Consider the following 121885-nt stretch of genomic DNA (forward strand, 5'->3'; position numbering starts at 1 on the left):
CAGCATCCTCACGATCAAAATTCAAATGCTTGGCAACTGACTCATTTATGACAGTTGCAATGTCCTGGGGTCATGTGATCACCTTTTGTGACCTTCTCACAAGCAAAATCAACAGGGAAGCCAGATTCACAGTGCTACTAACTGACCAACCGTAGTGATTCACTTAACGAGTGTGGCAGGAAAGGTCGTAAAATAGGATAAAACTCACTTAACAAATGTCTGGCTTAGCAACAGAAATTCTGGGCTCAATTAACAGAATAACAGAGTTGGAAGGGACTTTGGAGATCTTCTAATGCAACCCTTTGCTCAAGCAGGAGACCCTACACCATTTCAGACAAATAGCTGTCCAGTCTCTTTTTAAAAGCCTCCAGTGATGGAGCAGCCACAACTTTTAAAGGCCAGCTGTTCCACTGGTTTATGATTCGTACTGTCAGGAAATTTCTCCTTCGTTCTAGGTTGCTTTTCTCCTTGGTTGGTTTTCAAACATTATTTCTTGTCCTGCCTTCAGCTGCTTTGAAAATAGGTTGACCTCCCCTCTTCCTTTTGGCAGTCCCTCAAACATTGGAACACTGCTATCATGTTGCCCCTTGTCCTTCTTTTTACTAGACTAGACATACCCAATTCCTGTAACTGTTCTTAATATGTTTTAGCTTCCAGCCTCCTTGTCATCTTTGTACTTTTGAAGTCCTCAACTTACGATTTCATTGTACACTGTAGTCATAAGTCAGGGGCCCCCTGTATTGTTTTAAACTATCTGAAATTATCATAGAATGTAAGGATTGGGAAAAGCCCCGGGAAAATTATTTCTTTATTAGAAGCTGAATTCTCATGGACTCATCTGATCCAACCCTTGGACTGTGAAGGAACCCGCTATTATGGTATCCCTAACAGATGGCCATCTAGCTCCTGCTTAAATAGAAGAATAGTTCACACCACCATCCCCTTTGGTTGTTGAGCATGCATATTAGTAGGACATTTTTTTAGATATCAGAATTTGCTTCCCTGCAATTTAGACCCCGGTGCCTGAAAGAACAAGCTATGATGTCTCTCTGCAATCTGCTCTTCTCCAGGCTAAACATAGTCAAAGCTTCCAGCTGTACTTCTCACTAACCTTCTAGATTCCTTACCATCTTGCATGCTCTCTCCTAGATACATTACAGTCTGACAGTGTCCTTTCCAAAAAGTATGAAAAATGGTAATCAGTCATTTTTTTCAGTGTCATTGTAACTTCAAATGGCCACTAAATGAATATAAGTCAAGGGCTACCTGTATTGCCTTTTTTAGCCGAACATACTGTTGGCTGATGTCCAGCCTTTAAGTCCTCCACGCTCTTTTCATTTGTATTACTGCCTAGTATGACTTCTCCCATTGTATGCTTATGCCTATAATTTATCCTACTTAAATTAAGGCCTTGACATTGTTGAAATTCATCTTGCTGATTTCTGCCCATTATTCTAACTTATTAAGATCTTACTGAATCTTGATACGATTCCTGCTGTATTTACTATCCTCCTTGTCCTTGGTTGGTGGTGAACAGATTGTGTGTATGCAGTTAATAAAATAATATATAAATACTTAGAAATCCATGCAAAAGCTTATTATTAATTTTTATTCTTATTTTCAATTTATATTCTTACCAAGATGGCATTTGCCCTCACAAAACATTTGATTACATTTTAAGATACACTGTACAAACAATTAAGATTTATGTCTTTTTAATGTGTTTTCACTGAACTAGTTCTTGTTAATAGGTGCACTACACCTTTTTAATTTTTATTCAAAACACAAATTAAAATAGGGGCTTTTGACTGAGTAAAGAAGCTCTTTGCTTCAGCCTTTCTCCAGTGTGTGTGGAGAACAGTAGGCCAAGCAAGAGCAAGATCTGTTCCTCAGGCAAAAGATATTGCAGGAGGAACCTTAATACTTATGTGGTTTAGGGCAAATCTAAGATGATTGCTTCTCCCGTGTCAACTCTGTTTTAATAAAAAGGAATTGAATTTGGACATGAGAGACTCTTGTTAGCTGTTGTATGTGTTGGTACACAGAGACAGGGCAATAGGGAATGACCAATAAGGGAATGGCCAATGCACATATCATGTTAAGCCATGCTTTGCATCCTGGCATATACAGTGCCTTCAGAAAGTATTCAGATCCCCATCACTTTTGTCAATTTTGTTATGCTACAGCTGGATTCTATAGTTGTTGAAATTCATTTTTTCTCATTAATCTACATTCTGTACTCCATAATGACAAAGTGAAAACAGAATTTTAGAAATGTCTGTAAATTTATTAAAAAGAAAAAAAATGAAATATCACATTGGCATAAGTATTCAGACCCTTTGCAACAACATGTGAAATTTAGCTTTAGTGCCTCTCATTTCTCTTGATCATTGCTGACATGTTTCTACACCTTGAATGGAGTCAACCTGTAGTAAATTAAATTGATTGGACACACCTCTCTATAGTAGGCCTAACAGCTGACAATGCATACTGTAGCAAAGCAAAAGCCATGAGGTCAAATGAACTGCCTGCAGAGTTCAGAGACAGGATTATTTCAAGGCACACATCTTGGGAAGGCTACAATAAAATGTCTGCTGCACTGAAGGTTCCTAAGAACATAGTGGCCTCCATAATTCTCAAATGGAAGAAGTTTGGTACGACAAGGACTCTTCCAAGAGCTGGTCGCTTGCTCAAACTGAACAATTGGAGAAGGACCTTAGTAAGAGAAATGACCAAGAACCCGATGGTCAGTCTGACTGAGCTCCAGAGATCCTGTGTGGAGATGGGACAGAGTTCCAGGACAACCATCACTGCAGCCCTCCACTGATCAAAGTGATCAAAGCCCACTTTGATAAGTTTGAGTGAGGAACAAACTCTAAGCGGGCTTGCATGTGTTTTGCACTGAGGAGAGGCTTCCATCTTGGAACTCTTCCACAAAGCCCAGATCAGTGGATGGCTGCAGCGTAACAAAATTGACAAAAATAAAAGGGGGAGATCTGAATACTTTCTGAATGTACTGTATATTATACCCCACAATTTCTGGGTTTATACAACAGGTTTAACACCAAAGCAACCTATGATTTATCTCTGTGAGCCAAGCTGAGCCTATATTACTGAACAAAGATAAAAGCAAGGGTGTGCTGCTGGAGGTTCACAGGCGTTCGGGAGAGCCCCTAGCTAAGATTCTGTACATTTCAGAGAACCCCCAAACCCCACTCCTGCCTGGCCCACCCCACCCTTCCCAGGAGTCTCCACCTGTCCCATTTTGGATTCAGGTAGGGCGTACATGGAGGCTTGGGGAGGGTGAAAAATGGGCTTCCTGGAAGTTTGGGAAGGCCAGAAATGGGCCTGTTTCTGGCTTTCAGAGAGCCTACGGAGCCTGGGAAGGCCGTTTTCACCCTCCTGGAGGCGCAAGGAAAGCCTCTGGAGCCTAGGGAGGGCAAATACACCCCCACATGGTACAGGAAGCCAACTAAGCCACACTCACCATGGCCATACCCACACAGCTATCGGGCAGAGAACACTTTGCTAAAATTTCTGAAGTCCACCCCTGGATAAAAGCTATAATTGTAACATCTTTACTTTATCTAAAATCTAGAAACAAGACGAGAGAAGAACTGACAACACAATAGACAGGTAAAATAAATTCGCTAAAGTGCAGGAGTAATATTCTACCAGTTTGGCCTAGTTTGGTCCGGTTCGGCCAAACTGGTAACTCTGAGGATCATCTGTGAGGGAAGCAGTTCTCTCCGACAATCAGCTGCTGGGCCTGCCCGCCCGCCTGGCTCTATTCTCTTCTGACTTTTATTTCCTGGTTTTCAAGCTCAGCTGCTTCGCGTGGCACAGTGGATTGCCGTGCGTCAGCTGTTTAACACACAGGGAGAGTGTAGGATTGCAGGAGAAGGTCAGTAGCAAATCCTCTGTGCGCGCAAAGTGCATGTGCACGCCCACAAAGCCTGGCCACCAAGCCACGCCCACAGAACCGGTGGTAAAAATTTTTGAATCCCACCACTGCTAAAGTGGATTCAATCATGACACAAGGATCAACAAGCAGACATATTTTTAGTAGAATGAAATTGGGTAAATCATGATACATTTAAAAAAGTTGCATCAGTATAGATGTGGGAAAGTTGCTTGCAAACTATATCAGTATGAAATGCATTTAAATAAAGCTTACATGTGTCAAAGTACATATATATTGAATTAATAGGGGAAGAATATTCCTACAAATCAATGTATTTAGCAGAGATATATAGTGTGCCCAGGGGTGAGATTCAATTTTTTTAACAACCAGTTCTGTGGGCGTGGCTTAGTTGGTCGGCGTGGCTTGGTGGTCATGTGACTGGGTGGGCATGGCTTGGTGGTCATGTTATTGGCTGGGTGTGGCCAACTCAATATCACTCACATCGAGGCACCATCTCCTCGCCTGGCCTCTCATGACTGTGGGGATGCTGCAACAGTTGTAAGTGTGAAAAATGTTCATAAGTCACTTTTTTCAGTGCCATTGTAACTTTGAATGGTCACTCTACACAAGCAAAGTACCAGCAAAGGAGGGGGAAAAAAACTCCAGAGACGTTCCTGAGACAGGAAGTCTAGTCCTGCCAAGAATGTAATAAGAGTTAAAGGAGAGGCAGTTTCTGTAAGCAACACCAGAATGTTTCCTTCCTGCCTTCCTTACAGGATTAGGCCAGTAATTTCTTCTAACAACTGGTTCTCCAAACTGCTTAGAATGTTAACCAGTTCTAGTGAATAACTGGTAGAATCCCACCCCTGAGTGTGCCCAAAATCTCCTTGGCAACAATGATAGGTTTTTGGAAGTATGGAAAAAGCTTTTTTCCCTGGAAAACCTGCAGAATGAAATAGCTGCAGGATTTATTTGTCAATGATTTGCATAGATTATAAAGATATATAGAAACAATTTGATCAAAGAAAATGGAGTAGGAGTTTTAACTGTACCAAGTCCAACATTAAAATCTAATTCATACTTATTAAGGGAATCCATTTCTTATATTAGATAGGTACTGCTGGTTTCATATGGTAGATGCTATAGTTAAACAGATACCAAAATGAAATTTGAGAAAAATTTTCTGAAAAGAATTTGAATAATTAAAATTCTGTATTAAATAGTACTTATGTATCACCAAGTAATTTAAGGTCTTTAACTGATACATCATAAAGACATTGGGAAAATTAAATGGCAAGACTCAAGACAGAAATATTGTTATAACTGAGATTTGCTTCATTTGCCTCATTGTAAAAGTATCCCACAAAAGTACAAAAACAAGATTATTTTAGTTTAACTTCAGCAGGAAGCTAGATTCAGACTTGGCCCATCTCAGTAAAGGTATATGAAAACTCAGGAATGTATGCTAGTTATCACTGGAACATAGAACATAGAATTTACAGAACGCTCATTCAAGGCCAATATATTTTAGTGCACTTTCTCTTTATACCCATTATTACTGCTTCAGTTTCTCTCCATATGTTTTTCCTGAGGGTATTTGGCAAAGTTCTCCAACAGCCAAAGAAGCACTCTTCTTCCATTAGGGGGAGCACTGAATCCAAGAAATATAACTTTTTTTTTACACTGTGCAAAATATTTTTGGGAAAGTACGCTACACTGTAGAGTACTGGATTAAGTGGCAAGAAACCTTGTTGAATTTGAATTTCATCTCTCTGACTCTCTCAACCCCCTCTTCTCATAGTTATCTAGATAATTACAGCAGAAAATGACAAGACACCCCCTCCCCAAAGCTATAAATTCTGTTATTCTAACTCTGGATGAAGCCAACTTATATTTATTATTTTACAACAGCTCCTTAAGTTCATTGGAGCATGAACATTTAAGCATGAAAAAATAACATTTAAAAAGCAGGGAGAGGCTGATACATTTTAGTCTTTTCCACCTTTTTTTGTAAAAAATCTATAATAAAGTTTGTTTTAAGCAGTATGTCTTAATGATAATGGCATGATTTTTGCTGGGGTTTTTTTTAACCATATTTGGGAGGGTTTTTTTTTTTTTTACATCTGGTAGACATCAAGGACACATGTTTTTCCCCCCAAAGGAATCACAGCTGGGCTTGATCCCAGCTTCCTTCAAAAGGGAAGGATTTTCTCAGAAAGAGCCACAGCTCCACTCTTGGCTATAGATCTTGGTTCTGCAGCTGGTTGCTTAAGCACACTCAGCTGCTTCAGGACAATGTTCCCCATTACTTCAACAACATTTGAAAAATGAGTCACTTCAAATACCATGTAGCTACAGAGCTCTGTATATTTTCTGTAGAACATACGATTCCTTTAGAACACAAATCCTCCCTTTAGAACTTCAATCCAAAATCTTTATTTCAAAAGTTATCTGATGAGCCAGCCTAGCTAGCCTTCTCCCTTGCTTGGAGAAGAGGCTTGATTTGTATTCTGCAATGGCAATAATTAAAGTATTTTCATATTACAAAATATTTTAGAATAAGGAAATCTAGTGAATCTCAGCAAAATGAGTGTTATAAAAAATATAAAAAGAAAAGGTAAATCAGCAAAGAACATTTACCTGAATTATAGTTTTCTTAACTATCCTTAAGGGCAGTGGTGCAGGGGTGGGATTCTACTGGTTCTGTCCACCTCTGTAGAACCAGTTGCACTGAAGAGCAGTAAACAGAGAGCATACATAGAACCGGTTCTATGTATGCTGCTCTTTTGGCCCACCCACTCGTCCAGGCTCTTACCTGACCTTTATTTCCTGCTTTTTCAACCGCAGCTGCTTTGCACGACACAGCTGCTGTTGAAAAAGCAGGAAAAAAATGTCTTTTCAACCGCTGCACACCCGCGCGCAGCACTGCTCAGTGTCCAGGAACTAGCTGACGACAACATACATGCGCGCATAAAATCACCGAACCAGTAGTTACACCGGTCGGATCCCACTCCTGCAGTGGTGGTATTCAGCCGGTTCACACTGCATCAAACCGGTAGCAAGGATTTGATGTGGGTTCCCGAACCGGTAGTAAGTTCTGGCTGGCCACGCCCCCGATCTGTTTGCCCTCCCGCCCAATGCTCGTTCACCCCGCCCGCCTGGCATTTGCCTAAGGTATTTCTTTTTTTCCCCTCCTGACAATCAGCTGTACATACGATCAGCTGTGCTGGGATTCCCCTTGCTGAGGTCCAGGAAGGCAAAAAATGGCTCAGCCCCCCCCCCCTGCTCCATTTTTTGCCTTCCTGACCCTTAGGGAAGTCTTCTGGGAGCAAAAATGCCCCACCCCCAGAGGCTCTTCTGAGGCCAGGAAGCTCCCAAAAAGAAACATGGAGTGGTGTTGCGTGCCTCTCCCATGCTCTGTTTTTTTTCTTCCTGAGCCTCAGAGGGAGCAAAAACGCCCCCCCCCCGAGGTTCCTCTGAGGTCCAGAAGGCCCCAAAAATGGGTGGGTGGGATGGCTGCAAAAAAGCAAAAAAAAAAAAAAAGCCACACCTACCAAGTCACGTGGCCATATCCACCAAGCCATGCCCACAGAACTGGTAGTAAAAAAAATTGAATTCCACCACTGCTTAAGAGGATAAACTTTTCGGAATGCAGCCAAATCTACGTACAAACATCTAATTTTATTTAAAATGAAATGGCCACTTAATTTGGAGGAAAAGGCATTTCTGCTATAGTTAAAATAGGATGATAGTAAATTAGCTGAGAACAGGCAAGACAGGGAGTGGAATTTCCCATCATTAGCCCTCCAGCACATTTCAGAATAGATGTTAGCAGCATAATCTATTCTAAGAACATTAAAAAAAAAAAGACCTTGCTGGATCAAACTGGAAGACCCATCTAGTCCAACATCCTGAGCTCATATTGGCTGTCCAGTTGCCAAATGAAGGACCAGAAGCAGGCCTTGAATACAATTGTCCATGCTCATTGGTGTTTTTTCCAGCTATGGCTACACAGAGTCCTACACTTTGTTCTTTTATTATAGTAATATATAGCTATCCTAATTAGGAGCCATTAATATCCTAAGTCCAGGACAGAATTAAATGTACTTAGGATAAATGTAAAATATGTCACTTAGAAGAAAACAAAAAGATGTACGAGTATACAATATTGTACAGCTTAGAAGAAATGCATATGCCAAGTATAGTGGAGTTGAGCAGAAGCTAAACGTGGCCTAGGAGTAGAAAATGAGACTGCATTTAAGAGTACAGTTGCCAAGTCAAGTGTTGGATTTTGCTCTATTCTGCATGTCTGGACTCCCAACTCTGGCCCTATTCAGATGATTCCTTCATATATGGTGCTGAACACACAAGGAGTGGTCAAAGCCCATGTTTTTTCAGGATTGTATCCATGGGCTAAAATCCCCAGAAAGATTTCCATCTCATTTCAAGTTTCCAGCTCAGGTGAGATCTTGGTGACCAAACAAAGCCTGCTTGAATGCATATAATGGGACTGTCTAAACTGGGCTGCTCATTAGTATAAATAAGGACAGCAAGAATGAGCCGAGAGACTGAGTAGACTGGATTTGTTTAGTCTTCAGAAAAGATGACTGAGGAGACTTTTCAAGTATCTGACTAAAGGTCACGTCTTGTTCTCTGTTAATCCGTGGTATAGTGTTAAATTATAGAAAGGCAGTTTTGGTTTAGTGCTAGGAAAAATATCCTAATGTCAGAGGCATTTGACCATGGAACCAATTATCTAGTGAGGTGGGGCTCTCCTTGGCCAAATATGTTTAACAGCAACTGAACAGACATTTGTTGCGACTGATATATTTTGGATTCCTGCAATGAACAAGTGGTTGGCATTGAGGGCATAAATAGCTCCTTTCAATTCTAGAGTTCTATGAAGAAAGAAATCCTGGCTATATGTGCTCTTTTATGGTCATTAGACAAAGGGCAGGAACCAGCTCCCCAACATTTGAACCGGATTCTTACCCCGAGAAGGGTTTGTTTCCCTTTAACTGTAAGAAAAAGGCTGAACATGTAAAGCATTGGATAAAATATTTTTTGGGAAACTTGAGCTTCCCACTAATAAATTAATACTCATCAAAGAGAAATCTGCTTCACATGGCACACTATCAGGGGTGGGATTCTACCTGGTTGGACCAGTTCTATAGAAACGGTTGTTATGATTCTGCACAGTTTGGAGAACTGGCAAATTGTGCCACTGGCTGGCCCTGCCCCTCCCCGCCCACTCCTTACCTGGTATGCTTGCCATCAAACTTGCCTGCTAAGTTGCTATTTTTCCTTTCCCCCTGACCATCAGCTGTTCTGCTGTGCCGATTTAGACTAGCTAGAAAGCAGGAAATCATTGGATTTTTTGCTTTCTAGCTAATCTAAAAGCAGAGCTGAACCTTCCTTAAGACTGAAGCTTTTATTTTTCAGTGCAGACTCAGCTACTAGGTTGAAGAAAGATAGATCTCTGAATGAATCTGTGATTCTGTGAGCACTCAATCTGCCTGCCTGCTTTGCCTGATTTTGGGTAAAAGTTGCTCTTTTTTAAAAATAAAAAATTCAATATTTATATACATGGTGTGTTGTGAGTTACTTTTGTGAGTTTGCTTGCTAGCAAATTTTATGAGCTTGCTTGCAAGCAAATTTTACGTGACAGACTCAGCTAGCAGATTGCAGAAAGATAGATGTCTGAATGAATCTGTGATTCTGTGAGCAACTCAATCTTCCTGGCTGCTTTGCCTGATTTTGGGTAAAAGTAGCTCTTTTTAATATAAAAAACCCTCAATATTTACATAAATATTTATAATATTTACATACAAGCCACGCCCAGTCAGTCACATGACCGCCAAGCCAAGCCCAGTCAGCAAGCCACACCCAGTCAGTCACATGACCATCACACCACACCCACAAATTAGGCCACACCCACAGAACTGGTTGTTAAGAAATTTGAATCCTACCCCTGCACACTAAGCCACATTGTGGTTTGTTTAAGCTTGTTGCTTGAAGCCAGAGTAATTCTACAAGATTTCCTAATTTGAGAATGCCTGTGATAAGGACTAACATAGATATTTTCAAGATGAATTTAGCCCACATCCAGAATGATCTTTTTCTAATGGGAGACCTAGGAAGTCTAAAATTGCTGTGAATTTTCAAAAAGCAAAACATGACTTGGTGTATTTGCAGTTAATATTAAGGGGTCATTGATCTTTCTGCATTCCACATAGAATTCTAATTTCAGGCTATAAGGCACAATCCAATCATGCATATTTATTGCATATTTATTCTTCCTTAACTAAAAATGGCAGGTGGTTTTCATTCCTCACCACCACTTATTTTACATTCTTTTTTCCCCCAATACTTCATCTTTACTAAAATGGTGAGGTGCCAACATCTTCATGCAGTATTTGATTCAAGATGAATCAAACAATTGTGACATATTGGTATAAGTAGCAGTTGAGTCAGCCTGTAGTATGCTTCAATAGTCATGGTGTTGGATGGGTTAATATTTTTCCAGTTAACTCATGTTGGCTTCTGATTATATGGAAAACCTCAAAGCATCTGGTAATAATATATCTTTAATAGCTGTCTGCTTTTATGGAAAAGTTTGACTTGATTTCCTTAAAAATGAGGATAGATTTGGTTTGAAGAAGGGCAATACAGAAACAGTCTAAAAGTAGATAGTGTACAAATGAACCTCCCCAGACAAACAATACACATCAATTTAATTAAGAAAAAGTTAGATTGAAAAAAACACCTTTCCTTTTTCAAAGCTTGCAGTTTAGGATAGCCAACTTAAGTTAGCTACAAGGAAATTGCACAGTGATGCTGTTTTTTTTTAAAAGGAATGCATATTTAATAGGGACATTAAAGAAATAGAAAATTTCTATAGAAAATTGGGAAGTGTGATTTCAAATATATAACATCGGATTTCAGAATAGAACTGGGCATAAGTAGCCTTTCAGAATTCTCCAATAATTTAATGGAGAGAGAAATTGGGTAGATAATTTCTCTGAATTTCTGCAGAAGGAGAAATTCTCCATAAATTTCTCAAGAGCAGGATTTTACATTCACAATTGTGATCATCTGGCAAAGTGTATCATAGTGATTTCTTTAGAAATCAGGGAGATGAGGGCCAATGAAAAGGTCATTGTATGCTGAAAAACAGGATCTTTATTCCTGCAAACCTTTCATTTAAATAAGTGCAAGAGGACAAATTATCTGTAAATATTTTTTTCATCAAACAGAATTGGAAGGAGAAGTTCACTGCCTAGAACTCAAAATCCCTTTCAAAATGTTCCATGTGTTTAATTTTATCTTTATTTATTTGATGCATTAGGTGGTTCACAGTGCGTAATAGGTAAAATCATCATTCTAAAACATCACAGCAGCAGAAAAAACATACAGCAGTAATAAAAACATTTACAATATTATAAGAAATTAATTAAAACAGTATTAGCATTTAGTATGTTTTTAAAATTGCACAAAATATTTTTCCACATTTCCCCCCCCCCCCCCAAAGTAGCTGCAACTGAATCCAAGAGTTTGTCATTCATTCTGAAGTATTTTGGTTGGTCCCCACTGAATTTTCACATTAAATTGAAATGTTCAAATTTGTTTACTACTGGTTCTGTGGGTGTGGCTTGGTGGGTGTGGCAGGGGAAGGATACTGCAAAATCCCATTCCCTCCCCACCCCACTAACCTGCTTTCCAGCTCTGTTCTCCTGTGCAGGGCAACAAAAGACCCAGCTAATCAGCTGGGACTTGGGAAGCAGAGAATAAATGGGGGCAGGGCCAGTCAGAGGTGGTATTTGCCGGTTCTCTGAACCACTCAAAATTTCTGCTACCAGTTCTCTAGAACTGGTCAGAACCTGCTGAATACCACCTCTGTTTACACTGTAATCTCAAAGAATTGGACCCTTTTTACATACATGTTTTGTCTGATAGTGAACATCTTATTTGCATCTTGGTAGCATAAAAGCATTTGATAATTTAGGACTAGTCCAGACTAAATGGACACAACAAAAACTTCAGTTGCTCTTTTCTGAGATAGCTTCCCAGACTTTATCTACAATAATTGAGGGTACGTCTGAGAACTCTGTTACAGAGCTATACCAAACTTATTCAATTCTTCCAGCCAACATTATCTGTTCTAATATCAAACATAAGAGTTAAGGCTTCCTGACAGTAAGGCTTACTTATTCCTGATTTAATCCTGAGTGCCTTGATTCCAAAATTTCATTGGTTGGGCAGTTTAAACCATATAATGATGATCCATTCCATACACCATTCAGGATATTTTACAACGAAGAAAGCAGTAGAAATGTTTATTATAAATTTTGAAAAAGAAATTTCTAGGATCTTCCGACAAGAAGTAATAATGGCATCACAGTCAGAATCCAGCCTTATTTTGGAGCTTCATTCAATTATTAGGGCCTTTTAATTCTCCTATCTGTTTTCAGCAACAGTCTGTGAGGATCATTTTAGGGCATTACATGTGCAAAAAGATTTATGTGCATTAGATCTAGGTCTTGATAGTCACTTTCTTTTCCGATTCTTACCTCAAATTCTAAAGCAAAACAAATAACAAATAACAAAGCAAGCCTGGTAATGTCCAGTGTAATAATTTGGAATGGTGGATTCTACTCTGCATGTTTCTTAAATTAGTTATTTGGTTATTGACAAAATGGGCTACTAAAATTTGCCTACCAATTATTGGCCTATCAGCCTTCAAGTATGCATTACAAAAAAACATTTACCTAAGTATCTGATTTGATCAATTCCAAACACGAATTGGCTGATGAGCAAACTGGACACTCAAGTTTTGATTACACCTTTATATTCCAACTTGTGGCTGAAAAAATAGAGTAGATTAAAGTTTTAAAATATGTTATAGCTCTACCAAATGTAGTGAATATTGGCAGTATATAATCTAAAATGCACAAAAATTAACGGCAGCTATACGGTCCTTTCCCAGGGGCATGGCACATACCTCAGCATTATTAAAGCTTTATTTGGATAAGCCCACAGCAACTTCTTTTTGATGCTCAGTTAGGACCATACAGCTTCTTTGCCCTTCTGAGAAGGATTCAGCCTAAATTCTAAGGACTGTAATTCATGGGATCCCATATGTGTCTAATGTGGTATTAAGGAAAGAGCCAGGTAGAAATGGGCACATGCACTCTTGCCCACTGATTAGTATTACTGTTTTTTTTCCAGAAAGTCTGAGTTCTTGGCTCATTGCAGAGAGTTCTAAATCAACAGGGAAAAGGAATTTCCTGCAAAAAATGGCAACACTGGGATTTCAAGAGGGGCCATTCTGATGATGAGCTATGGCTAAGTACATACAATTTGCAATCTATGTGCTAGAAATTTGGAATCCCATTTGGATCAACCTGCCTTCTGAGTGCTCATAGCTCCATTTTTTAGGTCAGCAAAATGATTAAACCAATGTCTCTAAACTCTGGAGCCCTAACAGGAGCATTGGACTTTTGTGGAGAAGAATTTATGAATGTATAATGTATCTCCTCTTAGACTGTATCTTGTAGAACAGAATTCTCCAACATTTTTGGCTTGGTGGACTGGTCGAGATGGCAGTGGCAGTGGCCAGGACAAGGGGGTGGTTTGTACTTAGACTTCAGTAAGGGATTTGACAAAGTAGGCCGCACTCTATTTCTTGATAAGATAGAATATTGTGGGATAGACAGTAGCACTACCGGATGGATATGCAGTTGGCTGATCAACCACACCCAACTTGTGGTCCTCAATGGAACTACATCTACATGAAGGGAAGCATGCAGTGGGGTGCCTCAAAGTTCTGTCTTTAGACCCAGTACTCTTCAACATCTTCATAAATAATCTAAATGAGAGGGTGGAAGGGGAACTCATCAACTTTCCAGACAAGCTGGGGGGAATAGCCAAGACAGGTTCAAGATTCAGAATGATCTTTGCAGACTTGAACACTGAGCCCTACCCAGCAAAATACAATTCAGTGGTGAAAAAGTAAGGACATGCACTTAAGGAAGAAAAATAAATGCACAAGTATAGAATAGGAGGTATCTGGCTCAACAGCAATAACTATGAGAGGGATCTAGAAGTCCTAGTGGCCAACCACTATGAGCCAGCAGTGTGCTGCAGCTGCAAAAAAACCTATTGCAGTTCTAGGCTACATTAAGAGAGGGATAGTATGAAGATTATGTGAAGATTATGGTTTATACTTCACTAGTAAGATCATACTTGGAATATTGCATCTAGTTCTGGTCATCACAATACAAAAAGATGTTGAAGCTCTAGAAAGAGTGCAGAGAAGAGCACCAAAGATGATTAGGAGTCTAGGACCCTGGATGCTAAACTGTATGATGAACGGTTGCAGGAACCAGTATGTAGTTATAATATAGTAATCTAACAAGGAGTTATAATATAGTAGTCTAACAAGGAGAACAACTAGGAAGACATGGTAGCTGTCTTCCACTACTTGAGGGGTTATCACAAAGAAGAGGGGGTGCCCCTATTCTCCATAGCATCTGAAAGCCACACACACAGAACAAGAAGTGATGGATTTGAAGATTATCAAAGAGAAATCCAATCTAGCATGAAAGAGAAATTTTCTGTCATTGAGAACAATTAATCACTGGAATAGCTTGCCTCCAGGAAGTATGAGTGCTGGTGGTTTTGAAGAACAGATTAGACAATTATTTGTCTGAAGTGGTAAAGCATTTCCCTCTTGAGAGCAGTGAGTGGACTAGAAGACCTCCAAGGCCCTTTCCAATTCTGTTATTCTATGACTTCTAACACTCCTATTTGTAATATAAACTCTTTAGCTATTTTAAATATTTATTTACTTGTACTATTCTGGTCAAGTGACCATCATGAAAATTATTTACAGAGCATGTTTTGATTTTTTTTAATGGAATGTTAAAAACATTCTACAAATAGTTATCATTTGGAGGGAGGAATCCTCTTAATGGCAAAAATGGAGGTTCTTCCTACTGTAAATGATCTTCTAAGTTTCACAATCGAGAGTTGAAAATCCAGTTAGGAGTTTCAATGAGTAAAGTTTGAATCCCAGCACTTGGAGAGAGAGGCAAGGTGTATCCAAGTAGGAGCTCCATTCTCAATATGGCCCCACTGTTCCTCATATGGATTTGCAACTGCATCATAGAAAACAGTTCTGAGGATACCTGTAGAGAACCGAAGGTCTCTCACCTATGATACATCCATCAACATTTAATTACAAACCACTCCCAGTTGTACAGAAGGGTATGAACCAATAACTCAATATTCAGTGTGTGGCTTGTTCTAACTGGTCCTAGCAGATCTCCCAAGATATGGACGTAGCTAAGGAATTATAGGGCACCATACATTTGAACACAGCCTTAAGAATAAAATTCAATTTAGCTTAGGAGTGACTGAGGATTTCTCATGATATGTATTCCTAAACATATTAAATCCCTCTTAATATGGTAATCGGGAACAACAACTCATGATGTTCCTGATGTTTGTTTCCTTCACAATGATTGCGAGTGGGTCACCATTGCTTTTTTCTGAGTTTGTTTTACTTCTTAGTCCTCTCTGTAGCCTTAGAATACCTTGGTGGTCCACATCTAGATACAACAAAGCCTAATTCTGTTTAACTTTTTTTTGAGATCAGCCAAGGTCACAATTATAGTCCTGATCGCTATTACATTTTGATCTGATCTCTGCCTCTGCGCTCCCTCCCTCCCTCTCAAACACACACTCAAATACTTCTATTTTTACAGATCATAGTAAACCCCAAAAACTTTAACCTTAGACTGTCCTCATCCCTTTCCTAAGAGGTCTGTAAGGGGCATGTATAAGCACACCAACGTGCCTACCGTCCCTGTCCTATTGTTTCTTTTATTTTTATTTTTTATTTTTCTTATATGTATCCATGTATTCATAACTATGTTTTTATTTATACCTATTATCTTGTAATCAATTGACAAAAATAAATAAATAAAATAAACAGAGACTTAATCTCTTCCCTTATCAGGAGATGCTTAAACCGGCCTCAGTCTGAAATTGTGCTCATTCTATTGAGAGAGATATGTAATATAATCACTACAAAAGTTACAAAATTCTATGGTTGAGCAATTACATTTAGAAGATGATGGATGACAAGAATGATATTGACCCACTCTTTGACTGCCCCATTATACATAGTTACTCACATATGCACTTATATACATTCTGTACCCCCACTTTTCTCTTTGCCTCATACCTGGTTTAAGTCTTCCTCAATATTCATTATATCATATGTTTCTATAATTTTAACACATCATTTATAAATATTAATATTTAAATGAAAAAAAAGTTGGTGTTTTCAGAATATCATTTAGGAAATCTCTTTTTTCAGATTCTTAAATTTGCTGTTGAAGAAAAAGAGAGAGAAAAAGGTATGCTGCTTTAGGATTGGTACAAGAGCTCCGTCTAGTGGTTACTATGATCATTTATGTTATTCATACATCAAAGAAAACCAGAGAAAATAAAATTGAGCAAAATACAATCTTTTTCTTTTCTTACAGCAGGCTAAGGAAATTCTAATTGCTATGTTTGGTTCAAGCAGCTAAGCCTGGAAATTGTCAATTAAATATTGTTCTCCAAATCAGTGAAAGTGAAAGTAAGATGAAACATTTGTAGTCACTGTAACATAAAAAAGATACTGGGATTCTGGAAAGAGTGCATAGAAGAGAAACAAGGATGATTAGGGGGCTGGAGGCTAAAACCTATGAAGAACGGTTGCAGGAATTGAGTATGTCTAGATTAGTGAAAAGAAGGACTAGGGGAGACATGATAGCAGTGTCCCAATCAGAGGTGGTATTCAGCAGGTTCTGACCAGTTCTGGAGAACCGTAGCGGAAATTTTGAGCAGTTCGAAGAACCAGCATAAATACCACCTCTGACAGGAGATTTTACAATATCCTTACCCTGCCACACCCAACAAGCCACGCCCACAGAACCGGTAGTAAAAAAATTTGAATCCCACCACTGGTCCCATTATTTGAGGGGCTCCTACAAAGCACCAGAAAGCAAGACAAGAAATAATGGATAGAAACTAATCAAGGAGAGAAGAATCTAGAACTAAGAAGAAATTTCCTGACAGTGAGAACAATTAATCAGCGGAACAACTTGCCTCCAGAAGTTGTGAATGCTCCAACACTGAACGTTTTTTAGAAGAGACTGGACAACCATTTGTCTAAAATGGTGTAGGGTTTCCTGTCTGAGTAGGGAGTTGGACTAGAAGACCTCCAAGGTCTCTTCCAAACACTGTTATTCTATGGATTATAATTTGTGAGACATGCTATAATGCATATTCTGTACCTCAAAGGTCCTTTCCACTGAACCTAACACAGTTGGATATGCATTCTGAGATATTTGGTTGGTCCCCACATTAAACTGGTCAGAAGACATCTTTGATTGTTTAGTATACAATAGATTGTTTATACTGTAATCTCAGTATAAACTCTGATCTTAATGAGAGCAATTAACCCATGGGATGGCTTGCCTTCAGAAGTTGTGGGTGCTTCATCACTGGAAGTTTTCAGAAAGAGACTGGACAACCATTTGTCTGATATGATACAGGGTTGAGCATTGGGTTGGACTAGAACACCTTCCAAACTCTGTTATTCTATGGAGTATATAGTTTGTGAGACATGCTATAGTGCACATATATTATGATAACCCGAATTCCATTCACATCAGAATAACTTTCATCAGTCATTTTGAGGATTTTAAATTGATCACATGGCTGATGATTTCATTGTCCCATCAAACAAATAAAGTATGTAAGTGTTCTTCAACCCACATGCACGTGGCTGTCAGATGATGATAAGATTCCTCGTAAAAGCCTAGAATGTATGGATGCTTGTTTCAACAGATTGTGGTGCCCAAGACTTTGTACACTCTTATTTGTTTCAAATTATGCATAACAATAATCATCCGGCAATATACAAATGCATTTAGAGAGGTAAGCAGAAAGTATGTCCACTTACTACAGCTGCAGTAGAGAATACTATTGATAAATGCTAGAGCAAATTACAAGAGGGGCTAGATAAAAGATCAAGAAATGTAAAATAAATTAATCCAGTATTAGATAGGGCAGGAGTTTGAGTAAATGGAATTAAAGTAAGAAGTTAAATAAGATGGGTGGTTGGAAAAAGACATTGTTTGGAATGACAATGGAAAAGCTAAGTGTGAATTCTGGGGACAAGCTGAGATGGTGGAACATTTTTCTGTGCAGTTATTAAGAATCAAATCCAACTCAATAGTGTAGAACTAACTATCCTGGTTTCTTTGTATATATTTAACTGTATTTATTTATGAGATTCATTCAAGACTCAGTTCTTAGATTGTTGTGCCTAATGCGCCCAGTTCCTTATAAAATATGCTTATGATTGCATCCTTCTTCTTTCCTCATATGCTGCTTGTGAATACTTCAGCTTCAACCATAACAATACAAGTGCATACAATAGATACAAACTCAAGGTAAACCACACCAAAGTTGATTGCAAGAAATACGACTTCAGCAACAGAGTGGTCAATGTCTGGAATACTCTACCTGACTCTGTGGTTTCTTCCCCAAACCCCAAAAACTTTAACCTTAGACTGTCTACTATTGACCTCACCCCTTTCCTAAGAGGTCTGTCGGGGGCATGCATAAGCGCACCAATGTGCCTACTGTCCCTGTCCTATTGTTTCTTTTTTTCCCTTCTATGTATCCATTTCATGTATTCATAACCATGTTTATACTTATACATGTTATCTAATAATTGCTTGACAAAATAAATAAATAAATAAATAAATAAATAAATAAATAAAAATAAATAATTGCATCCTTCTTTCTTCCCCATATGCTGCTTGTGTTTCTATATGATGCTATCCTAGTTGATATTATAGAAAAATTTGCAAGAGCAGGGGCTCATATTCAGAGGCCACATAAAATAACTATAGTATGCTTTTACTTATAAAAAAACTAACATAGCATGAAGCTGGTTTGAAGTATTTCATTAAAACAGCAAAAGGAGGCTAACATTTCCTTTCTACCAACAGCCATGATCACTGTGGAAATGTACAAGTCCTTTTCATTTATAATCTTTATAAGAGTAGTTTATAGAATTTTTCTGGGTCACTCAGCTGGTGGCTTTCAAGGTAGTAGTAAACCAGAAATGTAGCTAATCAGCACATTTCCGTTTCTTTGGGCATTTTATCAGTTTTTGATGGAGCTAAATTTGCATATACCATCTGTGATGCATTCCTTCTCCTTGTTTTATTCCTTGAGCAGTTTAGAGACATGTCAGATATTTTTATGAATGGCTCAAATGCTGTTCTTTCTTGAGTAGTGTACAAGACAACCCACCAACTAGCTTGAAGCTATTAAGGCACTGCTGGAATAATATTAGACTTGGTAACATGGTGCTATTTTAGAGCTTGGTACATTCTCCGAAGCTCATAGCTGCACTCCTTGAAAGAACTGAAACTATTACAAATAGCAGTGAAACCTCATCACATTATAATAGTGCCAGTATTAAGAGGGAAAGTACTGAAAATACTTTCAAGATGAATTTTCCACGTGGATTTTGGATGAAAACTGAACTTGGCTCTGAGCATGAAGTACAGATAGTTCTACTTCAGGCAAGTAAATGGGAGGCCAACTAACTGTGTATAAATTCTGCTGCCTACCAACATTGATCTTGAATCCCTTGCCACAGCTGGTCGGAAGAGAGAAGTAAACAAAGGCTGGAATGTGCAACTGTTAAGTAAACCCTAAGAGAAACCTCGCCTTACCCTTCTAAAACAGAACATTAAGAATAAAACTCTGGAGACGTTGATGGCCTTCAAGGCTATCATGCTGGATATCAGAAGTTCACCTTGCTCTGAGGACAGTGTGGGCTTTGACTTTCAGCAAATTTTGGAGCCTTGCCATTTCCAGATGCTCTAGCAGTAACTTTTCTAAACGTTCCAGGAACAACAATAATGCTCCCAGGCCAGTGCAGAATCTCCTATGTGATTTCTTCAGAACTGTCAGTTCTAGCAGTGATATATAGCACTATACCCTGGAAAGAGGTGACAGGAATTGTAAAATCAAAAGTCCTGCTAACAAGAGGATGCAAATCTCATGGACTCTACATAATGTTCTTGCTTTGATAGAACTAAATAGAAGAAAGTTGCAGAATGTTCCATGTCTTTTGATCTGGAAAGCTATCTTGCTGTATGTCTTCGGTTTTAATCTACATGTATAAAAGTGAAATACCACTCACGCATCATCACAAAATCTCCAGAACCGTGAAGCCTACAAACTTGAAATTTGGCACATATGTTCCTCTTGGCTTCTAGGTGCTCACTAAGAAAGGATTTTTCTAAATGACCATCAGAGAATTAGTATTTCGTATATTATTATTAACACGCTCTGATGCTAAGGAGTGCTACTCCCCCTCTCTACCTGAAAAGAAATCTATTCCAAATGCAAAACACAAGCAGAGGAGAGGAGCCACAGCTTCAGTTTCAGAGCGACAACCAGCTTTAGTACAGAACCAGAGATGGTATTCAACAGGTTCTGACCAGTTCTGGAGAAACGGTAGCAGAAATTTTGAGTAGTTTGGAGAACTAGCAAATACCACCTCTGACTGGAGATTTTACACTATCCTTCCCCTGCCACACCCACCAAGCCACGCCCAAAGAACCGGTAATAAAAAAACTTTGAATCCCACCACTGTACAGAACAGTTGAGTTAAACCACTCCCAGGCTCCTTGCTGTCTCCTTCTTGCTCACACTGCTTCAGTTGCAAATACTGCTTCAGTTTCCAAACAGCCCTCAACTCTCACACACTGACAGGATGCTAGCCAGATGAATACCAATGGATGCTGGTAGGCAGAGGCACAATTTTTTCTCCTTATTTTCCTTCCCCAAAATTAAGCCCAATCACATAGTTTTGTAGTGAAGCACAGGTATAGAGCTAGTCATGTATATTCTTAATAGGACCTTTTCCCTAACCCAAATTGACCACCACATTTTCCCTTCCATGATGAATCAATCAAGCTTAATTTTCTAATTGTACAGCATAACTACTGTAATACATCAGTTTAATATAATAAATACATCAGAATAAAGGAGTAAAAATGTCAAGCCCTACAGCTATATATGTCATATAACATTATGTTGAAAAAGACAGGCCTCTTCTTCTAAAATCCATTACAGCACACATTTAGCCCTCTTAGACATGATTACTCAGAGCTAACTCAGCGTCAGTGGCATATTCAATGGAAGAGGTCTTCTTCAGAGCGGCATCTTGTGGTCAGTGCCTGCAACATGGTAAAAGTTCTAAAGATATGATAAGGTTGTACTGCAGTTGAGTTGCCCTTTGGGACATCTTGTTTGCAAAACCTCCCTCAGAGGAAAGGCAGCCAGCTTCTCAAACAAGGAACACTGAGGTAAAAAATAGTGGGGGGAGGGCTTATTGTCCCTTTTTCTCTTCTTGCTGCTAAGGCTAATCAAACCATCTAGTATTAAATATACAGTATCTGTGTTACTCACTGAACACAATTAGAAAAGAGTATAATAATATGCCACACATATCCTTCATATACACATGGGGCAGACTCTAATGGATGTCCCAAAACTTTCATTAACAGAATGGAGAGGGGACAATTTCCCTAGTGCCCTGTTGCAACATCTCCTCTGAAAAGCCCTGCTGGATAAATTTGGGATAATAAAGTAGTCTGAAGGGGAAACAGAAAACAGGTATTTTGTGTTCTCATACTTACTTGGATGCAACTCATAATCACTGTTCTTTTTACATTTTCATTTAAATGTTCATTTAAAATGAACAGATAGCATAGCCCGAAAAAGTAATTCCATACTGTAAACACATTTCTCAATGAAATTGTCAACGATAATTTACTCTAAAATATTTTCTTTTCAATAATTCATTGTGAAAACTAAAGGACTTAATTAAAACCAAAACATTATTAAATTCAGCCAGAATTAGCATTCTTTAGCTGAAAATGGGAATTATGGCCTGGAAAGTTTATGCAATAATTACTAACCAGCGCTCACCTCTGACCATTAAAAAACAAAACATATTTCTTGCCTATTTTGACTTGCATTTCTTTTGTGTTCCTTATAGTGCAATGTCCAACAGGATGGACCAATGGAAAAAAAAAGTTCTTTTATGGGAAAAAATGTTGCAAAATAGGAATGAAAGTAGTTCCACCATCCTTGTTGTCACTATCTTCCCATCTTCTTCAGTCAGCTGACTGATTATTTCCCTGACTCTTCTGTTTCCACAAATAGCCAATTTAGAAAATTCTCTGGTCTGCTTAATGATCCTCCTCGCTTATAAACAATTTTTTAAAACCAGCATCTGATCTTGTTCATGCTACATGTATAAATGGGTTAAGGATTAACATATCCTACAGCAGCAGTGGGTTGAGTGACTAAGAAGCTCTGAACAGGGATGAATAGGTTACTGTGGAGGGTTAGCTATTCCTTCTGGCCTCCAAGAGAAACAGAGTGCTGGAGCAGAGTCACCAGTGGAAGGATTCAGCCGGTTTGCACTGGTTCAGCAGAACCAATACCTAATTTTTTGTTGAGTTCAGCAAACCGGTTATGATAAATCTGTATTTTCTGGAACACGCCTGGTTTTTGTTCAGTTTCCTTCCAGGTGGGGGGCGGGGGAAACTTCCCAAAAGTCCAAGGGAGGAGTGATGGAAACCAAACGGAGTATCACATTGATACTCAGGCAAAAACTGTCTTACTTTATAGCAGGCAGTGGGGGCAGGGCGGGGCCTGCGTGTAAGGTGGCAGCCCAGGACCAAAGTGCCAGCAAAGCGCCAAAGGGTCGGGAAGGGTGCTGAAGTGAGCGGGTGTCCTGCCTGCAGCACCCATGCCGCTTGCCCCTTCCTGGCTAGAGCTGGAATGCCGCCTTGTGTTGTGGTTTGCCGGCAGTCGGTGCAGCCAGCAGCAGAAGTGGACAGTGGGGAAGGAAGGGAAGGAGTCAGGGAGTCTGGAGAAGACTCGGATGAGGGTCCTGCATCTGATGTAGGGATGGGGCCAGGACCATCTGGAAGTAGGATACTGCCTTCAGAGCCTTCAGAGTCTGGCAGCAGCGAGGCAGAGGACCCAGGGAGCCTGTTCCCAGTGTGCGTGTGTGCAGAGCTGCTAGAAGGCGAGAGCAGCTGAAATAAAAGGGGCGACTTGGGAGTAAGGCTGGGAGGTGATTGCCCCTCCCATAAGGGATAAAAGTCAGGCCTAAATGATGAAACCTTTGAAGGAAGCAAAGTAGTTTGATCAGTTCCGAGCCCTCCTTGAAGCTCTGTGTACTTCGGTTGGTTTCTTTTATAATTAATAAATACTTCTGTTTTTGGCAGCATTCCACAGAACTGAAAGGTGTGTACTTATCTTGGGGGACTGTTTAAGATTAGTTCTGGCTGGGAATGAAAACAATTCCCAGCGTTGCAATAAAATAGGTTTTGCTTTTAAAACAAGTTTGTGAATAATTGCGATTAACAAAGCCAGGGTCAGAACACCACGTCTAAATGCCGGGCTTCCCTCCAGCTGCTGGAGAGAGATGGGCCTGTTTCAGCGTCTGGTGCCCAGATGCCCTCACTTACCCCAAGCATTTCTTTGCTAACCTGATTTCCAGTACTGTCACGTCCAATCAATCAATTCCAATTTTGTGAGATCGTTTTTTCTCACAAGGAATTGGAATTGATTGTGAGCTTTTTTTTTTTAATCCCACAAACTTTTGTTTCCCTGCACACGATGGTGAGAAACATCATGGAGAAATGCAACGGAGCTGGAAATCTGGTTAGCAAGGAAATACTTGGGGGAAGCGAAGGCATCTGGGTGGTGGTGGGTGGGGCAAGCTCCGCAGTGTGGTGCTGTGCTGCAATGGAGAAATGGGAAATGGAGCGGCCAGCGTGAGAGAAGGAAAAGGAGCAGGGGGAAGAAAGAGGGAAAACAGCCTCCTCCTTCTCTTGCGCTGACTGCTCCATTTCCAGTGCAGCATCCAGGATCCAGGCAGAGAACCAGTTGTTAAATTATTTGAATCATACCCCTGTCATCACAGTAGAACAAACCTGGGTGGGTGTTAAATGGTATTGCTGAAGATGAATATCATTTAATCTTGACAGAGATTGATCCTATTGGCCATTAAGGGAAGAAAGAACAGAAGTAATATGCAATGTATTACCTGTTCCTACAGGACAAGTATTTTCTTCCTCTTACTTTCCTTTTCTCCTGTCCTGAGGACCAAAACCTCAGAGATGCAGTTTCTCTATCATTACATATAATTCAGCCAATAAACCTGATCTCTTGCATCTTAAGCATCTGCCTGTAAATTTGTTTCATGAACTTTATTCTACTGAGTCACATAAACATCTTCTAATTATGGATCCCAGTCAAAGTTATCTCAACCTTTTTCCTACAAAGCCTCCCTTGGCTGTCTCCAAACAGCTCAGGTCAGCATGAGTTTGTTCTGCTAGGAAAAAAAGAGCAGGGAACTGACAGTGTCCTAATTTTCTTTATAGCAGTTGAGATCTCTTCTAAAATGGCTGCTATCCAGTTCACTGGGTTGCTAGTGACAATCATGCACTTCAAGAGCAAAAGGGGCACAGGATCTTCTATGAAATCAATCACCTATTACGTCATGTGAAGACTCCTTAAGTAGGGGATGGAAGTGTATATGCATGTGGATAAGGAAGAATGAAGTTGGGAACATGTGGCTGTCAGGATTCCGGCAGTTAATCCCAATTAAATCAAAAGGATTTATTGGGAGTTCAACTGTCCGGCACTGCCTGGGTGTAGCCGACTCTGAGACACATAATTCATTTTCACCCTTGACCCTGGTTTTCCCCCACCCCCTGGCTGTATCATAATTCATATTCTCCAATGAGACACATCCATAGCCAAGAGTCATCAAGCATGCTCTCCAGTTAGAATTTTGCACAGCAGAAACTTCAGTAACCTAATTTCTATCTTTGAAAACATTTATGGAATGCACTTTCAGTTTGCAAGCTGCCACACTGCTCCCCCCTCCCTTTCTGTTGCCAACTCTAAAAAGAGCATAGAAATATTTTATGAGTTGACAATGGCTCTTCTCTGAACTGTCAGGGAACCTGACTCTCTTTGCATAGCCTACATATTTAATATTTGTGTAGGAAATGAGATCAATGTGCCACTGTCACCATCCAAAACAGAATGTTTATCTAATGCAGTGGTTCCCAAACTTTTTCAGTCCACCACCCCCTTGGTGCTACAAACTCATCCTCGGTGCCCCCCACCCAGGGGTGGGATTCAAATTTCTGTGGGCATGACCTAATTTGAGGGCATGGCTTGCTGTTCATGTAATTGGGTGGGCATGGCTTGCTGGTCACGTGACTAGCTGACGTGGCTTGTTGGTCACATGACCAGGTAGGTGTGATTTGGTGGTCATGTGACTGGGTGGGCATGGCCAGGTAACTGGGAAACCAGATACAAGTGGTCCTCACTTAATGGCCGGTTGTTTAGCAAGTGTTCTAATTTATGATTGACCTCCCCAGAGATACTTGACCGGTTTTTGGAGTTTTGACAGCCATGCACACACATACATACACACACACTCACTTCTAACCCTGCTGGAACAGGTCATTGCACTAGAATTGGCAAAGCATCTCTGATTAGATTCTAGTAGTTAATAGAATCTAATCAGAGATGCTTTGCTGATTCTTGTTGATTTGTTTTATTTGTATTTCTTTATTTTATGTTGCTGAATTGCATTGACATGTGTGTCCCTTCTTGTGCACAGCCCAGAAGCTTTTGTGATTCTTTGCAGCAAAAATTACTGACGTCTAGCTTTGCTCTACTTTTCAAACGTGCCGCCACTGCTGCTTTCTAAGTGCTGGCCCCGCAGGTCCATCCCATTGAGCCCGCTGCACCAGAGAGACCTGCCCAAGCAAGTCTGAGCGAAGTGGTGCACCAAGTCAATGGGGTGAGCCTGAGAGAGGGAAAGAGAGAGAGAGAAAGAGAGAAGGAAGAAAAGAAAGAGAAAAAATGATAAAGGGGCAGACAAAGAAAGGGGGGATGGAAGGAAGGGACAGAAAAAGAAATAAAGAAGGAGGGAGGGAGGGAGGAGAAAGATAATGAGATATCTATTCTAGTCCAATCACCTGCTCCAGCAGGGTTAGAAGGGAGTGTGTGTGTGTGTGTGTTCTCCTTGTAATTTACCAGTACATTTTGGTTTTGCCTTCTTCAGAATTGGCACTGTAATACATTGGGGAAAGATCTGGTCCAATGGATCCTGTTTAAAGCCTCAACAAAATGTGAGAGCTTCCTGATAGTCTTGACCATGTTTCGTCCACAAAATCTTTAATAGAAGCCAAAGAGGTTTCAATGTGGAAAAGGGCCTCAGTCTAAACTAGGCCTCATTTCAATCTGATGCATCAGGTTTCTCTCGCTCTCTCTCTCCCTCCCTCCCTCCTAGACTGGCTTTGCTCTAGCTTCCCGATGTGCTTGCAGGGCCAGAGCTTCGAACATGGAGGGATGGATGGATAGAGAGCGAGAGAGAGACAGGTAGGTAGGTAGGTAGGTAGATCTATATTGGTAGGTAGGTAGGTAGGTAGACAGAAAGATAGGCAGGCAGGTAGATAGGTTGTCAGGCAGGCAGGCAGGCAGACAGACCTTTTGGATGGAAGGACAGACAGACAGACAGAATGCGACAGCAGCAGCACTTTGGGAAAGTAGAACAAAGCCAGAGTGACTTTCCCAATGTGCTGCCACCACTGTGTTCGACGCCATTGACCCCCTTGCACCGCTCCGGTGCAACAGTCAATGGGATGAGCCTGCAGTGCCAGCACCTCAAATGCCCCCCTGCTGCTTCTTAGTGTCCCCCCTTCAGCAGCTGCTTCCGAGCAGAGCCTGTCCCACCTCCCGTAATCCCCAACATTGCTTTGCACCAACTTCTAAGCCTTGGCCCACCAAGAAAAACCTCCCAACACTCGATTCCACCAAGAACGCTCAACATGCTGAAAGGCCCACCCTACATAATTCCTGTGATGCAACTACAAGGTGGCGCATGCCTCACTTCCTTGGGGAGACCTTCCTCACAGCTGGCTTGACCCAGCCCATGTGGGGATCTGTTGCGGCTCAGTGCAGGCAGCGCTTCTGGGATTGGAAGGGTGAATCCCGTCTACAGCAATGCGTTGATCCCCTGTGCCTGCAAAAAACCTCCAGCCAATGCGGCTGGACTCCTACAGCGCTCCCACTTCCTCTTAGCGACCCCCTACCAGCCCCCTTGCCTCTTAGCACCCACCTAAGGCATCCCACTGCCCCACAGGGGGCAGTACCACTCACTTTGGAAACCATTGATCTAATGCATTAATTCTAGGAAAGGTGTCCCCATTATGCACAGAAGGAAGAGCAGGACTGTGCTTCCTCAATCTGTTGGAAATATCTAGCCATCTTTATACAATGAGTAGTAAGGAGAGTCTTCGTGCAATGCAAGAAGTCTCATGTTAAGTGCAGGATGGGTTTTTCTTGCTGCATTTGGCCCAATACTTCAGAGTTGGCGCCTGCACAATATTGGAATTAGAATTCTCTGGTACAATCCTATTGTTTTTTCTATGTATTGGCTTACAAGGCCAGAAAGTGTTTGTAAGTAATAAGAACAGTACATAATGCTACCTATAACTTGGTGGTTCGGGATTCTTAATTATTTAGATGAGTACTTTGTTTTCAGAAACTTCTTATGTGATTCTATATTTTTGTTTTAAGTCCAGAAAATTATTGTTCTATCAAAAACTGTCCAAAAGCTAAAGTAAGTTCTTATCTAAAATCATATTTCATTTTAAAAATGTTTTTCTAAGGAAAAAATCATGAAGCAACACTGAGATCCATGCATTTTAGAGGGTAGAGATAGATAAAACTGTGTCGAGAAGGAAATGTGTCATTCATGAAAAGTGTGTTCATCACTTCTCAGCATGCAACGTTGGGAACTTGGTGGGATCTAAAGGAGCATATACAGAAGCACTGTCAAGCATAGAATAAATGAGGAAAGGCAGAGTTTAATTTTTTTCAGGGTAGTAATTGTTCAATTCATAACATCCTGTGCAGAGTAGTTAACACAGAAGTACTTTTTAAGGTCTCCTTATCCCCTGGAGCTCCATTTGCCACTGAGCTTTAATTGGAGAATATCAGAAGTTTGGTAGCATCTTTTCCAACAAATTTTATAAAAAGAGACAAACTTTTAATTATTATTTGAAATTAAACTTAATTAATTAAAGTTAGAAAAGGTGCCACTGGACTCATTGGATTTTTTTTTTTGCCACCAGACAGTAACACAGTTCTCCTATGACAGGCACAGAAATACTGTCGATAATCACCATGAATACATTGAACCCAGGTAATAGTTGTGACAGGAATAACAAGTTCTTCTTTCAAAATACTTTAAAGTTCAATTAGGACTGAAAATATCCACAGCAACCAGCGGAAAATATTGAAAGGTTGTCAGAAAATGCCTCTCTGATTCAGGAAGCTGTCTTAAAAATTATGTGGCTGTTGTTTCAGACGAAGCCTCTGTAATAATTGGCAAGCACAATGGAATTCTGAGGCTTCTACAAAAGAATCAAAGTAAGATGTTTGCTGGTGTTGGCTGTATTTGCTAGTTAGCCCATCCAGCAATAAAATAGGTCCAAAGGCTGCATGAATCACTGCTGCTTCTGAACGATCATTTTGAAAAACATTCCCAAAGAGAGACTTTATTTGATAATAAAAAGTCAGAAAAGTCCTCAGTCATACCACAAGAATGTCTCATATCCTTAAATACTTTGGATAGCCTTACACAGAAGTTATCGCATTATAGTGATGATGAGTCTCTTCTACTGAAATTACACAGAATAGATTAGCAAATACTTCACAGTTCATAAACTCTATTTCTTAATGCAATGAATCCTTCATTTGAAAATCTTAATAGGTTGCTTCAGCATGAAGTATATGCTAGTACATGGAGACTATATGTGGGCTTGTTATTTCATTAACCACAGATGTATGAACAAATTTAGAGTACTATTAAAATCATCAAGAGGTTTCAGACAATCAATTTGATTTACAACTTTTGTTGTAAATAAAAAAGTTGGATCTTGATAGATCATCTGAAAATTGGCAAGTAAATAGATATTGCTTATAAAATAGTTGTGTTCAACCTATGAAAAGAAAATTTGAGACTGTCCTAATGTTTTATGGCAGAACAGAAAAATGATCATTGTGTGGCATTTACTTCTAACGTTTCACAATATATTCTTTTTTCTGTAAAACATGTTTTTAATATCCCACAAAAATATTTTCCGCAATGGTACCTTCAGCTTGTTTAAAGAAAAACAAAAAGGACTAACTACAGAAACTCTTTAAGAAATTTAGGGAAATAGCATATATTTCTGGAGTTTATGGATGAAATAAATATAGGGACTTTTCAGAGAGAAGAGGAGCATCTTTCTCCTTATGAAATTTGGAGAGAGTCATAAGAGCAGACTTCCTAGACAAGAGACCAGGAGCCCTTGCAGTCTGAGCTGAAGGCAGTGTCTATTGGGTAAGGGTAAGGGAAACAGGAAGAAGTGGCTGGGATTAGGGAAAATGCAGGAAGGTTGAACATGGGGACCTGCGGATGGACTTCCAGTTTGAGCTTCTTTGGTGACAGACTGAAATCTGCGATCATGCACAGTTTCGATCTGTGCTCACCGCTGGAACGCCCTGAGCCAGCTGGTTTCGGGGCTAAGCCACCCTGTAGAGGTGGTGAAGAGGGGGGAGACTGCCAGCAGAGTCAAGGAGAGTCACATCTCTCCTCCCCAGCTGGCCTTACTCCCTTTCCCGAAGGCGGTTGCAGCGGTGGTCAGAAATGGCCACCTCAAAGAAGAACTCGACTGGAAAGGAATGTGCAGGAGGAAGATAAGAAGAGAAAATTTTGGCTGACTGGGTCGAACTGGAAAAACAACAGTACAAGGTACCCTGGAATTTGAATTATAAAGAACAACGTTGTTCCCAAAGAAGACTTTGAAGCAGTGAATGAGAGAGGGAAGGGAAACGATTTGGTTTTTTTTTTCTTTTCTTCCCTATATTGACAACTAAGAGACTTAAGCAAGAAACCGGCAAAAATCCACTTCAACGTTATGGGTATTTAAGCTGAAAATAAAATGTCAAGGGGATAATAAAGATTTCTGGATTCTCAAAAACTTTTAAAAGAAGGAAAAAAACAAAAGGGTGGGATCTGGAAAAAGGGCGGAGACCACTTGGAAGTGAAAGGAATTAACAGTGAAACTTTAACAAGATTCCTAAAAGATACATTTTAACTGAAACTTTGTAACAAGATAAGAGAACCCCAGGAAGAGAAAGTGGAAAAAAGAAGCAAGAAGAAACAGCTTTAGATTATTTAGATTACTTGGTGATTTTTGGATTTTTGGCTATTGGATTTAAAGGACTAAAATTAATCGAGTGGTTGTTTAAAAGTTTTTAAAATGGTATCACTCTTGAAAGAATTGAGAATGGAACTTAAAAAACAGAAAGATGCACGAGAAGGAAGAGGTTCTTTTGGCTTCATATTTCAATTTTTTAGAAATGGAGATCCTGAACTAAGAGAAACAACAAGAAATGCCTGTAGAACAAGAAGGGCGGGACAATCACCAAGTATTTCTATGTGGGGAAAAGAAAGGGAAGTGGGGAAAGAGAGTGAAAAATATAAGATCTGAAAAAACAACTCAAAAAAAGAATAGTTTGAAAAGTAATTACAACATTAAGAAGAAACAAAAGAGAGGATTACAGAAGAGAGGATCAGAATTAGAGAGAGAAGGGGTCAAAAAGGGAAGGGAGAAGAAGAGGGAGAAGAGAGAAAGGAAAAGAAATTATAAAGGATAGAAACAGGACATAGAGAAACAGGGAAAACGTACAAGACACAGAGATAATTGGTGAAAACTTAATTAAAAGGGGGATTCTGCAAGGGTACATAAGATAGTATTGTTATATTAGAAATAGAAATGAACTTTGAAAATATGATGTGATTAAAAATAGATAAAATACTCATTGTAATGTAATGTAATGTTTAATAAATAAATGAAATAAAGAGAATGAGAGAATGAAATTAGGAATGGAGGGGAACATTTTAATTATTATAAATGTGTTATAAAAATTTAAGTGAAGAGGAATATGAAAGAAACATGAAAAAAATTATGGAAATATTATAAGTGTTCCTAGAAGTATGATATCTTATTGAAAAGAAATGTTAAAGATGTCAAAAATTATAACTAACATTAATGATAGAGCTGAACTGGAATAGAATAAATATTTTATTTATTATTGTTATATATATATATTCCCTCTTTAAGAACTTGGTGCATATTTTAAGAATGTACCAAGCAGAATTCGACTGGAAGTTATGTGTTATATTGAATGTTATATTGTAAAGGCATAAATTGAAGTTTAAATAAGAGCTGAATGGATAAAAATTAAAAGATGCAAAGGTGTCATACTCCAATTAGTAACTACAGGGAAAATTTTGTTTAATGAAAAGAAAATATGAAATTGAAACAGGACAGACAAAAGTATAAATATGATGACTAGAAAGGTATTGAAACTTAGGAAAAGATATATATAATTGAATTCAGAAAGGAATGAGATAGTTAAAAGTAAGATTGAGAAAACTAAGGGAAGGGAAAAATTATTGAGAAAATGTTAAAATAGCAATAAGATATGGAATAGAACACAAAGATGAATATGAAATTGAATTTGTGTCTGTATGGAGAAGTGATAGCCCTGGACCATGTTATTCTAAAAAAAAAAAAAAGAAAATTTACTTGTATTATGTTTGTGAAAATCCAAATAAAATTTTTATAATAAAAAAAAAGAACATGGGGGCCTGCGGTGGCTGCCAATTCACTCATTTCAGTGCAGTGCTATGTGATGTGATTGGGGAATGAAGACGGTTTGGTTAGAGCAGAACTGTCAAACTCCCAGCCAGGGACCAGATATGTCACGCACTGGCCACATCCATGTGTGGTTTAGTGAAAGGAAGGGGGGGAGGAAATCCCAAAATGTCATGTGACACCACCATGATGACATGAGCTTGTCACCTCTCATGAGGAATGGAATTGGATGATTATAAGAGGAATGTTAGAGGAATGGAATTGGATGATTATAAGAAAGCTGACATTGACATAATGTTAGGTGAGGATCCCTTTGAGGCCAAGGATTTAAGACATGGAATTTGGAGGTAAGGATGAAGATTAGAATAGTGGTAGAAGGAATTAAAGTGGGAAATGGAATTGGGCTGTTTTATTCAAACCAGTTCCCACTTTCAGTCACCTGAACTCAGCTCAGGAACTTGTTGGAAATCTTTGTATCAGTGGTGGGATTCAATTTTTTTTACTACCGGTTCTGTGGGTGTGGGTTAGTGGGCGTGTCAGGGGAAGGATACTGTAAAATCTTCAGTCAGAGGTGGTATTTGCAAGTTCTCTGAACTACTTAAAATTTTCGCTACCAGTTCTCCAGAACAGGTCAGAACTTGTATTATACTGTATTATACTGTTTCTAGCACTTGGCAACTGAGATTTAATTGCATGGGTGCAAACTGCATTACCACTGAATTTTCAACTGAAAATGAGAAGCAGTCTGCAACTTCCTTAAATGGTTTAGAGACAATTATGACTATTTCTCAGGGCCATTTGATTATTCAGTGCAAAAAAAAGTGGATGGAATGGATTACTGGGTGATCATGAGGGCTTAGCAATTTCCTTCATGCCGAACCTTCTGAAAAGAACTTCAACTCTGGTTTGAGATAAACCTGTGTTTTAATATTTCATTAATTGCTTCAAAACATTTTAAAATTTGAGGTTTGTGGATTTGTAATAGCTTAATGATGTTGGTCCAACATTTATTATAAAGATGGTCATTAGGAAAGAGGTAAAAACCAAGCTTTTGATATTGTTAGGCTATTACAGAATATTGTGTGGCCACTCTTGGAATACAATATTGTTTTCTGTTCTGATACTTGCACCTTAGAAAAGATATTGTCAGGAAAGATTGTGTTCTGACCCAGGCTTCGTAAATCGTAATTAATCACAAACTTGATTTAAAAGCAAAACCTATTTTATTGCAATGCTGGGAATTGTTTTCATTCTCAGCCAGAACTAATCTTAAACAGTCCCCCAAGATAAGCACACACCTTTCAGTTCTGTGAAATGCTGCCAAAAACAGAAGTATTTATTAACTATAAAAGAAATCAACCGAAGTACAAGAAAAAACCAACCAAAGTACATAGAGCTTCAAGGAGGACTCAGAACCGATCGAATTACCTTGCTTTCTGCAAAAGTTTCATCATTTAGGCCTGACTTTTATCCCTTTTGGGAGGGGCAATCACCTCCCAGCCTTACTCCCGAGTCGCCCCTTTTGTTTCAGCTGCTCTTGCCTTCTAGCAGCTCTGCGCACACGCATACTGGCAACAGGCTCCCCTGGGTCCTCTGCCTCGCTGCTGCCAGACTCTGAAGGCTCCGGAGGCAGCACTTCACTCCCAGATGGTCCTGGCCCCATCCCTGAATTGGACGCAGGACCCTCGTCCAAGTCCTCTCCAGACTCCCTGACTGGTCCCCTTTCTTCCCCAATGTCCAATTCTGCTGCCATCTGTACCGGCTGCTGGCGAACCACAGCAGATTGCTGGGAAAAAAAACCCCAATCTCTTCAACAAAATAAGATTTTGTGGGCATATAGATTCTTCTGAGGGCATGAAGTCTTCTATTAAAATAAGAACAGATTTCTTTAATTTTTTTAAAAAATGTGGCCAGTAATTTGTGGACATATTTGGCCCTTGTTGAGGAATGTATCCTGCCAAATACAGACAGATAGGCCTAAAGGATTATTTAAACACTTGGGAACATTGAAACTAACTGTTCATATGATCTACTACTATTCATAGCCATTTTTAATTACCAAGTCATTGTTCACCCTGCATCACACAGATTTTCTCCATGACAACCTGGTCTTTCAAGTTTTCCAATGGTGCACTCCTTACCATTGAACCTGAATCTATTCACCTTATTATTAATAGCTAATGGTTGTGAAAAACCCCAATACTGTAAAGATACAGGCATTATGTTGACTTATGTTGACACCGCAACTGTTATAAATACATGCCAGTTGCCAAGTATCTGAATTTTGATGGGGATACTGCAACAATTGTAAGTGTGAAAAATGATCCTTTCTGGTCTGTCTAAGCCAGTGGTAGTCAAGCTGGTCCCTACCGCCCACTAGTGGGCATTCCAGCTTTCATGGTGGGCGATAGGGGTTTTGTCCCCTACTTTATAAATCACCATTACTGTGGAACCGGTGGGCGGTTAGAGAAAACTTTACTGCTAATAGAGATACAAAAGTGGGCGGTAGGTGTAAAAAGGTTGACTACCCCTGGTCTAAGTAGTTTATTCCTAAACTAATGCTCTGTTATACGTTGCAATTTTAACATTGTGCTACAGATAAGGTAGTCCTCGAGTTATAGAAATGTAATGTAACTGTTGTAAGTCAAGGACTACATGTACTGGGAAATCAGACAAGGATAAATTGTGCTTCTTGAATTTCTGGTTTATTTGTTTGCTTGCTTAAATAGTGCCTGAAACATTAGGGTGGGGGGAATGTCTTCATCAGATGACATTTAGTGTACTCAATACCTCCTGAATTCACTGTAATGTGAACTCTCCCATCATTAAAAAGTCACTCCAATGGTTATATCTTAAGTTCTCTCTTTCCCAATCAAAGTGTGAAATAAATTGAGTAAGATAAATGATATACAAACCCCATCAACAAAAAGAAGCACTGAAATCAACATTAGCAATTATTACTAGCAAAGCTGCACAGGCTTTATTGGATTTAAACAATGGCAAACACAGCTGGCTCACAGAAACTGGAGCTTTTCTAACCTAAGTCCAAAAGTCTGTGGGTGGCTTGTTTTCAGCAGTTCCTGCCACTTTGAATTTAATTTGGTTTCATGCTCCATGTTTTCCACATTTCAGGAAAAGGTTTTTCTCCTCTCTCGCCCGCCCCACCTTTGGTTGTTGTTGTTGTTGTTGTTGTTGTTGTGAGGTTATGAGAAGGGCTTGTTTTGGCTATGCCACTGCAAAGTAGCAGGAGGAATCAACCAGGGAACCAGTGAGATTTCCTGCTGATGCTCACTGGGTCTTGCCTGCTCTGTTTAACGGGGAGAAACCATGCCAGATTCAAATGATACTTTTAAGGATGAGGCAGGAACAGAAACCGAGAGAGTAGTGACAAAACTGAATATCTATTTCAAAGCAACTCTTGCTCTAAACGAAGCTCTGTCTCAGAATTACTGCAGGGGCTGAAAAAGAAAGCTGAGGGAATGAAGATAACAAGGTCCAGCTAAATTGTGGCTAAGAGAATGCCTTCTGTGAAGAATTAAGGAAAGAAAAACCCCAGCAAAATTTATTTAGGTTAATATGCACTTTACATCTGAAACACAGACTGGCCTGGAACATAAATTAAATTCTAAGAAAACCAGGAGTACACAAGGGGAAGACAGTGTCTTATCAACATGAGCGTGTGAGTGTGGATGTGCATGCACACATTCCTTTTTGAAGAAAAATATCCTAAGAGGTAAAACAGTTATGTGAAGTAGTAAATATGCAGACTGTACAAGCTGAATGAAGGATAATTAACTTGATGGAGTCGGGTGATGTAGAATTAAAGATGGCAAGAGAGAAATTAGAGTGCACCCATTCCAGTCACCTCAGACGTCAGCCTAGAAGAAAGATACATACAGATGAAAAACAGCAGGAGTATTTGCAGTTTATGAGGAAGAAATCAAAAGACTTGTGTTTTATCCACCATGCTCCATCCTTCATATAGTGAGTTGTAGTTGTTGTGTATGTCCATTCCTATTGTGTTCAAGTGCTGGTGCCCTATCAAAAGATCTGGCAATGCTCTAAACACAATGGAAATGGGCAGAATCTCAATACTTCAATTACAAATAGTCATATTCCTTGGAATAGTGCATATACAAGTAGTCCTCCACTTACAACAGTTCATTTAGTGACAATTCAAAGTTACAACATCTCCGAAAAGAAGTGACTTATGACCATTTTTCATACTTACAACCATTACAGCACCCCCTTAGTCATATGATTAAAATTTGGACGTTTGGCAAATGGTTCATATTTATGACGGATGCAATGTCTCGGGGTCCTTTGATCCCCTTTTGTGACCTTCTTACAAGCAAAGTCAATGGGGAAGCCAGGTTTACTTAACAACCCGGCTACTAACTTAACAGCTGCAGTGATTCACTTAACAGCTGTGGCAAGAAAGGTCGTAAAGTGGAGCAAAACTCACTTAGCAACAGAAATGTTGAGCTCTATTATGGTCATAAGTCGAGGACTACCCATATTACATTACAATCTTTAACTATCCTAGAACTTTGGGAAAAATCCAATAGTCAAAATTACCAAATCTAGTGAGAACTTTTTGAGAGAGGATGTTTAAAATGATAGTATTAGGCAATACTGATTATTTATATTCCATTTAAAAACTGTATCAAGACCTGTTTTTACTGTGGAACGATGCTGGCCAGTCTTTTTAGTAGTTGCACTACTGTATGAATGTTCAAGAGGATGAAGGACTTCAATGAATATGACAATAGCGCCACATTTGCTAAAATTGTCCCAATGTCCTCTGTAATGCCCATCCCTTCCGAGCGTTGACATTTTTGGCCATATTACCAAGATTGGGGACAATGGGCATCTTGCCTGCTTCACCTGGGTAAAGTTCTACTTTACCATGCAAATGCTGTGCATTCTCCAGCTTCTGCTTAACTGAAAAACAAGGCTTAATGTAGCATCATAGGACACATTCGTTATCCATTTTTTCCTATCCAGATATGGTACCAGGGGTGGCAAACTCGATTTCATTGAGGGCCGCATCAGGGTTGTGTTTGACCTTGGGGGGGCCAGGGTACGTGTGACCAGGGTGGGCACGGCCAGCTCAACATCACTCGTATCAGGGGAATCTGGTGGCCCAAGTGCTTTGCCAATGAAAACGGGATCCCAAGCTCCATTTTAGGCTGCGACAGCCTCTTGAAACCCTCTGCCAGTGAAAACAGAGCTGTGGAGGGCCTCCTGCAGCACTCCTGAGCTCTGTTTTCACTGGCAGAGGCACCGCAGGCCAGTTCTTCACTGTTTCTAGGGTGGCTCCGTGGGCCAGATCTAAGTACCCTGTGGGCTGGATCTGGCCCCGGGCCTTGAGTTTGACACCCCTGAGATATGCATGCCACAGTTTCTCCATCATGGAAAATAATTAATGGTATTGATATTAGTCTTGTATATTAACAGATTATTGTATCTTGCCTTTCTGCTATGACAAGCAATTTTATTTAATCTTGCTATTAGCAGATTGTCTTTTATTATTTTAAATTTTTGCTTTAATACCTAGAAAGGAAAAAATACAGAAACAAATGAAAAGTAAACACATAGGGAAAAGAAAAAGAGAAAGGAAACATTAAAAAAGTTCAGCTTTAAGCACAGCATTAAACTTGACCACATAGTAATATTGATTACTCTTTCCATTATGCTGATAAACAATTAAACACAATCAATTTAAGACTGTCAATCGGGGAATCTCTTTCCAACATAATCTTGCTCACTAAAACCAAATAATGCATAAAATGATACATTTGAAATCTGGATACATAATTTAATTAGCATTCACATCTTTCAACAATAGTACTCTTCCCAAAAACATATTAATAAACATATAAATCAGAATGGCAGCTCAAGTCACATCATATAAATTAGGGTACCCCCATCATTTGATACTCCAGCATAATAAATAATAAACTTTATCTGAAGTATCCAATAAACATGAAAAACATTTTTGCTGCATTAATCATATTTCATGATTAAGAGTAACATTTGCAATATTCTTTGAATCCCTTAATCATTGGTTTAAAATGGGTTTTCCAACACTGTTCCGAAGTTCTTGCAAATAGAAATTTGCAATTCAACTGTCAGTATGGCTCATAAGAAAACTTTTATCAAGGGCACTACAACATAAAACATTGCCAAGCAAAATTATGTGCATATTTTTTAACTTACAGAAGTGTTTTGAGTTGAACACATTCAAATAAATTTAATATCAAATAAGCGTATTATTTGATATATGACAGCAAAAATGCTATTAAAAATAATGACTTATAATAGTCATTATTTATAATGGTTATAGTACCGTATTTCCCCATGTATAAGCACCCCCTTTGTATAAGCCACCCCCCCAATTTTTGGACTGTGAAGTTTTGAAAAAAATATTTTATTAGAGAAACAAGTTATGAAGAAAGAAAATTTACAAAGAAACAAAATTCGACGTCTAGATCTACAACTTCGGTCATGACGCCGAAGCGGTGCGGCGACGCTAGCAATCTCGCATCGGAACGAGAGTAGGAGCGAAGCATTCAGGCCGATGCCTAGCGTATGCATTTCTATCGCGTACTCGCACTCGTAATCGTATCATCACGTACAATTTTTACAAAAAAGTATAGCATACTGCTGGAAAACCAGTTTATTCCTACTTTATTATTTTATGCATTTTTCACGTATAAAAAGTGTACCTGCTTTGTATATGCCACCCCCCTACTTTTTGGGCTTGAAAATTTTGGAAAAAAGGGGTGGCTTATACATGGGGAAATACGGTATCTAAAAAACTAATAATTTGATAACCTAGAGTTAGTCTAATCAACATTTATGATGATGGGAAATACACTTTTGGGAAGGAAAATATTGCTTAAAGCTTATTGTGTTTTGTATATGAAAACATTTAGTTTTCAAAGTTAAATTTATGGTACTAATTCCTCAGAAATGCTTATGCTATTCTCTTAATTGCTAAGACCAGAAGCCAAAAAGATAAGTTTATCAGATTTTTCTCTTATCTACAGTATATAGACTAGTTACTAATAAACTTGCTATGAAAAACAGCTGTTTTAACTTTGATGTTAATGATTTTTTTATTTGTGAAAAAATATTGTTAAAATGAAAAGAATTTGACATATCTGGCTAAGTAAAATGACGAATTAAGCAAAAATAATAGCTATAAACCGGAAATTAAGAAAAGGAGAGCAGTATTTGATTTAATGCAATTAACTGAATAATCTGATAATTTACTGAAATCGTGCGCAATGTCAATCAAAATGGTGGTGTTACATTAGCCAGGAGACAAACAATGTTAATAAAGACTAGTAGTTTGGCTGCCTAAGACTGTTTGGTTACCTCATTTCGTTCACACTTGCATGCTTTCCAAAATAGACCACAGAGGGCAACTAGCTCTGCATCATATTTAACAGAAATAGATTTCTAAAGATATTGACTTCCTGGAAATTCTGTGATGCAGTGGAAATGAGCATGCTATGAGTATTGTAGCCACTTGGGCATACTTAACCATTTATGAACAAGTGGATGAAGATAAGAATGAGGGTCTAAGGCGGAAATCACCTGGCGTTGATGAGGTATTGAGCAAGGCTGATGTTAGCTGGGGTTCCTGTGATGGTGATCTGACGCTCTGAGGAGCCTTCTGTGGCATTGGCGATTTTGATCTGGGCTCCAGACATCTGCCTGATTTCATTAATTTTGGTCCCTTGGCGTCCAATTATGCAGCCTATTAACTAGGAAAAGAGATATTAGGACTTTCTTAAACTAACTCTTATGGTATTAAGAATTGTGAACAACAAATAGCACAAAACTGACCAGAAACCTCAGTATTAGTTTCTCTTGTTTTGTTACTAACAAGCTGTGACTATGCTCTTTCCTATATCACAGGGAGATTTTCAAACTCTTTTTTTTTTTTTTAGCACTGCCCAACTATAACTATGGAAATATCACTAATGGAGATTGGAGCTGCACGGCCTCTTTGATAGTTGGAGAAAGCTATGAATTATTAAGCAGAAATATTCCTAGATGTTTCCTTATTTAAAATGTATTTCTAACTGCAAAGGGACACTTTGTTGTGATGGAATATAGCACATATAGAACATATATGAAATACAGGCATTCCTATATAGAAACTGAAACACTGTATATCATTATTTTTAATCATTATTCTGCCTTTTTATAGCGGTGAACATACTGTACCTAATATTCCTGTCTCCTATGACTGATTAGGGATTACATTGCTCCACAATGGAGCACTGAATATTCCCAGAATAACACCCCCCACCCCCTGCAATCAGTCTCATGCCCCATTTTGCCTGTGTCATAGCATACAGATGGTAATGGGTGGCCTTAGGTGAGGCCTAAAGGATCTCTCCGTTTTGTTGTTCTACAACACAATCCCAAAGCGTGTTTGTTTTGCAGGCCCAGGCTTTATCCTAGCTCTCTCCTGGTTTCGGTCACCTTCTTACAGAAGGTGTAGAGAGAAGGTGAAGAGTTCTGACATGTCTTTTTTCTCCTCACTATGTGCTCAGAGTGGTGTGGGGGCTTCTGCTCTGAGGAAGCAGCTGAGACAGGAGGGCCTATTAGTTGCTTAGTCCATGTTCAATGGAATGACTACTGGGCTTCTTTCTCTTCTTGAAGTGTTTGGCCTGGAGCTGAAGTGAGTCAGTGGTCACAAGCAAAACTGAGAAGATTAATAATTCTACTATAAAACAACTAGGATTATATATTTAATAATATAAATAATAACAGTAAACATCCAACCATCCTACATATAATCATAAATGTTTAGATGTAAAAATTAGCAGAGAAAGGATGGAAAGTGAAAGCCAAGCCAAAACTTTCTTAATGGGCAAATTAAAAAGAAAACTGACCAAAGAAAAGATTTTTCAAGTTAGGACTCAAATATAGTGACATCCATTAAAATTTCATAAAATATTAAATAGACGTATTGCTCTTCAGAAATTGTTTTAAACATTTGCTTTCTCTTTTTCTAAAACTTAATTAACTGGATTTATGGAATGTGAGAATTGCCAATGACAAAGAATTGTGGGGTCTATAGTCCAAAATTATCTATTGGCACTGGAGAAGCAATCTTCAAGACCAATATCAACTTCTTATCTATTTTACAATTTGTAACAAGTAGTCCTCAATTGGTTGCTTATTGACTGATCAATGTTATGATGGATTTGGAAAAAGTTACTTACACTCTACACCACCCCATGGTTATTTGATTGCACATTTGCTGCTTGGTAACTAGCTCACGTTTATGATCCTGTGATTGTGTTTTGCAAAGGGTTTTTTTTGTGGGGGGGCATTTTCTGACCAAAAAAGGGGCAAAAAATGCCTACTGGATAAAGCCAAAAATGCCTATTGAATAAGCTGGATTCAGATTTAGGACCATTTGATTTGTTAATTTGCTTAATGACCATCATAAAAACAGCAATAAAATCAAGTCCAGTTACATGGTCACTCGCCTTATGATCACAATGACTTATGACCAAAATTTCAGGCTCAATTGTGGAAATTGTAAATTGAGGACTACCTGTAGATAGATACAGGAGACAGAAAGAGAAAGAGAGACAGAGGCAGACAGACAACCCTGACAGAACAAGTGGATTTTAAGAAAAAGCATATTGCATCTAAATTGTAGATTTTCTTGAGCTGTGTAATATAAGACCCACTGAAGAAAAAAAAATGCATATTTGTACTTCTGCAATTTCAGTGAACATTTTGAATTTCTAGTTAGAGTCAATTAGAACAGAAATAAGCTGTATTTGGTGAACATTAGTATGAAATAAGCTGTATTTGGTGAACATTTGCTCATTAGTATCTTATAATGTAGAATTTTTGACACGAAGGAATTAAGTATCAATTAAATCTTCTGGACTGATAGGTGCCCTGGAATCTTATGGTTGTATACCAGTAGCTAGGAAGCCCAAACTGTTATGAGAAAATTGAACAATATTTATGGAACATCATTCTTGGATTTAGTCATCCCTAGATGGAGGTTCTTTGCTTTCCAAAAAAATCTGTTTGCATATTCTTCCTTTCTACTCTACTTTGGATTAAATTACATTGATGTGGGGTACAGTGAATGAACCTACTGACCTTCTTTTGAATAGATGCCTTGATCTAGTGCATTTGTGTGTTAGAATTATAACTGCTACTTGAGAAACTCTACGATAGGGAGATTGTTCTTATTGTAATAATCTATTCATTCTGGACTTCATCTGAGTACACTCACAGTGGCACTGTGGCTTGCCATCCTGTATTGAAAACTATTATTTTATAGGTTTATAAGACACCTATTTCAAATCAAATGACAACTAGAGAAACTCACAACTATTGAAGTTTCAAAGCCACAGTCAAGAATACTTTAAATTGGGTCTATTCTGGAAGTTAATTATACTCATTCTGTGGAAATTTTCTCTATCACTTCATTATCGTTATCATTAGAGCTGTGGTGGCGCAGTGGTTAGAATACAGTATTGCAAGCTGACTTCACCCATTGCCTGGAGTTTGATCCTCACAGGGCTCAAGGTTGATTCAATCTTCCATCCTGCCGAGGTTGATAAAAGGAGGACCCAGATTGTTCAGAGCAATATGCTGATTCTGTAAATTGCTTAGAGTGTGCTGTAAAGCATCTGAAGTGGTATATAAGTCTAAGTGCTAAATGCTAGTGCTATCAGTGCTTTTACATTGTGGGGGACGGCTGTTTCTTTAAATTGCTAATCTTTTCACACATCCCGAACCAATTGCCTGTCCATTTTGATAGCTACTGGCTTCATGGCTATAGCAAGAATAGAACTCATTTCATAAATTAATGCAGGATAAATTAAGCTACTTAAACACTGCAAGAAAATACCCGAGCCATTTTCATGTCTATTTCTTCTGATACATATCATTCTAGGCTAAATCTAGAATATATAATTCTATTGTACATGTGATAATATTCATCTTCATTTCTCTATATAGATGCCCTAATTTAGAACATAGAGATGTACATTATTTTTATACATTATTTTTATATACATTTATATTTTTATACATTATTTTGGCTACTGTTAATGGAACAATGGTTTATAAAAGTTACAAGTTTTAACTTTTAAAATAATTTGAAATACATACAATCATTTTACATAGAAATAGAAAGCCATTCATTCTAAAACAATAACAATTATACCTTAGAATGGATACTTTTTATTTTCACTTCTAACCTATAAAAATTAAATAGATTGCATCAGTCTGTCCCACCCAGTCAGAGAGGGAAGATATGTTGCAGCTAAAGAAATCCAACTGGTGCAATCTAGGAAGAGAGCCTTCTTTGCCCTTGCGCCCCACCTCCTGCCCAATGGAATAGTCTCCCCCCACTTTCATGGCCTTCTGAAAAGAAGTTAAAATATGTCTCTGCAGTTTCATGTGGGGAGTCCAGAGGTGTAAGCAGCTGTGGGCCTCACTGAGAACCCTTCCCCTATCTTTTATTTAATTTTAAGAAAGTTTTTATCATCCTCTCTCTCTAAATTTTTTAACTTAATATATTGTTTTTATATTTTAATACTTTGTTGTACACTGTCCAGACTCCCAACCTGAGAGAAATGGGCAGTTCAGGAATGTGAGAAAACAAACAAACAAACACAATCGAGTTTTGGAAAAACTTAGTAGGAGAACAAATTTTCATTAGTAATTCCAAAAGAAGTACAATATATTTGATTTCTTTTTTAAACCAGTGGTTTGAGTTGCTTTGCCTATTTATGTCTGAAATGTGGGACTATGACCTTTACATGAACACCATTCCAATGAAAAAGAACTATTCTAATATAAGAGTACTCAGACATACAACAGATCCTTCCATCACAAAAGAAGGACCATAATGAGATGGATCAGGATTGAGATGGATGAGGAAAGAAATTCCCTTCTCATATGGTAGCATGGCAGGTTTTAGATATCCAGCTGAAAGTGGCAGATCTTTCAAAATGGAGTCCTTGATTCAAGCAAAAAATGCTGTTGTTTATCAGGAATGTTAACCAAGCAAATTTTCCACGTACCACGAAAGTTACCAAAAGCTTTGTTTTATTTCTCAGTTTAATAGCTTTATGTACCCACAAATGAAATTGCATGCCTAAAGTCAATGAAGAGGCTTTTTTGATACCATGTCACAATGAGAAGTCACTGTTGGCTACATACATTTATTGAAAGATAAGCAGAACACGAGATGCGATACTCACATCATTGGGAATGGTGAGTTCATGAGTACTGGCCGGGGGATTGGCATCCAAACCTGAGCATATGTAAGAGAAAATGGACATTGCTTGAGGAGAAAGTATCGCACTTTTGATGGCATTTCACCAAAATAGCAGATCTTGTGGATTTCCAGACTGCACTAGAGCCAAAGGTTAAGGAAGGATGAAGGTTTCAATAAATAACAGATAAAAAAATGGAGCTCTGAAAGCAGTTGCTGTAATATTTCATTAGATGGCAATTCAATAGATTTTAATGCAGTGATGTGTTCCTTGAATGCTGATATCCTCACCTCATTTTTTTGCCTTTTGAAATAAACAAGCTGGCCTATACTGCATTTTCAATTTTCAGTGTTCAAAATGTCACTATTGGTTGATAAAATAAAAGATACAGCTGCTTAGAAACATTGGGGAGAACTTGTGGCTATTTAGGAGGCAAACTATGATACAGTGGTTATTTTAAATCATGCCTCCCCAAAGGATGAATTAATATCCTCTATGGTATTCATTGTATATGGATGCCATTTGCAAGGAAGAGGAATACTGTATTTTAAACCCAGTTCTGGTGAAATAATGGAGTTTTATAGCAAAATTACATTGAATTATATAGCATGATTGACAGACATATTTTGGAAGTAAGGAAATGGAATTTCTTATGATCTTGAGAATTAATAGCAAGGATTACTTATATATTTTTTGCAAAGCATGAAAACAAATTATTATAGGCAGTAAATCCACAATAGAATGAATGTTTTTACCTGTTTATTCTTTGTACTGAAATTATAGAGATCCAAAGAGAAATGTGGACTTCAGCCAATAAACTGTAGACATCATAATCTGTTTTCTAAAACTGTGTTTTTTAAAATATACAGTAATACTGGAACTGTACTGGAACTGTACTGCTACAGTTAATAATTTATGGTTCCACATAATTCCCACAGGAACATATTGTAAAATAAATATTTCAGAGTGAAAAGCAATGACCTAATCACTTGTTAATGTAGTCTAAATAGTTACATGCCCAAAACTCAAGTACTATTTATTTATATATATATATTTTTCAAAATTCTACCTTTATCACTTTATTTTAACTAATAAAGTCACCCAGCCAAGTTTTCACGTCTACAGTGGGACTAAAATTCACTGTCTAAAAATCTAATAAAAAGTCACTGATCATGAAACCTAGGAATTCTGCTTTTTAATAAGAGCCACAGAACGACAGTAGTTTGTCCAAGTATAAGAGTGAACACTATTCTAAAAAATTTGGTTATGACAGTACATAAAAATTTGGGCAGCCTGTTGGGCAACCTTTAACGGAACCGTATGTACAATATATGGCTTTCTGAAATCAATACAATTCCAAGACAAAGAATGAAAATACATTCTAAATCACCCTATAACTTACCATTTAAAAAAAATCTGTATTTTATATAGTAAACCTCTGGTGCCTAAATTGCTTCGTGTTAGAACTTTGCGTGCAATCTTAGCCATGTGAATAGATTGAGGATGCATATTTCCATAAGAATTAATCACAAGATTTCCATGGTGTAAGTACATGCAGTAATTTTTTAAAAAATCTAAATGAACAAGTTCTTTGTTATGAATAATTCATAATATGCACAAATACAATATGTGAACAATCTTATGTGTACTTTATTAAAAAACAGAGGATGTATAAGATCTATAGTCTATGCAATATTCTGTAGTTATGAAACTTTCCAGATGAGATGATGAAGATTTGCTAAGCAAGACTTGGTATAACTCCAACTTCATGATCTCATTGATATTTATATTAAGTATTTATAAGCGTTGACAATGATAGTTTGCAGACTGACTCTCAGAGAAAGCACAGACATTTGGAAGTATGTTCCATTAAGACTAATAAGATTTACCTCCATGGAACTGAGCTGGGATCAATCTAAATATGTTTTTGTAATACTGCCCAGTAACGGAATCTGGTTTTGAGCCTCTTTTTGAATTGTTTGAAGGTAACATACTCCATGCTAGATGCTGAGAATTGTCAGCATAATACACAGTACTAACCAAAAACTAAAAAGAAAGGGTCAAGAGAGAAGCCATAGTCTGCTCTCCACTACTTAGGAAGAAATAAGCAGGAATATGAGAGAAGAGAGTCACTACACAATCACCCAAACACCCGTTCAGTCTGCTGAAACTTAGAAATGAAGCTTAGTAATACTGAAGTCTACACCCATGAATTTACAGATTTGATTTGTAAAGTTTTTTAACAAAGCCAATACAAAATAGCTGTAAGGATTTTATGGAGTCTTGGGGCCTGATCTGATATATGTGAGGGTCTGAGTTTATTTTAAATTCATTTATTGATGGCTGAATTTATTTTCAAAGGTATTCCTAGTTCCAGGAGAAATTATGGGAATAATTAAGAAATTATGGGAATGGTCAGATTGAAAGAGAATGGGACATCACACACTATGCTGTGGTAAGTATTGTGTTATCATAATAGCACAATAATATTAATGTCTTTCATTTGTAAGACTTTTGTATAATTTTATACAATAGTGATATCTTGATTATAGCATGGTACATTAAAAAATAAATATTTTTATACAGAATTTTTTTTTATATGGAGATTATTTTTTACTTTGCTAGTAGTATCTAGCAAATGTCTTTTATACAGATACAAATATACCAAAATCCAGAATCAAAGAATGAGCACAATGATTTTACTTGAACTTTTAATTTGTTACGGCTTCTGCTAAATCACAGTTTCCTTTAGAAAGAGTGTATGGAGTGCAATGGAAAGTGAAAGGATGCTGTTTACTCTAAGCCAAAATCTGGGGATGAAAGAAGAACAGTTTCAAAAGCTGAAGAGAGAGACATCAAGATGAAAGAGCTAAGGTCTAAAAGAGGAGCCATGTTAACAGTGATGTGTCATTCTGCTGGAGAGTTATTCTGAAAAAGGGTTAGATTGTCTTAACTGCTGCCATTTTTTAATTGTAGGGTCATAACTATTATTGTGCTGTGTCTTGCCTCTTGAACATCAGTAAAACTATCCCATCAATATAATCAGAACAACTGCTTTATGTATCACTTTGGCAATGACAAAAAGAATTCTAAGACTGTATTTCCTGTATTTATTTTACCTGAGGACTGGCCCATCAGATTTTGAGCTTCTTCGGAGGAATGTAAGGGCAGCTTTTCTCCTGAAGAGCAAAGAAGAAATACATTTAATTTTTATTTTTTTTGCCTTCAAGGAGAGAAGCAATGTCACTTCATCTAGGAAGCTCAAAATATGATGAATAAAATGGCAGAAAAAGCAAGTTTTCGTTCAAATCAAATGCAATGCTATTAAAACATATGTTCAGTAACCATATAAATAATATCTGCCATTCTAGTTTTCTACAGAAACTACTCCCTTTTCCTGACATTTCCGAGTTTATCAGAAATGATTTTCAGAAAATTAGTTGAGATAAAAGACTGGCCTATTCTTAGTTTTCCATAAAAGCAGTGGTTCAAATGCTAAGCATTCATTAGTCATCTATATATCTTTGACTCCTAGTAGTATAACTTAGAATATCACAAACAATCAGGGACAAGTATGAAAAATTAACCTTTGCCTCTCAATGCAGAATGCATCCTTACCCCTGACTAAAGGATTGTTATGACATGGATGTCTTAGAGCAGACAATAGCAACACATAACTTGCAAATATATGTCCTGACCTTTTCTCAACTCTAGTATCTGCCTCTTGTCCTCTCTTAATATTTCCACTCCAACTACACACTTTTAATTTAAGAAACCAAGCTTAGAAAAAGAGAGAACTGCATAGGTAAAAAGAGAAGGAAATCTGTAAAGGGAATTTGGGTACGTACCAGGGAAAGCAGGGGTGGTCTGTCCAAGGGGAGTAAAGGGGGTTTGCTGCATAGCCAACTGGTGGAGCTTGGTCAACTGCTGAGGGGTAGGAGGGATATTAGAACTAAGAAGGTTATTGTTATAGAATACAAGTCACACTGAAAACCAAGAACAAAATTATAATAGTAATGTTTTGAAGAAAGAAATCAGGAAGCCATGTGGAATCATGGCAACATACAGGTTTATAGAAGGACTTGGCCTGGGAAATTATAATTGGTCAAATTCCTGGCAGATGTGCTCAATCAGGATCTGAAACACAGCAGCCTAGTTTTGGTGTTGTGTCTTTCCAGATGAAATTGTACATATGTGTTCATCACAAAACCTGAACCAAGTGGAAGAATATATGGATATGAGATTACCATTTCCCAAGGAGGTGCTACTTGCATAGACACTATCAGTGCTTCTGGAGCTGTAACCTGGAACTGGTAGTTTCTTCAAAATATTGAAAGTTTCATAACTAGGTAGATGACCCAATGAAAAGTCCAGTATGTGTTTTGGCCAAAATAGGTATGTATTTCAGATCCTGTTCATCCCTTCTTCTGCTTTTAGCATTAGACTTCTAATAACTCATTCACAAAGAGGAAGGCAATTCCAATATATTTTATGCCAAATTCATATTATTATTCAAACACCAAAATAAAACAAATCTGTTTTTAAAACCATGCTTTGTAACAGCCTGAGGTAGTAGGATGATAATTAGATTCTGATGTCATTACAGAAACTCCCCTACAGCATAGTAATTGGCTGTGGGAAGTTCCCCTATAGCAGGACTGTCAAGCTCCTGGCCCCTGCGTCATCCGCTGGCCACACCTATGTCCAGTTTAGCGAAAAGGGAAAAAGTCCCGATACATCACGTGATGCCGCCATGATGCTGTGAGTTTGACATCCCTGCCCTAAAGCCATCCAGACCAGCCAACTAAACTATGAGGTTCTGATCTTTTGAATTCAGAAGGGAAAAGATTAAAATAAAAACACCAAACTCCTGCTCTTGTAGCATAACTGAGTGAAAGGGTGCAGGGAAGTCTGACATTGGTGTTATAACAGTTAGGTGAAGCATTGGAATTAGAGAATACCTGAGAGGCTGAAGAAGACAGAAAAGTTACAAGGAGTTTGAAAAGAAGAGCTTTTATTAGTCAACCAAGAAGGCAAGCAAAACATGAGAAACAAATGGCATTGCAGAACCTGTGCTGAAATAACTTAATAGATTGGGGGTGGGGGGGAAAGAATCTAAAACAATTAAGTTTCTATATGAAGTGCTCTGAATGACAATGTTATGTTTTTCAAAAGTGTGACTCTATGCAACTTTTACTAACCCTAATCACAAATTGGATATTCTTTAGGTTAGTATACTGTGAACATGGAATTTTGGAACAAGTAAGGAAAAACAAATCAAGATTTGGTTACTGCTGCTTAACCAGAACATTGTCTGTAGAATCTTTCTGGCTTAATCAACAAATTATGTTTTTAATTTATAGTAAAGTGATGGGATATAGAACTTCTTTGCTGGAAGATTAAACTATACAATAAGTTTACACATCAGGCTAAGCCATAATGTGATTACTTTACTTTAGTATGAAGTGTAAATAGAGACAGGAAGTAACACAGAGCTGCCCTTCTGATTTCAGTTATGATTGTGTACATTGGAGGAAATGCACAATTATGATCAAACCCACTGTGGGTAGGACGGGAAGATTTTGCTTTGCAAAAGCCACCAACCCATATATGTAGGAATTTTAAAAGAAAACAAATCCATGGATGATTCAGTAATGCTAGTTTCTTGTGGGTTTGTTTTGTTCAACAAAATATGTTCTTCATATCTTTTTTACGGGACTGTCTCAAATTTGGCATCACCCAATGAATATGATTCAGCCCTTTCTTCTTCTACAAGAAACTATATGTTCCGCCAGGAAATTTGATAGGAGCGGATGCAGAGGCAGGATTAAAGCTTGAAAATCATAGAAACTTGGTCAGGAAGTTGTTGGTGGTCTAGCTGAATTTTTATTCATTATATGTGAGAAATTGGAATTGGTAAAGTACCAAATGACTGGAGAATAGCAGACATTCATGTTTACTAAAATGGGCAAAAGGAAAATCCAGCAAACTACAGACCACTCAGTCTGACACTAATATAAGGGAAAATCCCAGAGCAGATGCTGAAGATCTTGAAACATTTTGCCAGACTAATCTTATCTCATGTTTTGAACAAGAAGTTTCCTTAATAGATTGTGAGCATGCTGCAGACATAATATATCTTGACGTCAACAAAGCATTGGTTAATTACTCAATGACATGCTAATCTAGTTAAGCATGGACTGAATGGCATGACATTTCGTAACTGGTTCAAACTCAACCATGGCTTAAACTTAACCATGCAAGGAATTAAAATGGTTAACTAGCTAAGCTAGTTAAACTTAACTATGGCTTAAAATTGCCAACTTAGCTAAGCATGACAGTTCATAGGTGACTCAAACTTCTTTAAAGAATGTTAATCAAAGGGTCCTTGTTAAATTGGAGAGAGGTATCAAATGGGGTGCATAAGGGTTAATTCTGTCCTCTATTCTTTGCTAATGATTTTATTAATGATTTGACTGCAGAGGTATAGAAACACTTATCTAATTTATAGATATAAACTTGGATGGAATAGTGAATATCCTAGAAGACTGAAATAAAATTAAAAAATCTTGATACAGGGCAGAAATGATCTAAAGGCAACAGAATAAAATTTAACAGACAAGTGCAAATCTCTGCATTTAGGAAACAAGATCACATACACAGATATACGATGTGGGATACCTACTTGCAAAAAAGATCTTGGATTAGTAATTGATTGCAAACTGAATTCATTGCCAAGAGTGTGATGTGGCTGCAAAGAAGGCAAATGCAATTTTAGGTTGCATCAACAGATATTAAGTTTCCAAATCACAGGAAATAACCCATTCCATTCTATTTGATTATCTCCACTTCAAATACTAGGTTTACTTCTGGGCAATATACATTAAGGATTCATAGAAATTGAACAGATTCCAAAAAGGTCAATGAAGAGGATCAGGGGACTAGACACTAAGGCCTACAAAGAGAAATTAAAGAAGCTGGACATTGTTTGGGTGGGGGGGTTGGACTAGATGACTATAAAATCTCTTCCAACTCTGTTAATCTGTATGTATCTTTAGAAAGGATAATTGAGGAGAGATCACACATTGTTCTCTTGTGTTCCACAGAGCAATAGATTTCATAACAAGATGGCAGATCCTGACTGAACTTTTTAAAAAAAATATATTAACAGAAACAGTATTTGATAATGGAACCAATTACCCAGGAAGTCAATGAATATTTCAGCTTCAGCCATAACACAAACAATAGATACAAACTCAAGGTTAATTGCACCAAACTTGATTGCAGGAAATACGACTTCAGCAACAGAGTGGTCAATGTCTGGAATACTCCACCTGAGTCTGTGGTTTCTTCCCCAAACCCCAAAAACTTTAACCTTAGACTGTCTACTATTGACCTCACCCCTTTCCTAAGAGGTCTGTAGGGGGCGTGCATAAGCCCACCAACATGCCTACCGTCCCTGTCCTATTGTTTTTTGTTTTTTATTTTTCTTATATGTATCCATGTATTCATAACTATGTTTTTACTTATACCTATTACCTTGTAAGCAATTGACAAAAATAAATAAATAAAATAAATAAAAGTTGGTGGGCACCTCTTCATTGGACATTTTAAGGTGGAATCTAGGCAGTCTTCTGTTTTGGATATATTAATTTGAATTCCTAAATTAAGAGGCAGTTGGACTCAGTGGCTTAACTGAACCTTTTTTTTCTTCAGAAGTTCTAGACAGAAGTTCAGTTATGTTCAGTTCTCACAGACTACCTGCTCAGGTCCCTGAAGTTTTTTTGGCAGGGTTTTTCAGAACTGGTTTGTCTTTGCCTCCTTCCTAGGACGGAGAGAAAATAACCAGCTCAAAATCAGCCAGCTGACTTCATGCCTAAAGTGGGACTAGAATTTATAATCTCCCAGTTTCTAGTCTGATGCCATAATCACTAAATCAAACTGGCTCTCAAGTGACCCTTAAAACCAGACAAACAGAAAAGCCTTCTTCACCAACCAAGCTAACCTACTGTGACTGTTTTGCCATCAGATGCAGTGGCTTTATTTCAGATGGATTTAACAGAAGGTAAAAAAAAGTCAGGGAGAGAGATAAATAGAACATCTATGTTTTATGCATTTTCAGAAGGTGAGATGTTGAATACTACATAGATCCAAGAAGTAGACAACCATGACCTCTGTTTACCTGCAATTCAAATGCCTGTTTCACAGTCTTCAGCCCCTGCAAATTTGGTATCACGAAGCAGAATTCCCTTCCACATATAGATTGCAATCAGAAGTCTATTCTGACAATTGCTTCCAATTTACAACTACTCCATTTTAAATTCATGTCTATAGATTCTCATGCACTACATTGTTCCGTATTGTAATGAAATCTAATTTTTCCATCAACAATTTTAGGACTTGGGACCCAATGGAACAATTTTTAAACCTTAAAACTGTTGTTTATTCACCATATCATGCTGTATACCAGACCTTCAGAAATTATAAGGGGAGGTTTATCATAGTAAGATGATGAGAAGGGCTTGTCCTTTTAAATGCTCAGAACTTCAACACTTTTCTACTCCTAAAATTTTATGGAGACGTATCTGGGCTTCTAAATTCCATCCGATTCCACAAAACATAAATATGTTACAATAATTTAGTGATTTATCCATTATACATAAGAAGAAACAGAAGCTTTGGAAAAATAACACATGGTTCCTCTGTGGATCCAAAGTGAATTGCTCATCTCCAAAAAGAAGTTTTAAATATGCATATTTTTTCATTTCATTTATTTGTATCCCACCTTTATTATTTTAACAAATAATTCAAGGCAGTGAAAATATCCAACCCACCTTCCTCCTCCTATTTTCCCCACCCTATGTGGTAGGTTGGGCTGAGAGAGAGTGACTGTCACTCAGCTGAGTGGTTTTCATGACTAAGGCAGGACTTGAATTCATGCTCCCACTTTGTAGCCTGGTATCTTCATTACTACACCAAACTGGCTCTAGTGACAATATACTCTATATTGCTTGAATATCTCTTTGTATTCATACATTCTTCGGCTAGTCAGATGCACTGAACTCAGTTTGGCTGACTCAGAAAGATTTCAGGGATGCCAAACTAAAATAGGCTTTCCTGAAATGGAGTGAATTCAGAACTGAAATATACAGAGTTCAGAATACATTCAGAGGATCTATTATGGAAAACCAGCTTTATTTTACCTGAATAGACCAGAATATAAAATTCAATGAACTAATCAGAACACAATAGCTCCACTTCACACCAAGCTAACCAGTCAATGTGTCTTTCATGAATCATACTTTTCTCAGTAAGTTTCTTATATAAGGAGAAGGAGGAAAGAAAAAAAGATGGTATGATTTTTATTTTAGTAAGGATGCAAACTATTTTTTATTAAAAATAAATTGTTTTAGATTTCTGGTTTTATTTATTTATTCATCAAATTTATATAGCTTCCCATTTCACAATCATGTGACTGAGCAGTGTGCAACAAAGTTAGAAAAGTTTTAGCTCCTTGGAAGACTTGTAACAGTGTAAACTTTGCTGTTTTGTGAAATATGGGCTGCCAACTGTCCTGGACATTCATCCACCAAATGTTCCCAGAGTTTCAAAAGCCAGATTGCAAATGTTATATATTCCCTAGAAGCTATGTAATTTGTATAACCACTTATGTAATCATTTGGTTAGGCAAATTAATTACAGATACCTAACTTACAACAATAAAAAACCCACAATCCCTTTTCCTTCATTTACTTAACTCTCGACAGCACACTAGGGAAAATACATAAATATGCATATATTACAGATGTCTGAAAGACTGCAAAGAATATAAGTATCATTTTATAAAACCTTTTACATTAAATTTAAATTATTAAAGGCCTGGAGGATAAAACATATGAAGAACGGTCTTTCCTCTGGTGTGCCTGGGCAGCTGCTGGAAAGAGATGGGCTCATTTCAGCGCCTGGAGGCCAGATGTACTTACTTCCCCCAAGCATTTCTTTGCCTACCTAATTTCCAGCTCTGTCACATTTCTTGCCGATGTGTGCAGGGAAACAAAAGTTTGTGGAACTAAAAAAAAAAGTTCAATCAATTCCAAGAAGTTGGAATTGATTGATTGAAGTTTTTTTTTTAGTCCCACAAACTTGTTTTCCTGGTGAGAAACGCAATGAAGAAATGTGACAGAGCTGGAAATCAGGTAGGCAAAGGAATGCTTGGGGGAAGCGAGGACATCTGGGCAATGGTGGGTGGGGCAAGCTCTGTGGTGTGGCATGGCGTTACAATGGAGAAACAGGAAATGGAGCAGCTGGTGCAAGGAAGGAGGAAGCCGCTTTCCCTCTTTCTTCTCCCTGCTCCTCCTCCTTCCCTTGTGCCGGCCACTTCATTTCCCATTTCTCCATTGCAGCGCAGCACCCAGGATCTTCTTTGATAGCAGGGAGGAAGGGGTAATTTAACAACTGGTTCGCCCAGGATCAGGTTGGCCATCGTAGGAGGCTTGCCCTGCATGTGTGACAGAGCTGCAGGATGGGAATGGGCCATGCCTCCCATGACAGCCAACCTGACCCTGGGCAAACTGGTTGTTAAATCATTTGAATCCCACCACTATTACAATCTAAATTGAAACGCTAGCAGCTGAAGTTTTTCTAAATTGATGAGATTTCTTGCATCTAGAAAGTGTTCTGTGTTGCTTTCTCTGGTTAAGGATGTACTTTGTAAGATGTGATAACATTTCTTATTTGAGAAATAGTGACATTAATTTCCATGGGCTGATCTGCTCCTTATTATTCCACTCCAGTTCCTTGCTCTCATTTGGATTGGGACTGAACCACCTGAGAACAAATTATTAAAATGCAATTATTTTTTTCATATTATATCAATTTTCTTTTTTACCTACTGCTACAAACACGCTATTTTCTCATTTTTATAATATTCATGAACTAGTTGAGTTTTATTAACCTAAAGGAGAGAAGGACTGACTTACCCACCTCCTTTTTAAATAATGATCAGTAGGTTCTTTTTCTGAAGAAGAGGGACCTTGAGTCATAGTTGCATGATATATAGTATTTTGATTGCCTATGTGGTTAAGTTTTAATTTCACATCATTTGGTGTTCTGTATCACCCTGAAGCCCTTGTACAAAGATCTTCATTATGGACAGCTATACTACTGTGAAAGACCAACAGAGGTCTATAAGGATAACTAACACTTTAAAGGAGAATATTTGTAACTCAGGGTTGAAATAAGAGGTCCTTGGTGCTCCCTGGAACTCGGTTGTTTTCTTGAAGGCATTTCATTACCCAAACTAGGTAACATCATAGTGTGTAATCAGCACTGGCGAAGTTACCTAGTTTGGGCAATGAAATGTTTGCAAGAAAACAACCAAGCTCAGAGAGCATGAAGGATCTCTCAGCTAGCACTTTCATTTCCATATCAATTTCCCATCCCTGCATGAGAAGTAGGCTTAAGTTTGTTTGAACGTGTTTCCATATTTCTTCCATATTTTTATGTATTGTATATTTATTCTATTACGTTCAGTGTTATATGCAGTTGATCAGATAAACATTTTCTAAGCAAATGTTATTTATAACTGCATTTTATTACATTTCTCCTAAGACATGTATTTCTGATCAGAGAACAGTAATTAATTTCACATTCTCAATATTTAGGCTATATATTTTTTCTTCCATCCATAAATACATAAGCAAGCAAGCATAAAGCCTAGACATTGAAAACAGGTAAAAATGAAGCCTCAATTTTTTTTCTCCCTGTATAAAATTCAGTGTGAGCATCCATTGGTAGCATAGAATGGGCTTAATAAAATTCATTCATAATCTTCACTTTGCAGCTGAAAGATACAACAGTTGGTACCAATCTCATTTATGAGAAGCATTTTCACAAATGTTATTTATATGCTTTTTTTTTAAAAAAAGGAAAGAAACATAAAGTAAGAGCTGTGCTGGCACAGTGGTTAGAATGCAGTGTTGCAGGCTAACTCTGCTCACATTGCCAGGAGTTCAGTTCCTTCAATCCTGACCAGCTCCAGGTTGACTCAGCCTTCCATCCTTCTGAGATCAGTAAAATGAGAACCCAGATTATTGGGGGCAATTTGCTGACCCTGTAAACTGCTTAGAGAGTGCAATCAGTGGGTTGCCAACTGGTGGGTCGTGAGAAAATTTTGATGGGCCGCAGAGAAATCTCACCCCCAGAGCACCCCTCCAAAGCAATTAATCCAGGCTGCGCAGAAACACAAGGCTGCGCTGCCCACATGGCCTGTGGGAACCCTTCCCACCCCCACACTCCTTACCCAGCAAACTTGCCTGCTAAATTTTTATTTTTCCTTTTTCCGACCATCATCTGTTCTGCTGTGCCAGGAGATTTAGATTAGCTAGGAAGCAGGAAATGGTTGGATTTCTTGCTTTCTAGCTAGTCTTTATATCTTCAGCTCTGCTTTAAAGCATAGCCGAACCTCCCTTATGACTGAAGTTTTGCTTGCCAGCAAATTCAGTGCAGACTCAAGGCAAGCAAATTTGAGAGACTGAGCCAATGGCAGATAAATAGATCACTGAATGATTCTGTGAGCAACTCAATCTGCCTGCTTTGCCTGATTTGGGGTAAAAGTTGCTCTTTTTAATAAAAAAATCAATATTTATATAAATATTTATAATATTTACATACAAGCCATGCCCAGCCAGTCACATGACCACCAAGCCACACCCACAAATTAGTCCACACCCACAGAACCAGTTAGTGGTCCCTGGGATCTAAAATTATGAGTTTGGCGGTCCCTGAGGTCCAAAAGGTTGGCGACCCCTGCTCTAAAGCACTGTGAAGCAGTATATAAGTCTTATTGCTATTACTAGAAAAAAAATATTTTTTGCTAAACATGTAAAACAAATAATGATGCCTACTTCTGGTTTGGCATAACAACTGGAGAACAATAACCAACTGTTCCCCCCTCTAAATTCTAAAAATAAAGGATTTAGCATCAGCAGAAATTTACTATCCTCTTTCATTATAACTAAAGATATGTAAATGTCTTGAGCTCTTGGCAAAAGGTGGAATGTAAATTAAATAAATAAGCACTAAGACTAAGGAAAATAGCAAGGATTCTTGGTATAATCCAGAGGTGGTATTCAGCAGGTTCTGACCAGTTCTGGAGAGCCAGTAGCGGAAATTTTGAGTAGTTCGGAGAACTGGCAAATTCCATCTCTGACTGGTCCCGCCCCCATCTATTCTCTGCCTCCCGAGTCCCATCTGATCAGCTGGGTCTTCTTTTTTGCCCTGCACAGGAGAACGGAGCTGGAAAGCAGGTTAGTGGGGTGGGGAGGGAATGGGATTTTCCAGTAACCTTCCCCCAGGAGTGAGGAAGGAATGGAGATTTTACAGTATCCTTCTCCTGCCACGCCCACCAAGCCAAGTCCACCAAGCCAGATCCACAGAACTGGTAGTAAATTTTTTTGAATCCTATCACTGGTATTATCACATCATAAAATAAGAAGACGCATAAATTCAGGTTGTTTGTCTCATTAGCAGCATTATGGCAGAAAAATAAATAAAAGGAAAGGCTCTTTAATGGCTAATATCAGTGAACAAAAAATTTAGTAAAGGGATAGCACAGCATTTTTTTTTGATAATTTAACAACAGGCCAAGTCCTCAATAGAAATATAATTGGATCCTAATTATTACCAATACTACACATGGCCAATTATTTTGAGAAAAGCATATTAATATTAAATATTAATATTAATATCACTCATTTGACAAAGCATGCAGGTAACATAAAATACATTTACGAATAATAAAGAGAAACTCACATCTGGATGTGGAATTGCATATTGTCCTTGAATTGTGTAGGCCTGGAAAAAAAAAAAAGCAGTGTAAGACACTGACACAGTGACCAGTTGCTATAGGCTTCACTTCACGCTAGACTTGTATCACTAATCTTCATAGCAGCAATATGTTAGGATCCTCCATAGTCTGCAATATTTGAGTCAGGGACATTGTTATAACACCGTTTTATACAGTGGGTGTAGGCATAAAGTATATAATAAACTGGAATTTAACTAAACCCTTTAAAATATATCTACCCAATGAAACTCTTTTAATGTTGGTAGTAATTAGCCATTTCTACACCTCCTAAGCTTTTTCCTCTGGCTCACTTGGGTGCGTAGTAGAGATGGTATTCAGCAGGTTCTGACCAGTTCTGGAGAACCAGTAGCGGAAATTTTGAATAGTTCGGAGAAGCGGCAAATACCACCTCTGACTGGAGAGTTTACAGTATCCTTCCCCTGCCACGCCCACAGAACCGGTAGTATAAAAAATTGAATCCAACTACTGGCACATAGGCAAGTGAAACTCAGGAAAGACCCACCAACGGTGAAGCCAGAAGCTAAGACTGGGACCAGATGGTGCTTCCAAATGCCAGTTATGTGGCCTCCCTCCCTTCTTTAGCCTGAGGTTCATCCCGCTCCTCTCTTTAATGCAGGCCTTTCAGCTAATTTTCCAGGGCCAGTGTTGGAGGGAGAAAATGTTTGAATAATTTCTCTAAATAGGTCTAATAGATTAAAGAGTGTTCATCAAGAGTGGTCCTTGTATGAGTGAAAAAGAGTAAGTAATTTACAACTTTACCAGTCCTCTCAGTTACTCCCTGTGAAATGACCTCACCTAAGTATCTGGCAGCTGAATAGGTAGCTGGGAAATGACTTCCCTTAGCTCTTGCATAGCAAGAATGGCATAGTTGAAAGGGAGCTGAGTTACCGGGCATTTCTTTTTCAGAAAGATATTTGTTCCTATATAGGCCAAGTTTAAACTATTGCAAACCAGGCCCACAAGAATATCTACTTTCTTTTTATGCAACTAGGTCTTGACCTTAATTTTCCTCTTAATTCAACTTTAAATTGTTTTACAACTCCATTAGGGAATATTTATGCCATATTCAGATGTAAACAAAAGTCCTTTCTGAAACAGCCATGTCTTCAATCTGACTCTCCACTCTAACTTCTACCCAGAATGAATAGTTGTCTCAATTAAGCTTTGGATTGCTTATAGAAATAGTAGTTGAGTGGCATTTGTCGTAGCCAAGGGGTAGGAACAGATTAGTATTTCCTTCTGGATTTCACAGCTAAAAAATAGCAATTTTGATCAACCTTGAAATAGGGACTTCAGGGAAAGACCATCAGAGCTAGTTAAGGAGGACTGGACCATGATTATGCATGCCTTATTTATTTATTTGTTTGTTTGTTTGTTTTATTTGATTTGATTTGATTTATTTGATTTGTAAATCACTTACAAGATAATAGGTGTAAGAATAAACATGAGTATGAATACAGGAAATAGGTATGAATAAATGGGGACAATAGGACAGGGATGGTAGGCACAATTGTGTGCTTATGCATGCCCCTTACAGACCTCTTAGGAATGGGGTGAGGTCTTCCATCCTTTCTAAGAGCTGCTTGACTGGATTCAATTGTGCAAGCTTTGGGCAGCCATAATTTCCTGTATTGCAAAATTGCTGGAACTGGCAATAGGCACTCAGTTGTGAGTGTAAACAGTGATTGCTTTGTGATGCCCATCCATTGCAACATTGTTGTAGGTAAGCCAAGCAAACAGTAAGATCTGACATCTGACAAGATATATTGTGGACCAGAGTTCCCTCTCTATATTTAGATATTATTATGGTTGGCCATACATTTAGTCAGGTATTTAGACTGAATTTGGCAAATCCTTTCCAAGGATAAGCAGTTGTTGTTTGATGGTATTAAAGATATTGTTATAGAATGTCAGGTGTTCTAAGTAATACCTTTCATAATTGAATGATAATAATTTTGTCAATGCCAGTGATGTTCAAGTGATTCTCCAGTTGATTATTATATAAAATTATATGGCTGATCACCAGACAGAATTTTACACCGGATTGGCAACCAAACTTATAATATTATATAATTTCATATAATTATATTATTTTATATATGTTATGTCAGATATGTCACTCATCATCTAGAAAGCTACATTTGATGGGTCCTAGACAGCAGGCCTTTTCTGCTGTTGCGCCAGTATTAAAGAATCTTCTCACCCCAGATATAAGGCTGGCATCATTACTCCTGAGCTTCTGAAGATCCCACAAGACCTGAATACTCTCTTCAGTTCTGCCCTTTCCCAATTTTAAGAAAACAACAATGCTATGACATCAGTTAGATTGCAAATACTGGTTCCATATTTTAAGCTCCATTGTTGAATGGGGACATTGAAACAGAACAGAATAGAATAAGACTTGGAAGGGTCCTTGTAGGTCTTCTAGTCTAAACCCTGTTCAAGCAGGAGACCCTATACCATTCCAGAAAAGTGGCTGTCATCTCATCTTAAAAGCTTCTAGTGATGGAGCATCCACAACTTCTGAAGACAAGCTGGTTAATTATTCTCACTGTCAAGAAATTTCTCCTTAGTTCTAGGTTGCTCCTCTCCTGGGTTTCTAACCATTGTTTCTTGTCTTGCCTTCTGGTGCTTTGGCAAATAAGTTGACCCTCTCTTCTTTGTGGCAGCCCCTGAAATATTGGAACATTGCTATCATGTCAACCCTTATCCCTCTTTTCACTACACTAACCATACTCACTTCCTGCAAATGTTCATGTTTTAGTCTCCAGCCCCCTAATAATCTTTGTTGCTATTTTCTGCACTCTTTCAGCATCTTTTTTATAATATGGTGACCAAAACTGGATGCAGTATTCTATGTGTGGTCTTACTAAGGCTTCATAAAATGGTACTAATATTTCATGAGATCTTGATTCTATCCCTCTGTTAATATAACCTAGCATTGGCTTTTTTGGCTGATGTTCCATACTGCTGGCTTATATTTAACAATAGCAATAGCACTTAGACTTATATACCACTTCATAGTGCTTTACAGCCCTTTCTAAGTGTTTTACATAGTTTGTATATTTCCCCCAACAATCTGGGTCCTCATTTTACCGACCTTGGAAGGATGGAAGGCTGAGTCAACCTGCTGGCAATTACCAGAGTTAGCTTGCAATACTGCATTTTAACCACTGTGCCACCACAGCTCTTTTAAGTAATTGTCCATTAGGACTCCAAAATCCCTCTCACAATTACTGCCATTGAGGCAAATTTCACCTAATGTGTAACTGTACTTTTGGTTTTTCTTGCCTGAGTGAAAACGTTACTTTTCTTTATATTTATTTTCATTTTTTTAGATAGGGCCCAGTGCTCAAGATCATCTCGATCTTGAGCCTATCTTTTGGGGTGTTGACTATTCCTGCTAGTTTAGTGTCATCTGTAAACTTGATGAGTCCCCCTTCTATTCCCTCATCTAAATTGTTTATGAAGATATTAAAGAGTACTGGGCTTAAAACAGAACTTTCCAGGTACCCTACTGCTTACTTCCCTCCATATAGATATCTTCCCAGTTATTGATGTCAGGCTGTAGTTTTTTCTTTTGTAAAGATGGGAGCCACATCAGCTCTTTTCCAATCTTTTGGTAGTTCCCCAGTGCTCCAAGGACTTTGAAAGATATGGTTCAATAATGGTTCCGAGATCACATCTGCCAGTTTCTCCAAAACTCTGGGATGTAATCCATCAGGTCCTACCAGTGACCCAGTAGGCTTGAGACTCAGGATGTGGCTCCTTTATTATTGACATCCAACCATGCATTATTTTCTTTACCTGTTTTAGGTCTGCTTCTATAATTCTTAATTCTGGTTAATAATTATATAATAGTTTTAACTAACAATTATCTTATTCATTTACTGTTTTTTACTAGTTTGTTTTTCACCTTCCAGATGAATTTCTGTGAGATGGGCAGCCACATAAATTTGATTAATAACATAAATAAATATATATTATATAATATATTACATAATAATATATAATAATTATATTCTGGAGCACCACTAAGGAGCACCAACACAATCAGCATTGTCAAAATCATTTCATTGTTATTATTTCATCAAGGAATAACACAATGCAGTGAACAAACAAAAAAAAATCACTTATTTTCCTGTCGTTCTTTGGAAATTTGAGTCTCATTGAGGTACCTGTGCCTTTTCCAAGTAACATCATAATGTGCCTGGTGAGGTAGTTTGCTGATCCACATTTGATATAACCAAATTATTTAGCTATTGTAAAAATGTGTTTAATCTGTTATTCTGCCTAATGTGCCAATAAATTTAGGGTTGAGTTTTTTCATGAAATATCTTTTTCAACATATTATTTTCTCATTACTATTACCTCTTCACACAAAGGCTATAATGATAATCAATATATAGGTATGAATACTTCCATTGTAAAGAATGAGGAAGTCTGTCAGGAAAACATTTTACTTCCCAAGAGTTTATGGCTGAACTAAACAGAATTTCCAATACCTAATTTTGCATTTTCCTTATTTAGGATTTCCCAACTCTAAAAAATCTACAGTCAAATATTCTGTTTCTAAAACTCAAAAGACAAGTATTTGATAGAGGGATGTAAACGATGACAAGTACAACAGTAATAATAACACTGTAATCTATGACCTCATAAAAAAGAACCTGCTGTGAGATTTCTTAGTGCAAGATGCTTAGATTGGCTTCATATACTTCCTTTGTAGTCCAACTTGTAGGGCTAGACTTTGTACCCATATTGCCCAGTACATAACAATATACCGTCTATTGTTTGGCTGATAAAAATGGTATTAACACGTTTTCACTTATGCTTGTTTTACATACTTCTGATCCTTTTTGTGAAAAAGGGAATCACTGATGTATGTAAGGTAGTAGATTACAGTAAAAAACACAACCACACTCACAAAAACCCTAAACTTCTAATTCTTATTAATTTTTTCCATTGAGGAGCAGACATTTTTCAACTGTTTTAGCTTTTTCTCTTTTGGGGATTTATAAATAAAAAGTTTTCAGATTATAAAACAGCTTTCTTTCTTTTTTTTTGAAAATTTGAAATTAAGAACACTTTATAAGCAACAGTAAATGTGCCAAAAGAAAGCATTTTTCATAAGCAATTTAAAGACATTTGTATTTAATTAGGCTAGAAAGATGAACAATCACACATAAAGGGAGAGTAAGAACAGCAAAGGAAAATGAATGAAAAATTTAGTTGAATTTCAAAATCAAACCAACTGGGTTCCTTAACATAAGGAATACTGTTACTGCAGAGAAGTGATCAGTGCTTGGGATGAGATAGAGGGATTCTCTTTCAATTCATTGGTCTCCAATTCATTCAATTCATTGGGGTTTTGTTTTTTTCTTCATTTCTCTTTTGTTTTAATACTTATATTTTATCAGTTGCTGTGTTTGAAGACACTGATACCAATTAAACAGGGAAAAAATCAGCCATATAATATAGAAAAGTGTGTTGCTTTGCAATTAAGCAAAGTAATTCTCTATTTCTATTCCAACACATCCCATCTTTTGGGTTATATAAGATAGGGCTATTTTTTAAATAAATAAAGTCTAGATAAAAGAAGCAAGAATCTTTCACACAGGTTATGACACATGGACAAAGATTTGCAATCTTATTTTTCTGTTACTGTATCTTTTATTAGCAGGATTATTCATTTATGGGATCTTTACATTCTAGCACTAAAGCATAGGCACTGGCTAGTTGTAGAGTGTGTGAAGGTCTCATTTGCTCAGCCAAATGTTTCTTTTTTCAACCTGACATAATTTGCTACCTGAAGGAAAACTACCTATCAGTTGGCTGACTCCGGTGTTTGAGCCAATAATAAATCAATTCTGATGACTGCCAAAATGTCTCAGTAGGTCAGTTGTTGTGCAAAAACCTAGCTATGGCATTTCTCTATTAGATGGGTGAAACTAATTCCAAAGATTGTTGGCCTAGATTAAAAAGTAACAATTGTCCTTCCTGCAAGATATATCTTGCTGACAGCTGAATTGGATTTGGCTCATGCTGTGGGGTTTTTTTTTGTTTTTTTTTTCAGCTTGTTGGATTCTGACCTTAAGATTAGATTCCAATAAATACCAATGTATGAAAATATCATATGAATTTCTTGTATTTAAATGGTAGCAGCTCTACTTGAGGGACTTATGCTTCATTTATTATAATAGTTCCTTCTGTCTTACTCTCCCTTTTGAGAAGCAAAAGCTGGACCCAAAGCTCTTTCACCAGATTAAAAGTAAAGGCTGCCCTGAACAAATATTTCCAATTACAGTTGGCTGGGTCATTATTGCATTTTTGTTTTTAAATATTGAACTTTAATTATTTATTTTTAATTTATAATTATAACCAAGGGACTACAAAAGTATTAATTTTTTTTAGGTAAGCTAGGAATGCTCAATTAGTGAGGAAAAGAACATGATTTAGATTGAGAACAAATGACGGTGGTGATGTTGTCAAGTGATTTACTATTTAACAATCTGACTCACCCAAGTCTCCGTCAGTTGCAAAGGAAAACATATAGGTACAATTTTGGTGAGATGGATCTCTTCTTCCATATTGCTACCAAATCCAACCCGCCCCACAGCATCATGAAAGCAGCATTTCAGAGAAGAAACTCCCAACGTGATGTGTTCCTTAGCTTAATGCAGCCATAGGCTCTGTTGTATGTTAGCTGTGTGTGGACGTATTTCAGATTGTATGTCTCTTAGTGATTCAACCACATTATTCACTTTGTTTTAAAATATTACATTTCCTGTTTTCAAGCACTAATCTTATTTGGCCACTGGAACCATCAGAACATTTTATTTCATTAAATGAGAATGTACAATTACTTGTTATATGGAAAACCATTTTTTTACCAAGATTCATCCAGATAAATGTTATTATTTAAATTAGCTAACAATCAAGACAGGGTGATGCAAGCATTTCAAATAGATGTCAGCTTTGAAATTCAGCTGCCACATTATTTTTTAGAGAGTTAGAGGAATTGAAAAGTTCAAGGTTATTCTGTATTAAGTATTTCCAGTTGCAGTTAATTGGTTCTTGTGATTTATGAAGTGTAGAAGTGGGAGGAGAGAAGGTGGATTCTGTGTAACGCTTGAAAAAACTTTCACTTGGGAAATTGCTTTTGACATGCCAGATCTGTTTCTAATAAATCAATTGGAGAGATAACATCGGAGTGATTGATATCATGATACTTTCTGGATGCCTTACAATAGACCCTGGTGCACTTGAGATCTTTTTCTGAAGTTAACACAAAAGTTAAGCAGTAAAAAAAAAAAAAAAGATGTACTATTTGTGGTGACAAATTTGAGGAGAAGAAATGCTAATAACAGGAGACATTAACTACCTGGACATATGTTGGAAAAACATTTAAGGCAAAACTGCAACGTTTCCAAAATTCTTCTATAGTCTTTCTGACTGCTTCATTGTCAAGAAAGTTGAAGAAGAAACAAGAGAATTGATGATCCTAATGAACAGGGAAGAGTGTTGAAGTAGGGAATAGCTGATTGAAGATGTATAATCAAGGAGAACCTTGGAAAGAATGTTGGTATCATCTTGGAGTCCAAGTGTTCCAGAAACAGATTGGAGCATAATGATAAATGCACACTACAAAGTTAATTTCAACAAGCTGAGAGAAACGCTAAGTCTGATTGAATTGACAGAAATCCTTAGGTCAAAGGAAGTACAGGAAGGCTGGCACTGGAAATATAATAACACATCATTCCATTGAGGGGAAAAACAGGCAGCTTAGAAAACTGTTGTGGGTGCATGGGTAATTGAGAAAACAGAAAGTGGGTTGTAATTTCCAAGGAGTATCAGAAAGTAGTTAATATTTGCAGAAAGAAATAAAGTTTAAATTGCAAAAGTAAACTTCAATTCGCAAGGGAAGCTGAAAGCAGTAAAAAGAGCTTTTTTGACTATTCTACCATTTTCTCTGGGCAGTGGACCATCTCAATGTGAAAAAAAAAGAGGCTGACTCAGTGTAATTCTGTTGTGTTAAAATAGAAATATCAGGATGACTACTAACCTGTAATTCCTCAGGTCCTCCTTTTTCCTTTTTGGAAAATACCAGCATTTACCATCCTCCAGTTTTCTAACGATGTGCCTGGAGGACAGGCACATCATTAGAGAACTGGCGAATGGTAAATGTTGATATTTTCCGAAAAGGAAAAAGGAGGACCTGAGAAATTACAGGTTAGTAGTCATCCTGATATTGAAACTGGAAAAATTCTGGAATAGGTTAATAAGCATTTTGTGAGTGTTTAGGAAAGAATGAAGTGCTTGAAAAGCTAGCAGAGGCCTATCAAGAATTATGAGGTTCAAAAAACTGATATATATATTTTTTTACTAACCATTTAGTTGATCATGGGGATATGTTGCATGTAATGTATCTTGACTTCAGCAAACATTCAACCAAGTCTCCCATGAAATTCTAGTAGAGAAGACAGCAAAATGAGGGCTACACTATGTTGCCATTAGTAGATTACAGGTTGAATAATTGTACTGAACAATTCCATATTTGTGGATTGCTATTAAATTGAAAAGTAATGTCAAAGTGGTAAACTGCAGGACTCAATTCTGTTCAATATATTTGAGAACCACTTTGGTCTAATGGTGAAGGCACCAAACTAGAAAGCAGGAGACCATGAGTTAAAGTCCTGCCATATCCATGAAAGCTAGCTCGGTGACCTTGGGCCAGTCCCTATCTCTCTGCTCAACTCACCTCACATGGTAGTTGTGGGGAAAATAGGGAGAGGAAGATGCGTTGGATATATTCTCTGCTTTGAGTAAATTTGTAAAAAAATAAAAGTGGGATACAAATACATTAATAAATATTAATAAATATTTATAAATGACATGGATGACAAGTTGCAAAATGATACAAATATAGAAGGGATACCTTAGGGTTAGGGTCACAAGATCTTTGACAGGCAGGAAGACTGAGGAGAAACCAGTAAAATGAATTTCAACAAGGAAAATTAAAATTGAAGGCACAAGTATAGGATAGAGGGACTATATTGGACAGCAGTATGGCAAAAAGAAACTGATAATTGTTAATACAGTCCTTGACTGCATCAGCAGAAGTAGCATCAAAATCAAGAGAAATCATTGTTCATTCTCTGATAGTTAAACAGCATCTAAATTCCTGCATCCAGTTCAGGTCACTGCATTTCAGAAAAGAAATGGGCAAACAACAGAGAGAACAGAGGTGATTGAAGACCTGGAAGTAAGGAACAATTGGAGGCACTGGTACATTGAGCTGGCAGAAGAGAAAACTGCTGGAAGACATATCTTGAACTATTTAAAGGGTTGTCATTTTGTGGGGAAGAGAGTGCAGATTCTGAAATAACAGATTTAAATGGCAAGATTGGACAGCGGGAAGAATTTTCTAATGTTCAACAATGAAAGCGACTGATGGGCTTACTTTACTGGAGGTCTTTGAACAAAAGCTGCATAACCATTTGGTAGATTCTTGAATTGGAGGTTTGGACTTCGGCAAATGATTTTCAAGATCTCTTCCAAATCTTACGTTCTCTGATTCCATGATGTGCTTCATGAGCACTGAGAACTAAATAAATTAATACTGAATATAAAAATAAACAAGCTTATGAAACTTCAGGACAGGATAAATGGGAATTATTTTCCTCCTATTTGCCAGCATCTCATTAAAATACTGTGTAAAGGCCATAATGTAATAGATAAACATGTAGCATGATTTGGTGGATATTTTGCCCCAATTCTTTTCTTAGAAAATGTTAACAAGTCAACCATTTGCTAGGTATTGTGACCTCTGAATGTTATTTTATATAGAATCAGCTCACATATATCTATTGTTCCAGATCTTAAGTTGATAACATTTATTATCTTGTGATTTACGTGAAGACTGAGGAGAGTCTGCCTTGTGTGATCTAGAACTCTATTTCCTTTTGTTGTACCAGATGGCCTTCATACTGCTTATTCATTGCTACCCCCAGTGTTTTGCAAATAAAGAGCTTTGAGTCCACTTGTCCTGGTGTAATGCGAATGGGATGACACCATGCAAGTGAAAAGGCAACAAAACCTGAGTGCACTAACAGGCAGCGGCTGGTGCTGCAGTAAAAGGCTGAGGTTGGCAGTGGAGGCTGCAAGTGGGTCGGCTCTTACCTGACCACCTGCAAAAATGACAGGGGTGGAGGCAGGCTTTGGGCGATAGGGGATGGTGGCACCTTTCGGTGGGGACTAGGAAAAGGGACAAGGAGAGGGAGAGAGAACATTAGACCACGTTTCCTAAAACAACAGCAAAAAGAGTGTTAGAGGGCAACCAAACATGTACAAATCAAACCATACTGAATATGAACTGATAAAGTTAACTCTGCAAGGTTTTGTTACCAGACCAGAAACTAAAGACAGAATCATTTAGTGGACCATTGATCGTGGCCAGGGATTCACTTGCCTTGGGACTGCTGGGCACAAGTTATAGGCTCTCCTTTCCATCGATGATCTGCTTAAGACAGCAGCAGAGGGATTGTGGGTTTGCAAGGTTTCCAGCCCTCTGAAGACCACTTCCAAGAGCTTTCTCTGAGCCTTTAGACAAAATTATGTCTTCTATTTTTTCTGCTTGCCACGAAGCTGCCCCTTTTCATTTTAGTATTTTTGGACAATCACAAGCTACATTTTAAAAACTATTGCAAATAGTTTAGTAATGTAGCTCACTCACCCACTTCGTTTTTTCCAAAGAGCCACCAATCTGCTATGAACTGTTTAGCCAAAAGGCATGAATATGGCTTCCTGAGAATTTCAAAAATTATTACCCAATTCTAATTTTTAAATAAAGGGAGAAGAAAATTACTAAATATATGATTGGAAAGTAACTAAAGTAAGTGTATTTAATGACATTTAACTAAAAATAAAATCAAATTAAGTTTTAATGCTGGCTTTATTTACTATTTTGGGGGGGCACTGCTGCCCTTAGCTACTACCCAGAAGCCAAATATGGCCCAAGAAAGAAGTGCACATCCCTGTGCTAAAGTTACTTATTGTTGGATTAACATTTGCTCCTCCACCTGGCAGTCAAATCTAATTGTGTGAACCTTATTTTTATTCTCATGTACTGCCTATCAATCTGAATAATTTTTACTTTCTTTCAAAACTTGCATAAGCAATGGTTATAGTTTAATTTTTCAATTCCTCCCTAATATTCAGAATCAATGTGGCTTCTGATGCTGCAATAAAGGAAGCACTGCAAGTCACAATATTTGGATATTCTAAGAAGACATGTCTAGGGCTGTAGCAGGAACAGAAAATAATACCAAGTGTAGCAACCGTTAATTTCACCAGTGAAGTTCAAGACAGTGAAATTCATGAAGGAAAATGTAAATCAGAATTCTGGAAATAATGAATCTTGGCCTGGAGCCAATGGAGCATAATGAAGTCATACATAGAAAGGTTATTTAAGTACATGAAAAAATTAACATGCTGGAGCTAGGTCTAGGTACTATCTTAGCTGAAATATTCAATGAAATGTTACCTTGAAAATCTACAATAAAAAAAGATAAAGCACTTGCTTTTTTGGATACATTCAGAAAGCCCCTTTTTTATTTCAGTGAGGTTTAAGCACCCTGCTCTTATTGTAGCCAGAATTGCTCATTAACTTCAGTGACCAGGAATCTGCTCTTGCACGGATTTCTTCAACATTTTTTCATAACCATGAATCCACCTCCAACCCCCACCTAATCCAATATTATCAACGCCCATTCTTGTTTCTAGATTTTCATTCGCTATCATATACTTTCTAGTAGCAATTCCAAAGCACATCACCTAACAGGTATTCATCTTTTGTTTTATTTTTGGATAAAAGTGCTCTAAAATCAAGAGATTTTTCATTTGAAAGCACAGGATGGAGACGAATAGAAACTATGTGCTGGTCTTATACTAGAAATATCCTTGACAATTGAAGAATACAAATAACACCAGAAAGTTAATGAATTAGAAAAATAGAAGTGATATTAGGTCGCTCCTTTCATTCCTGTTTCTTTGGATTTCTGAAGAATGTAATAGTTTCATATTAAATATGCAAAACTGCATCTTTTATAATTAAAGTATAGTTAATGACAATAAAAACCAAATGGGCTAGTAGGTATTGTAAGCCTCTATACTCTGTCACCCTAAACTATTATTTTACCCAAAATCTTCATAGAGTTACTTTCTCATGTAGCCACCCAAAGCTGTTTTGAACCCCAGATTGGTTGAATGCTTGAGTAGGCAAGGACTAATAACAATCCATTTTCAGTTATTTACTTATGTTCCTGTATACTTTACCCCTATTGTTACAGATTGTACCTCCAGCATCACCACACAGATCTGTTTGACACACTGGATAATTGCATCGGGAGTCCCTGAAATGGTCACTGCCCTTTCTGTAGAGTTGGGCAGCATATCCCCTGCCACCTGAACCTGAGCACCTGTGGACTGAAGAAAGGAAACAGCTTATTTTTTCGGCACAGGCACTTAAACATCTGGTATAATCACTTTTTGCTCTCTTTTCATACATATAAATGTGTGTGTGTGTGTGTGTGTAAAGCCATAAGAACCAACTTTCTCTGGGAAATAAGCAAAACTAAAACAAATGGTAAATAAAGAATGGACAAACAGTGATGTTGCAAATAGGTCAGAGTAGGAACAGCACATGAGTAAAAGAAAAAATAAAACCCAGTGAAAAGTTTGGCATTAAAAAGATATGAATATAGGCCTCAAGTGAGCCTCTTTCAAGATGGCATTCAACAAGCCCACCATCCCTCATTGTTTCAGTGACCTAGGCATGGAGGCAGCTCAATGAAAGCCTTGGGTAATGAATTGAGACGGACGGATACTATTCTACTTCAGTACCCTGGCCCAATGCTCTTTGGTTGGCTTTAGAGATGAAACCATCCAGGCAGGGGTGGGATGCAATTATTTTTACTACTGGCTCAGTGGAAGTGGCTAGGTGGTGTGGCCATGTGACTAGGTGGGTGTGGCTTCTCTTTTTTTGTGCAGCACCCCACCCCCACCCCCATTTTTTTGCATCCTGGGCCTCAGGGAAGCCTCCTTTTGTCCAGGTTTTAATTGTATATTATCTGGGATGAGTCGCCATATTGAATAGGCGGCAATACAAATCTAATAAATAAATAAATAAGAAATAATTAAAAATCATTCTGCTAACATGGGCTAGCCATACCATTAGGCAGAGTGAGGCAACTGCCTCATGCAGCCATTTTAGACAACTGGCCATCACTGCTCCTGCTCTCTGGAATAGCATCCCCCCGAGAGACAAATAGCACCCCTCTCTTGTGGTTATGGAAGTGTGTTCTGGCTGTGTTCCCAGGCCTGGGGTTAATGTGTTTGTGTTTTCTTGTTATTATTATGGCTGGTTTTAATCCAGACCTTCCACTTTGTTTTATATTTGTCATTGTTTTAACTATCCATTTAGATTCACCCAAATTTTACTAGAATGGATGGCCATAACAAATTTAGATAAATAAATAAATAAAAATTACTAGTATTTTATACTAGTGTAGAGCCTCAGTGGCACAGTGGTTAGAGTGCTGTACTGCAGGCCACTTCTGCTGACTATCGGCTGCCTGAAATTTGGCAGTTCAAATCCCACCAGGCTTCCATCCTTCTGAGGTGGGTAAAATGAGGACCCAGAGTGTTGCGGGCAATATGCTGACTCTGTAAACCTCTTAGAGAGGGCTGTAAAGCACTATAAAGAGGTATATAAGTCTAAGTGCTATTGTTATTGTATTTTTGCTGGTTGCACAACAGTGTTATATAAAACAGAATGGAGCAGGTAGAGGGAAATTGTTCCTAGAGAATGTCCAACTAAATTATTTACTTCTTTTAACGTATAAGTAATATATTTATAATTGGACTTTAGCCATTAATATTAACACCATTTCAACATAGTAGAGATGAAAATAAAGAGATTGTGGCCAAATGAAATTTTCTTTAAGTGGAAACTCTTGCCTGAGAACATGAAGGTTCTCAATATGATTCCTGCTTCACTTTATGACAATTGACTTCATGAAGATTAATGAATTAGAGAGGTTTAAAGACAGCCCTTTCTTTTATTTCTCATAGAAAATGACTTTCTCTGCACATAGGAAAATCAGAGACTTACCTCCCTGATTTCTTTAATCTTGGAGCCTCCTTTGCCTATTAATGATCCACACTGGCTTGCTGGTACAACCAACCTTAATGTAACTGGTGGCTTACTTGTAGCTGTGCTGTTACTCATTGAGTTGATTATATCCTTTAGGAAGGAAGGAAGGAAAGGAGAGAAGAAGTTTGAATTTTACTTTATTAAACAAGCCAAGCATCTTTATCACATTGCAGAACTGTGAATGAGCAAATGGGAAAATAGAATTGGTTTTATTTTGCCTAAGTTGTTAAAACCAGCAGATCTGTCAAATTTAGGAAATTTGTATCTTATATTTTACATAGTTCCTCATCTTTACCACTACTATTAGGGGTGGGATTCTACTGGTTCGGCCGAACCCCTTTCTCCAATGATTAGCTGTCTCTGAACCAGTTCGCTGCGACGAGCATGTGGGATCACAAAGTGCGCTATCACCGAACTGGTTGCTATACTGGTGGAATCCCACTCCTGACTATTACACATTTAGGACAATATCAAAGGAACAGGATATGAACAAACACATTTTCTGTTAATGTTCCTAATTCATTAAAGAGAGTGATGGCTCAGCAGTTAAAGACACTGACTTTGTCAGCTGGAAAGCTGACAGCCTGGGTTGAAGAGCCCCAGCTCCTGCCCACCTACCCATTCGAAAATATGCAAATGCAAGTAGACAAATAGGTACCATTTTGATGGGAAGGTAACAGAATTCCATGTGCTCTGGCCTATAGTCATGCTGGCCACATGACCACAGAAATGTCTTTGGACAACACTGGCTCCCATGGCTAAGAAAAGGAGATGAGTATTACCCCTTAGAGTTGGACACGAATGGACAGGGGGGAACCTTTACCTTTATCCTAAAGTTATTTTGCATTGCTAAATCTCCTGGAAAAAAAAAGGCTGAATAATTCAGTGAATAAATGTTTTTCAGTCTGATATACCCATATCACAAAACTTTCTCTGGTAGGGGTATTTATAAGAACCCATGCTTAATTCCAAACAGATCCCAAATGAAACCATAATGAAGTGAAAGGCCTGGTGGATATGTACCAATTGTCATTATTCCCGTAACATTTTTAAAAAAAGCATTTTGAGGAGTTTTTACCAAGAAAGTGTCAGTAGAAAATAAACATTTCAATAGATGTTTATTACCTCTTCAAATTTATAAGCAATCATTGCAAACGCTTTGAAGATGGCATCAGTAGGGCCTGTAATGGTCACAATCCTTTCTGGACAGTTTCCTTCTGAGATATTGATTCGTGCTCCACTCTATAATTGAGAAACCACATCTTGTCATACATATAGGGGACGTTGAAAATATAGTGTACTCAGACTTCAGTAAGATATTTGATAAAGTAGACATAGATGTTTTGGAAAAATGTGGGCTAGATGGTCCCATTATTAAATGGATTCATAGTTAAATGAAAATCCATAGCCAAAGGGCTATGGTTAGGTTAATGGGTCTTTGTCCAGATAGAGGGTGGTATGTAATGGGGCACCTCAGGTTCTGTCCTGGGCCTGTATTATTCAACACTTGATAAATGACTTGGATAAAGGAATAGAAGGGATGCTCATAAAATTTGCAGATCACACAAAGCTAGGAGGGAAGATAGCTAATATCTCTGAAGTCAGGCTCAAAATTCAAAAAGATTTTGATACACATGAACATTCTGCCCTATCCGTCAAAATGTTGTTTGATGTTGAGAAATATAAGGTTCTGCACTTAGACTAAGATACATACACAAGTACAACTTAGGTGATAAGGTCTAACAATAATATTTGCCAGAAAGATCTGGGGATCTTGGAAGACCACAGAGAAAGAGTGAGCCAGCAATGTGCTGCAGACACCAAAAATGCCAATGCAGTTTTGAGCTGCATTGGTATGTCTATAATGTCAAGATGATAAAAAGTGATAGTATTGCTCTACGCTGCACTGCTTCATGCCTGTAAAGCTGTATCCAATTCTGGTGGCCACAATACAAAAAGAATGTTGAGGAACTGGAAATAGTGCAGAGAAGAACAAAGATGGTTGAGGGGCTTGGAGATTAAATCCCATGAAGAATGTCTCCAGGTCATGGTTGTCCCAAAGGTGCTTTTTTTCAAGAGGCAACTGGATTTTCTGGATGTTTTCTTTGAAGACATTTCACTTCTCATCCAAGAAGCTTCTTCAGCTCTGACTGGATAGTGGGGAATGGAAGGATTTATACTCCTTGCAGACAGCTAGTCATTTGCATTCTTTTAACAGGTTGTTAAGGTCACCCGGAGGTTCATCTGTGTCATCAGGGTCAGCTGAGTGGTGCAATTGGGTGTGGAGCCTTCTTGGAACTGTTGAAAGGACTGTGTTGTAGATTGGAGGTAGATGACATTGTATCCCTTCCCCTCTGTTGAGAGAGGTCTGTTTAGTTTTGACATAAATGGCCTCTTTAACCCCTCTTTCAAACCAGCAATCTTCCCTGTCCAAAATATGGACTTTGTTGTCTTCAAAGGAATGGCCTGTGTCTTTAATTGGACCATATGACTGACTGTTTGGGGAAAGGGAGAAACGTTTACTTTTAATTAAATGAAAACTGCGGGAATATCCAGAATTGATTTTTACCACCTTATGCCAATATAATATATCCAATAAATCAGTTCTTTGAGGAACCTACTTGCCTTGGAGCTCTGTTTATTATGGATGTATTACTTGGAACCCTGACAGATGGGAGAGAAAAAGAACATAAACACATCAAGGAAGCCCTCATAATGTGTGTTTATCCCAAGTGGACCTTCATCAAATCTCAAAAAAGACCTTACAGGGGCTCCTCTGTAACAGACTATGATGAGACCAATAAAAGAAGCAACGTTGTCATTCCGTACATTGCAGACATATCGGAAAACTCAGGAGGACCTTCAGCCAACATAAGATACACACATAGTTCAGACCCAAAAGGCAGAAGCAGAAGCTTGTCCATCCCAAGGATAAAACACCCAGACAGAAACTGAGCAACATGGTATATGCAGTGAGCCATGTGAAGATTCGTACATTGGGGAAATGAAACAACCACTTCATCAATGCATGGGACAACATAAAAGAACAAACACATTAGATTCAGCAGTCCATCTGCATTTAAAGACAGCATGGGAGGGATATGATAGCCTTTTCAACAGTTCCAAGAAGGCTCCACACCCAATTGCACCACTCAGCTGACCCTGATGACACAGTTGAACCTCCAGGTGACCTTAACAACCTGCTAAAAGAATGCAAATGACTAGCTGTCTGCAAGGAGTATAAATCCTTCCATTCCCCACCATTCAGTCAGAGCTGAAGAAGCTTCTTGGATGAGAAGCAAAATGTCTTCAAAGAAAAACTAGAAACTCCAGTTTGGGACAACCATGAAGAATGATTAAAGTGATCCTATAAAGAGTGCTCTAGTAGATCTATTCTCGCTGGCATCTGAGGATAAGGTAAGAATCAGTAGGTAGAAATGTTACAATGCGAGATCCAAAGCTGTACAAAGACAAAATTTCCTGACTATGAATCTAATAAGAAATGGAACAGTCTATCTCCTGAAGTTGTAGATGCTCTGGAGGAAAACTGGAGGTTTTCAAGAAAAAAAAAAACTGGGCAGCCATTTGTCCAAAATGGCATGAGGAATCATAGAATCATAGGGCTGGAAGAGACCTTGGAGCTCTTCTAGGCCAACTTCCTTCCCAAGGCAGGACGAATGGTTGTCCAATCTTTTTTTGAAAACCTCCAGTGATGGAAGCCCACAACTACAGGAAGCAAGCTGTTTCAATGATTGATCATTCTCACTTTCAGGAAGTTCCTCCTTATTTCCAGTTTGAATCATTTTCTGACAAACTTCCACCCATTGCTTCTTGTCCTGTCCTAGCAGTTGGGGAGAATAAATTAATACCTTCTTTCCTGTGATAGCCCTTCAAGTATTGGAAGACTGCTATCATATCTCCCTTGAGCCTTGTCTTCGTTAGGTTAAACATTCCTAGTTCCCTTAGTTGTTTGTTGTATAATTTAACCTCCACCGAACTCTTATCATCTTTGTTGCTCTTCTCTGCAGTTTTTCTAAGAGCTCAGCATCTTTTTTTGTATTGCGGTGAACAGAACTGGATGCTGTATTCAAAGTGTTATCTTACCTGTGCAGCATCAAATGGTACTTTCACTTCTTGTGACTATCCCTCTGTTGATGTTGCCTAGAACTGCATTGGCTTTTTGGCAGCTGCAGCACACTGCTGGCTCATACTTAAGCGATGAGCAACTAGGGCACCTAGATTCTTCTCACAGTTACTACGTCCCATTCTATACCTGTCCATTTGATTTTTAGGATCTGGTTTTAAGATTTTAAGAAAATCTATACCTATGCATTTGGTTTTAAGATCCTCTACTGGGCAGGTGGTTGGCCTAGAAGACCTTTTATATACAGCAGATTCTTAGAAAATGTATAGATTTCATATTTTATATTGGTTGTGGATTATCAGTTATTTTTATATGGGAATGTTTAGAATGGCGTTTAGAACAAACCAGACACTCAAAATATATGATAACTATAATCAAACATAAACCACACAGGTTCTAACTCAAGTTGCAGTCAAACAACAATGTATAATTAGTATTGGATTACAACTTCTTTTGACCTATGAAAATAACTCTGTTCAGGCATTTAGAAATTCAGAATAGCTTGGGCGGGTTTAACAAGCTTCTTGATATCTATGTAGGAAAAATTACAGAGCAGGATCCAGGTTTTCTCTGATGGTTCAAAATGGTCATCTGTACTTTTGCCATAGGGAAGCTAATCTGCTTTCAACACTAAAAAGTGTGACTGCATGAAGAAAAACAAACCAACCCATTGGTCAACAAATTTCAAGCCTTCTCAAGGTAATGATGCTCACCTCCTCACGCATCTTTTTTACTGTTTCTCCTTTCTGTAACAAGAAGAAGAAAAGAAACAGTTGTTAGAACAAACTGACTAAAATATCATTACTCTTCTTGCAACACAGAATATACAGATTGTTACTTTTTGTATGGTATCTGTGTAATACTGATAACCACTGCCAATCAATAAAGTTGTATTATGGAAGCAAGGTAGAGCATTGAGAAATTAGAGTGAATTTGAAAATCTTGGAACTCATAATACTGAATATGCACAATTTATAATCAATTATGAAATATGATTTGGAATCTGAACAATTCAAGATTGGTATGATTAAAGGAATGTAAAACTTGTATACAATTATAGAAATAGAATAGTGGGCATTTAGATGAAAATGGAACTTTTCACCCTGAACTTCATTTTTAGAGAGAATTAATTTAAAATATTTTAATGACTGATTTTATCATTATAGCCATGATTGGTAAAATGAGTATCTTTTTTTCTCCAAAATGCTGGAAATGCAATGAACAACTTGGTGTTTTTTTCCCATTCACAGTAGCAATGTTGCAAAGGTCAAGAACATTGGAAATTAATTCATTGTAGAATGGAACAAATCTTTAAAGTCATAATTCTGTTTCATGAAAAAAATTTAAGACTTCACCAAACCACACTTTCCTTCGAAATACATAGAATTGGCATTATACATGGTAATGGTTGCATTATATGCTTTTAATTGGAAAATAAATCTCCAATTCCTCTGTGGAAGAATTAAATTGTGGGAATATTCTTTGACATTTTGAAAAATTTTATATCTAAAAAGTAAACCTTATGTACATTTCAATCGTATTTGAAAACTATTTCTAGAATACAATTCTGTAAATGGAATTGTCTCACAAAAGTTTAGAGTTATTATTTCAGTTTGATATACAGTGTACAGATTATTTACAGTATTCTTTCAATGTATTTCTTTTCTATTATTGATTTAACTTGTGTTAAACAAATACTTTTACAATTCAAAAGAGACATATTTTGATTAGAAATTGAGTACGAAATATCTTCGAGTACGCTTAAGTTGTTAATTGTGTATTGCAGTATATTAGCCAAATGATATTTTAGATTTCCTGGTTATTCTAGAATTTTTGATTATCAGCCATCCATATTTTACTGCTTATATTGTCGTTTTTTATTACTATATTTTCTATAGTTTTTGTATATTATTCAGTTAGTGATGATTGGAGCCATACAAAGTAGGTTTTAGTTCAGAGAAAAATAAGCATCAATTTTATCTGATTTATTGTGGACCCAGATGCTTTTGCTTTAATGTGGAAATATGTATATAAAATTTTCCTGAAATAACAACCTTTAGTAAAATCTCTCTCTTTCTCTTTCTCTTTCTCTTTCTCTTTCTCCAACTATATGGTCTCCTTTGGTGTATTAGTAATAAATCAGTGTATGAATATTTGAAGGCCATTTCATTGTTAAGATAAATAAATATATAATTCTTATTTGCCTGATAGCTTCATAATGACTATTTATATGTTTTTTGTTTGACAGTAACAGGATATTAGCTTTATTAGATTAGCTCCATCTCAGAATTCCATTACATTTGATGTGAAATAGAAAGATTTTTATTTTCAATGAAAATAAATATTGATTATATTTTGTTCAGGGATCCTTCAGATTGATAGAAACAAAATCTGACTTATATCAAAGGAAATTGACCAACAGAAGTATTTTCATACATTGGTTAATTGGTGTGAATATTTAACTGGTGTAAATATTATATTCGATTGAGTCTGATTCCATGGACATAGCTATTTAGTTTTCTTGGAGAGTGAGTTGTTTGATATTAGGAAACTTATTTCCTCAAAACACTTTCAAATCAATTTCCTATATGCAATTATTCACATTGTTCCAGGCTTTTCTCCAATTATTGACCCTTTGTTTATTATAGATATGTTCTCAGAATTTCATAAACTCCTATTGAATATCTGCATTTTCCTCCCACATCCCATCTAAGTGAATGCAGATGTTGCTTGATCAGTCTCTGCTGCCTTCTGCTTTTAATAAGAAACCAGATTGGCAAATAGCTCAGTGGAGAAAGCAGTTTACATTTAGGGAAAAGGGAGATGGCTGGGTGCATAGGCTTCTATTTTACCAATTATGACTCTCATGCTCTAATTATATACGGCTCTTATTCTCTCAAGAACTAGCTAGGAAAGAAGACAGAGAGAAAACAAAATCTTGAGCCCCTTGCTGGTCACCTCCCACATAGCTCTACCCACAAAGAACATGTATGAGCATTCAAATGTAGAGGATATCACATTACCTTCCCAATGATGCTTCCAACTTCCTGTTGGAAAGAAAATGGCAACAAAGTAAGAAAGTAAAAGCTTTAATTATCAGTAAATCTTATTTATTTTGCTCATTGTGTTTATTAATTTCTAATCACAATTGCATAAGTGTCAAATAAATAATTTCTTTATTAGCAAGAATATAAAACAATGAAGAAAAGAGCCATATTTGTGGAGTTCCAAAGATTTTAGGACAGCAGATGTTCCCCTGCCCTGATAGCCTCTCTTGGACTTCTAGTTCTTGCTGTTGTGACTGTATAGCCATATTTGTAATTAATTGAAAAGTTATTACTGTATATTAATGTTGTCTAGGTAAAACCTAAAATGAAAAATGCATTGGATACTAAAGGAGAATCTCTGCCATCCTTTGATATCAATTAACAAAGATATATGTTAGTTACTTAAATCACTAGAGGGTTTTTTTTCCTTTCATGAGACATTCCCTCTCCACCTCTACTACAACTAGGTTTACATATTTGTACCTTGTTAGGAGATAAGAAAAAGAAGAATTTTACCATGTAGCTTTCTCCCTCCCCATTCAAGCCAAACATTAAAAAAACATTGAATAGCCATGCCAAAATAACTACCCTAACCACAACCTTGTCCAAAATTTATCAAGCTGGGTCCCATATTTACAGCAAAATATAATGCATGAACAGGTTTGTGGTAAACAGGAATGTTAGTGAACCCACTGTATCACAATTTGGCAATCTGAGGTTCATGGACACTTAGTTTAGTTCTCCTAACGTATGGCATTAGCATCAAGTCTCATTTCCCCTGAGCTTCCTATTTAATAGAAAGGCTTATCTACATTGATGAATGATGATTAGAGCAGTATCGATACAAAATAACTCAGATGTGTTGGCTGTCTATCAAAAAGATACGTTGATGCTTTATCTCTTGCTTAATGTTACTGTATTCAGAAATCTTGCTTGTCTGCCTGGAGCGGGAAAAACAAAAGAACTTCCAGGAACAAAGTAGTGGTGCTATTCCTTTTGTCTAGTGTCTTTATGCACAACTGGAGAGAGGTGGCTGCATATCTCCATCTCCTGTACTTGGAGAAATTCCTGCAAGAAGTATCAAACTCATGCTTGCTTTTTCAAATAATTGCTTCATTATTTTTTTAACTCATGGCAGTGATTCTGGGTAGCGTACAGTGCCTAACCCAAACAATCCAGAACAACAATTTCTTTGCCAACCAGAACCACTTATTTGGGGTAGGCAGCCATAGAAATTGAATAAATTAATAAACAAATCCAATTAAAAATGTTTGAGATTCCACAAATCATGGCATTTACAGGGAAAAAACCCAATTTAAACAATTGGCTGGCAGAATTTGCTCAGCCTCCCAGTCCAAATGCAGTGAAGAAGAACCAGATCTTTAAAGCCTTACACAAGGCTAAATGAAATTACCCTTGAAATTTAGGACTTCAAAGACAGGGACATCAGTTTATACTCAGGGAAATAGTCTTTGTAACATTTGAGAACAAGAGGTTTTGAGAAAACAAGAGAGAATATAAACATTCATAATCAATTTGTTGCACTTATATATGATCTAGCCAACATTTTTGTAAGCAGTTAGCGCTAACTGTTTGTACTTGATTTATTACTTATTTCATCTTATTTCACTACTGTATTACTGATTTTAGTACAAATAGTATTCAAACACTATAATGCTTCTCCTCACTTTCTGTGTCCAAAGTGGATATAATCTGGACATCATCACTGGTGAAGACTACTAATAATTTGTCCCAAATGACAGTTATTATAAACCTATGCACATTATAAGGAATACTGATATGAGTAGATAGTTACGTGAGCCAAACAGTATAGTATAAAAATTAAGAATTTCACCTGCAGAAATCTAAATCAGTCAAGAATAAAGGAAAATGTTACCTGAAACATCAAATTGGGATCAATCCAATTTACATTCTGTGCATTTCCCATAAGATACAATTTGAGGGTTCTAGAACCATATCTGTAATATTTGCTTCCCAATAAAAGGATGTTCCATTTAGGAATCATGCATTACATGTGTTTTTCAGGGAATAAAAGTATGGCATACATGCACAGTTTTTGGATTTAGATATAAACAAAGTCAGCCTTCATTACTATGCTTGAATTAGAAGTGATGACATGAAAACACTTCAGTACTGCTCACCTTTCCATGCATCAATAATCTGATGGTGAGAGTCACATTCAGACCTCCTTCAGAGACTTTAGATTCCATATTTTGTCTTGGAATATTGTGATGGTGTTGATAGTTTGGAGACTCAAAGAAATAAAGATGTATCCACACAGGAGATCACCTGCTAGTGAAAAAACAGAAGCTCCTTTTGTAGGATAAACAAATAAATAAAATAAATATTTATTGCCACTCAGCACATTAGCTGCAGCTTCAGATCTAAGGATGAGGATAAATTTTTATTCAGCAATCTCAATAAAATGTTGTCAGTATGTGAACCTCACTTAGGCTCTCTTTATTCAGTGTATCAATAAACCCTCCTCGCCATAAAGGCCACTTGGGCCTTCCATTTTTGATACATACATACTACATATATACTATAGATCACCCGCCATCATTACTCAATTTCTCATACGTGAAAGCATTTTGTATTATGCAAGAGTTGTGATTCTAACTGTTCCTTGCCTCAGATGTTTTTAATTGCAATTTTTAAAAGATTTTTTAAAATCCACCTTGATTATTTTTATCAATAACTCATGTTGATGAACATATCTAATACTCCTTCCTCCTCTTGTTTTCCCTTCAACAATAACCCTGTGAGGTGGGTTGGGCTGAGAGAGAAGGAGAAATTGGCCCAAAGTCACTCACTTGCCTTTCAAGGCAGGACTAGAACTCCATCTTCTGTTTTCTAGTCTGCTCTCTTAACCACTAGGATTATCAGTCTTTGGTAGTGGAATTTATTTTGAAGAAAGACACCCCAATTCTGGGAAATGTCCACATGGACTATAGCAGCCCTTTTGTCTGTCTGGAAAATATAAAGGATGAAAATCAAGCTGTTATGTAAATATTTCCAATTGATTGAAAAAGTGGGTCATGTGTTAGCCAAATGCTCCCGGCTTTAAGATTTATCATTGCTATTAAATTATACACGCTTTATGCTTCAGCATGCAGGAGAGCTACATTAGCCTTTTTTCATTGTGCTGGTGAAATATAAGCATTTTTGTCAGAACATTAATGGACATAGGAGCTACATCGATACATATATAGATATAGATACATATATAGAAAATAGGTTGAAAGCCATTTTAGAAAGTGTTGGTTAGTTATTTACATTTTCTAGCTTATACAGAGATTTTATTCTTTGTATATTACATTATCATGTACTTAATTTTAAAGAAATCATGAAATGGATTATTAGACTTTTATTAGAAGAGCCTGAAGGTCTGACTACTGGATGCATATGCTGGGAAATACTGGGATAAGATTTATATAATCAAATGTAGTTTAGTTATTTTCCATCCCTCTTTAAATTATAGTCTTCTTAATTTCTGTTTGTTTATTTCAGTTAATTAGACCACTACAGAAAGTTCAAACACTGTCAAGAAAACAAGAGCAAGGAATATTCTAAATTCACACTTCTTGAATACATGTTTTGTATATAATTTGTATAGATATATTGACATCTATATTATACCTTTAAAATCCTACTAATAGAGATAATCCTAGGTTTACCACCAATCACCTAGCAAAATTAAGATGAATCTCCTCACAGCTATTTATGACTCAGTTTCAAAGTTCTACCACTAACACACACACACACGCCTCCGGGATATGTAATCTCATTTATGTGCCTGGCAACTGACCCACATTTATAGCAGTTTTCAGTGTCAGACAATCATGTGACCTCAATTTATGATTTTTTTTTCAAGAAACTGGCATTTACTTCTGATTTCTGGCAAAAATACCCATTGGCTGCCAGGGCTATACTGTGGCGTTTGCTTAACAACTGCTGTAAAAAAGGTCATAAAATTGAACAAAGTCATATGATGATCCACTTAATGACTGCCAAATTCCTAGTTCAATTACAGTTTGAAGTCAAAGATAACCTGTGCTGAAAAATTTGAACATGTACTAAACCAGTTAGCTGTTTATTAATGTAGACAACAGAACAAAACTTGGACATTCTACTTCAAAGGATGTTCTGATAAAAGATAAAGACATATACTTGTCCTGTCTAATATGTTTCGTTTATGGGGATAAAGTACATTTTTAATTAAGATGACATCATAGTTGGATATGTATCAGTCTTTTTCATCGCCTTCTGTGATATTTTTATATTTAATGGCAACTAAGGGAACTGAAAAAAACAGCAGAAAAAACAATTACTACCAACCTAATCAAGGACCTGTATACTGCATGAGTCAAAAAGAGGGCTGTGAAAATATTTACAGACCCCTCACATCCCGGACATAAACTGTTTCAACTCCTTCCCTCAAAACGATGCTATAGAGCACTGCACATCAGAACAACTAGACACAAGAACAGTTTTTCCTTGAACGCCATCAGTCTGCTAAACAAATAATTCCCTCAACACTGTTCAACTATTACAAAGTCTGCACTACTATTACTGCTAATCTTCTCATCACTCCTTATCACCCATCCCCTCCCACTTGTGACTGTAGGATTGTAACTTTGTTGCTTGTATCCTTACGATTTATATTGACTGTTTCCTAGTATGATTTGATTGCTTATTGTACCCTATGACTATTATTAAGTGTTGTACCTTATGATTCTCGACTCTTGATGAATGTATCTTTTCTTTTATGTATACTGAGAGTATTACACCAAGACAAATTCCTTATGTGTCCAATCATACTTGGCCAATAAAGTATTCTATTCTATGATGACTATTTTATATTTTGATTTTTTTCAGAAAGGGTCCGTAATTATAAATTAAATCAAACTGAATGTGGCTATGAAAAGGACATCTCAGCTGGAGCATCATGAGAAGTCAGTTAGTTTGTCTATAATTTTTACCTGATTAACTTTTACTTGAAATTCCCTGGAATTTTATTCTTCTGTGAGTAATTTATGTATAGTTGGAATTATGGCAGTAGAGGCAAAAGACCAACAGTGATACTTGAGGATACTTTAACAAAGAAACGATAGTCTTTACCTGAATATTATCATTAGATTTAATATATCTCATGAAGTTCTACATTCTCATTTTCATATTGGTAAGTTGTTTCAGGCATTCACTGAGAATTTCCTTGGGCTTTATTTGAGAAATGTCAGTTTACTTTCAGTAAAAAAAAGCCTGTTTGTGCTTTATTGCAATAAAAAAAATAAAAATATTCAAAAGAGTCACTCCTTAATATACCAAGGAAGTTCAAAATGTAGAAAGTGGTTTAAAATAGCATTGCTTGAGAAAACAATCTTCAGTAGCTCATTAAGGTTCCATCTATTTTTGTTCTGCATCTATCCAACAAAATATTTCATAATCAGGTGGAAGATGAACAATAATCTATCTCTTTCAGATTCTCTTGAGGAAACTAAGATTTTTAAAAAATCATGTTATTATGGCTTATTCTGCCATATTTGTATTCAGACTGCTGAACCTTTTTATATCTGGTTCCTAAATAAATAATTGCTTGTGGCAGCTGAATGCTTTTGGCCACATAAAAAGATTACTACAATTTCTATTGTAATAACACTTTATTTTCTTTCTCCCCATTTCTTCCCCATCCCTTTGCTCTCAACATACAGCCATAACTGAGAGGATCTTATGTTGCTAAGTGAGACAGTTGTTAAGTGAGCTGTGCCCAATTTCATGTACCAGTTACCAAGCACGCAAATTTTGATTCCATGACCAGGGGATGTTGCAAATCATATATGTGAGAACTTTTGTAAGTTACATTTTCAGCACCATCATAACTTTGAATGGTTGCTAAACAAATGCTTATAAATCAAGGACTTTCTGTATTGCTTTTGTTCTAAAGGTGCCCTCACTTGAGTTATAAATTTAAATATAAACTTTATAAATAAATATAAACTTTAATTAATTAATCAGAAATTTCTTTTTTCTTATTCTTCCCATTGATTCATGTAGTACGTACATTAATAATTATCCAAATATTATGCATAGGGAGCATTAAATATGTACTGCTGAATCTTTGACTGCTCATCAGAATGCTTAGATTTTATTTTTAACTATATTTAAGTTTTCTTATCCCATTATTCTCATTTGTTGGGGAAGGGGGGAACTGATATTTTGCTAAGAACATGAATGAATTTATTTTTCTTTCTTCTTGCTCATTTTTAAAAAAATTGATAATATTCAATGACAGCCACCTTTGTAACCTTGAAGTTTCAAACTATAGGTAGACAAGTACTGTGAAAAATATGAAGATCAATCAAAAATTAAATTGCTCTTTTTGCAAGAGACTCATAGTCTCCTTAACCTTTATCAAAAGCTCATGTGAGAATTTTGTATGAAAATGGTAACTATAAATATGCAAGAGCAGTTTCAGCTTTGATCAGAGGAAACTCTACATTGATCGTTAAAAAAGAAATATCAATTGTGGGAGTTTTTTTTTAATAATTGTCAAAATGGATGATCAACATCTACCTCTTCTGAATTTAAATTGCCTCAACAAATTTGCAATTGTTTTTCATATCTTCATATTGACAATATATATTAATGAGGTGAATTGAATCAGACATTAAATTCCTTTTCCTACAGCAACATGCCATGACCTGTATTCTATTCTCAGATTCATAATATAGATTATGTGTCTAGATTTAATGTAAAGGATATTTAATATTCTATTAATTTGTATGTTTCATTTTTTGATGGTGAACAGTTCTTCATTAATACTGATTGTTTGCGAGACTTTCCTTATTTAAAAAAATGTTATGAGGTACTAAATCATGTGTATATCAACCTTCAGGGAACAGGTTCTTAGGCAAACTGGGCAGCAGGGAGGATATTTGATAAGACTTTGCTGTGCAAATTAATATAACGATTAAATAACAAGGGGGCAAAATGTAGTTTGTGCTTCAATAATTGCTCATAATGATCTACTGGTCTTATACCATAGGGAAGAATTATCATATCCATTTTGGAAAAGCAGTCATTCAAATTTCTTCCAAAAGTTAAGACCTTCACAAGTGTTATCATTCAAATTAAAAAAAACTTTTGATTTATGCTTTTCAAAATGTTCCACATATGTTCACCACCAAATGAAACTCATGGCAGCATGCTAGGTGTAGTCTCATTATCCAGAAACAGGCTATACATAAACTGTGCTTTCTTTGTTTTATTTTCATTCTATATTAGCCCAAATGGAAGTGAGTTGGATCTAGATATTGGTATCTATCTCTGTACTCCTCTAGGGCTGCAAATTTCATCTAATCTGACTAAAAGCAAAAGAAGAATTGTAAAACACTTGGGAATTTCTGATGACAGTCAATAGGAGAGATAAAGTTTAGATTTCTAAATCTTCTAATTTAGCATTGAGTGGAAGCCAGGTGCTATCATTCCAAGTTGAGCAGGACTATTGGCATATTCCAGGTTCCAAACTAAATGGTTCCAGTTATCTGAAGGAGCTTATCACTATAAATATTCAAAAGAGTTGGCATTTGGAAAATGTTGGAAAGATTTTTTGATCTGCTCTAGGTATATTCTGAAGATGTCATTTCAAAATTAGGGTCTTATTCTGATGCATTTTAATTACGACATGTTGTATAAGAATGGTCTCTCAAGCCCTCAGAAAGGGCTTCTTTGTAGGGCTAAAAAAGAAGCAAGTAGAATTGTTAGTCCATCAAACCTAGTTTGGTTCTGAATTTTATATTTAAAAAGGGCAGCCTCCTTCCAAACTTCTTATCTCATTCCAAAGCAAGAAAATAAAATGGGTGGGCGTTTCTTCAGCAGAAATTCAGTAGATGACTATTGCAATCCCTCCAATTGAAAAAAATATTGTATTATTCATTTTTTAAATTGCAAATAAAAATTGCTGTTGTTTGTTGTAATGGAAAAATGTTGTTTTAAAAATATTGCTTTTTGTGCAAAATTTCAGCATCAAAGTGCAAAATATTTTATTAGAATACACACACACGTGTGTGGGGTGGGTGGGTGTATTTGTCTGAGCAGTACTGCAATCCTACTGAGCCAATTATCAGCAGAATGTCTGTTCTGTGAGATTTGGGTTTTTTCCCCATTCTATGGGCTAGAAGGGAGATGAGGTGTCAGGCCAGGAACCAGGCATTCTGAACCCATTTATCAGCTTACAATTCAAGATTTATTCTGATACCTGTTTTTAACTAAACGTAGTACATATCTTAATTAAGAGAGAAGCTAAGTAGTATCCTAAAACTGAAGGATGCCTTCTATGTAAGATTAGGGTTTAGTTACAAATTTGCCTTTTGTAAAAGAAGTTTTTGCGCTAACTCCATTTACATATATCATCTCAAGCTATTTGAGTCTCATATCCTTCCCAACAGATTCTGTGCCTGACCATCCATTGCACATTATGGGAGACTGAAGTTTGAGCTGCGTTATGTTTTTATGAACACTAAATGCCTTATTCCATCCTGTTACCAGTGTTTGTGTAAATTCCTTTTTCTTGTTGATTTTTAAGTAAAAGTAATGCTTTTGTTTCAGTTCCTCAAAAGGAGAACAGGTTGGTATGGCCTCAAGGGTTCTGTGACTAATAAGCAATGTTACACTATTTAATGTTTCTTGTTATTTTAAAATTATCATTACCATTATTGCTATTGTTGTGCCCTATAAAGACTTGTCTCTCTTACAAGCCAATGTTAAGGGGAAGGGGCCAAATCAAGGCAGTTCCTCTCTCTAGGAAGAGGAATATTTATAGTACTATGCAAGTCATTACCAAAAAGTTAGACAAGGCAAAAGGAAGATAGAGTCCCACTAAAACAAACATCTAAAAGCTATCCTCTAGCATGTCAAGCATTCATCAATCTGTTTCCAAGCAGCCCTGATTTCTAGAAAAGGGCGAAAGAGGGAAAAATGGAAAATACACACCTTGTATTTGTTTTCATTTATTATTGTTGCCTTTGCAAGACAGCATAAAGCAGTAAACTTAGAAAAACAGAAAGAGTTATAATAATAGTAATGCAAGAGCTGTAATCATCTTAATATTGTACTTATTCTTTGTAAAATAATGCTAAAGATTTAACCACAGATCTCAGGATTTTCAAGCAGACAAGTGCAGACATTTTTCACTTTGTATCTTACCGAGTCATGACACTAACCTCAATTATATCTATTCATGAAGTTTTGATATGAAATCAGAGGTTCACCCAAACAAGTTCTATAATCTATTTTGGATCCAAGAGTTCCTAAACTCTCATAATGGAATCTTGTTTAATCTGTATACAGTACTTTCATCCAGAATTGGGGAACTTGATTTTGAATACACGGTGATTTGTTTTGAAAGGAATACTCCTGGGTCAAGCCTCTCTATGTATTCGATGTTTTGACAGTACAGTACAGTACTTAAATACCAGCATGTGAAGACTGTATTTTTTTTTAAGTAGAAAGAAAATATTCTTCCTCATAAACCCTAGTATAAACCAGTTATTACATATAATACTAGTGTAGTGATGAGTCCTAACTGTGAAATCATAATTTGGAATTGAGATCTGGTGAACCCTAATTTCAATACCAGATAGCTACAACCATGACAACGTTCCTGGACCAAGCTGATTATGAATCACAATGGAATTAAAGAAAGTGTTCAAGAAATAACTTGACAATGTATTGGCCTTATTGAAAGGGCCAAGACAGACCAAGACAGTGAGTTCATGTGGGAGAAATTGAGAGTGAGCCATGATATGTCACTTCTGTGGGACATTCTGAGCAGGGGAGCCAAGAACTGAAAAAGGGAAGGGGAATGTCCCTCTCCCATACCAAGCTGTAAGGCTATAGGCATCCGAAATACCTTTAGAAACTGTTTTCCTGTTCTTCAATTATAGTATGTGCTAATAAAATTATAGCAATGGATTCAGGCTAAGTTCCATTGATTCCACATGACTACGTATGGATTCTAGCAGATACCTCTAAAAATAAAGCATGTTTGTATGTAACTGTACATTTTATTTTTATGACCTCCTCAGTGCCTAGGACAGCAAGAGCCTTGGGCTACAACTCCCTCTCTCCAGCTGTCCATCAATTATTGTGAGGTCCAACAGAATGGGAATTTCTCTTGAATGCTATCGTGCCATACATTTCAGATTCCCAATATTGCAGCAACTTGTACTTTTGCCAGGCCTCTTCCCCAGATTGTGTTTGCCTTCAGTGAAAATAGTGCAGTTGTATAAAATCTGCCAAAGATCATGCTATAGATCACTGTTCTGGATTTTTTTAAAATATCCATATTTTCTCTGCAATTTGTACATGCAAAATGGAGTGTAATTTTTCCTATGCACCCTAGCAAGAATTCCATTTGCTAGGACAACTGAATGAGTTGTATTTCATATTTAACGCAATCCCTATTACCTTTATATTATCAGGACATAATTGTGCAGCCAATCAGTGGCTTCCACATCTGAGAGTCTCATTCATTCTGAAATAATTCATGGTGCTTGCTTTAATCCTAGGCAGAGCATCGATAGAATAATCAACACCGCCTTCAATCTGTTGATCTGGTCCTGTTCCTCAAATCCTCTCAGTCCAACAGCAAAGCAATCTCGGTGGCCTCAATTCATTTGCAGATTTGCCTTGTATTTAATCTTTTGAGATGTAATGTTGCATTTGAATGCATGTGCTCTGTGAAAGTAATCAAGATATGGCTCTGTATTTAATAATCCATGCCACTTATGACCACAGCATAAATTTGTGTCAATAGGTAATATTTTAAAACATCTAGAGATTGTTATCATTGTAACCTGACCTGGATGATTTGAAAATATGGCATATGATATTACAGTGAATATTTTTATGTTTTAAGATTATTTCCTTAATAACTATATTTTATTTCTAACACATCTTCTTTTCCAAATAATTTCCTTAACACGGTGCACTATTTTATATTGTTTTCATTCTTATATGTATTTTATACAATTTTTGCCTCTAACATATATTAAACATTTTAATAGATAAATTAGTGTACATCAAAAATGCCAGAGAAATTTGATTTTTGATTGATCGCTAAGTTTTTGCTCATGTATTGGCTCAAATTACCTTCTTCAAATGTAAACTAAACAAATTTCTTCTTCATTTTGCTTCCAGAACTACAACAGGAGGCAAGGCCAGTAGGACTGCACACATATAAGTTGTCACTAAGCCAAAGTGGTGTTAAATGAAGATTGGGCAGACCCAATGAAAGGCCTACTCTCAGCCATACTATAATGTTTTCTTGTCAATTCAGCCTACCTCATAGGATTGTTTTTATTTAATATCTTCATTATTTTTTTACAAACGACTCAAGGTGGCAAACATATTCAACACAGCTTCCTCCTCTTATTTTCCCCACAACAACAATGCTGTGAGATAGATTGGGCTGAAAGAGAATGACTGATCCAAAATCACACAGCTAGTTTTCATTGCTAAGGAGGGACTTGAACTCATGGCCTCCTATTTTCTTGCCTGATGCCTTAATCATTTGACCAAACTGGCTCGTCATATTATGGGAACAAAATGAAGATACTGAAGTAAGTTGCTTTAAATCTTTGGAGAAAAGGGACATATAAAACTTTAACAAATAGTCTTTGATATCATAGAATGGCACACGGCAGATCTGTGACTGATCTGAAGCAGGAAAACAAGACAATTTTGCTCTAATTGTTAACCATAAGTACAAAAAACTAATAGATTTTCTAAATTATATTGCTGAAGTGAATTTGGGATATGTGTATGTATTTATGTCACCTAAATCATACTGATATTTAGATAAATTGTCCACCTTTCCAGATTTTAACAGACACCAGTATGTATCCTTCATATATTTCACCTTCATAATAATCTCTAAAAGTGTCATCTAATACTTCACCTAAGTCTCAAGCTGAATTAAAATCCTAGTGAGTCTTTGAGTTTTAAAATAACCTGCTCTTTTGGAGTTGTTCAAAGCACAATTAATTCATTCATTTCAGAGACCTTCATTTTGTGTAGGATTGTATATATGTTTCAATAAGACACAGAAATGTACATAAAATGAAGCATGTTATAAACTGGCTGAAGAAAACCACTGTGCCATTGATTCACTGAATTAAGTACCTATAGAGTAAAAAACAAATAAGATTCAGTCAACTGATAATGTAATTTTCCTTGATGATATAACTGTATGTGTACTTGTTACTACCATATTAAAATGTGGTTTGTGTCTAAATGAAATTTGCTGTGAGCATCTAGACAAACTTCATTGTCATTCACCCTGCACAAAACATTTGAACTTGTGTGTGTCTTAGAGCACGGAGCATGCTGTAAGCCATGTCTAGATAATGTCTTTTTTGATAATGGTGCTAGTCATGGCTAAAAGACTCACTTGATCTGTTAGAATCGGGTTTTGATTTTTTTGCTAGGAATCCATATTTGCCATGAATCCATTTTTCAGTATCAAGTGTATTCCTTTGCTTTCAGCTGCCTGCTCAGATCTGTGCCTAAGGATGATACTGACCTGCATGCTAAGGCACTGGAAGAAACACCAACAAGATGGATATGAAATGCTTGGAATGCTCCAGCAGTGCTATATCAGCAAGAAGAAGGCAGGAACAATTTCCAAGAGAGGGGATAAACAATTTACTCTACTAGCAATCCCAAGATCCAGAGGAAATCCTGAGATTACATTGTTTTCTTTAAGAAATCAAAAACTAAGAAGCTGAAGCTCAGGAGAGTAGATGACAGGAACTATTCTCAGGAATGTTTACCTAATTCCCTTCTTGGCAGAAAGAATCTTCCAGGCAAGGAAGGCAGTCCCAGCTATCCTCAGCATAGCCAACTTAAAGCAAACAGCTCTAGGGCTAGTTCTCTCAGAATACCCACCAACATCACTCCATATGAACATATAAGGACTCTTATTATTAACAGTTTATAGGTTCTGTGACCTAGAAATGAAAAATCATCTTTGTCTAATGACAAACGTGTGCATATGTGGGCATGGTACATGTGTACATATGTATTCAGAGAAGCAGGGAAGAATATAAGTGTTATATCGTTTTAATTTAAGACATAAAATCAAATGTATTATAATGAATTCTGTTATTTTAAATAAAATATTTTAAAAGATGTGTGTAAATGCTATCTACACTAGGGATTGCCTTTAGATATTTCTAAGATACCCTACCCTTCATGCAACCCATCTCCAAAATCTGAAATGAAATGTCTGCACCCCACCTGTCAGATTAATCTCTAGAGTTCTCCATCAATGGTGCCATATCTTAGTGCACCGGTGTTTATTTATAGATATGTTTTATAAGTACATGATTTCTATAGTTTATATGTCTCTCTATGCTTAAACTAGTCACAAAATCATATTTAGAGTTTGAAAACTTGAACAGTAAAATGTTTGAGACTTTTATTATAATTATCTGTCATATTCTGATATTGATTCTTCTGCAAAATAACTAAAATGCTATTAACTTAATTACATTCAGGAATGAAAAACAGTTTCACATTTTCCTTTGCAATTATAATTTGAGTTAGTCTGTAGGTGTTCCAATAGATTTGACAGTAGGAAATATTTGCTACCATCTCTGTTCAATCTATTTTAAAAACTGATATTAGATGAATAAGACAGGGGTGCCATTTTCTATTTGAACTTCAAGAAATCTCTCGTTTTATTTCTGCACTAACACTGATACAAATAAACCCCAGCTTTGTTTCTAATATTTCACCCAGATATTTAACGTATTCTTTAAACTGGTACTTTAACTATACTGAAAAGGAATTAAGCTTCAAACTCAGTCTGAATCCAGATTAAGGCACATGAATTTAATACGTTTCTCTGATTTTATAGAAATACAAGAGTATATAGTTTGTTTCAAGAAACAAATAACATTCAAACATATACAATTGATTTGGGGGAGAAATGGAATCTTTGTATTTATAATTAATTTCATGCTACAGTGTTAATTGCAGTAATTAGGTAATAAGATTAATTAGTATTATATTTTCTGTATCTTATAATTCTTATGCTTCACTGAAACGGGAATAAGCATATGCAGCTTGAGCATTTTTTTACAATGTTTGGTTCAGATTAATTTGTTGTATGATATTTTAATATCAACTGTCTTAAGTATATTAAGGCTTTAACTGATAAAACAAATTATAGTATAAAAATCTCTCTCTCTTTCTCTCTCTCTCTCTCTCTCTATATATATATATATATATATAATACACACACAAACACACACATATATACACATATATACATACAAACATATATATAATACTTATCTCCCCATGTTACAATTTCTATTAAACATTTAAGTAAAAATTAAGTTAAACTTATCACCAATTTTAATCTTTGTTTAACATTCTTCTGATTATAACTGCTGCGCATCTAAATTTTATAGGATACATAACATTAAATTCATTTGAGATAATTGTGTAACAATAAAAATGATGAGTGAATATTAAATAAAGGAAAGGAAATGTCAAACAAAATACATATCTGAAATTTGATATACTAATTTCCAGCACACTTCACAAAACAATTACTCTAAAATTACTTCCGTATTCATTGAAATCAATATTACCCTTGTTTCAGATTTTTCAGGTAGCTCTTGTGAGATATTAAAACAAATACCTATTATCAAACTGATGTCATAACTAGTTTTTGAAGTGTAATTTGACTTGATCAGGCAATTTTTAAAAAACATCCCCGCCTCCTTTAATACTAATGGGCATGCTTTCTCCCATAAAGGAGATTTAGGGAACAAATAAAATGCTATTAGTCCCCACATATAGATATTGTAGCTTTCTGTTATAATTTTGTTTAGATTTTGTTTCATAACTTATTTTTATCAGTTTTTATAAATAATATATAATTTACAATAATATGCTTTCTATGTTTAGGTTAACTATACTTAAACATATATAAAAACATGTTAAGAAAGTATTTTATCCCTCATTAATTTAAACATAACATACCATATTATTATTATATTGCGTGAAGGAACTAAATATAAAGGGGGATATGCATGAACACACATACTATTCTACCAAAATACAAGTAGAAAGAATGAAATTTATTCAATTAAAGTGTTAATTATTTTCTGTTTTCTTTTAAATATACCTTGTTTTAGATTTCCTGCCATTAAAAATTTGAAAAAAATATTTAGAATACCTTTTAGAAGAATTTAGGATCCATCTTTTCATATTCCCTAATAATACCCTCACTCTTTTTAAGAGAGGCATCAACAACCACCATATTCTATCAAAACAGTATATGCAATCTTCTTACCTCCAAAAGGAAAAGCTGCTTTAGAAATTATTTAGACTGATGTGGATTTCAAACAGATGGTCACTCTTTTCATATTGAGAAAAGATGAAAATGTGAATGGATAAAATTATCTTGTTCAAATGTATAGAGGTCTAAAAACCTCATTGGCCTCTCGATAGTAAGCATGTGACGTGAGATGAAGTGCATGTGACCTATTTTCTCCCAAATCCTTTAGGTTCTTTGAAATGAATTGTAACCAACAGTGATGTTTTTGTCATTTTGCTGACATCTTTTAAAAGCCACTGAGCAAATAACTTGCCCTTAGGCCAAGAGGCTTCAACATATAGGAGTTTCCTATGATTGGGCAGAGGGATCCAGCAGTTAGCCAAGGATGATTTCTTCCTCATTTTCATTATTTCATTTGAAATAATCGGATGATAAACATTCTAAATTTGAACATATATGCAAAATAGGTAGCAGGCTCACTGCAATAACCATGTTCTAACTAAATCAAATTTTGCCAGTAGTGTCATGTAAAATGCCTAATTTTCCTGAATATGAACATCACCACCATCACCATCTTAATGGAAATACTGATTTATCCAAATGTATGTATGTATGTATGTATGTATGTATGTATGTATGTATGTATGTATTGTATGTTAAATAAATGTTAAATGTTATAAAGCACATCACAATTACATTCTCAATGAGCAAATATGAAACTATTTACTCTATTTACAAATTCAAAGGCAGACTGTAATTTCAATACATAATAGAGTTGTATACAGAAAGACTCTGGGGTTTCCCTGATATACACTCAGAGGACATTGTTCCACAATATGTTGCAATGTCCACTTTGGAACACCACAGCTACATTCTGAAGAGGACAGCTTGCCCCATTTACAGAGGAGACTGTGCACCTGCCAGGTTGAGCCTAATCCTATTGAGGATTGACTAGGTTGTATGGGGTACATTGAATCTAGTTGGTTCAGCTGCAAAGCGGGGAATTTTGTGACATTATGGAAGAGCAATAGAAGAAGCCTGAACCAGATGTTATCCAGCAATTTTCTGGCTGTCTTAATATGTAGATGTCTAAAGCAAACTCTGTTGTTTATTGCATCAGTAATATCTGCATTGATTGACAGGGACTATTACTAATTATTTTCTTATAATCTCATATAGAGAGTTTTGCCTTCATAGATGTGGTGGAAGAATATGGTTCAAAACTGATGGACAGAAAGTGAGGGTTATTGTACCCAATATGATGTGCATAGTGTGATTCAACTCTGTGCCGATCAGTCTGGTATGGCTACTATTTATCAAGACCGGGGAACAATATTCTGTTGTTGAAAAGACAAGGCCAAGAACTGAAGATCACAGGGTGGAAGGTGATGAATGCAGGCACAACCTCAAGGCAAAAATACATATATATTGCTCAAATAAAGTCAAAAAATGTGAATGAAAATATTTCATTGTTTCCCAAGCAAAATAACTTCCAGATGTTTAGACTTTAACTCCCAATGATAGCATGGGCATTGCAGGGAATTGTGGGGATTGAAGTTTACACAACTCATTGTTGCCAAGTTTAAAAAATATTGCTGCTGTAAGTATATCTTTTCTAAGACATATTTTCTCTACAATTTATTTTGAGTCCTGTAACCAATAGACTGAATACCCTAATTATTATTTTCTTTTTTCTTCACATGCTCTTGATAGACATCTTTAAAATCTGTTACAGGGGTCTATGAATGTGTATTTATAAAGACATAAAACAGCAGCAAAGGGAATCTTGTGATTATAGAACTTCCAAAGAATTAGGGTTAATTTTGCGATGTTCAATGCTCAAAAATCAGAGGGCCTCTATGCATCACAAGAAGCAGAAAAGTATGCAGTGCTTGACAGAACTCAAGGACTTAATTTATCAAGAATAAATTGATGCCAAACTAACCTGTTCTCATTTTTTGACTAAATGACCAGTTTACTTACTGTGGGAAATGACGTTGATGCAAATATCAGAAAAAGCAACAAAGAAATTTTATATATATATTATATATATATAATATGTATATTTTATATACATATATTATATATATATATATAAATTATATATAAATTATATATATATATTATATATATATATATATATATATATATATATATATATATATATATATATATATATATATATATATATAGGATCTTTGTTGTTCGGTTTTCTCCCGCGTAAGAAAGAGAAGAAAACGCGGGAGAAAACCCGAACAACCAAAGATCCACATATAAATACCCGCGAGAACCTCAGAAAACACACACACACACACACACACACACACACACACACATATATATATATACATACGCATATATACATACATATATGTTTTCGTAGATTTTCATGCGTACAGGTATGTAGGTCTAGCTGTGTTTGGGTTTTTTCCCATGTAAGATTAAGAGTATCTTGGTGACGTTTCAGCGAGGTCCCACTCGCCATGCTCAGGCTGGTGCTTTCGGCTTCATGCCAGTGCAAGCAGTGTGTGATCAGAGCTGCTGTCTCTCTATAAATACTGGTGGTGGGGGCTGGTGTGCTGGGCTGGTTGGCTGTGCTGCTGCCTCTTGATTGGTTGATGGAGTTGATGTTGGTATAATGGGCTGTGTGATGGCCTTGTGAGTTTTGTTGTGGAGATATCCTCGATCTTGTGCTGTAATCTCCTGGGTCGATTGTTTTGTAGTGATCTTTTTTCCATTAGCCTCTCGTGTTTTAACGACTTGGGAAATGGGTTGTGTGATGGGCTTGGGCGTTCTTTTGTTGTAGTATCCTGGGTATATACGTCACCAAGATACTCTTAATCTTACATGGGAAAAGACCCGAACACACCTAGACCTACACACATACACATATATATATCTATATATCTATATCTATATCTATATATATATTTTCTGAGGTTTTTGCTGGTATTTGTATGTGGATCTTTGGTTATTCGGGTTTTCTCCTGCGTAAAATTGGAAGTATCTAGGCAACGTTTCGATGAAGTCTCATTCATCATCTTCAGGCTTGTGTCTTCGGCTTTGTGCTTCTTGGAGTAACGTGAGCTTGCAGCTGCTTCTTCCTTTTAACTGTAGTGGGGTGTGACTTGATTGGGTGGGGGCTTCGCTGTGTTCTGATTGGGTGGGGGGGTGTTCTCATTGGTTGGGGGTTTGGCTGTGTTCTGATTGGTTGGGGGGTTGGCTGTATTCTGATTGGCTGGGAGGCTGTTCTGTTCAGGTGGGGGCTTGGTTGTGCTCATGTTAGTCTTAGTTGCTGAGGGATTTGAGCTGTTGAGCTGTGATCCTGCTGTTTGGCTTCACGTTCATGGTCGTGCCACATCTTCATGGTGGGCGTCAGTTCACTTCATGTATGGATCGGAGGGGTTTGAAGCAGGTAGTGATGCAGCTGCGGTATGGCTTCTGGTCCGTGGTCATGTCTCATCTTCTGTGTGGGTGTGAGTCTGCTTTCTACATGGAAGTGTGGTGGTAGCATCTTGTGTGGCCCTTGTGCGTGTGGGTCAAGTGTCATTCTTCATGTTAGGTACTCATTTGTTCATGAGGGCAGGTTTCCAAATGGCTGGTAGGCGGGAAGTATCATCTCATTTATTCATGCTGTGTGGGCGTTTTTCTATCTCTATGGCTTCTCTGATTATTCTGTTGTTGAAGTGTTTGGTTTTGGCGATAGTGCTGGTATTTTTAAAGTCAATCTCATGTCCTGTGGCTTTGAGGTGTTGGACCAGGGAAGAGGTCAGTTCTTCTTTTTTGATTGAGTTCTTGTGTTCTTCAGTGCATGCACTTATTCTTCTGTTAGTTTGTCTGATCTATGTGGTGGGGCAGATGGTGCAAAGGATTTCGTATACTCTTTGGTTTTCTAACTCGATTTTGTCTTTAGGGTTTCTTAGGATAGTGGATATTTTTCTGTTTGTGCAGAATGCTGTTTTAATGTTGTGTTTTTGGAGGATCTTGCTGATTTTGTCTGTAGTGCCTTTTATATATGGGAGGAGGGCTTTGCCATTCTCTTGTTCTCTGTCTTGGATTTTGGTTGGGGTTTCTTTTTGGATTAGGTGGGTAATCTTCTTTCTTTGGAATCCATTGGCTGTTAGTACGTTAGTGAGAGTGTGTAGTTCAGTTTTTAGGTGTTGTTCGTTGGCTAAGCATTTTGTTCTGGAGATGAGTGTCTCAGCTACGGAATTGATCTGTGCTGGGTGGTGGTGTGAGAGTGCATGTAGATAGCAGTTTGTATGTGTTTTCTTCTGGTAGATGGTGTGTCCTAGGGAGCCACTGGATTTTTTGTATACTAAGACATCTAGGAGGAAGTTGATTGTTAGCTTCTGTTTCCATGGTGAATTGTATTTTGGGGTGTAGGCTGTTGAGGTGTGTGAGGAAGTTGTTCAGTTTTTCTTTCCCATGCGGCCAGATTATGAAGGTGTCATCTACGTATCTGAGCCAGAGTTTGGGTTTGTGATCATATTTTTCTAGAACTTGTGTTTCAAAGTGTTCCATGTAGAGGTTTGCGATGACAGGTGAGAGGGGTAACCCTGTGGGTGCTCCTTCTATTTGTTTGTATTTTTGTCCATTGTAGGTGAAGTATGTATTGGATAGGCAGTGGTTAGTCAGATCTAGGATGTGCTTGTGAGGTTTGTATTTGTTTTGGATGGCTGTCAAGGCTTCTTTTATTGGCACTTGGGTGAAGAGGGATATGACATCGAAGCTCACTAGTAGGTCTCTGGGTTGTAAGTTTTGTTTCTTTATGATCTCGAACTGGAATGAGTTTTTTACGTGTGAGTTGATGGATTCTGCATAGGGCTGTAGTTGTTTGGTGAGAAATTTGGCTAGGTTTTGTAGAGGTGAGCCTATGGAGCTGACTATTGGTCTAAGTGGGGTTCCCTCTTTGTGTATCTTGGGGAGACCATAAAGCTTAGGGCATCTGGATGATTTCTCTCTGGGTATGATTTTTTGCTGGATTTCTTCGCTGATGGGGGAGGCTTTTATTTTGGATCTGGTGGTTTTTTCTAGGTAGGTGGTGGGGTCTGTGTTCAGGGGTTTGTATGTGGCGTCTTGGAGTAGGTTGGTTAACTTGGTTTGGTAGTCAGATGTGTTCATAATCACTGTCACGTTGCCCTTGTCTGCTGGTAGGATTATTATGCTGGTGTCTTCTTTCAGGTTAAGTAGTGTAGTTTGTTCTTCTTTGGATAAGTTGCTTTTGGGTGGTTTGCTAGTGCAGAGGATGTTGGTGATTTCCAGTCTGATTCTATTAGCATCATCAGGGTTGGTTTGGGTCAGGCTGGTTTCAACTCAGCATATGATGGTTTCTGTGGGGATGTGTTTGGGAGCGACAGCAAAGTTGAATCCTTTCGAAAGGACATTGGTTTCAGCTTCGGTGAGGATCTTGTCTGAGATGTTGTGCACTGTTTGTTTCATGTGTGGCTTTGTGGGGGGAGGAGTTTTTTTCTGGCGTTGTTGTAGTTCTCTGAGTTTGTTGGTGTGTGCGTTTGTCTTGAGAGTGGTCTGTGTTTTGGCTCTCCAGACAACGAGTTGTTTGGATTTGTCCCAAAGTGTGGGGTAAATCTTGTTGCTGAGTCTGAGGTGAAGTGTGAGGAGATCTTTGTTGATTTGGTCTAGGAGGAATCTTTTTGTGTGAAGTTCATTTCTAATTAGGGCCAATTCTGTTCTTTTTAGGATGCATTTGGTGGCTGCTGTGTTGGTGTGGAATTTCAGTTGGAAGCTTATCGGGATTAAATTTTGATCTCAGTAGTTGCATAGGAATGCAAGGTCACATAAAATGGAAGCTCTTTGGACTTCAAATTTTTCATAAGTCCTGGTCAGATGGTGGGTTTCCTTCCCGTAGAGGTGCAATATTTGTTTTCTGAGGTTTTTGCTGGTATTTGTATGTGGATCTTTGGTTATTCGGGTTTTCTCCCGCGTAAAATTGGAAGCATCTAGGCAACGTTTCGATGAAGTCTCATTCATCATCTTCAGGCTTGTGTCTTCGGCTTTGTGCTTCTCGGAGTAATGTGAGCTTGCAGCTGCTTCTTCCTTTTAACTGCTAGTGGGGGTGTGACTTGATTGGGTGGGGGCTTGGCTGTGTTCTGATTGGGTGGGGGTGTGTTCTCATTTGTTGGGGGGGTTGGCTGTGTTCTGATTGGTTGGGGGGTTGGCTGTGTTCTGATTGGCTGGGGGTGTGTTCTGTTCAGGTGGGGGCTTGGCTGTGCTCAGGTTAGTCTTAGTCACTGGGGGATTTGGGCTGTTGAGCTGTGATCCTGCTGTTTGGCTTCACGTTCGTGAACATGAGATTGACTTTAAAAATACCAGAACTATCGCCAAAACCAAACACTTCAACAACAGAATAATCAAAGAAGCCATAGAGATAGAAAAACGCCCACACAGCATGAATAAACGAGATGATACCTCCTGCCTACCAGCCATTTGGAAACCCACTCTCATGAACAAACGAGTACCTAACATGAAGAGTGACACTAGACCCACATGCACGAGGGCCACACAAGATGCTACCACCACACTTCCATGTAGAAAGCAGACTCACACCCACACAGAAGATGAGACACGACCACGGATCAGAAGCCATACCGCAGCTGCATCACTACCCGCTTCAAACCCCTCCGACCCATACATGAAGTGAACTGACGCCCACCATGAAGATGTGGCACGACCACGAACGCGAAGCCAAACAGCAAATTTAAATTTAGCTCCAAATTTAAAACAGAAATGGCTGTGAAAGTCTGACTCACAGACGAACACAATACAAAAGCCTGATGATAGCAGATGAGATTCTGCTGAAATGTTGCTACAACTTTAAAAGCACAACTATAATGACGTGGGAAAATGCCCGAACAAAGCAGAATAGTATGTATGTGTGTATATATATATATATATATATATATATATATATATACACACATACACACACACACACACACACACACACACACACATACATACATATACATACATACATACATACATACATACATACATATATATATATATAAGTTGTGCCTCCAAAGTTTGAACCAGGTCAGTCAGCAGATGTAGGCTTGAGTGATAAGGAAGATCTGGCATTGAGATTCGAGCCTGCATTACTGAGTGATGTTGAGAGGAATCTGGGGGAGGAGGAGGAGTTGAATCTGAGATATGAGCCTGATTTATTAGAAGTTTCAGAGGCATCTTCCTCTTCTGGAACTCCCTCCCTGATTGCACCTCAGGTGTTAACTGTTAATCAGATACTGATTAACTAAGGTACTGACAGCCAACGGTTTCCACAAAAGCAAAATCACCGGCTTGATCCACAAAAACACACTGAGACATAATAGAGACCCAGAAGATGAACAGACTTATAGAACAGCTTTCCTGCCCTACATAAGAGGTACTACAGACAAAATTAGTAAGATACTGCACAGACATCACATCAAGACCACCTTCAAAACAGACAGAAAAATAGCAGCCATCCTTAGAAACCCCAAAGATAAAATTGACCTGGAAAACCAAGGCATATACGAAGTCCCCTGTGCATCATGCCCGGCCACATACATTGGACAGACCAATAGAAGAATAAGTACCCGCCTGGATGAACACAAAAATGCAGTCAAAAAGCTGGAACACACTTCCTCACTAGTCCAACACATGGAAGCCACAGGTCATAGCATCAACTTCAATGGCACCAAAACCCTAGCCACTATAGAAAACCCCAGCCACAGAATCATCAGAGAAGCCATAGAGATTGAAAAAAGACCAGAAAGCATGAATAGAAGAGATGACTCCACCAGACTGTCAATCATTTGGAAGCCTGCACTCACAAACAAAAAAATCTCCACGTCACAAGCCAGGCAACCACCTGGGCACAGACAAATCCTCCCTGATACCTCCAGCTCAAACACACCCCAACCAGGCACCCAGATGAAACCTAGCTTCCTAACTAATGATAGCCGTCCATTTACCCGGAGCCAAGCTGCACTAAAGGCCTCCAATAAAGTAACACAATGTTGCCAGCCAATCAAGAGACAAAAAGAGCCAAAAAACAGACAGGAGATATTAGAAACACTAATCAAGCAGAACACAGCAAACTCCAAGACCAATAAACACAGACCAAGACTCCCAACTAATCAGGGTGAAGAAAAAACCATTCTGGCACAGCAATAGGCTGCCCCAAATTTAAATCTGAAACCACTATAAAAGCCGGACTCACAGATGAACACTATACAGAAGCCTGATGATGGCAGATGAGATTCTGCCGAAACATTGCTACCATTTTAAAAGCACAACTACAATGACGTGGGAAAATACCCGAACAAAGCTGAATGCTTTGTTATATATATATATATAATAAAAATATAGCAAGCACAATGAAGCAAGGGGTCTTTCTCCCCTCCTGGAAGGCCTGAGTGAAAGGTCAGCACTTGATAGCTCTGCCAAATGCAGAGTGGGCACCATCTGGATATTGGGAGTAACCTCATTCTAGGGACAATTGCTGATACAGAGAAGGTGTGTTTCTTGGGTCCTGACAGATGGCTTTGTTTCATTGAAGGAAAGTGGAATACCCCAACCCTGCAGGGTCAACTGGCTGGGCAGATGCTGTAGGAGAAAGGTCCTCCTTCAAGGCCTTATGATATCAAAGTCTGTCTCTGTAGTGTTGAATGATGCTACAGTACTTGGATGAAGGGTTAGAAAACATGGTTCTCAAATTTGAAAATAACATAAAATTAGGGGAGATTGGCAAACATATTGCAGGATTACATTAGAATTAAACAGGCCCTTGATAGGCTGTGACAACAGGAACAAGCTATGAAAATAAGTTCTCATATGCTCAAAAGCAAATGGCCTGGTACCAGAATGGGTTGGCAAAATAAGGAATAGACAGGAACTGTCTATCCCACTCAGTCACTTCTAGTCTTCTATACCATATTGGTGGGTGATACAAGAATGTGAACATTAATTTCAGAAAATATAAAATGAAACATGGCAGTTCCTAGAATTATTTAATAGATCAAGCAATCAGACTATAGCTGGAAGCAACCTTAGAGGTCTTCTAATCCAACCGGCTGCTCAAGTAGGAAACCCTATACCATTTCAGATGTGGCTGCCCAGTCTCTTCTTAAAAACCTCCAGTGGTGAAGCACCCACAACTTCTGAAGGCAAGCTGTTCCACTGGTTAATTGTCGTCACTGTTAAGAAGTTTCTCCTTAATTCCATGTTACTTCTCTCCTTGATTAGTTTCCATCCATCGTTTCTTGTCTTGCCTTCTAGTGCTTTGCAAAATAAGTTGATCCTCTCTTCTTCACAGTTACTGAACCAGTTTTCACCTAATCTGTACTTGTATCTTTGGTTTTTCCTGACTAAGTGTACAACTTTGCTTTTCTCCACATTAAATTTCATTTTGTTGGATAAGGCCCATTGTTCAAGTCTGTCATGATCTTTTTGGATCCCGAGCTTGTCTTCTGGGATGTTGGCTATTCCTGCCAGCTTCATCTAAATCATTTATGAAGATATTGATGAGTACCAGGCCTAAGACGGAACCTTGTGGTATCCCACTGCCTACTTTCCTTTATGTAGATATAGTACCATAAAATACAAATGTAGTACTCATTGAGCACAGTTTGTCAGCCAGTTACAAATCCTATCACAATTCTTAAACTTCTTTACAACATGGTGCATTTTGGCCTGACCAGCAAGATAAACCTTATATCTTTGTGAAATTTGGTATGTTGATTGTTAAGACATTTTCCTATGTATTTTTAAAAGAATAATAATATCCCTTTGTGATCCCACAAAAGTACTGATAAATGTCTTTAAAACAAATGAAATGACGAAAGACCAGTAAGATCAGTCTATCACTTTACAGTACCATTTTAACCATTTCTTAAACTCGTTTTCTTCATGCATTTCCTAGTCTAACACTCAGGATCTTTCAAAAGAAAAGAAAATGAATACTTTTCTCGTCTCCAAAAGTTTTCTTGTCCTCTGTGTTAAGAGACTCTAGAATAGGTTGCTGGTGCTACTTGTGCTATTGTTATTATGGTTCATTACACAGTCAGTCAGATATTCAGGCTGGATTGACATTTTGGTTCATTTTGGAGTCTTTCTCAAGGTCCTGGGATAGGCAAATGCTGTTTGATGGTGTTTATTATTATGATCACCATTATCATCAATGCTTTTCATGATGTTATATTGGTTATCTCTCTTTTGACTGTATGATGTTTAATCAATTATAATATGCTTGGTTTTGGAACCATCTTTGAAAACTTAATAAGGAACATTGGTAATGAGATATAGGTACCTGCCAAAAACTTGGGTGAACATCATGAGCTTGCAATAGAAACCCTTGGCTGTGTTCTCTTTGTACCATCCTGTGTGTGTGTGAGTGTGAGAATGTATGTGTAGTCATTCCTCTTTGCCCCTAGCAAGGTTGGTCCTGTTCATGTTGCATGAGGGACACTGCATTGTGACTAATTACTTCAGAAGGGCGTGAAGAGGAAGCAGGAAACAATGAAGAGGAAGAAATGTTCAGGAACTCTGCCTTCCTTTAGGGCATAATATCACAGAAACAAATTTACTTTCTAAATCAATACAACTAAATATTGGCTCACCTTCAAATTTATATTAAGCAGAAGGGTCAAACCAAGTTATTAATTAGATGTCAGTGGAATATTTACTTTTTTCAGGGAATTACAATTAAAGAACCCACAAAGACCATTTAGTCTTCAATGGAACTGTTACTCTTAGCGGGGATTATTTTAGCTTATTTCAGCACACTTATCTTTTTAAAACATCTTCATCAAGATTGGGTGGGCAATTAAGGGGCCACGTAAGAAACTGGGGCTATTGTGGAGGCCTGAACCAATAGGTTGAACTTAATTGTGCTCAATATTAATTGTATTGCTTTATAAAAAGCAGTAACTTATATGGCTGTGATTAGCTGCTAAGAGTAGCTTGGAAGAATACATGTTACATCTTATTTACATTTGATTTCTAATTTCTGATTGACCTCACATAGGTTGGACAAGGATAGTCAAAGGGCTGAATGTGGCCTGAGAGCTGTAAAATGGCTACAGGTCTGATCTAGATATGGTTTATCTTAATTTTATCTTCCTTCAATAGGAGTTGTAGTGATATCAGCAAAGTTGTTTGACTCATTTTTTTTATTAAAAACCAAAATAATTTCTCTGTAAATTTTTACAGAACATGACAAACCATTAACCTGCTTGTCTTATGGGGTGAGTTTTAATTTTAACAGCCAGTTTGGATAATCTCTGAATTTGATTGGAGCAATAGAGACACAATAGTGTTTGCTTCTTAACTGTCGTTCTAAATAATCCTACCATTGAATACAGAAATCCACTGAATAGAAAAACATAAAATCAAGTTTCTCAGATTAACAGAAGATAATTTTAGAAGTTGATATTTCTAAAGAAGTTGCATTTCTTAAGACAGATTTTAATAAACATTTTTTCTGATACCTGAAAGATGTCGGCAATAGCACTAGTAAGATAGAAGTTTAGGCCTCAAAGGCCTCAGTATAGGCCTCATGTGTCTGAATAAAAGGGCTTTCAACTAAATCTTATGAGAATACAAAATACAGAATATCAAAGATGGAAGTGACCTATTAGATGTTTTAGTCCAACCCCGAATGGGTGGCAAAATGTCAGACTTCCAAGTAAAAACGTGCACACTGAAGGAGAAATTGATGTTATTTCAATGAAGTCTATTCAACCATTCTGGACTTTGAAGAAGTTGGAAAAGTACTGACTCTTGATATCCAAGACTGGATCATCAAACAAATCAACCCACATTTCTTAAAATAGTACGGCTGAAAGGCACCTTGGAGGTATTCTAGTGTAGCCCACTGCCCACTGACATTATACTATCCTAGACAAATGGCTGTACAATCTTTTTCTGAAAACCTTCAGGAATAGAGCACCCAAAAATGTGGTAGGCAAGCTGTTCTATTGACTGAAAGTTCTCACTGACAGGAAATTTCTCCTTAGTTCTAGGTTGGATCTCTCTAATGAGCTTCCACTCATTGCTTCTTGTCTTGACTTCAGGTGTTTTGGAGAATTAGTCAACCTCCTCTTCTCTGACTGCACCATATGTACTGGAAGATAGATATCATGTCAACCCTAAACTTTATCTTCATTAAGTTCCCTTACATTGTACAACTTGGTCTCCCAACCGTGTATCAACTTTGTTGCTCTTCTCTGCACTTTCTAGGACTGCAGCATCTTTTTTTGCTTTGTTTTGACCAGAAATGGACACAGTACTCCAAGTGTGGCCTTACTAATGCAATACAAAGCAGTCCTATTACCTCTTGTGATCTTGATGATCTCCCTCTATTGATGCAACCTAGGATTCCATTGGTCTTTGTGTCAGCTGCAGCATACTGCAGGCTCATACTTAAGTGATAGTTCACTAGGACACCGAGATCCCCCTCACAGTTACTACTGTTGAGTCATTTACTGCCTATTCTATACCTGTGAACTGACTAAGACCAGGAGTTTATTTTTCTCACCTCTGAACTGCTTATTGTTGGATAGGGCCCAGTGCTCAAATCTGTCAAGATCCTTCTGAATTTTAAATCTATGTTCCAATATGTTAGCAATTCTTTCCACCGTAGTGTTGTCTGCAAATTTGATGAGCTCCCCTTCTATACTCTCATCTAGATAATTTATGAAGATATTGAAGTCACTGGGCCCAATAAACAATCCCGAGGCATCTCACTGCCTGATTCCCTCCCTGTAAGTGGAATTTCATTGAGTACTACATGCTGTCTGCAGTTGATCAGCCAACTGTGAATCCATCTGGTGGTGGTACTTTCTATTCCACATTGTTCTATCTTACCAAGAAGTAGAATGTGGTCTACTTTGTCAAATATTTTACTGAAGTCCAAGTACAGACAGTTCTTGACTTATGACCATGATTGAGCCCAAACTTTCTGTAGTTAAGTGAGATATGTGTTAAGTGAATTTTGCCCCTTTGTACAACCTTTCTTATTACAGTTGTTAAATGAAGCACAACAGTTGTTAAGTTAGCAACATGGTTGTTAAGTGAATCTGGCTTCCCCATTGATTTTGCTTATCAGAAGATCACAGAAGGTGATCCCATGATCCTGGGACACTGCAACCATCATAAATATGAACCAGTTACCAAACATCCAGATTTTGATCACATGACCATGAGGATGCTGCAACAGTTGTAAGTGTGAAAAGCAGTCATAAATCTCTTTTTTCAGTGTTGTAACTTTGAACAGTAATTAAACAAAATGTTGTAAGTCAAGGACTACCTGATCCAATAAGTTAGTCACTTTGTCAAAGAAGGGAATAAGATTTGTCAGCATGATTTAATAAATCCATGTTGGCTTCCAGTAATACCTTTGCTTGACTCTAGATACTCGTAAATCTGCTGTTTATCTTTTCCAGGATTTTCCTGAGTACTGATGTCAAGCTGATTGCTCTGCACTTTTTCTGAATTCACCTGTTTCCCCTTTTTGAAAATTGGAACCACCTCAAGTCTCTTCAGATTCTCTGCTCTGGGAAAGCAGAGAATCTTTCTGAAAGATTCTGCTCCGTGGTTCTGAAATCACACCTGCCAGCTCCTTCAGAACCCTGGGATGTAAACTCTGATCCTGGAGATTTAAACTCATCGAGAATGGATAGGTGTTCTCTTACCAAAATCTAGCCTATTTTGACTTGCATTCTTGCTCTGTCTCCCAGGGTGCTGCGTTTGATAGGTTGGACTATTTTTTTTTCCTTTTGTGTGAAGACAGATGCAAAGAAGAAATTAAGCAGTTCTGCTTTTTCTCTGCTGCCTGTCATCTTCTTGCCATCTTCTCCTATTAGTGGACTGATCATTTATTTGATTTTCTTATTGTTCCTTACATATTGAAATATATTTTTCCTACACTGCTCAAAAAAAATAAAGGGAACACTTAAACAACACAATGTAACTCCAAGTCAATCACACTTCTGTGAAATCAAACTGTCCACTTAGCTAGCAACACTGGTTGACAATCAATTTCACATGCTGTTGTGCAAATGGAATAGACAACAGGTGGAAAGCATAGGCAGTTAGCAAGACATCCCCCAAAAAGGAGTGGTTCTGCAGGTGGTGACCACAGACCACTTCTCAGTTCCTATGCTTTCTGGCTGATGGTTTGGTCACTTTTCAATGCTGGCAGTGCTTTCACTCTAGTAGTAGCATGAGACGGAATCTACAACCCACACAAGTGGCTCAGATAGTGCAGCTCATCCAGGATGGCACATCAATGTGAGCTGTGGCAAGAAGGTTTGCTGTGTCTGTCAGCATAGTGTCCAGAGCATGGAGGCGCTACCAGGAGACAGGCCAGTACATCAGGAGATGTGGAGGAGGCCGTAGGAGGGCAACAACCCAGCATCAGGACCGCTACCTCCGCCTTTGTGCAAGGAGGGACAGGAAGAGCACTGCCAGAACCCTGCAAAATGACCTTCAGCAGGCCACAAATGTGCATGTGGCTGCTCAAATGGTCAGAAACAGACTCCAGGAGGGTGGTATGAGGGCCCAATGTCCACAGGTGGGGGTTGTGCTTACAGCCCAACACCATGCAGGACATTTGGCACTTGCCAGAGAACACCAAGATTGTCAAATTCGCCACTGGCGCCCTGTGCTCTTCACAAATGAAAGCAGGTTCACACTGAGCACATGTGACAGACGTGACAGGGTCTGGAGATGCTATGGAGAATGTTCTGCTGCCTGCAGCATCCTCCAGCATGACTGGTTTGGCAGTGGGTCAGTAATGGTGTAGGTTGGCATTTCTTTAGGGGGCCGCACAACCCTCCATGTGCTCGCCAGAGGTAGCCTGACTTCCATTAGGTACCGAGATGAGATCCTCAGACCCCTTGTGAGACCATATGCTGGTGCGGTTGGCCCTGGGTTCCTCCTAATGCAAGACAATGCTAGACCTCATGTGGCTGGAGTGTGTCAGCAGTTCCTGCAAGATGAAGGCATTGATGCTATGGACTGGCCCACCCATTCCCCAGACCTGAATCCAATTGGGCACATCTGGGACATCTTGTCTCGCTCCATCCACCAATGCCACGTTGCACCACAGACTGTCCAGGAGTTGGGGGATGCTTTAGTCCAGGTGTGGGAGGAGATCCCTCAGGAGACCATCTGCCACCTTATCAGGAGCATGCCCAGGTGTTGTAGGGAGGTCATACAGACACGTGGAGGCCACACACACACTACTGAGCCTTATGTTGACTTGTTTTAAGGACATTACATCAAAGTTGGATCAGCCTGTAGTGTTTTTTTCCACCTTAATTTTGAGTAATTTTGGGTTGCTAAATTTGATTTCCATTGATATTTTTTGTATAATTTTGTTGTCAGCACATTCAAGTATATAATGAACAAAGTATTTAATAAGAATATTTCATTCATTCAGATCTAGGATGTCTTATTTTTGTGTTCCCTGTATTTTTTTGAGCAGTGTATTATTTTTGGCATTTGTTGCAAGTTGTAGTTCATTCTGAGCCTTAGCTTTCCTGACTCAATTCTCCCAGATTTGGCCTATTTACTGGTATTCTGTGCTAGTTATGCACCCCCTCTTTCCCTTTTTATACTTGTTCTTTTTGTCCCTCAGTTTGTTAGAGAGTTTTTTATGCAACTATGCTGGTTTAATCTGGGGCATCTTCAGGTGTAAATTTAATCTAGTTTTGTCTTGGGGCATAAATTATCACCCTAGAATTATCATGCTTTGGCTATATCATACAGAGACCAAGTTCTCTAGAGAAATCTATAATACTGGGAAAGGTGGAAGGAAAGTGAAAAAGAGAAAAGTGGATGGGTGCACTGTTAGAAAAGCTGAAGATCTATGGGTTAGGAAGAGATATTTCAGGAAAAAGTTTATCTGGTTGCTAAGAATTGATGGCACACAATCAATCAATGAATCAATTAAATAAGTCACATAGTGATAGTCACAAGGTCAAATAGTCAGGAAAAATTGTAAAATTCATGATTTTCCATGCCTAAACACCAATGCTCAGAATATGAGAAATACATATGTCTTTCTACAGAAATGCTATAAGATGTAATACATATAACAAAACATAGAGAGATACTGTCATGATTAGAAAATAGCAACAAATATATAATTTATTAAAAAGAAACAGAAGCAATAAAACTGATAAGTTTGCACTGTGCTTGCACTGTATATTAAAAAGTATCACTCTGGATCACAAATCCAAGTGAATGAAATTGACAATCCTTTAGAAGGCATCTAAATTGAAAAACAAAATTAATAAGTGGAAGAGTGAGCAAAATATGATGCCGTACCAAAGTAACTATCAAATGCTATTAAATATCATTCCTTACCAACAATTTAACCTTCTTGTGACTACGTGAATTGAAATGTAGCAAAATCATTTTTATTCTTTATTTTCTGATAATATTTTTCTTTTAAAATAGGAATCATGATCACACTTTAAGGCTGTTCTTTGATACTTGCACTGTTCTTTCAGTTGGAAACTAGGACAAACTATGCACAACTATCAGTAAAATCAATTCTGAAGTCAGTTTGTTTCACCATCAAACAAGAGAGGAAACAATGAATGCCATGCAGAACAATTCTACATTTTTTCATACTAATTCTTATTCAGCCTGCTCTTGAGTGTAACTGCCCCCACTACCTCATTCTCTTCTGGACAATTGGTATCAAAAACCTCCTTCAACAGAACCTCTGGTAGCCTACCTTCTTATTCTTTAAATGCAGATTTATTTGGAAGTATTTTCTGTGTGCTATATGCCCTATGTGTACATTCACAATTTAGCAAAACAGGGTCATTCTCTGAAGAAGCTATGTTGATGATTAACATTCAATAATCATCTACTAAACTTCAGATCATTTTTAAAATATTTTATATTTTCCAAGGGTCTTTTTTTAAAAAAAAGAAAGAAAAGAAAAGCTGATCTTAACAAGTTATTTATTTTTGTTGGAAGACATATATTTCTAACAAGTTTCTTCGTAATACTTCAGTGGATACCATTTCGGTCCGGTGATATTTTGGTTTTAATTTATTAGTTAAGTTCATAGCTTAATCTTTTCTTAGATTTCTTGTGATGCTGCATCTGTAATTCCCACCCTGAAAATGGCAGTTTAGCCAATTGCCCCAGTCCTAAATTGGCTGCAGTTAGAGGGATTTGAATCACTTTTTCCACTTCTTTATTCTCCTTTAGTACTCTTTTAATTCCAGTATTTCAACTTTAATTCCTGTATTTCAGATCAGTATTCTATCTGATACTGTTACATTTCTATTATTGGTCCTTATGTTACCAGTCCAGAATACAGAATAGTTGGAAGGGAACTTGGAGGTCTTCTATACAATCCTAGGCTCCCCAGTTGCTTCCTACCATCCACTAACTAGGAGAACAATCAGGTATTTTGTGCTTGATATGCTCAGCTGCAGCACAAAGATAACATATTAAAAGTTATGACTGATACTGATTTAGAAGCGATCTTGTGATATCAGCATGGAAAATGAAAAATAACTACTTGTTTGCAACAGCAAAATGGAAGTTACTGTCTTGTGGGACAGAAAGGAAGCTATCTGAGAACCAACTGGCTCTCTGGAAAGGTGGCCCTGGGAGTAGAGGGACTAAGGATTACATCAATTTCACTTGTAAAGCTATAACCAGAAAGTTGTGGCCAACAGTTTTCCACTGTCTGAAAATCATTGTCAGATGATCTTTTTGTGTAATCCATTACCCTCCTTCTCTCTCTATTCTGCATTTGATACACACCAACTGAATTCTGAATGTGTGTGTGTGTGTATGTGTGTACTCTTTGTTCTGAGATATTTTGTCTCAAAGGTAAATGGAAATAATACTAGTGGAAAATTAAATTCCAAGAAAGAAGTTTTATTTTTTAAGCTGCAACCCCCTTCAGCTACCTATTCCATGTCTTGGGGCAGGTGAAAACAAAAGGAAAATTGAGTGATATTGAAAGAAAATTGGTCTGAAATCACATTGGATTCACATATTGGCTATAGGCAGGGGTGAGATTCAAATTTCTTAACAACCAGTTCTGTGGGCATGGCCTAATTTGTGGGTGTGGCTTGGTGATCACGTGACTGGGTGGGCATGGCTTGTATGTAAATATTGTGAATATTTATGTAAATATTGATTTTTTTTATTTAAAAAGAGCAGCTTTTACCCAAAATCAGGCAAAGCAGGAAGGCAGATTGAGTTGCTCACAGATTCACTCAGAGATCTACCATTCTGCAATCTGCTACCTGAGTCTGCACTGAAAAGTAGAAGCTTCAGTCCTAAGGAAGGTTCAACTCTGCTATTAGATTAGCTAGAAAGCAAGAAATCCAATGATTTCCTGCTTTCTAGCTAATCTAAATCTCCCAGCATAGGTGATGGTCAGGAAAAAAGAAAATAGCAACTTACCAAAAATTAGGCTAATGCAGGCAAGTTGGATGGTACGAATGGCAGGTAAGGAGTGAGTGGGCGGGGAGGAGGGGCAGCCAGTGACACGATTTGCCAGTTCTCCGAACTGGGAAGAAGCATAACAGTCTGTTCTCTAGAACCGGTCCAACCAGGTAGAATCTCACTCCTGGCTGTAGGCCACCCAGAATCACATTTAGCAACATGCATGGCTATAAAATAAAATAATAAAACATTTGGCCTTTGGTGATGCTTAAAGGAAGTTGGTAATTCCTGAACACTGAACTCCTCAACACAAATACATTAATTGTATTCTCCCCCATTACCTGAGCAGAAGGAAAATAAAGTATTTTAAATAAATTATATATTTGTTGCTAAATAAACAAGGACAGAATTGGGTATAGAGTGTGTAATCCTTCAATGACCTGTGCTCCCACCCCTTCTCCTACTGTGTATTTTTACAGAGAGAGGCAATGATTGTAAGGTTGTGGTGAACAAGTTATCAGAACAGATCAGCTTTGAAGTGCAGACTTCAGTTATGTCACATTCCCTCTAAGGCACAGCCAGGGCAGGAAAACCAATTCAGCTGCTGCATGCACACCCGTGATTCATATATTTTCTTTTCCCTTTCTCTAGAGCATTCTTGGATTAAATCTCTGTGTGAGGCAAGCAGTAATATAAAATTAGTTGCATATACACCCTTTTATGTAAACATACCTCCAGGAAGATACAAAGGAAGGGGACAAAGCAAATAAACAATCACAAAAGATGAAAGGGCTGAAATCAACACAATCTATGGATGATGAGCTGAGAAAGGCTATGTATTTACATGAGCCAAGCTGACATCTTTTCCTGACTGGGTACTTAATCAGTAGAGACATTGCCCACTTGGCTAAAAAAGTAAAAATTATAAGATAATATATTTTTTCTCTTCTTCCTCCTGCTACATCCCACCAAAAAAAGTAGGACACCATTAGAATTTAAACTAAGATGAGAGTCAAAACTGCTTATGCAGTAAGAGAGGGAAGCTGAGACCAAGCTCTCATACTATTATTTAGACAAGGACAATGATTATGGAGGGGCTATTAATGTCCTCAGACTACTAAATGGTAACACTCAGAATCACCTAAAATTAATTTTCAGCTTTGCTGAGAATGTGCAATACATAAATGTCAGATAAATAAACCATACTTTTCTTTCGCATATAAAACCAATCAATATGGCCTAGGTTTTATTTTTAAAATACGCAAGAAAAGCCTTATTAATTCTTTGTTTAGACTCAAATATATGCAAGCAGGCTACTAATCTAATTAGAGGTCATCCTCATTTAATGAACACTTGTTCAGCAATCATTCAAACTTGTGATGGCATTGAACAAGTCATATTTACAACCAGTCCTTGGTGTTCTGGCCATCACATTTTGTGGTCATAGATTGATTGGTTTTATATGCGTAGTCATCTGTAACTTCTGTTGCTGGCTTTCAACAAGCAATGTCAACTAGGAAGCCAACAGAAGGTTGTAAATGGCAACTACATGACATCCTCGATTAACTATGTATGATGATTTGCTTAACAATGGCAACCAGGAATGCTGGAATAACTGTTGCTAAATGCCAGGTGTCATGTGACATCACACTTTATGACCTCTTCGCTAGCAAGCAGCAATTCAATTCCCAGTTGCCACCATTAATAAAGGGCTACCTGTACTCTGAATAATAAAATGTAAGAGTTGGTAATCAAATCATCCAGTGTTACAGGATCTGCAGAAGAAGGCCATCCAACTTCTGCCGAAACATTTTCAGCAAAATTCATTACTTTCTGAGGAAGCCTAATCTGTGATTCAACATTATCATTACTGTTAAGTTTGAGCAATGAGAGGCTGAACCAGAGCATGAGTGCAACAGTACTTTATTTTACAAATAAAGGGCTGACCGTGCTTGCCAAGCCTGGAACTGGCTCGCAGCAATCAGCAGCCAGTTGGACCCCGCAGCCTGCTTTTATAGCTGGCTGCTGGGGAGAACTGACCAATGGGAATGGGGGAATAACGCCCACACAAAGTGAGTGGACCTGAGTGAGAACTCCTTGAGTCCTCAGGACATAACACCCCTTCCCCCCAGATGCGAACACGCATAGTCCTTGAGGTAGATGGGGGGTTTGTGTTGGCGCCCAGAGCGGCGCAACTCGGGAACATTGTCTGACTGTTCGGTATCAGTCTGTGACGGTTGAGCTGGCATAGTGTCGCCAACACTCTCTCTGGACTGGGCATCCTCGGAAACCACCGGGTTGGTTTCTGGAGTCAAACTCTCGTGGGTTGGATCCGGTTGATCAACTCTCTGGGTGCTGTTGTCCGAGTTTGGGCTGACGGAACGACCGCTGGCGCAGACTGGTCACTGGGTGCGGTGTGGCTGGGTGGCGGATGGGACGGTTCCCCTTCGACTGGAGACTCTGGATTCTTGTTTGCGAGGTTGCTGAGGCGCCTTCTGAGTTGGTCTATGTCTCCTCCAGCGCTCCTCCAGCCTGACTCTATATGATCTCGGCCCGGTGACAGCGATGACCTCGCCCGAATCCAAAGTGGGTCCCCAGCGAAATTCCTTGCGAATATCGGCTCCTGTAACATAAAATGTCTAACCCCCGAAGTGGAAGCGAGGGGAGAGTCAGGGCAGTATTGTGGGTGCAGTCTATCTAATACAGTCCTCAGGCGCCGGCCCATCAGAAGTTCCGCTGGGGACTTATTGGTGACTGCACAGGGGTTGAGTGCTGGCTCATCAGGAACCGTGAGAGTTTGTGGTGCCAGTCATCTCTGCCAAACCTAGCGAGGGCCTCTTTGGTGGTCCTGATGGCCCTTTCAGCCAACCCATTACTCGCAGGGTGAAATGGGGCTGTGAAAATGTGGCGAATGCCTAGGTTGGCTGCAAAACGGCTGAATTCTACTGATGCGAACTGTGGGCCATTATCGGAGACCAAGGAGTCGGGTAGTCCATGGGTAACGAACAGGCGCGTTAACACGTTGGTGATTGCTAGTGTGGTGGTCGTGGATAGCTGCGCCACGTCTATCCACTTGGAATAAGCGTCCACGACCACTAGGAACATCTTTCCATGCACGGGCCGCCAGATCGATATGGATTCTAGACCAAGGGGCGCTGGCGCTCTCCCATCTGGTAGGGGTGGCGATGGGGGAGCAGGACGGGATTCCTGGCAAATGCTGCAGGAACTTACCCAATTGACAATGTCCTCGTCTAGACCCGGCCACCACACGTAGCTGCGTGCCAACGCCTTCATTCTCACAATGCCGGGGTGTCCCTCGTGCAACGCTTCCAGGACTCGGTCGCATGCGAGGTCGGGATGACCACTCGAGTGCCCCACAGTAGACAACCCTGCAAACTGGACAGCTCCTGCATGCGAGTCTTAAAGGGTGCGAATTTGTTATCAACATTGCCTCCCGGCCACCTCCTCACCCAGTCGAGCACCTGGGCGAGCGTTTGGTCTGCCTTGGTTTTGGTGGCGATGTCAAGGGCGGTGATGGGCAGGTCCAACTGGGTGATTTCAAAAATGGCATTGACAGGAGCTGGGTCTTCAGCCGGAGCGGGTAAGGGGCAGCGACTGAGTGCGTCAGCGTGGGATAGAGTTTTGCCCGGGCGGTGGATAAGTTTGTATGAGTAGGCCGCTAGGAAAAGCGTCCACCTTGTCATCCGAGGGGAGAGGACTTGAGGTGTCTGTTTGTCGCCGGCCAGTAGGCCCAGGAGGGGCTTATGGTCGGTGACCAGTTTGAAGAAGTGGCCAAAAGGAATTCGTGAAACTTTTTCACGGCTGCAACAGCTGCTAGGGCTTCCTTGTCTATTTGGCTGTAATTTCGCTCCGTGGCCGAGAGCGTCCTGGAGAAAAAGGCGATGGGGGCCTCGGCGCCATTGGCAAGTCGGTGACTAAGGACCGCCCCAATTCCAAAAGGGGATGCGTCTGCTGCCAGTACTAAAGGAAGGTTGGGGTCGAATTGGATGAGCACTGCCTCTGACGTAAGTAGTGATTTGACGGCGTTAAACGCCTGGTCTTCTTTGTGCCCCCAGTGCCACGGTGACTTTTTGTCTAGTAATCTGTGTAGGGGTTCGGCTACTGAGGCTTTATGGGGCAAAAAGGATGCATAAAAGTTTAGGAGTCCCAAGAAAGCTTGTAGCTCCGTTTGGAGGTCGGTGTGGGAGCTTCGTGGATCGCCCTGACCTTGGACTCCAGGGGGTGAATGCCAGAGGCGTCAATTTTATAACCCAGAAAGTCCACCTGTCTAGTGGCAATGGCGCATTTTTCTTTTTTTTAACTTGAGGCCATGCTGTCTGAACCTCTCTAACACTGCTCGCACTCTCTGGAAGAGTTGGGGTCTGTCCCTGGCCGAGACCAAGATGTCGTCGAAGTAGGGTACTACACCAGGGAGGCCCTGTAAAATCCGCTCCATGAGGGATTGAAAATACCCGGGCAACACTTACGCCAAATTGGAGACGCTTGCATCGGAAGGCACCCCTGTGAGTGACGATGGTCTGAAGTTCCGCTGTTTGGTTATCAACAGGGAACTGTTGATATGCTTGAGACATGTCCAATTTAGCAAAAATACTGCCCGGTTCGAATGTGTGCAATAAGTGCTGAATGACGGGCACGGGTAGGCGCTAACTTGTAAATATTTATTGATTGTTGTCTTGTAGTCCGAGCAAATTCTCAGGCTACCATCTTTTTGAGGGTGTGACAATGGGCGTCTCCCACTTGGCGAAATCTGTTGGCTCAATGACCCCTTGTTTTAGTAGTTTATCCAATTCAGCGTCTAGTTTTGGTCGAATAGCAAATGGAACTCTACGTGGTTTTAATCTGATTGGGACTGCCTGGGGGTCAACGGTGAACGAGATGGGGTTCCATTATAACACCCCAGCTCCTCACTGAACACATCTGCGTAGTCAGCGAATAAGGAGTCAGTGTCTGAGGTTGAGACAGCATGGACTCCTGTTAACCCTAGGCCGAGGTGGGGAAACCAATCGAGCCCCAATAAGGTGGGTAGATTGCCGTTAACTACCACTAGAGGTAGGTGGCCTTTAAAAGTTCTAAAACTGACAAAGAACTTGCCTCTGCCGATCACGGAATGGCCTTCCCTGGTAGTCCTTCAGACCGAACTGGCATCTCTGAAGCCGGGTAGTAGATAGGCTGGGGTGGAGTCTCTTGAGGGTGTTCCACGAGATTATTGAGAGCGCTGACCCTGTGTCAACCTCCATGTGGCACGGTTTACCTTCTAGGGAAACGGAGAGAGAAATTTTACTAACAGAGTGGCAAGTACGCCTGGCAAGGCGGTGCGTGCGACAGTTTAATACTTGCCTCTGTGGTCCCGAGTGCGAGGACGGGGTCTTTGTGCAGCGCTTTGGGGGCTTGGCAGACTCTCACAATGTGCCCCTCTTATGGCAGTTGTTGCAAACGGCTCCTTTAAACTTGCAGGTGGCCCTTTGATGTGATCCCCACAGGCTAGGCACAGGGTGATGTGCTTGGGTGGACCGGTGTATTCTTGTTTGGCCCCTACCTGCACCGTCTGTCATTGGTGAGGCGATGGACATCGTTCTCATCGTTGTGGCCTTCCTCCGCTTCCACCTCTTCGGAATGGACTGGGAACGCTGCTAGCTTGGCGCTTGGGCCCTGAATTTTGGTGGCTGAGTTCGTTGCTAGCTCGGCTGCTAGGGCCTCCTCTACCGCTTGCGCGAGGTTGAGGTCTTTTTAGCTAGCAGTCGCCTCTGTAGGTTGAGATCCTTGACCCCACAAACCAATTGATCGAGGAGCATGTCCTCCAGGTATGTTCCAAACCCGCAGTGCAGGGCTGCTGTTCTGAGGGCGGCCATATATTGGTTGATGGTCTCCTTACTTGATTGCTTCCTCATTCAGAACGTGAACCTCCTGGCGATTTGTGAAGGCCTGGGAGCGTAGTGGTTTGTGAGGATCTCAAGCAACTCGGACCACGGAACGTTTTTAATTCTCTCGGTGCCACGAGTGCTGCAGCGGTATCGTAAACGGTGGCTCCGCAGTAGATTAGGAAATAGGATTTTTCCCGATGCTCTCCCGCATCCGACAGGCCGACTGCATCGATGTAATGATTGAAACGGTTCTTATACGATTCCCACTTCTCTTCGTCTGGTTTAAAAGCCGGGAATACTGGATTGGAACTCATGGTGCTGGAACGGCTGGGCTACCTGCGGAGAAATCTCTCTGGGACTACGAATGCTCGTGAGTTACTAGTGATATCAGCTCTGGAGAGGTTTTTTGCTACCCTCTTTCTCTCTCTCTCTGGGTTACCACGTTGGCTGCTAGCCGTTGGAGGTGTCTTGATTCGCGCCAAAAAAAAGTGGGCGTTAGTGACTCTCTACAGCGCTGTGCTGTGATTCCTACTGGCTCGAAATTCAAATGACACCCGTTTGAATTTCACGCCAAATGCAGAGCGGCTGCGGCTCGCAGCGCTTCACTTTCCCCGTAGCGAGGCTAACAAGCGGCTACAGACGCTTCTAACTATTTGACTCAGACCGCTTTCTCTGGCTGCGGATCTGCGTTTGCTCTTTTTGATCGCTCGTTTCGCTAGCTGACCGCTCTCTCTGGCTGCGGATCAGCGTTTCCCTTGTTGCCAGCCGATCGCTCTCTCTGGGCTGTAGATCGGTGGCTAGTGACTCAGCGGTTGCAAGGTGCTTCTGATAGCCATCCCATCCTCGTCGCCAGTGTTAAGTTTGAGCAATGAGAGGCTGAACCAGAGCATGAGTGCAACAGTACTTTATTTTACAAATAAAGGGCTGACCGTGCTTGCCAAGCCTGGAACTGGCTCGCAGCAATCAGCAGCCAGTTGGACCCCGCAGCCTGCTTTTATAGCTGGCTGCTGGGGAGAACTGACCAATGGGAATGGGGGAATAACGCCCACACAAAGTGAGTGGACCTGAGTGAGAACTCCTTGAGTCCTCAGGACATAACAATTACATTTACCTTTAAAAGTTTTTCCTGATGTCTAACCAAAATATAGTTTCTTGTATTTAAACCCATTGCTTATTATCCTGATTTCTGAAACGATTCTAAACAATTCTGTCCTGTCAACCCTACAGACACTAGAAGAGTGCTATCATGTCTCCTGGAACCTTCTCTTAGTCAGGCTAAACATACCCAATTACTTATTCTTCATAAGTATTTTTCTTCATTTTGGTTGCTCTTTTCCAGTCTCTCAGTCTTTCCTAAACTGTGGTGCCCCAAACTGGAGGTAGTACTTGAGGGGCTGGTCTGACCAATACAAAATAGATCTCGACATTATACTTCTGTTAATGTAGCTGACGATTGCACTAACTTTTTTCTTTTGCACTTCAATATTGCCCAATACATCATTCTCTAAGAACACTTTCTTCTAACTTTTGCAATTCCTGCTGTGATTCTGTGGTTTACAAATTTGATAATCCTATTTTCTAACTTTGCAGCCAGGATTTTCTGAAGAACGATACTGGGCATGTAGAAGAAAGCCCTGTGGTATGGCATTTTCAGGCTGACACAAATTTATGTCTTATTTGGTATAACTGTTTAATCAGTTATACACAACTGTTTAATCTGTATCTCCTTACTGGGAACAATAATCTAGCCCTCATTTTGCTATCTCCTCTACAAGGATTTGCAATGAGAATTTCTCATGTGTTTTTCTAAAATCATCTTTATCAAAGAAAGACATCAACTTGGTTTGGCATCACTCTTTATTTCTTCAGGTTGGCTCTAACAAACCAACTCCTTAAAGTCTGTTCCAGAGTTTTGTCCATTGATAGTAAGCTGACAGATTTGTAATAACTAGTGTTATGTCTTTGGGACTGGTTGGAGTCCCCAACCAGGTCCGCTGTTTGAGCGGGAGCACCAGCCGCTCCCATTGGCTGACACCGTTTGACAGCCGGCTATAAAAGGCGGCTGTCAAGCAGTGTCAGCCCCGTTGCCGCCAGCTAACCTGCCTAGTTAGGAGGCAGACGCGGCAACCCTTTATTCTTAGAATAAAGCCTTTAACGTTCACTCTGGCTCAGCCTCGTTCCTCCGCCGCTCTACAACACTGGCAACGAAGGTGGGATGCGATCGGAGGCTGCCAGACGTGCGATTCAGAAGAGCTGTAGCCACTAAGAGAGAAGCCACGGGCGCTGAAGCCGCAGCCGCCGGCGCTCACAAAGAGCGCGAAACTCAAAAAGCCCCTCAGCTGGGGAGACAGACACCGCCTGATAGGCGCAGCCGCAAACGCTCTTCTAAGAGCGCGAATTTTGAATCACAACTACTAAGGTGACAGGCACTGCCGCCTCAAAATGAATGCCAATCCGACATTTCCACCCTTCAAGCCAGCCGAGGAAACGTGGGATTCATATAAAAACCGGTTCATCTACTTCCTCGACTCTATTGGTCTAACAGCTGCTGCTGAAAACAGAAAAAAATCCTTCTTCCTCAGCTATTGCGGGGCTGCGGTTTTTGACACCGCCACAGCACTAGTCGCCCCTCGCTCTATCAGGAGCATACCTTGGGATGAACTCCAAGAAATCCTCTCTAACCACTATTCACCTAAACCATCCCAGATAGCCAGGAGATATGCCTTCAGAACTAGAAGGCAGGCTGAGGGGGAGTCAATTAATGAGTATATGGCAGCTCTGAGGACAACTGCCTTACAGTGTGGGTTCAGAGACTACCTA

The 121885-nt window shown here is 38.2% G+C and overlaps 1 protein-coding gene across 50 annotated transcripts; it reads right to left on the reverse strand.

Annotated features, from left to right (window-relative positions):
- Window positions 1-34764: 34764 nt before the first annotated feature.
- Window positions 34765-94926, reverse strand: PCBP3 (poly(rC) binding protein 3). 50 transcript variants are annotated; one of them, XM_087919504.1, is made up of 17 exons: window positions 94764-94926; window positions 82211-82363; window positions 81535-81682; window positions 79349-79372; window positions 77039-77071; window positions 73307-73423; window positions 72140-72271; window positions 70303-70452; window positions 68149-68223; window positions 67430-67573; window positions 57912-57953; window positions 50785-50850; window positions 47948-48026; window positions 47219-47278; window positions 44085-44137; window positions 39421-39590; window positions 34765-35690 (listed from the first exon to the last, which is right to left on the reverse strand). In XM_087919504.1, exons 3-17 carry the CDS (start codon window positions 81601-81603, stop codon window positions 35654-35656), a joined length of 1251 nt encoding a protein of 416 aa, XP_087775630.1. In that variant the 5' UTR covers window positions 81604-81682; window positions 82211-82363; window positions 94764-94926; the 3' UTR covers window positions 34765-35653. The 50 variants fall into 50 exon arrangements, with proteins under 50 accessions (XP_087775630.1, XP_087775631.1, XP_087775632.1 ...); XM_087919505.1 differs by having other exon boundaries at window positions 82207-82363; XM_087919506.1 differs by having other exon boundaries at window positions 81535-81685; window positions 82207-82363.
- Window positions 94927-121885: the final 26959 nt, after the last annotated feature.

Source organism: Pseudonaja textilis, chromosome 1 (assembly GCF_049901715.1).
Source record: "Pseudonaja textilis isolate UNSWEBS1 chromosome 1, rPseTex1.2, whole genome shotgun sequence".
NCBI classification, from domain to species: Eukaryota; Metazoa; Chordata; class Lepidosauria; order Squamata; family Elapidae; genus Pseudonaja; species Pseudonaja textilis.

What these genes read in the sequence shown, in the direction of transcription:
- PCBP3 (XM_087919492.1), bottom strand. Translation starts at nt 74,566, where the DNA reads ATGTCAAAACTAAACAGACCTCTCTCAACAGAGGGGAAGGGATACAAT. An exon ending in AGATTAAAGAAATCAGGGAG is followed by an intron (nt 70,453 to 72,139) that starts GTAAGTCTCTGA and finishes TCCTTTCTTCAG; the next exon opens with TCCACAGGTGCTCAGGTTCA. An exon ending in TCATTTTTGCAGGTGGTCAG is followed by an intron (nt 67,574 to 68,148) that starts GTAAGAGCCGAC and finishes TAATTTATTTAG; the next exon opens with TTCTCAGTGCTCATGAAGCA.